The sequence below is a fragment of the Dryobates pubescens genome, chromosome 30, assembly GCF_014839835.1.
Source record: "Dryobates pubescens isolate bDryPub1 chromosome 30, bDryPub1.pri, whole genome shotgun sequence".
NCBI classification, from domain to species: Eukaryota; Metazoa; Chordata; class Aves; order Piciformes; family Picidae; genus Dryobates; species Dryobates pubescens.
In genome coordinates, this window is record NC_071641.1 from 6200847 (window position 1) to 6343214 (window position 142368).

The window sequence follows — 142368 nt, forward strand, 5'->3', positions numbered from 1 at the left end:
CATCTTGGAAATCTGTGGGAGGGTTTAAAAAAAGACAAGTGAATGACCAACTCGTGGGGATCTAATGCCACATGCTGTAGAAGCTGTGGCTCCTGGGCCAGGACATCCTTCTGACTTCTCTGTTGCTGAAGAATTAAAGGGAGGGAAAAAGTTTCCTGGTATCAGGAAAATTCCTAAAAATGAAATCTGGACCTCCTTTTCTCATTGACAATGACTGGAGCTTGTAAACCATTAATAATGCATTTGTAAAGAGGTCTGCCTCATTTCTCTCAAGACTCCTGCACAGGCCTGAACCAGTTAGTTTTGGGGCTACACAGCTGCCTCATTCCCACAGTTTGCAGCACTTTCCCAGAAGTAGAGCACCCAATAATTAATCCTTCCTATAAATAGAAATGTTCTGCTTGAAAGAGATCTTCAAGAGCATTGAGTCCAACTATTAACCCAGCGCTGCTGGGTCACCACCTAACCATGTTCCTCAGCATCACATCTCCACAGCTCTGAAAGCCCTCCAGGGATGGAGACTCCACCACTGCCCTGGACAGCCTGTTCCAGGCCTTGACAACACTTTGGGGGAAGAAATTGCTCCTCATGTCCAACCTAAAACTCCTCTGGGCCAACCTGAGTCTGTTTCCTCTCATCCTGCTCCTTGCTACAAGGGAGAACAGATCAACTCCCACTTCATTCTAACCTCCTTTCAGGAAATTGTAGGGAGCCAGAATGTCTTCCCTCACCTTCCTTTTCTCCAGGCTGGATAACCCCAGGTCCCTCAGCTGCTGTTCACCAGACCTGTTCACCAGACCTGTTCACCAGACCTGTTCACCAGACCTGTTCACCAGACCTGTTCACCAGACCTGTTCACCAGACCTGTTCACCAGACCTGTTCACCACCTTTGCCCTTCTCTGGACCTGCTCCAGTCTTGCAATGTCCTTCTTGGAATGTGGGGCCCAAAACTGAGCCCAGGATTCAGCCCATGTCTTTAACCATCTCATTTGCTGGTGGGAAGGTACTGGACGTGGTGGATCAGATGTTTTCCTTCATTTCTTTCTTCTGGACTCTGACTATTCTAAGCTTTTTCCTTCCTAACTGAAATTTGACCTAGAAACTAGGCTCTGGTGATCCCTCAGCTTTCTTGTAGCTATAGGATGAGGGGCAATAGCTTTGAGCTGGAAGAAGGGAGATTTAGACTGGAGATAGGGAAGAAATTCTTTACAGTGAGGTTAAAGAGACACTGGAGCAGATTGCCCAGGGAGGCTGTGAATGTCCCTTCCCTAGAGGTGTTCAAGGCCAGGCTGGATGAGGCCTTGAGCAAGCTGGTGTAGTGGGAGACATCCCTGCTTATGGCAGGGGGGTTAGAACTAGATCTTTAAGGTTACTTCCAATCCAAACCATTCTGATCCTAGGAATATTTTTATATTCCCTCCTTCACACCAGAGGTGAGACATTCCCACCTAAGGGGAAAACACATCTGGGTTTCCTCTTAGCCCCAAGTCCCACCTGAAGGGAAAAAACACATCTGGGTTTCCTCCTAGCCCCAGGTCCCACCTAAGGGGATAACACATCTAGGTTTTCTTTTGTCCCTTTGGTCTGCTCTCCCTGCTTCTCTCCCAGCTCTGACTTATCCCTTGGAGGGAGATGACATTTGGATTGTATGCAGATCATCTGAGGAAAACAATAGCCTGCAGATGGGGGTTTGTGGGGTGGTTGTGTTTTGGTTTTTGGCAGGCTTTTTTTTTTTTGGGTGCTATAGGAGTCACATTAAATAAATATATAGGAAGCTGCAGTGTCACAACAAGTAGATGTACAATTACGAAGACAAAATGCCCCAAGGAAATCAACACAAGGCTTATTAATATCCAGGCCTGCAGAAGACAACTGTCAGACAATTGGTCAACAAGGTACATGGTATCTGTTAGATACTGACTAACCCATTATGATCTTTATGAAGTGTCCTTTTGGGGGTCTAGATCTTCAAATATGAGTTGGAAGACCCTTTTCTTTTATTAGTTGCTAAGCTCTTTATACTTTTACCATATTGCAGCAGGTTAGAAGTCTGAGCTTTATTGTCTTATGTTATTGAAAATCCAGATTCCCCCAGCCTTCTCCCTCAGGTCAAGATTTGTCTGAGAATACATTCTCATTTCTCCATGTACAAAGGCTGTCTGGAGAGAGGCAGAAAAAGATTATGACTGTAATATACTTAAATCCAATTTATTTGCCTGACTAGAAACTTCCACACTTCACAATTGCTTCCTACAGAAGATTTTTGTCTTTAATTCCTTCATCTCAGGAATGATCTGAGGCCTCCAACAGGTATATCCTCGGCACACACCTGAGCCAGATGAAGGGGATGATGGAAGTGGCAGATGGAGGAGCTGATTTTATGTGTTTGCAGTTTATTTTCACTTAAAATAAGCGTGGCGGTGAGCTGCTGGAACAGGTTGCCCTGGGAGGTTTTGGATGCCCCCTCCCTGGAGAGGTGTTCAAAGACAGGTTGGATGAGGTCTTGAGAAACTTGTTCAGGTGGAAGGTGTCCCTGCCCATGGCAGGGGGTTTGGAACTAGATGATCTTTAAGGTCTCTTCCAACCCAAATCATTGTCTGATTCTATGATAAAGAATGAATTTGAAAGATCCTTGAACCTTGGTAGTCTCCATCTCGTGAGAATTTCAGGGCTTGCCTGGATTTGTTCCTGTGTGATCTCCTTTGGGTGATCCTGCTCTGGCAGGTGGGTTGGAATTGATCTTCAGAGTTTTTTTCCAACCCCTGCCATTCTGTGATCCTTTGCAGAGATGTTGATGTAGGTCACCATGTGGCTAAACAGGTGGCTGTGAGCATCACCTCTAAATTCTGCTTGAAGTAGACATCACTTTTGTGGATTCATAGAATGGTTTGGGTTGGAATAGAGAGAATCAATAAGGTTGGAAAAGACCTCAGAGATCATCAAGTTCAACCTAATACCTAACACCTCATGACAACTAAACCATGGCTTCAAGTGCCACATCCAATCCTTTTGTTCAACACCTCCAGGGATGGTGACTCCACCACCTCCCTGGGCAGCACATTCCAATGGCCAATTACTCTTCCTGGGAAAAACTTTCTCCACATCTCCAGCCTAAACTTCCCCTGGTGCAGCTTGAGACTGTGTCCTCTTGTTCTGGTGCTGGTTGCCTGGGAGAAGAGACCAACCCCCCTCCTGGCTACAATCTCCCTTCAGGTAGTTGTAGAGAGCAGTAAGGTGTCCCCTGAGCCTCCTCTTCTCCAGGCTAAGCAACCCCAGCTCCCTCAGCCTCTCCTCATAGGGCTGTGCTCAAGGCCTCTCCCCAGCCTCGTTGGCCTTCTCTGGACACTGTCCAGCATCTCAATGTCCTCAAACTGAGGGGCCCAGAACTGGACACAGGACTCAAGGTGTGGCCTAACCAGTGCTGAGTACAGGGCAGAATGACTTCCCTGCTTCTGCTGGCCACATTGTTCCTGATGCAGGCCAGGATGCCCTTGGCCTTCTTGGCCACCTGGGCACACTGCTGGCACTCCAAGCCCTGGTAAAAAGTCACTGCCCACCTCTCCTGCAGCCCCCTTCAGGTACTGGAAGGTTGTTCTAAGGTCTCCCCAGAGCCTTCTCTTCTCCAGGATGAATAATCCTGACTCCCTTAGCCTGTTGTAATGGCTCAGGCTCCAGCCCTCTGAGCACCTTCATTGCTGCCTCTGGACCCGCTCCCACAGTTCAATCTCCTCCTTGTCTTGGGGGGGCCCCAGAACAGGATGCAGTGCTCAAGGTGTGGTCTGAGAAGAGCAGAGGGCCAGAATCACCTCCCTTGACCTGCTGGCCAAAGACATTTTGGTGCAGCCCAGGATGTGGTTGGCTTTTTGGGCTGCCAGCTCATGTCAAGCTACTCAGAATCACAGCATTGTTTTGGCTGGAAAAGACCTCTAAGAACATCAAGTTGAACTGTCAAGCAGCACCCCCCAGTCCTCCTCTGCAGAGTCACTGTTTGGTTCAGGAGGTGGTTGTGAGCATCATCTCTAAACGTTGCTTGAGGTAGACATCGCTTTGCACAGTAACTTCATGCTCCTGTCAGGTCTTGGTTTGGGACAACTAGTGAAGCTGCTGTGGTTGCTGACCACACACTCATCCTGCCACTGCTGCTATTTTAAACTTCATTTGAGAAGGCTTGAAAGAGATGTGAGGATCTCGTGTCAGGTTTCCTGCACCCTTTCCCTAAGCAGTGGTGGCACCAAGAGCTTTGAGTCATGCTCATAGTGCTGGCCAAGTGAAACATGGACAGTCAGTAATGCTCTGGCCAACCCAGGGCCTCAATAACCTGTTTGTTTAGGGGAAACAATTGATATGAAAAGGCTTTTTTCTTGCCTTTGTACTGTGGTTGGAGGGCTGTAGCTGAGAGCCTCTGTGTTCCCCAAAGCTGCCTGGGGCCTGGGATGCTTGCAGGAGACTGATAAACACCATGAGATCAGGGAAACCATGGTGGGAACAGCTGAAGTTGTAACTGTAGCTCCTGTAGCATCAGACTGGGGCTGTTCAGCCTGCAGAACATAAGGCTCAGGGAAGACCTTCTAGTGGCCTTGCAGTGCTTAAAGGGGCTGGATCAGAAAGTTGGGGACAGACTTTTGAGCAGGGCCTGCTGGGACAGGACAAGAGGTGATGGTTTGAAGTCGAAGAGGGAGATTCAGACGGGAGAGAGGGAAGAAATATGTGATAGTGAGAGTGGGGAGAACCTGATCCAGGTTGCCCAGAGAGGTGGGAGATGGCCCCATGCCTGGAACCATTACAGATGAGGTGGTTTAGGGGTTTCAGCAACCTGCTTGAGTTGCAAATGGCCCTGCTGACTGCAGGGGCTTGGACTAGATGAGCTCAAACGTCTGTTCCAGTCCAAGCCATACTGGAAGTCTGTTACCACAGTGCACCAGTGAGTACTGGCCAACCCACCTTTGGTGAAGCCTGGGCAGAGTACTGACAAGACATCTCAGCTAAATTTTTGGTTTGAAATGGAGATGAATGTAGAGGAAAGGCTGTGAGACCTGGGGCTGTTCAGCCTAGAGAAGAGCAGCCTGAGAGGGGATCTGATCAATGCTCAGCAAGAGCTAAAGGGTGTGTAGGGGGCAAGAGGATGGGGCCAGAATCTTGTCAGTGGTGCCTAGTGACAGGACAAAGGAGTAATGTGTACAAACAGGAATGTAAGGAGCTCTGTCTAAAGATGAGGAGGTGCCAGAGCCCTGAAGCAGGTTGCCCAGAGAGGTGGTGGAGTCTCCATCTGTGAAGACATTAAAAACTCATCTGGGGGCATTCCTGTGAGACATTCTCTAGGTGAACCTGCCTTGGCAGGGGGGTTGGACTTGATCTCCAGCGGTCCCTTTCAATCCCTACCATTCTCTCATTCTGTAATTAGTCTTTAACTCCTACTTCACCACTTCTGGTTCTTATTCTTCCTATTTCATGATTTTGTAGCAACAAGGGGTAATCTTAAAGAGTTCCAGTGTTGATCACCAATTCCAGAGGCATGAAGGGGCCATAAATGCCCATGAAATGTCTTTAGTGGGTTCCTTGCCTGTAAAGCAATGTCTTCTGCCTACGTTTCTAATTGCTAGCAGGAACAAGAGGAGGGATTTGTTTAGCAGCTTCCTGCATAATATTCAGACATCTGGAGCTGCTAGGTCTGGCTGGCATTCCTGGGGGACAGAAGAGACATCAAGGACAATTAGACAACTTGGGAGCTGCAGCCTAAAGGGAATATGCCCAAACATGGCAAACAGCCTAGTGACAGCACCAACTGAGCCCTGCAGCTCAGCTCAGGACCACAGCTGGTGGAGCAGGATAGGGGAGTTGAAGTTGAGGGGCTTGGGTGGGGGTGTGTGTCTGAGCTGCTAGGTTTTGCTCTCTGTCCTGCTGTGACCTGGAGCAGGGCTGGCTCTGGTCAGTGCTGGGGTTTTCCAGCTCAGCCTCTTGCCAGTGAGGCACTTTCTGAAGTTCAGGGCAGGGTTGCAGTCAATGGCTGATCTAGCATGGAGAAACTGATGGGGAGAGTTCCTGCCAGGGGCTGGGCTGCAGAAAGGCTCTCTCTATACACAACTGTTAGACTATGTCCCTAAGATCACCCCCATGTCCTTGAAACCCTTCCAGGGATGGGGACTTCACCACTGCCCTTGGCAGCCTGGGCCAGCTCTTGACAATCCTTTTGGGGAAGCAATTTTCTCGTGTCCAACCTAAACGTCCCTTGGTGCAACATGAGGCCATTTCCTCTCATCCTATCATTTGCTTCTTGGGAGAAGAGATCAGGGAGCTGTAGAGAGCCAGGTGGTCTCCCCTCAGCTTCCTTCTCTCCAGAGTAAGCAACCCTAGGTTTCTCAGATGCTGCTAACCAGACCTGCACTCCAGGCCCTTCACCAGCTTTGTTGCCCTTCTCTGGCCATGCTTTAGCCCCTCAGTGTTCCTCTTGGAATGAGGGGCCCAAAACTGAACCCAGTATGTGAGCTGTGGCCTCGCCAGTGCTGACTACAGGGGGACAATCCCTGCCCTGGTCCCACTGGCTACAAAATTGCTGATCCAAGCCAGGATGGTGGTGGCCCTCTTGGCCACCTGGTCACACACTGGTTCTTCAGGTGACTAAATCCTCACTGGTAAATTGACAGCTGAGTTATTGGAGTGGCCTAATGGTTATGGCTATCTCAGGGGACTTAGGATGTATTCAGATAAAACTGATGCTGTGCCATCTCCAGCTGCTGCTTTGCTCCCTCTCCCATGGCAGAGGTATCATCCCCAGCCAACAGCACTGCTGAGGACCCAGCCAAGATGTTGAAGGAGGCTGGTGTGGGGGGAGCAGTGGCTGGTTTTAGGAAGGGCTGATCAATACCTTGAGAAGGCATCTGCTGCAGCTGACAGCACCAAGCAAAGGTTACACCTTGCACTTTCCCTCCAGATAAAACCCAACATGTTGTCGTCTTTGAGCTCTTCAGAATTGCAAATCACCTGCTCCTGGAAGGGAGATGCAGCCAGAGACTTGCAGACAGGCAGGGTTGGTTTCCAGCAGAAACAAGATATACAAACCCAAGCTCCTCCTCAGCAGTCCTGGGATGTGGCCTCATAGCTCGAAAGAAGCAAGGACAGAGCTCAGTGGGGATCCACAACCTTCCTTCAGGACTCCCAGCTACGGGTTGTGGTGTTTGAGCTATAGCGAGGAGATTCTGGGGAGAAGAATTAAAGCAGAGTGGAGAAAATAGAGCTGTACCTGCAGGGGAGAGCCCAGGTAGCAGAAAGCACAGGCAGTGAGGCTCCACCAGTGGTGCTGGAGCTCCTTCCTGTGGTAGCAATGATGAGTTACTCCTCGTGCTCCACCAGCCTGGCCTTGGGAGATCAGCCTGAGTGTATAGAGTCAGGGAGTTATTGGGGTTGGTAAAGATCTCTAAGATCATTGAGTCCAGCCTTCGATCCTAAGCCCACCATGGCCCCTGAGCCACATCCCCAAATACTGTGCTCACACGTTTCTTGGACACCTCCAGGGATAGCTGCCTGATCTCTGTCTCATTTTCTCCATGCAGACTGTGGTGAGAACACCACCTCAGGCCAGTCCAGTCAGTGGGGACTGGGCCAGGGACCCTGCCAGAAGTTGAGTTGCATGGCAGTGGTGGTGTGGTGTGTAGTGGAGAAGCCCCTGGACAGCTGTATGGTCACCCATGGTATGTCCCTTATGCAGTGCTGGTTTGTTACTGCAGTTATAATGAGTGTAGGGAAGGGGGCAAGGGGTTGGAAGGGACCCCTGGAGATCATCCAGTCCAACTGCCCTGCTAAAGCAGGGCACCCACAGTAGCTTGCCCAGGATCACAGTGGTGAGGTGGGGTTGGAATCTGTCCACAGAGGGAGACCCTGCAACCTCCCTGGGCAGCCTGCTCCAGGGTTTCAGCACTGTCACACCAAAGAAGCTTCTCCTCATCTTCAGATGGAACCTCCTCTGTGCCAGTTTGTGCCCATTGCCCCTGTCCCTGGGCACCACTGACAAGTGTCTGGCCCCATCCTCTTGCCCCCTAGAGGTCCTTCATCTCTTGCTGAGCATTGATCAGATCTCCTCTCAGGCTGCTTGCTGTCTTTCATCCTCAGAGACACTGCAGTCCCCTCAGCATCTTTGTAGTCTCTGATAGATTCTGTCCAGTAGTTCCCTGTCTCTCTTGAACTGGGGAGCCCAGAACTACACCCAGTGCTCCAGCTGTGGCCTCTCTTGAGCAGAGTAGAGGGGGAGGAGAAACTTTTGTGTCAAAGAAACTAAGTATGAGTTATTAATTCATTTTAACATAAACATTTACCTGCAGATGGCTGGGGAAATTCAGAACCAGGTAGGAAAGAGCCAGGGCTCTTGGTAAGATGAGGACTACAGATGAGAACCTTAAGAGGCTTGGAGTGGATTCTGGGGCACTAATGGGTGAAAAGCTGGACATGAGTTGGCACCATGTACTCCCAGCCCAGAGCCAACCCTGTCCTGGGCTGATTCTCAGCAGTGTGGGCAGGCTGGGGAGGGAGGGGATTCTAACCCTCTGCTCTGCTGAGACTCCACCTGCAGTACTGGGGACAGCTCTGGAGTCCCCAGCACAGCAAAGACCTATTGGAGTGGGGCTAGAGGAGGTCACAGCAATGATGGGAAGGCTGGAAGCCCTGTGCTGTGAGGCCAGGCTGAGAGGCTTGGGGTGGTTCAGCCTGGAGATAGCTCCAGGGAGACCTTCCGGTGGCCTTGCAGTGCTTAAAGGGATCTATCAGAAAACTGGGGACAGACTTTTGAGCAGGGTCTGTTGACTTCAGACCATCAGCCCTTGTCCTGTCACAAAGAGGGAGATTCAGGCTGGAGAGAAGAAACTGTGTCTTGACCCTCTCACCTCTGAGGGTGGTAAGAGCCATGCCCAGGTTGCTCAGAGAAGTGGAACCATTGCTGGTCAGGTTGTCTAGGACTTTGATCAGCCTGTTCTAGTTGCAGTTGTCCTTGCTGACTGCAGGGGGGTTGGACTGGTTGACCTTTAGAAAGCCTTTCTGACCCAAACCTGTTTGGGATTCCCCAGAAGCCATGGAGCTGTGCTGCCTCTGACACATTCATACCTAGATGCTTACCAAGATCCAACCTCCATAAACTGATACAGACAGACACTAGACTGGAATTTAGCTCTCCAAACCCTACAGGAGCTGAATTTGGGGCAGCTGCAGAACTCCATGGAGATTGGAAGCAAGCCTCTCCTGGGAGGAAGCAATGGGAATAAATTGCCACCTATTTTCTTGCTCTGATGAATACCTGGCAGAGCAGGAATAGCTCCTGTTTGAGAGAAGACTGGAATTTGCCCAGTGAGGTCATGGATGCTCCCTCCCTGGAGGTGTTCAAGGCCTTGAGCAACCTGGTGTAGTGGAAGGTGTCCCTGTCCACTGCAGGGGAGTTGGAACTAGATGATCTTGAAGGTCCCTTCCAACCCAACCCATTCTTGTCCTCTATGAATTTCAGCTTCTGTTTAAGCTTTACTGCTTCTGAAAAGGGATGGTGAGGCTCAATCCTGTCATCCACTTCCTTTTCACATCTTCAAAGGAAATCCTGCTGGCAAAATAGCTGCAGAATTGTGTCAGTAGTTTGTTTGCTCCCAAGATTAGATAATTAATGAAGATAGAATATTAAAACTGCATTTCCACCAAGCTGAGGGTAGCTGTAAAGCATTCTATTCTTCTGGAAGTAACCCCAAGTTTAGAAGGTATTAATAATGATGGAGCAGGAGACAAAGTCCTTTCAACTCAGGAAGCACATTGTTTAGAACCTCAGTTTCTTTCATAATTTATTCATCTGCTCTTCAAAACCTGAAGAGCCATGGGGCTCCCTTCACCTGCTGCAGATGACTGATTCATAGAATGGTTTGGTTTGGAAGGGACCTTCAAGATCATCTACTCCCAATCCCCTGCCATGGGTAGGGACACCTTCCACTAGAGCAGGTTGCTTAAGGCCTCATCCCACCTAGCCTTGAACACCTTCAGGGAGGGGATATCCACAACCTCCCTGGGCAGCCTGTTCCAGTGGCTTACCATGTTCCATGGTAGTTAGAGTGAGCTTTGTGTATGAGCCAGCCCCAATTACATCAAGAGGTGAACTCCAAGCAGATAACTTTGAGACCATTTTTGCAGGTTGTTTCTTAGAGCAGCATGGCAGATAAGGACTTGGAGAACCAATCCAGCAGTAGGCAGATGAGAAGCTGGACATGAGCTTGCAATGTGTGTTTGTAGCTCAGAAGGCCAATGGCATCCTGGGCTGCATCAAAAGAAGCGTGGCCAGCAGATGAGAGAGGTGATTCCTGCTCTGGTGAGACCTCACATGGAGTGCTGTGTCCAGCTTTGGGGCCCCAATTATAGAGACATGGACCTCCTGGAGTGGGTCCACCAAGGTGGTCAGAGGGCTGGAGCACCTCTCCTGCCAGGACAGGCTGAGAGAGTTGGGGCTGTTCAGCCTGGAGAAAAGAAGGCTCCAGGAGACCTTAGAGCAGCATTTCAGTATATGAAGGAGACCTAGAGGAAGGCTGGAGAGGAACTACCTGAAAGGTGGCTGTAGCCAGGAAGGGGTTGGTCTCTTCTCCCAGGCAACCAGCACCAGAACAAGGGGACACAGTCTCAAGATGCACCAGGGGAAGTTTAGGCTGGAGGTGAGGAGAAAGTTCTTCACTGAGAGTCATTTGTCATTGGAATGTGCTGCCCAGGGGGGTGGTGGAGTCACCATCCCTGGAGGTGTTCAAGAGGAGATTGAATGTGGCACTTGGTGCCATGGTCTAGTCATGAGGTCTGTGGTGACAGGTTGGACTCGATGATCTTTGAGGTCTCTTCCAACCTTGGTAATACTGTGAACTGTTTAGAAGGGCCTGTGGTGATAGGATGAAGGGCAATGCTTTAAAACTGGAGCAGGACAGATTTAGGTTGGACAGTTAGGAGGAAGCTCTGCACAATGAGGGTGGTGACACACTGGAACAAATTACTCAGGGATGTTGTTGAGGCCCCATCCCTGGAGACATTCAGGGTCAAACATTCAAACTTGATGGGGCTGTGAGCAAGCAGATCTAGTTGGAGATGTCCTTGCTGACTGCAAGGGAGTTGGACAAGATGACCTTTGAGGGTCCTTTCCAGTGTAATGAATTCTGTGACTTTCTCTGAACCTAGTTAGCCCTGAAGCTCTACAGGACTTGGTGCTGTTTGTCTTTTCTCTGGGTTTAGAAAAGTTCCACGCCTGAATTACTGGAGGCTGTGATACAGAACCAGACATTCACTGTTTTCAGCATAATGCCATGGAAAATATTGATTGCTCTCCCTTCCATTCCCCCATCTGCAGCAGTACTCTGCACCACTGCTCTAAGATGGACTCATCATAACAAGGCCGAGTGCCAGGTCCAGTACTTGGGTTGCAACAACCCCATGAATACTTCAGGCTTGGGGCAGAGCATCTGGAAACTGCCCAGCAGAAAAGAACTTGAGGCTGCTGGTTGACATCCAGGTGAATAGGAGCCAGTGTGTGCCCAGGTGCAACTTGGCCTGGATCAGCAGTAGTGTGGGCAGCTGCAGGGCAGGGATTGTCACCCTGGACTGGACACTGGTGAGGCCCTAACTAGAATACTGGGTTTGGTTTTGGTTCCTCAGTCCAAGAAGGACATTGAGAGTCTGGAATGTGTTGAGAGAATGGCAGCAAAGCTGGTAAAGGGTCTGGAGAAAGAAGTTGAGGGGAGACCTTCTGGCTCTCTACAACTCCTGGAGAAGTGGTTGGAGCCAAGTGGGGGCTGGTCTCTTCTCTCAAGGAATAAGAGACAGGACAAGAGGAAATGGTCTCAAGTTGGCCCAGAGGAGGTTTAGGTTGGACATGAGGAACAATTTCTCCCCCAGAGGAGATGTCAAGGCCTGGGCCAGGCTGCTCAGGGCAGTGGTGGAGTCTCCATCCCTGGAGGGGTTTCAAAGCTGTGGAGATGTGGTGCTGAGGTACATAGTTTAGTGATGACCTGGTAGTGCTGGGTTTGTAGTTGGACTTGATGATCTTAAAAGTCTTCTCCAGCCTGAACAATTTTATGTTTTTTTCTCCCACACTGGTGTTTTATTCACAGCCAGTTGCCTGTTCCCAGGTGCACTTCCCCCACTCCCTTCCAACCCAAACCTTTCTATGAAGGTATGCATTTTCTTCAGGCTTGTGTCTTGTGCACATGGCCTTTGGAGGGCAGCAAGAGTCCACCCATGACCATCAGGTCTAAGACAGGCTGTTCTGGGAGCAAACCTTACTGCCCAAAGCAGAAAGAACCACCCACAATTCCTCCCCCAAACCAAATAAATCCTCACCTCTAAAACCAAGTGAATTTGCTGGTCAACAACATTTTGGTTAAGAAATAGATCTAGAGATTCACAGAATGGTTTGGGTTGGAAGGAACTGTGAAAATCATCTAGTTCCAAACCCCTTGCCATGGGCAGGGTCATCTTCCAATAGACCAGGTTGTTCAAGACCTCATCAAATCTGGCCTTGAACAGCTCCAGGGAGGTGGCAATAGGAGAGCAAAACTTCTGACCCCTACTCCAAAACACCTGCTCTAGTCTCTGATCTGGGAAAGTTGTTTGCTGCACTTAGGGAGTGACAAAGTGTCGGTTTTTGAAGACAAGGAGTTTGTGACTCAGCTTTGACCACACCTGGAATGGTTTCAGTGTCTGAGAGCAAAACTGTCAAATAGATGTGACCCTGCCTAGTCATAAAAGCTTTACAGACTCTTTGGAAGCTTCTGACCCATTGCCTCAAAACATCTTTCACCTATTGGGTATGTCCCACCTAGAGAAGCTGAGTCCAGGAAAAGTTTCTGTGATTTAAAGGCTATTTATTACATTGATCAAAAATAGCAGTAGGCAGCTGGAGACAGCCCTGGGCACTGCCAGCACTGAGGAACTGGGGATGGATTCCTGGCCTCTTCTTGGGAAAAAGGAAATGGCCTGAAATTGTGCCAGGGGAAGTTTAGTTTGGACATGAGGAACAATTTCTTTCCTGCAAGAGTGGTCAGGCATTGGACCAGGCTGCCTAGGGAGGTGTTGGAGAAATGTGTGAATGTGCCTCTTTGGGACATGGTTTAGTGGCTATAGTGATGCTGGTTTGATGGTTGGAATCGGTGATCTTAAAGGTTTCTTCCAAGCTAAACAACTTTATGATTTCATGATTCTGTTTTTTGAGGGTAGTGGGGATGAAATTCAGTGTTTGGGAAGGTGGACATGAGCAGAGGGAACCCTTTGGTGTGGGCTGGGAGGCACACAAAGCCTTTTCACAGATTCATAGATTGCATCACAGATGACCTTCAGAGGTCATCTTGTCCAACTCCCTTGCAGTCAGCAGGGACACTTCCAACTGCATTAGGTTGGCCTTGATTGACTCCAGGGATGGAGCTTCCACTGCATCTCTGGGCAATCTGTTCCAGTCTCTCACCACCCTCATTGTGAAGAACAACTTCTTAATGGCCAACATAAATCTATGCTGATCCAGTTTTGGTTCTTGGTTGTGGTTTGTGGTGGTGTCCTGGGGTTGTGTGTCTGTCTCAGGGCAGGAAAAGATTCCGCAGCATAGAGCAACTCACAAACTTTGAACACCTGGAAAGAGCAAACAGAACACAAACACATTCTAAGACAGATGATTTTTGGTGTGGGTGCTCTTAATATCTCACTATTGTGCCTGCTTGGCTTCCTGACTGTCCATCACTAGGTGGCAACAGCTGGTAGAGACACATCCCATTCATAACACCTCAGGCACTGCCGGAAAATCTTCTTGCTTCTGTAGCTCTGTGCTCCATCTGCAGCCCTCCTGAAACTTCACAGGCCTCTCACTGTGCAATTACAGGAGGATTTTAGTCTGATTAGATGTTAAAAACTCCCTTCCACCAAGAAAGCCAAAGATCAGAAGCATTTTCTTTCAAGCATTACACTGAAATTCCACTGTTCCTGCTGCTTCTTACAAAACGCTTCTACAAGGCAGGATGGAACTCACTGACTTTGGGGCTTTCATTGTCTGAGTTGTTTTCTCTCCTCTGTTTAAACCTGAGGATTTTGCTTCCATCCCTTTTAATTTTTAAGGAAATGGATGTTTCAATTACAGCCTGAGCTGGTCACAAGTCATTGTTGTGGAGAGCACTAAAGAGAATCAAACCCAAGCCAAAACAAACAAATGATATTGCTGTTCTCCTGACACATGCAAAAGTAAATTCAATTCTGTAGTCTCATTTATCCTGATCCTTGCTACCTTCTAATCTTATCAAATACCCATCCCCATATTCTGAGGCAGAAACAAGCTGCATTCCATTCTGCAGGGCACATTTTCCTCCTAAATACAATTTCACAATCTTTTTTTTTTTTTCCTGGTGACACATTAACCATTCCTTTACAGAGAAAATGTTCATGAATATATAGAATCATACAATGGTGGAGGGTTGGAAGTGACCTCTAGAGATCTTCCAGTCCAACCCCCCTGCTAGATCAGTGGAATCAACAGCAGCTTGCCCAGGATCACAATGGACAGGTGGGGAGGGAAGCTCTCCAGAGAAGGAGGCTGCACAATCTCTCTGGGCAGTCTGCTCCAGGGGTCCAGCATCCCACCACCAAAGAATTTTCTCCTCCTGTTGTGGTGGAATCTCCTGGGCTCTGACTTGTGCCTGTTGCCTCTTGTCCAGTCACTGGGTACCACTGACATGTCTGTGACCGTCCTCTTGCCTTTAGCTGTTGCTGAGCATTGAGAAGATCCCCTCTCAGACTGCGCTTTTTCCGGGGTCAACAGCCTCAAATCTCAGCCTTTCCTTCTCACAGAGATGCTCCAGGCCCCTCAGCATCTTTGTAGCCTCCACTGGACTCTCTCCAGTAATTCCTTGTAGCAGGGAGGTCATTCTGCCCCTGTACACTGCACTGGTTAGGCCACACCTCGAGTACTGTGTCCAGTTCTGGGCCCCTCAGTTTAGGAAGGAGGTTGACTTGCTGGAACGAGTCCAGAGAAGGGCAACGAAGTTGGTGAGGGGTTTGGAGCACAAACCCTGTGAGGAGAGGCTGAGGGAGCTGGGGTTGCTTAGCCTGGAGAGGAGGAGGCTCAGGGGTGACCTTATTACTCTCTACAACTACCTGAAGGGAGGTTGTAGACAGGTGGATGTTGGTCTCTTCTCCCAGGCAGCCAGCACCAGAACAAGAGGACACAGTCTCAGGCTGCACCAGGGGAGGTTTAGGCTGGATGTTAAGAGGAAGTTTTACCCAGAGAGAGTGATTGCCCATTGGAATGTGCTGCCCAGGGAGGTGGTGGAGTCGCCATCATTGGAGGTGTTCAGGAGGAGACTTGATGGGGTGCTTGGTGCCATGGCTTAGTTGTTTAGGTGGGTTGGATTGGTTGATAGGTTGGACGTGATGATCTTGAAGGGCTATTCTATTCTGAAGTGGAGGGCCCAGGACAGGACCCAGTATTCCAGCTATGACCTTGCCAGGGCAAAGTAGAGGTGGAGGAGGTCCCTTCTCCAACTTCCAATTGCCCCTTGTCCTATCACAGGACACAACTGACAAGGAGAGGCACCTTCTCCTTGACACCCACCCTTCAGATATTTATAACCACCAACTGGCTGCATCACACCGTCCCTGCTTTAAAATGACATTTCTCCAACGTAGTACAACAAACATTTGTGTGCTCTTACCTTTTCTTTCCCCCCTAATACAGATGTATTTTATTAGGAAAATTGAGATTCAAGTGATGTAGGGATTTATAGAATCATAGAATTGTTTCAGTTGGAAAAGCCCTCTAAGATCATGGAGCTTAACCATCAACCCAGCACCACCATGGCCATTAAACCTCGTCTCAAAGCATCATGTTCACAGGTTTCTTGAGCACCTCCAGGGATGGTGGCTCCACCCTGGGCAGCCTGTTCCAATGCCTGACCACTCTTGCAGTGAAGAAATTGTTCCTCATGTCCAAACAAAACCACCCCTGACACAATTTCAGATCATTTCCTCTCAATCCATCACCTGATACTAGGGAGAACAGACCAACCCTCACCTCATTCCAACCTCTTTTCAGGGAGTTACAGAGAGCAATGAGGTGTCCCCTCAGCCTCCTCTTCTCCAAACCAAACAACCCCAGGTCCCTCAGCTGCTCCTCACCAGACCTCCAGACCCTTCACCAGCTTTGTTGCCCTTCTCTGCACCTGCTCCAGCCACTCAGTGTCCTTCTTGGAGTGAGGGGCCCAAAATTGAACCCAGGATTCCAGGTGTGGATACCACTTCAGAGTACAGGGGAATAATCCCTGCCCTGCTCCTGTGGGCCACCTGGGCACATGCTGGCTCCTCTTCAGCTGCTGTAAACCAGCACTCCCAGGTCTTTTTCCACTGGGCAATGTCCAGCTGCTTTGTCTCAGGCCAGGAGTGCTCATGGGGCTGTTGTGACCCAAGTGCAGGACCCAGCACTTGGCCTTGTTAAACCTCATACAACTGATCTCGGTCCTCCTCTACCCTCAACACTCCCAAGCCAAGCCCACAGCTCCCAGTACCTGCCTCGGCACAGCGCTGTCTGCACAGGGGAGCTTTAGCTCCCGCTGTCTGTCTGCGACTGGAGGTGCCTCAAGGTTCATAAATCTGTATGCAGGAATCTGGGTTCTCTAACAGCAATTCATTTTAATTATGTGAGACATAAAAAGACCACCTACAGATAAGACAATACAGCTGTAAGAGTCTCAAGGTTCCTACAGGGAATACTTCATAACTGAAGTGTGTTTTTCCCCAAGGAATTATTTCCCCGCCATTTGATTTAATTTTTAATTTTTACATTTTAATCAAAAATAGATCAAATGGTGGTGGCTGCCTCCTGGGAACCATACTTCAGATATGAAGCAGTCCATGTTCCTTTTAAATATGTAAAGCTGCCATTTATGTATAACTCATGAATGACACCCTGTGTTGCAAGCAAATATCACGCTGGGCTTTCTGGAGTGTTGCAGTAACCACACCAACGTCACCACAGCCCCTTCGAAAGCAAATGGCATGGAGCTGTGTGGACTTCAGAAGCCAACACAGCATCTGTCCAAGGCTAAACAACAGCAGCCACCTACTGAACGCTTGCACGTGAACGTTGGAAGAGAGAATGTCCCAGGGGGCAGTCAACACGGCCAAGCAAGTTGGTGGTTAGGGCTTGGAAAGCTCTTGGGAGTCTTGAGCAGTCACAGTATCACTAAGGTTGGAAGAGACCTCAAAGATCATCAAGTCCAACCTGTCACCACAGACCTCATGACTAGACCATGGCACTAAGTGCCATGTCCAATCCCCTCTTGAACACCTCTAGGGATGGTGACTCCACCACCTCCCCGGGCAGCACATTCTAATGATGAATGACTAGCTCAGTGAAGAACTTTCTCCTCACCTCCAGCCTAAACCTCCCCTGGTGCAGCTTGAGACTGTGTCCCCTTGTTCTGGTGCTGGTTGCCTGGGAGAAGAGACCAACCCCTTCCTGGCTACAACCACCTTTCAGGTAGTTGTAGAGGGCAATGAGGTCTCCCCTGAGCCTCCTCTTCTCCAGGCTAAGCAACCCCAGCTCCCTCAGCCTCTCCTCACAGGGCTGTGCTCCAGACCCCTCCCCAGCTTTGTTGCCCTTCTCTGGACACCTTCCAGCATCTCAACATCTTTCCTAAACTGAGGGGCCCAGAACTGGACACAGGACTCAAGGTGTGGCCTAACCAATGCAGAGTCCAGGGGCACAATGACTTCCCTGCTCCTGCTGGCCACACTATTCCTAATGCAGGCCAGGATGCCCTTGGCCTTCTTGGCCACCTGGGCACACTGCTGGCTCATGTTCAGGCAGCTGTCAATCAGCACCCCCAGGTCCCTCTCTGTTTAGGAGCTCTCCAGCCACTCTGACCCCAGCCTGTAGCTCTGCATGGGGTTGCCGTGGCCAAAGTGCAGCCCCTGGCACTTGGACTTGTTGAATGCCATCCCGTTGGACTCCGCCCACCTGTCCAGTTGGTCGAGGTCCCTCTGCAGAGCCCTTCTGCCCTCTAACTGACCAACATCTGCTCCCAGCTTGGTGTCATCTGGTCTGAGGCCTTGAGCAACTTGGTCTAGTGGGAGATATCCCTGCCCATGGCAGGGGTGTTGGAACTATATGATCTTTAAGGTCCCTTCTAACCTAAACCAGTATATGGACCTATGAACTTTGAGAAACACAGCTTGGTGCCTCAGAACAGGGAATCTCCTCACCATCCCTTCCAGAAGCAGAGAATCTTAAACAGGAGCTGAAAGTCATAGAATCATAGAATGGCTTGGGTTGGAAGGGACCATGAAGATCAGCTAGTTCCAACCCCTCTGCTACGGGCAGGGACACCTTCCACTAGACCACGCTGCTCAAGGCTCCATCCAACCTGGCTTGGAACATTTCCAGGTTTGGAGCCTCCAAACTTCTCTGGGCAACCTCTTCCTATGCCTCACCACCCTCAAGTGGAAGAATTTCTTCCTAATGTCTAATCTAAATCCAGCTTCTTCTGGTATGAAGCCATTTCCCCTCATCCTGTCACTCCATGCTTTTGTCAGAAGTCCCTCTCCAGCTCTCCTGTAGCCTCTTTCAAGCACTGGAAGCCTGCTCTAAGGTCTCTCTGGAGCCTTCCCTTCTGTGTGGGCTACACCCCAACAAATTGTACTTCAGATAAACTCCAAATTGGTTTTATTTACCTTGATACCTCAATGTCTGCAGAAGGTAACTCAATTATTAATGGAATAACAAAGGCAGACAGTTCCAAGCTGTAGCCAAAGTGTTGTTTTAATGCTTCTGCTTTTGCTAAGGAGCAATTTACAAAAATACAGAGTTAAAAAATATTAAATTCCATCTTTTTTCACCTGAATTCAAAGCAGACCACGTGCCTGTTTCATTAGGTCCAGGTGAATAAACTATCACCTGAGTTATTTTGTGTACAAACCACCATGTTAGCAAATATAAAGAGCATAGAATCTCTCTCAATAAAACAAACAAAACAAATCATCCTTTATACAAGGTGAGGAGAAAAAGAAGTCATACAAAAATAAGGTTTTTTTATGGCTCTCCTGCAGATTTGACACAAACCTGCTTTAAAGAAAAACATCCACAGCTCCCAACCTGGGCAGCATTCACCTGCACTCATCACGACAGCTTTATCACCCTGAAACACATCAGAAACAGGAAATCTACCTAAAAAAATACCACTATTACAAGCCTTCAATCTATTAAACTATTAAAGCATGATCTGTTTTCATACTGCTTGATTTCTTGATGCATTCCTTGCCCTGGCATGGAGTAAGGAATCACATCCTAGCTGAAAGAATCACTTTGAAGTTTAGCCACAAGTGTTCGTCTTCTTGTTTGGGAACAAAGCAGGGAATAACAGTGACGTTTCTACACAGCTCAACATCTTTCTTGTTCCACTGGAGAAGTCAGTTGATGGGTTCAGGAGGAGTCAGACCAGGAAAGCGGACACAAAGATGCAGCAGTGAGTGTTTGGATGTAAGCCTTGGCTCACAGTGTGACCATTATCAGGTATTTCGCTTTGGGATGCTCCACAGAACGGAACTGAAATGTGCATTTCTCCAAAATACTTCAGTGGTGTGCCCAGAAATGTAAGGAAAAAGAAAAAAAATCTGTTCAAGTTTTGTCAGGATTTCTCAAGTTTTTGTTAGGACTTGGGGCCTCCTGCAACAAGGAGGAATGTAGGATACAATACAAAGGCACAGACCTGTCACCCTTCTGCCTCCTGCCTTGAAATGCAGCCCCCCCAGGCTCCTTTCTTTAATTTTCATGGAAGGTTCCTTTTTTCTTTTCCTTTTTTCAATTTTAATGTATTTTAAGCCAACTCAAGAAAAAACAGTATTAGACCAATATTAGAAGTATCCTTACCCTGCACAAACTGAGAGTGAGTATACACACTCCTGAATTCTACTCACACTAACAACTACTTCTTAATAAATTAATACTGCTTTATACTCCCAAGAAACAAGTGATAGGATGGGAAGAAAGGGCCTCAAGCTGATCCAGGGGAGGTTTAGGTTGGACATGAGGAACAGTTTCTTCTTCAAATGGGATGTAAAGGCCTAAAACAGGCTGCCCAGGGCAGTGGTGGAGCTGCCATCCCTGGAGGGGTTTCAAAGCCCTGGAGAAGTGGTGCCGAGGGACATGGTTTAGTGGTGACCTGGCAATGCTGGGTTAATGGTTGGACTCAATGATCTTCAAGGTCTTTTCCAACCAAAACAATTCAGTGATTGTATGACTTTATGATTCCATGGTTCTTGATTGTATGATGCTATCAGCAGCACACATTTACAGTGAGGGTGGTGAGACACTGCACCAGTTTGCCCAGGGAGGTCATGGATGCCCCCTCCCTGGAGGTACTCAAGACCAGGTTGCACAGGGCCTTGAGCAACCTGGTCTAGTGAGAGGTGTCCCTGCCCATGGCAGGAGGGTTGGAACTGGGTGATCTTTAAGGTTCTTCCAACCCAAACCATTCTGTGGCTGAATCTAGGAATCAGGATCCCTTCCTGGTCTTCCAGTGGTTTTAACTTTGGAGCTCCTAATTTAATTTAAACTGGCTTAAAAAGGAAGTTAACACATTGACATTCAGTTCTGAGCTTCCAGGAGCCTTATGCCCAAACCAGAACTCTCACTGAAGTGTCATATCCAAACTGGACAACTTGGCCTCTTAGACTCATAGAATTGCTTAAACTGAAAATGAACTTTAAGATCCAAGTCCAATCATTAATTCAGCACAGCCATATCCTCTGCTAAACCATGTCCCTCAGCACTACGTCTCCAGAGCTTTGAAACCCCTCCACAGGAATGGGGACTCCAGCCCTGCCCTGGGCAACCTGGGCGAGGTCTCGACAACCCTTTGTGGAAGAAATTGTTCCTCATGTCCAATCTGAATCACCCTTGGTACAATCAGAGGTAATTTCCTCTTGTTCTGTCACTTGTTCCTTGGGAGAGGAGAAGAGACCAACTCCCACCTCACTCTGACCTCCTTTCAGGGAATTGTAGAGAGCTGGAAGGTCTCCCCTCAGCCTCCTTTTTTCCAGGCTGAACAACCCCAGGTCTCTGACTGTACCTCACAAGATGTGATTCTTCACTGGCCTTCCTTCAGCCATCTAAAAATGAAGACACTTGTGTCCTCCCACTTCTGCCTGCACACGTAGGGCTGAGTGAAAACTGCAGGCCCCAGACCCATGTCAATGCAAGGATCTTCGCCAAGAGTATCAGAGAAGGTGCCCCAAGAGTGAGAAGAAAACCTCTGGCATCAACATGGCCTTTGACCCCAGTCCAAGGTGAAGACTGGGCCAAAGGCCAGACCAACTTAACCAGTCTAAAAAAATTCATTCAGCTTTTTTAACAAACCATATTGTGAGCTATCTTAGAAGCAGAAGCATTGTTTCATGTGTAGAACCAGTCACACCCAGAATTGTGCACTGGAAGAGTGACAGCAGAGCGATCTGTGGTGGATACCACACTCAGATGCAGGCTGTGAGTGATGTGCAGATATCCAGCCGTGTGAGGTTCAGAGGTGAGTCTTCAGAGTCTAACCAGAAGAGCAGTTCTGCTGATCCATCACTTTTCCACTCCTAGAAGCCCAGGATATGATTGAAGTGTCCCTGAAATGACAAAGTTTCCTGTCACTAAACATTATCTCATGAAAAACTGCAAGCCTTTCCCCTCAGTGTATAGTTTCAAAGTTCATTTTAAAAGAATCTGACAGCTGCAATAACTGCATGAGGAGTGTGGCTCACAGGTCGAGGGAGCTACTCCTCTCCCTCTCCTCTGTCCTAGTCAGGCTGCAGCTGGAATCCCCAGTCCTCTTCTAGGATCCAGATATAAGGAACTACTGGATAGAGTCCAGTGGACACTACAGAGCTGCTGAGAGGCCTGGAACATCTCTGTGAGGAGGAAAGGCTGAGAGACCTGGGCTGACCCTGGACATGAGCAGCCTAAGACAGCAGGAGTTAAAAGATAGGAGGCAAGAGGATGGGGCCAGATTCTTCTCAGTGGTGCCCACAGACAGGACAAGGGACAACAGGCAAAAACTGGAACCCAGGAGGTTCCATCTGAAGATAAGGAGAAACTTCTTTGGTGGTAGGGCACTGGAGCCCTGGAGCAGGCTGCCATGAGAGGTTGTGGAATCTCCTTCTGTGGAAAGATTCCAAACCTACCTGACCATTGTGACTCCAGGCAAGCTGCTGTGGGTGCCCCTGCTTTAGCAGGGGGATTGGACTACGTGATCACCTAGATGAGGTTCCTTACAGCCCCACCATGCTAAGAAGAAAACACAACCCAGGAGGTTCCACCTTTTTCCCTGCTACAGAGTATATCCCTGAAATCAGGGTCATTTAAAATGGATTGATGTGACACAAGTGCAGACCCAGCACCTGGCCTTGTTGAACCTTATCCCACTGGCCTTGGCTTATCAATCCAGCCTGGACAGATCCCTCTGTAGAGCCTCCAGCAGATCAACACTTCCTAAACACTGCTTTTTAGAGTGAATTTGAAAAATGTCTTTGCAGCCTCTGTATTTTGCAGATGCTGCTGCTGCTTTATCATTAGTTTGTGCTCTGCTGGTGTACCTCAGAAATGCTGAATCAATCCTCTTTTGTTTACATGCTTTATTCCTGTTTTATGGATCTAATAGTTAAGAGCAAGTCTATCTTTTAGGTCAGAGCAGGAAGGTTAATATACTCACAGATTCTCCAGCAATACATCTTGGGCAAGGTTGGGCAGTACCTCTGCTTCCATGGTTTTCAAGGCTCTGATGAACAAAACCATACACAACACCATCAAACAGAAGAGAAAATAGTGCCACTGTGGGTGATTTTATGACCAAAAGTATTTGAAAATTGGTTCTAAAAACCAGATGTTGTTAACAGTGTAAACATACCACTGAGTTTTGCTTTGTTTTTGCAGCCCAAGGACCAGAGCCAGCAGACATTTTCTGTTTTGAGTCCAGCTCCATGGCACAATCGATGAGGAGAGCACCAGCCTGGTTTGGCAGGGGTTCCAAGGGCTTGCATGGTCGTTTCTGGAAGAGTTAAAGGCAACATTGATATGTCATTTACAGTGAGGGTGGTGAGACACTGGAACAGGTTGCCCAGGGAGGTAGTGGATGCCCCCTCCCACCAGATCTTCAAGGTCAGACTGGACGAGGCCTTGAGCAGCCTGGGCTAGTGGGAGGTGTCACTGTTCATGGCAGGGAGGTTTTAAGGCCCCTTCTAACCCAAGCCATTCTGTAAATCTATCTCATCTCAAGGTACAGGCTGCTGAACACAAGTTTTTAGGGTTTTATTGCTTATAAGAAATAATGACCTTGTGTTCATTTGGAAGAAGTGACCTGGTCACTCCACATCTTGTGTCCCACCTTGGGCTACAGCTGGGTGAGCTGTACAAAGGCTCTACCTAAGACTTGCTCCTGGCCACACCAAGGGCACTGCCACAGCTTGTGTCCCACCTTGGCCTGCAGCTGCAGGGAGAAGTGCCCAGGACAAGGGACACTCAACCGCCCAACAAGGGATTGCAGCCTATGGATGGCATCTGCAGAAGGAAGCTGAAGGACCACCAGGGCCAAGCTTCTTCCCCAATAGATGCCATCCCAGTAGGATTCTGTCCCTTCCAACTTCCATCCCTGTGTTTCTGAATCCAGTTCCAGAATACAGCTCCTGAATCTGGTTCCCATCTGCTGCAGAGTCCAGTCTGGGACTTGCCCAGTGCCTGCCCCCAGCATCAGTGGTGCCAATGGTGCCATCACTGCCCTCAGGGTTTGGGTTCCATGTTGGTTTGTGTCTCTGTGTCTCTATTCCATGGCATTGTTCTTCTTTCTGTCCCAGCTGGTAGAGTTTCTTTCCTACACCACCAGTCTCCTTTCTTTCTTTGGGGAAGGCAGAGGGGTTCATGGAAAAGCTCTGGTGGCCAGCCCAGCTCTGGCCTGTGACAGTAAGTTAGTAAAACATGGACTATCAGACAATAGGCCAGGACACCAAAATATTGCATTTAATATAGCATTTCATGCTGGATGAGCAGGGAAATCTGCAGATGGAATGAAACACCTCTGTGTCTCACTTCCATAAAGTGGGGAGAAAATGCCACTGGGAGAAGAACATCCTTCACCCTCCATTAGTGATAGTTCAGGATGGAGTTTATCAAAGGAGCGGAGATCAGGGGATGTTGTGTGAAATGACTAATTACAGCCAGGAAACAGAAGGAAAACCCTGAAGCCAACTCAGACAGCTATGAAGACACATTTTGTAATCATTTCTGTCGCTTCCTCTGAATGCTGTCACCTTTTTGCAGCTTTCCATTGCTACAGAACCAACTCACTTCACACTCTTCAAGCTCCAACTTGCACTGGAGCAGGCTGCCCAGAGAGGTTGTGGAGTTTCTTTCTATGAAGAGATTGCAAAGCCACCTGCACCTGGGTGTCCCTGCTTTACACATTCACAGATTGCATTGAGTTGGAAGAGACCCTCAAAGGTCTTCTTGTACAACTCCCCTGCACTCAGCAGGGACACCTCAAATTAGATCAAGCTGCCCAGGGCCACATCAAGTCTGATCCTGAATGTCTCCAGGGAGAGGGCCTCAACCACGTTCCTGGGCAACCTGTTCCAGCATTTCAACACCCTCATTGTGAAGAACTTGCTCCTAATGTCCAACCTAAATTTACCCTGCTCCAGTTTCAAACAATTGACCCATGTCCTATCACCAGAAGCCCTTCTAAACAGTGCCTCTCCAGCTGCCTTCTAGGTCCCCTTCAGATACTGAAATGCAGCTCTAAGGTCTCCTTGGAGCCTTCTCCTCTCCAGGCTGAACAGCCCCAACTTTCTCAGCCTGTCCTCATTTGAGAGGTGCTTCAGCCCTCTGATCATCTTTGTGGACCTGCACCAGCAGGTCCACATCTCTTGTGTTGGAGGTCCCAGAGCTTGATACAGCACTCCAGGGAAGGTGCCACCAAAGCACAGTGACCAGAATCACCTCTCTTGATTTGCTGGCCACACTTTTGTTGCAGCAGAGAGGTTGGACAACATGATCTCCAGAGATCCCTTCCAACCCCCACCATGCTGGAACTGGGAAGGTTAAGTTAGAAGTCTGTGGAAGACACCAACTGGAAACTTGGAGAAGAGTCTCCTTGGCCCGTGACTGTTACACCACGTAATGGGAAGAGCACCTAAATCCCAGGGGCTCCTTGAAGTTGTTAACAGCAAATTAAGAGAATAATGGGAAATTTCAGACCTGGCACAGACATTTCAGGGCCTGAGTGAATTCTGAAGAGATACACAGACTTTTGAAGTGCTCTTTTCTTTTTATTCTGTCCAAACTTTGTTTAAGGAATAACAACAGCCAATCTCTTCCAGCAGAGTGTGATTTCACAGGCAGAAAACGTGCTGCCACAGAACTAACAGACTCTTGAAGCAGAGAAAGGAACTTTTAAATGTGAATATGTTATGCAAGAATAAAAATGGATCAACACAACAGGAACCTCAGTGGAAAAAAAAAAAGGGGGGGGGGGGGAAAGGAGTTGAAATGAGAAGACTATCAAGGAAGAGAGGGTATTTGGATGGGAAGCAAATCAAAAAGTGAAATATGTATTGTGCTAAGAAAGTGAATAATGTAATAATAAAAAGTCTGAGAAGGTCCTCTAAAGGTAGGGCTCCTTCCACTGGGAAAACATTTCCTTCTTTGTTGCTGAAGAACTCGTCCTTTATTAAAAGGCAGAGCAGAGCAGTAACTAGCAAGACGTGGGAGATGAAGGGGAAAAGGGAAAGAAAATGACATCAGAAGAAATTTGGCTTATTAAAAATAAATTCGAGGTATTGTGTTTTTGTGGGGGGGTTAAGACACTTAACTTCAGTGAGAGGAATTCAGCAGATAGCTGACAAACTTCTCGTAGCCATGCCAAGACAATTTGTGGAAGTTTCTAGCAGAGGCTGGCTCCAGGGAAGCCTTCACTCTCTGGAATTCTTCCTCAGGAAAGAATCAATCACTGCATCACTAGACTAGAAATTAGATTGCATATTAGAAAGAAATTCTATATATTGAGGGTGGTGAGACACTGGAACAGTTTGTCCAGGGAGGCTGTGGATGCCCCCTCCCTGGAGATGTTCAAGGCCTAGCTGGATGAGGACTTGAGCAACCTGGTCTAGTGGAAGGTGTCCCTACCCATAGCAGGGGGTTGGAACTAGATAATCTTGAAGGTCCACTCCAACCCAAACCATTCTATGGCTCTATGAATAGCTGTGCATGGAGCTAGTGCAGGATTCAAAGGGACTGTGATTAGTAAGGACCAATGAGGTGCTGTCCTGGTTTGAGGCCAGGCAGATCCTCTCTTGCTTCCCACCAGGGCAGAAAAATGCGACTCTCACAAATGGTTGCAGAAGTGATGGAAAATTTAAATGGAAAAGCAGTGAGTGTTTTACAGAGAGCTACAAGCACAGTGACAAGAAAGATCCCCAAGCATATAGCATCCCTTACAGCATACCCAGAAGCCTCCAGGCACTCCCCTTCTCCCTACCTGAGGGTACACCCCAAACTCCCAGGGCTCTTTCTTCCCCTCCTCTACTGTTAGGCTAATGGCAGCTATCCAGATGTGAGATTGCCCTTCCCCCTTCTCCTCCTGGCATTAGGCCTAGCCAGGCCTAAGGCGGCTTGAGATATTTCCCCTTCCATTACCAGACAGGGAGCATCTCCCATGGGAGCAGCAAGGGAAGAAAGAGAAAGTGTGAGACCTTGCTGATAGATTCATAGGGAGCAGGACATTATGGGTATGAAATAGGCAGCTTCCAGTGTCCACCCACTGGGCTGGATCCCCAGGGCACCGGAGGTGTATCTTGTGTGGCAGCAACAGGCGGCACCCAGCCTGAACTGCCACAGGTGCTGTTCAAAGGGAAAACAAGGATTTCATCCAAATGATTCCATTGCTTAGGCATCATCATGCTACATCCAGCTTGGAAATGTAGTTTAAGATAAGTCATGGCAAATCACATTGGCCTGCTGTGACCTGGAGCAGAACTGGTTCTGCAAGTGACAACCTGCTCTCACTGAGGCAAGGATGGGATTCAGCACACGTGTGCAACCTCCTGTTCACACCATTCTTGTTACTTTGTATAAATAGACTTTATTGTCCCTTTTTCACTGAATCCCAGTACAGTGGGCCTGGAAGGGACCTCTGGAGATCATTCAGTCCAAATACTCTGCTAAAGCAAGGGCACCCACAGCAGCTTGCCCGGGATCACAGTGGCCAGGAGGTGTTGGAATCTCTCCACAGGAGACACCACAACCTTTCTGGGAAGCCTGTTCTAGGGCTCCAGCACCCTCACACCAAAGGAGTTTCTCCTCATCTTCATATGGAACATCCTGGATTCCAGTTTGTGCCCATTGCCCCTTGGCTTGTCACTGGGAACCACTGACAAGAGTCTGGTCCCAGCCTCCTGCCCCCCACAAGCCCTTTAGCTCTTGCTGAGTATTGAGAACCCTCTCAGGCTGTTCTTCTCCAGGCTTAACAACCCCAGGTCTCTCAGCCTTTCCTCCTCACAGAGATACTCCAGGCCCCTCAGCATCTTTGTAGCCTCCAATGTACTCTCTCCAGTAGTTCCCTGTCTCTCTCGACCTGGGGAGTCCAGAACTGGACACAATACTCCAGATGTGGCTGCAATAGGGCAAACTAGATGGAAGGAGAACTTAAATGTATTAAACATGACTTAAATGCATCTGGCCATGGTGATTCAATTGTTACCTAGACCACAGCAACTGTTTATAGAAAGAAGAACAAAACCAACAACCTCCGATGTCTTGTCTAGGCTGCTCCACATAGAGAATGTTCTGAGCTGTAATAAGTTCACTCACAACTATCTTGCAGAGCTTGACTCATGTATTCTGCTGTTTATAGAGGTAGCAGCAGCAATTCTGTGTTACCCTGTCCTGGGAGTTTCAGAATAATTTTATTTGGAATGCAGATAACTAGCTCAAACAAAACCACAGAATCATTTTGGTTGGAGAAGAACTTTAAGGTCACCGAGTCCAACCATTCCCTAACTCTATCAAGGCAAGTGCTAACCCATGTCTCCCAGCACGAAATCTGCATCTTTGAAACACCTCCAGCTGTGGGGATTCACACACCTCCCTGGGCAGCCTAGTCCAGTTTCTGAAAACCCTTTCAGGGAAGAAGTTTCTTCTAACGTCCAACCTAAACCTCCCCTGGTGCAACTTGAGGCCGTTCCCTCTTGTCTGAGCTCTTGTTACTAGGGAGAAGAGACCAATGCTTCCTTTAGTGCACAAACAGCAACTCAAGAAGTAGAATAAAGCTAATTTATTTTTGCCCATCTAGCCTCAAAAACAGGAGAAAGCAAAAAAAGAGAAATTCCTTCTTTGCTAGGTAACTTCATCAAGAATAGGCAGAAAGTTCACAGAACAGCTGTTCCTGTTCTCTGCAAATGGCGTGCCTCTGATAAACAAGGCTGGCTTCTAACCACAGGTTTTGCTCCTGTCACACGTGGACAAGGATGGCTGACTACCAGCAGGGGACAGCCTGAAAACCAGGAGAAGTTGTTCTTGGAACTCCTCTTCATTTTCCAAAGTTAACACTCTGACCCCTGGGAAGAACCATGCTTACAAGGTGGCCAATGAGAAACACCTTGCTGGGATGAATCTTGGGGGAGAAAACCACTCCGAATAGAATAGAATAGAATAGGACCAGACCAGGTTGGAAAAGACCTTTGAGATCATTCAGTCCAACCTATCACCCAACGCCATCTAATCAACTAACCCAAGGCACCAAGCACCCCATCCAGTCTCTTTCTAAACACTTCCAGCGATGGTGACTCCACCACCTCCCTGGGCAGTACATTCCAATGGCCAATCATTCTTTCTGTGAAGAACTTCCTGCTAACATCCAGTCTAAACTTCCCCTGGCACAGCTTGAGACTGTGCGTATATGCCGCACATACACGCTGAACACATCGCTCCCCCGCAAACGGCTGCGTGTACCCCGTTAACACCGGGGGAGGGGAGGCCACAGGGCACCGCTGCTCCCCTCCGTACTGGGACCGGCACCGGGACGGCTGCTGCTCGGCCCCGCTCTGGATCCGCTCTCGGCCCGGTACTGTCGCCTCGCCGCCACCAGGGGGAACCGGCAGCCGAGCCACCGGAGCCAGCGGCAGCCGCACGGCCCCGCTCTGTCCCACAGCCCGGGGCCCAGCGGACGCTTCACAGTGCCTTTCTCTTGCACAGCACCAGGGCCAGCGGCCGCCTCACGGCTCCGGGGCTAACAGCTGCCTCATCGCTCCCTCACAGTCCTGAGGCCAGCGGCTAACAGCCGCCTCACTGCCCCGGGGCCGCCGGCTCCCTCACCACCGCCTCACCGCCCCGGGGCTAACGGCTGACAGCAGCCTCATGGACCCGCAGCAGACCCGCGGCCACCGACGCCTCACCGCCCCGGGGCCAGCGGCTGCCGCGGCGGCGCCTCATGCCCCATCCTCTCAGAGCCAGAGGCCTCCCGGCCAGGCGGAAGACCGACGGCAGGACCTGGCAAGGCCGCGTAAGTTGCGCGCCAGGAACCGCAACACCCGAGCCCAACAGACCGCTTCCCCCTCCCGCCATTTCCCGCCGCCGCGCACCGGCGGAACTTACGAGCTCCGGCTCCTCCGGCTCGTACGCACGCAGCGCACACCGCCGCCCCCGCGCAGGCAGCGCGGACATGGCGGACGCGCACCGTTCTCCCTCCCCGCCTCCCTCCCCTCCCTCTACCCGCGGCACCGGGCCGGCCTCCGCCGACAGCCAGCCCCGAGGCCGCGCCAGGGCCCTGTGGGGAGGAGCTGGGACCGGGGCCGGGCCGGGGCGGAGAGGCCGCTCCCACGTTCGTAGTATCCGTAACTGGAAGCCTTACAGCAGGGGAGGAGAACCGCCGGGCGTAGGCGGTTTCTCCGCGTTTATTGCGCGGCGATGAGGAGGCAGAGAGGTCCCGCGGAGGGGAGTCGGCACCTTCGGTTTGCGTCTCCGCCTCTAACGGGACCTTCGCTCCCGGGGAGGGACCATCTGACATCATCTGGGCCATAGAATCACGAAGTTTAAAGAATACTTCTAAGATCCTTGAGTCGTCAGCTCTACACCACCGCGGCCACTATACCATGTCCTCAGGTGCCATGTCCCCGGGATTCTTGAACAGCTCCAGGGATGGTGACTCCACCACCTCCCTGGGCAGCCTGTTTTCATGCTGACCACTGTGCAGCAAAGAATTGTTTATCACGTCCAACCTAAACCTCTCCTGGTGCAGTTTCAGGCCATTTAATCTCATTCTATCACCTGATACTAGGGAGAAGAGACCAACCATAGAACAGGCTGCCCAGGGAGGTGACAGAGTCACCATCCCTGGAGACATTCAAGAAATGTGTGGACATGGCACCTGGGGATGTGGCTAAGTGGCTGTGGTGGTCTTAGGTTGATGGTTGGATTTGATGACCTTAGAGAGCTTTTCAAATTGAAACTGATATGATTCTACAACCCCCCACCTGGCTCCTGCCTCCTTTCAGGGAGTTGCAGAGAGCCAGAAGGTCTCCCCTCAGCCTCCTTTTCTCCAGCCTGAACACCCCCAGTTCCATCAGCTGCTCCTCACCAGCCATGTTCCCCAGACTCCACCAGCTTTGCTGCCCATTTAATGATGGTGGTGGTGGGTCATCACCACCAATAACTGGATTTGTGTTTGGGCAACATTCTGAGTTTCCTATATGGGTAGCAAAAGAATTAAAAGCTGGGTGACAATTTCAAGTGGTCTTCAAACATCTGTTGACCTCAGGTAGCCTAAATCCTGTCACTCACTGGCACTGTGTGTCACAGATAAAAATCTAGGTCCTTCATTTTGCTGGATCTCCAGGCCAGCACAGTATAATATCCTTGGTCAGAAGGGTCTACCACACTGCTTGGCATTTCCACCCTCCTAAATTGAGCTGTTTTGGAGGAGAGAGCATGTATTGCCACACTTATCCTTGCCTTTCATTCCTTCTAGAGCTTAGTCTTCACTGGGGATCCAGTTGTGCTCACAGTTTATGCTCTGTCACACTCTTCGAGCCTGAGCGCCTAGCACACAAAAATAATCCACACATTCTAGGGTTTGTTTTGTTTTTAATTTAGCATTTGACATGCCTGATAGAAAAGCAACCTTAAAGCTGGGTAATCCACTTTGCAGAGCATCTGGAGCATAAATCATTGTAGAGTTTGAACCAAACCCAAATGCATCCACAACAAATCAGATTTATTTAATTATTTCTAAGCCACTTTTCCCTGGAACCTGTTTATCACAGAATCACAAAAGCCCAGCGTGGTGGGGGTTGGAAGGGACCTGGACAGCATCTAGTCCAACCCACAACAGCTTGCCCAGGATGAAAACTATGCCAGGTGAGGTTGAAAGTTCTCCAAAGAAGGGGACAACACAACCTCTCTGGGCAGCCTGTTCCAGGGCTCCAGCACCCTCACACGGGTTTCTCCTCACCTTCATGTGGAACTTCCTGGGTTCCAGTTTGTGCCCATTGACCTTTATCCTGTCACTGGGCACCACTGACAAGAGTCTGGCCCCATCCTCTTAACCCCCACAGGTCCTTTAGCTCTTGCTGCATATGGAGGAGATCCCCTCTTAGACTGTTCTCCCCAGTCTCAACAGCCCCAGGTGTCTCAGCCTTTCCCTTCTGTTAACTGCAACATTTCATGGAATACCAATTTTAAGGGAGAATAAATTCACAGAATCATTTGGGTTGGAAGGGACCTCTTGAGTTGTTCTGGTCAAAGACCTTGCTCAAGCAGGGTGCCTGGAGGAGGTTGCCCAGGACTGTGTCCCATAGTGCTTTGTGTCTCTCCAACTATGGATCCTCTGCAGCCCCACTGGGCAGCCTACTCCAGCATACAGTAAAAAACCTTTTTCTTGTGTTCTGGGGGGGTATTACAAAAAATTTCTTCTCTGAACAAGTGGTCAGGCACTGAAACAGGCTGTCCAGGGAGGTGGTGGAGTCACCATGCCTGGAGGTGTTCAAGAAGGATGTGGACATGGCACTTGGGGACATGGTTTAGCGGCCATGGTGGTGTTAGGTTGAAGGCTGGGCTTGATCTTTGCCTTCAGTAAACAGATCCAGCAGTCACAAACATCTCCCACCTTTCAAATGGTTTCTTTGTGCACCTTGTTGAGCGTGGGAGCTCTGCCCTTCCAGAAATGTTGGGTGGTTGTGACATTCGTTGTCCAAAGCCCACTGATATCTTTAGGTCTTCAACTGAGACCTGAATTTTGCCATTATCTGAGAGGAAAATGTCAGTATTTCCATGTTTGCTGTATTTGATTCCCAGTTAACCCCCCTCCTCATTTTGTTTTATTCTGTGTCTACAACTCCTCCTGACATTTAATCAGCAAAACTAGTGACCTGTCATAGCCTTGCCCGCTGCTCTGCACCGAGACCTGACAGGGTTTGCAGTCACTTCTTGTTTCAGAATATTTGCTCTTTGCTTTGCAGTGTTCATGTAACACAAGCCCTTCACCTTCCAAACCTTTACATTCATCCAGACTGAAGTGGTTTTCATTTTGTCACGTGCCATGCATCCAAAATCAACAAACAGTGTTGGACCGTGTTTGCTTATCACAGAAAGGCCTTTTTCAGAACTGGTTTGCATTTCTACCACTGTCAGTGGCCTCCTCCTGGCTCCTGCCCTCTAATTACTATGTTTTTCCTATGCTCATTCCTAGAGGTGTTCAAGAAACATGTGGACAACTTTCAGTTGTGGTTTAACAGCCATGGTGGTGTTGGGTATATGGTTGGACTCAATGATCTTAGAGGTCTTTTCCAACCCAAACAATTCTATGATTCTATGATATTCTGAATCTGTCCCTTTTACCCTTATGAATCTTATCACACCTTCTTGTTATATCCAGGTTTTTTTTAATTCCCCCCCCCCCCCCTTCATAGTCAAGGCTCTCTGAACATCCTAAAATAAATGAGGAGGTTCTCTTCCTCTGCTCTGTCCCAGTGAGGCCACATCTGGAGTACTGGATCTAGTTCTGCCCTTCCCAGTTCAAGAAAGGCAGGGAACTAAAGGAAAGAGTTCAGCAGAGGCTACAAAGATACTGAGGGGCCTGGAGCATCTCTGTGAGGAGGAAAGGCTGTGAGAGCTGGGGCTGTTGAGCCTGGGGATGAGCAGCCTTATAGGCAGTCTCCTCAATGCTCAGCAAGAGCCTTCTAAAAGGCTGAACTGTGTTCAGTTTTGGGCCCCTCACTCTCACACTGAGGTGCTGGAGAAGATCCAGAGAAGGACAACAAAGCTGGTGAAGGGCCTGGAGAAGAGGTCTGGTGAGGAGCAGCTGAGGGCCCTTGGGTTGTTTAGTTTGGAGAAAAGATGGCTGAGGTGAGACCTTGTGGGTCTCTGTAACGCCCTGAAAGAAGGTTGGAGCCAGGTGGGGGTCAGACTCTTCTCTCAAGGAACAAGGTGTGCCTTGGGTGTGACCCAAAACTCACTCCACAGCAGCATGCTGTGTGTGTCCTCAGGTTTTCTTTCATCCCAATTCAGGTATCACCTCTGCAGTCACATTCTTTGCAACTTGAGGTGAGCAGTAGATCACCTAGGCGCGGTGGGATGCTTGCCAGATGAATTTGGCCTGTTGCCTGTTGTTCAATCTGGAGGCACTGAAGCCCTGGGTTTCCCTGGGACCATGCTGCCAAATCTTCCATATGGGATGCCCAGAAATATAGCCTAATGTTAGGGAGATTTAGTTCTTCTGTGTCTCAATGGGCCTATACATTTTTAACAGCAATCCTTGTTTTTTACCTTCCAAATGAACCTTGAAAAGGTCTTGTGAACCTTCCTGAAGAGTGAGGGCTTAAATTATGTGACATAGCTGTAGTTGACATAAGATACAGAGGCAGACATTTATGTCTAGAATCATAGACTCATGGAATGGGTTTGGGTTGGAAGGGACCTTCAAAAGCCATCCAGTCCAACCCCCATGCAGTCAACAGTGACATCTGCAACTGAAGTTGGTTGCTCAGAGCACCATATAGCCTGACCTGCAACGATGGGGCGTCCATCACTTCTTTGGGCTAACTGGGTGAGGGTCTCACCCTACTCAGTGGCAAACATTTCTTCCTTCTCTCCAGTCTAAATCTCCCTCTTTGAGTTTAGCCTATTACCCCTTGTCCTATCCCAACAGGCCCTGTTCAAAAGTCTGTCCCTAGCTTTCCAAATGGCTCCTTTAAGTACTGGAAGTCCACAAGAAGGTCACCTTGGAGCCTGCATCTTACTTTCTCTTTGTTTTCAGCAGTATTTATATGTTTTTGTTTTCTCAGAAATATTAATTGTGAAAAGACAGTATCTCAATGGATTTATGAATAATTTAGGTTGGATTACTTTCTGTTTTGCTTTTTGACATTTCAGACAGAATATTGTTGATGTATGTCATAGGTCAGGGCTGGTCTGGCCACTGGAGGAGTGACAGAGCCTCTCCATGAACCCCTCTGCCTTCCCAAAAGGAAGAAGGGAGAGAGACTGATTGCATGGGAAAGAAACTCCATCAGATGGGATAGAAAAAAGAACAATTCCATGGCGTAGAGACACAGAGACACAAACCAGTGTGGAATTCAAACCCTGATGGCAATGACAGCACCTTTGGCACCACTGATGCTGGGGACAGGCACTGGGCAAGTCCCAGACTGGACTCAGCAGCAGATGGGAACCAGATTCAGGAGCTGGATTCTGGAATTGGATTCAGGAACTCAGGGATGGGGATGGAAGGCAGAAGGGACAGGGTTCTCCTGGGACAGTGGCCCATGGAGAAGAGGCTTGGCCCTGGTGATCTCTTGGCTTTCTCCTGCAGATGCCATCCATGGGCTGCAATCCCTTGTTGGGCAGTTGAGGGTTCCCTGTCCTGGCTGCTGCTCCCCACAGCTGCAGCCCAAGGTGTGGCACAAACTGTGGCATTGCCCTTGGTGTGGCCAGGAGCAAGTCTCAGGCAGAGCCTTTGTGCAGCTCAGCCCTTGGCAGGAACTCTCCTGATCAGCTTCTCCCTGCTAGAAGCAGCCCCTGGCTGTGCAGCCCTGCCCTGAACGTCAGTGTCTCCCTGAGCAGATGCTCAGCTGAGAACTCCCAGCCCTGACCAGAGCCAGCTCTGCTCCAGCTCACACCAGGACAGTAGTTAATGCATCACAATTTCATGTTAAATTTATAAAGAGAGTAAATATTCTTCAGGGTGTTTTATGACCAGCTTTGTAACAGCACAGAGATCCAAAGTATTTTGGAACTGTTTGGGGTTTTTGCTCTTTCCACATCAAAAAGACATGAATATTATTAGATAAAACAAGCTAAAACATTCACTCTTCTCATCCTGTTGTATTCCTTTACAGTGTGATTCCCCAGCACCACTTGTAATCCTTGTTCCAGTGGCATGAGGTGTAGCAGCTGCATATTTATGGGCAGTGAGCTTGAGGAGTGAAAATCTAATTTCAGGTTGATGTTATATCTGAAGCTTTTCAATAGTCTGTCTTGGCAAATATGAAGGAGTCCCGTTTCACCACTCAGTGTAAAACATCTTTCCCTTCTCTCCAGTCTGACTCTCCCTCTTTGAGTTTAAACCATCAGCCCTTGTACTGTCCTGACAGGCCCTGCTCAAAAGTCTGTCCCCAGCTTTCTGATTGGCTCCTTTTAGTATTGAAAGGCTGCTGCTTTAGTTTGGTAATCATCTGAACAGTGACTTTTCATGAATATCAAAGTTATCTCTATGCTTAGGTAATGCACTGGCTAAACACTTTGATTTTACTTTAAAATGAGATATGGAAAATACAGGGCTGTTTTCCTCATTCACAAATGAGTCAGCAGTTAGAGGTTTTAGCTCTTAGCCTGGAGAAGAGAAGGCTCAGGGGAGACCTCATTGCTCTCTACAACTACCTGAAGGAAGGTTACAACCAGGTGGGGGTTGGTCTCTTCTCCCAGGCAATAGAAGAATAGGACACAGTCTCAAGCTATGCAGGGAGAAGTTTAGGCTTGGTCTTAGCAAGAAGTTCTTCCTAGACAGAGAGATTGGCCATTGGGATGTGCTGTCCAGGGAGGTGGTGGAGTCACCATCACTGGAGGTGTTCAAAAAAGGATTGGATGTGGCACTTGGAGCCATGTTTTAGTTGTTTGTAGGTGTTAGGTAATAGGTTGGACTTGATCTCTGAGGTTTTTTCCAACCTGGCTGATTCTGTGATTCTGTTTGGCTTTTAGCTGATAATAGAGCCCTGGAGCAGGCAGTCTCCTTCTCTGGAGAGATTCTAAAACCACCTGGACACTGTAATCCTGCATGACCTGCTGTAGGTGCCCCTGCTTTAGCAGGGAGGTTGGACTGGATGATCTCCAGACGTCCCTTCCAACTCCCACCATCCTGGGATTCTTAGATGTGCCACAGAGTGCCACGAACAACTGCAGGACAAGAAGATGAGCCAGCAGAATTATGCAGAGATGGTTAAGGGCACCAGCATTCTGGTTTCAATCAGTAATAGTGTGGCCAGCAGAATCAGAATAAAGATTGTGCCCCTCTACTGGGCACTGGAGGCCACACCTTGAGTACTGGGTTCCGTTTTGTGCCCTTACTCCAAGGACATTGAGGAGCTAGAGTGGGTCCAGAGAAAGGCAATGGAGCTGGTGAAGCATCTGGAGAACAGGTCTGGAGAGGAGCAGCTGAGGGAACTGGGGTTGTTCAGACTGGAGAAAAAAATGCTGAAGGAAGGCCTGGTTCTCTACAACTTCCAGAAAGAAGCTTGGAGCTAGGTGGGGAGTGGTTTCTTCTGCCAAGGAACAAGTGACAGGACAAGAGGAAATGGCCTCAAATTGCACCAGGGGAGGTTCAAGTGGGTCATTAGAAACAAAAGTCTTCCCTGAAGAGGTTCTCAAAGCCTGGAGAGGCTCTCCAGGAAGATGGTTGAATCCCCATCTCTGGGGTTGTTTAAAAGTGGTGCCGAGGGGCATAGTTTAGCTCCAGACTTGGTAGAGTTAGAGAAGGGTTGGACTTGATGATCTTGGCTGTCATTCCCAACTGAAATGATTCTGTGATTTTATGATAAACATAAGGACAAGGCTACTGATGAGGATAAAGGTACTGATGGGGATAAGGGTAGGGACAGAGCTAAGCATAGGGTAAGGATAGGAATAGGGATAAGGCTTAGAGTATAAATAGGGAGAACGATAGAAGTAAAGATTGGGATAAGGGTAGGGATAGGGCTAAGGATTGGGCTAAGAGAGGGGTATGGACAAGGATAGGGATAGCGTTAAATATAGGGGTTATAGTAGGGATAGGGCAAAGGGCAATTTAAGGATAGAGGCAGGGATAAGGCAAACCAGCCTCATTAGCAAAGCTCATCCGGTACTGTACGTAAGTGTTGAACTTCGGGTTTATATTCGTGAACTGCGATTTGTCAGGGGGACTGCAGACTGCAAAGTGGCTGGGAAGCAGCTCCCAGAAACCACACTCTGCAGACCACCCTCCTTTCAGAGGCCGAATATCATCCAGGTGGAGTAAGGCTGAAGAACGACTCCCGCGCAGCTGAGCACCGCAGCCTCCCCCGGCCGCAGGGCACTCCCCTGGCCTGCCTGCAGGCCCCGCCCCGCGCAGCGGCGTCCCCGCTCGGCGCCTGCGCGCTCCCGGCGGCGCCTGCGCGCCTGCTCCGCGCGTCCTCGCAGCCTCTCCTCTTTCGGCGGTCTGGCCATGGCGGCCGGCGAGGTGGCGGCGGCGGAGTCCGCCGAGCAATTCCAGCAGCTGCTGCAGCAGAAGGACAGGTGGAGCCGGGCACCGGTGGGGACGGGGACCGAGACCGCGGGTGGTGGGATGCGGCTGTGGAGCGCTGAGGGAGCGGGGCCTGCCGCCGGGGAGACCCCGCGCTGCGGGTGGCCTGATCCGGCCTTCCCCGGGAGGGGACGGCGGGGCTCGGTGGGATAAAGGTGCCGTTGGATTTGCCCCAGTCTTCCCTCAGATGTGTCTGCGGGCTCCCTTGGCATCTTCGGGCGAGCTCCGTGCAAAGCCTGTGTCTGCCGAGGCCCCGTGCTGCCTCAGGCCTGAGTGGAACCTTCGTGGGGAAGTGAAAAATCCACATAAGACTGGAGAAAGGCTTCGGGGTTTGCTTCTCGGCATGTTATTTTTTTAAGCACCGGTTTCCTCGGGCTCCAGGGCTGCTCAGGCGTCCAGGCGCAGCGGTGTTGAAGCTGGAAGCCTGCAGCGGGCCCTTCCCAGCCCCGAAGCTGTATGGGTTGGGAAGCCTACATGGGCAGATTGGCAGGAAAACTCTCTGAACCAGAGCTTTCAGGCAGCTTTAGAGTTTTGTGTTTCTCCTGACCTCTAAAGTCTCAACAAATCAAATGGTTACCCTACACCTGTTTGAATGAGAACTGTAGCGTTAGATGATATGTTGAGTTGTAATGCAAAAGCGAGTTGCCCATCTGTAGTGTAAAGGGGCTGGTTTGTCATTAGCTTGACTTTCTGCCTTGCTAGTGAGTAACAGGGCTCTTTTGGGATCTCATTATGGACCATTTATTCTCTGTGGCCACTGAGTAGTGGCAATAGGCCAGCAGGACCAGAGCAGCGATTACCCCTGTGTACTGGGCACTGGTGAGGCCACACTTTGAATACTAGATTCAATTTTGGACCCTCACTCCAAGAGGGACATTTGAGGTGCTGGAGCAGGTCCAGAGAAGGGCAGTAAAGCTGGTGAAGGGTCTGGAGAGGGTGAGGAGCACCTGAGGGAACTGGGGTTGTTCAGCTTGGGAAAAAAGAGACTGAGGGGAGACTTCGTGGCTCTCAACGACTCCCTGAAAGAAGGCTGGAGCCAGGTGAGGCTTGGTCTTTTCTCCCAAGGAGCAAGTGAGAGGACAGGATGAAATGGCCTCAAGTTGCCCCAGGGGAGGTTCAGGTTGGACATGAGGAGCAGTTTCTTCATGGAAAGGGTTGTCAAGGCCTATACTAGGTTGCCCAGGGCATGGTGGAATCCCCATCCCTGGAGGGGTTTCAAAGCCATGGAGATTCGGTGTTGAGGGACATGGCTTAATAATGATCTGGCAGTGCTGGATTAATGATTGGACTCAATGATCTTAAAGGCCTCTCCAACCCAAAAGATTCTATGATTCTAGTAAAATGATTTATCTTGGCACAAAAGGAGGGTAATGTGGAGCAGTTATTTTTCTGGCTATCCCTATCAGAGTATTTTGCTCTTTTGGTTCTACAGTAAACAGACTCTTTGTTTTAAAGGTAGATTTTGTGAGTTTCAACCAATTGTTTTCATGTTACACACTATAGAAACAAGATGTTGGGCTTTTTGTTTCTCCACAGAAAATGTGTGATATGTCCTTCAGATTTTTTGCTACTAAAGTTTGTATACTAAAGCAAGTTAATTTTATACCCAGCCCTGCAGCTTTTCCTCCCAAATTTGAAGTATAAAATGATATAGGCTGAGAAACTTTGGGGCTTGCCTTAGCTTTTTGTTACAAATCCTCTTCTGGAGATAATAGGAGAGGGCTTAGAAATATCTTGGTTGAGTCTCAGAAAAAGTTTGGTTAGAATCAGTTTTATGCTTCATCATGCTAATGATTTGCTTCCTGCCTAAATGTTTTATAATCACTCTTGCTATTTTTCAGGTTCTTAGATTCATAGAGTTGGAAGGGACCTTAGAGATCATCTAGTTCTACCTCCCTTGCCATGAGCAGGGAAACATTCAACTACATCAGGTTGCTTAAGGCCTCATCCAATCTAGCCTTGAACACCTCCAGGTGTCAAGATACCACAAGTGTAGTTGAATTGTAACCTTAAGAGTTGTTGTTCTCTGAATGAATTTGACGGTAAACTCCCCCTCAAGCACATGGTCCAAATTACAGTATGTTCCTCATGAAGAACATTTTTAACTGTACACTGCAGTTGCAGTTCAACAAATACACTCACTGTCCTTGTAAAAAGGGTGGTAGATCTAAGTAGAAGACTGGATATTAGGAGGAAGTTCTTTGTAGTGAGGGTAGTGAGACATGGGAGCAAGTTGCTCAGGGAGGTTGTGGATGCTTTTTCCTTGGAAGTGTTCAAGGCCAGGTTGGATAAGGTCTTGAGCAACCTGGTCTGGTCAAGGTGTCCCTGTCAGGGGGGTTGGAACTAGATGACTTTTAAAATCCATTCCAACTCAAAGGATTCTATGGATCTGTGAAGCTGTTTCATCATAAAACTTGATTAAAACAAGTTTTTTTTTTGTTCATCCTTGATCCATTTTTAACTGTTTGAGGTCTTACTGGTGTCAATGAAGTGTGTAGGTTAAGAGTTATGCTGGAAGAGGTCTCCCAGTGGTGGTTCAAGTGAAGGGTGTAATGGAAAACCAATCCTGGAGCAAAAGTCTTGCTTACTCTTTGTCAGGACTTGGTCTGTCTTCTGAAATACTGAGCTGCTGCTGCTTTTGTCGTGCTAAAATGTACTGTCTGTTATGGCTGGGTGTTTTCATACATGTAAATGACTTTTCCCCCCTCTCCCAACTCACCCACTCTTTTCACCTCATCACTTTGTGGCAAAATCACCTTGGTTACAGTGTGATGTGAAGGGCTTGTCCTCATCAGCTCCAAAGGCTTAATTAAAACGTATCACTGTGAGTGTCTCAAGTTTTTGAAGAAGTTCATATCAAATCCTGCTAGTAAGAGTAAGGCAGCCTTAAGCAGGGTTTAACTGCTGCTGTCAACTCTGAGCATTGAAATCAGTCCAGAGCACCCTCACAGCTCTTGGAATTGAAGGTTGGGCTTGATGATCTAAGAGGTCTTGCCCAATCTTAATGATTCTGTGAATCATAGAGTCACAGACTGGTTTGGAATGGGTCTTTCAGGGTCAGCTAATCCACCTCTGCAGTCAGCAGGGACATCTGCAACTAGAGAAAGTTGCTCATGGCACCAAACAATCTGACCTGCAATGGTTCCAGGGTTGGGGTGTCTCCCACCTCTCTGGGCAACCTGAGCCAGGCTCTCCAGACCCTCAAGGTCAAATGTTTCTTCCTTCTCTCCAGTCTGAATCTCCCTTTTTGAGTTTCAGCCATCGCCCTTTGTCATGTCCCAACAGGCCCTGCTCAAAAGTTTGTCCCCAGCTTTCTTCTTGTCCCCTTTAAGTCCTGAAAGGAACCCCGAAGGTGTCCCTGGAGCCTTCTCCTTGTTGTTTATAATTAGAGATGATTTTCATTTGGGATCATTGCTGATGGTGACTCATGTACAAGAGTGTTTGAAGAATGGCGGATGACAGAAATCACCTTGAGCTGTTCCTGAGCTCAGGTCTAAATTTATAAGGCTGGCACTTGCAGAATAGCTTTGCTTTGTCATTCCTTTGCAGAATAGCTTTGCTTTGTCATTCCTTTATTTATTTATTATTTTACCACCGCATGAACTTTGCAACTGTTCACATCAAAGTTGTTTGCTTAAGCTCAGGAGAAACACCGTATGGTACCCAGTCTGATGGGATTTTTGTTCGCATGTGCGACTTCCCATCGCTAAATGTTGAGTGTGATCCATGCCAAACATTCAAGGACATTCACATGGAATGATCCTTTACTATCAAACCACAGGGTGATGTTTTCTTTTGTGTTTCCTTGTCTTAGAAGTGCTGGTTGGGTTTGGAGTGTTCTCTGAAAAAGCTTTTGAAGTCCTTCTCTTTGCAGGGTCTTGGGTTTACTTTTTCCTCAGGAAGGTGTTGTGGGTGGTGAGGGAGTTTTTGTGTGTTTGTGTTTGGTTGGTTTGTGTTTTGTTGTGCCTTTTTTTTTTGCACAGCAACTCAAACTTCTTCATTTAGTAATAAATGCTGTTACTCTTCTCTTTTTGAATAGGTCCCTTGTAGTTGTGCACTTCTGGGCACCGTGGGCTCCTCAGTGCGCTCAAATGAATGAGGTTATGGCAGCGCTAGCAAAGGAACACGCCCAGGTTTCATTTGTGAAGGTAAGTCATAGAATCCCAGCGTGGGTTGGGTTGGAAAGGACCTTTAAAAGTCATCTAGTCCAACCTCTCTGCACTCAGCAGGAACATCTGCAAGTAAAGCAGCTTGCTCAGAGCCCCAAACAACCTGATCTGCAATAGTTCCAGGGATGGGGCATCTCACACCTCTATGGGCAGTCTGGGCTGGGCTTTCACCACCCTCAGTGTCAAGCATTTCTTCCTTCTCTCCAGTCTGAATCTCCCTCTTTTGGTTCAAACCATTACTCCTTGTCCTGTCACAACAGGCCCTGCTTAAAACTTTGTCTCCAGCTTTCTGATGAGTCCCTTTAAGCACTGCAAGGGCACCAGAAAGTCTTTCTGGAGCTTTCTCTTCTCCAGGCTGAACAACCCCCATTCTCTCAGCCTTTCCTGAGCATAGGGTCTCTAGTCCTCCTGTCACTGCTGTGACCTCCTCTTGCCCCTTCAATGGGTCTGTGTCTGTGCTGAAGATGCCAGAGTTGGCCCCAGCACTACAGATGGGGTCTCAGCAGAGCAGAGGGGCAGAATCTCCTCTTGATCTGCTGGCCACACATTTTTTGTGTACTGAGAACTTGAAAAACTTCCTCTTCTGTGCTCTGGATTGCAGGTTTCTGTTTGAAACACTTAGATCTGTTGCCACATTTTTAAACCAGTAACTTTGCAGTTACAGAGCTGGTCTTCAACCACCTTGTACTAGATCTGTTTGTTCAGAGAAGTTGTGGATGCCCCCTCACTGGAGGTGGTCAAGGGACTGGGCCTTGATCAGCCTGGTCTAGAGGAAGATGCTCCCTCCCATGGCAGGGGAGTTGGAACTAGATGATTTTTCAGGTCCCTTCCAATGCAACCCATTTTGTGATTCCTGATTCAGTAAGTTTTTAAGCCTATGGACAGAAAAGCACACACTTGAATTTATAAAAGGTTGTATTTCCTTAGCAAATTATTCCATTGTATAATTTCAAAGTGTGCATTTGAATGCAGAATAAAATGAGAAGCAATAATCTGGCCAAGCTTGCCCCACAGTACTTGCAGGAGTTAAAATGTAGTAGCCCATCAATAGTTTATTGAAGAAACACTCCTTCCTTCCCCTCATAATTTGCAGAAGGCTGCAAATGTCACTCATGATGTACTGCCCCTCGAAATTAGTCAATAGAGCAAACAGCAAGAATTGCTGTGGGCAGAAAATAAGCACTGTAATCATGACATAACTGGGGTCAGTGATTTATGGATTTCAATATAGTGGGAGCTGCATATGATTGAAAATTTACTAGGTCACTAGTGCACCAAAAAAAAAAACCACAACCCACAAACCAAAACCCCCACAAAAAGATTTTTATTTGCAGCCTCAGGGCGTTGTCTGAAATGTGCAACAAAATAAAAACCTCTGAACCTGTTTTGACACCGTGTAGGCTGGGGTGGATGGGATGCCAACCCAGGGAGGCTCATTTAAATGCAAATGCATCCCAAACTTCTCCTTCAAATCCTTTTTAAATGCGTTGGGGAGGGTGTATGGGGGGGCAAAGCCCAGAAGGACATTGTAGAGAGAGGATTGACATCTGCAGTCAAACTTGAAAGAAGATTATGAAAATAATCTCTGGGTTGTTTTTTTAGGGGGGGAGGCTTGTTTTATTTATTATTATTTTAATCTGGGTGATTTTTTTTTTTCCTTCTGTTGTGTTGTTTAGCTGGAAGCTGAAGCTTTGCCTGAAATATCTGAAAAATATGAAATTACTTCTGTCCCAACGTTTTTATTCTTTAAGGTAAGAGCAAATGGATTTGATGTGTGTATTTCCTTAATACTAATACCTTAAGAACTTCCTCAGTAGAGCAACACTTATGAATCTGCTTTAAATCTATCCAGTGGAACCCAGAAAATGCAGATAGAAGTGCTTCAAATCTGATATTTCAGAGCTTCCTTGACTACTTTGTGGTTCTTACATAGTTCGTATTTTGGTCGCCCTACCTCATATTCATAGATTCATAGAATGGTTTGGGCTGGAAGGGACCTTAAAGATCATCTAGTTCTGACCCCCCTGCTAAGGACAGGGACACCTTCCACTGGACCAAGTTGTTCAAGGTCCCATCCAACCTGGCCTTGAACACCTTCAGGGAGAAGGCATCCACAGCCTGCTTGGGCAACCTGTTCCAAAGTCTCTAAAACATGTCAGTGATACTTTCTTGTTCTACAACATGGCTAAAATCCAAGGGAATAATCTTTTAGCAGAAGTGAGAAGTCTGGGTCATGTTTGCCTATGATAAGGAAAATAATGTGGATTTTTAATATTCCTTCTGTTTTATGAAATTAATATGTTTTATAGTGTTAGCAGTAGCCAGCCAACAGGGTTAGGGCCTGAAATTGTGCCAGGGGAGTACTCCAGGTGTGGCTTTACTAGGGTAGAGTGTGAGAAGAACCTTCCTCAATCTGCTGGTCATATTCTGTTGGCCTTAGGAAGAGTGGCTGAGGGACCTGGAGTTACATAGTCAGTAGAAGAGAAGGCTGAGGGGAGTTGTCACTGCTCTCTACAGCTCTCTGAAAGGGGGTTGGAGCCATCTGGGTTTTGGCCTCTTATCCCTAGTGTCAGGTCACAGAATGAGAGGAAGTGGTCTGAAATTGGGCCAGGGGAGCTTTAGGTTGGACGTGATGAGCAATTTCTTTCCTGCAGGAGCGGTCAGGCGCTGGAACAGGCTGCTCAGGGAGGTGGTGGAGTCACCATCCCTGGAGGTGTTGAAGAAACGTGTGGACATGGCACTTGGGGACATGGTTTAATGGCCATGGCAGTGTTGGGTTGACAGTTGGACTCAATCTTAGAGGGCTTTTCCAGCTGAAAAGATTCTGTGATTCTGTGAGTGGTGTGAGCCTTGGAACTAAAGGCTGTCTAAAAGATCAATACCCTAATCCAGCCTGCATCTGAAAATCTATACTTTATATGGTGACTCTGCTATATTTTTATTACAGTACAAAGCCTGAGTTTAATCCTTTAACACAAACCTGTCTTTTGGTTCCCCTAGAATTCTCAGAAAGTTGACAGATTAGATGGTGCACATGCCCCAGAGCTGACCAAAAAAGTGCAGCGCCATGCGTCCGGCAGCTCCCTCTCTGTCGGCTCCGCGGAGACCGCTAAAGAAGACCTCAACGTGCGCCTGAAGAAACTCATCAACGCTGCCCCGTGCATGCTGTTCATGAAAGGGTCTCCAAAAGAACCTCGCTGTGGTAAGGGTTTCCTCAAGTTCTCATTTGGTTTTGGTCCCCCCGCTCCAGGAAAGATCCTAAGGGGCTGGAGTGTGTTCAGAGAAGAGCAACAGAACTGATGAAGGCTCTGGGGAACAGGCCTGGTGAGGAGCAGCTGAGGGAACTGGGGTTGTTTAGCTTGGAGATGAGGAAGCTGAGGGCAGCCCTCCTTGTTCTTCACAACTTCCTTAAAGGAAGTTGGAGCCAGGTAGGGCTTGGTTCCTTCTCTCAAGGAACAAGTGACAGGACAGGAGGAAATGGCCTTGAGTTGCACCAGGGAAGGTTTAGTTTGGATATGAGGAGCAATTGCTTCCTCCAAAGGCTTGTGTGAACCATGGTACAGAGTAAGTTTTGTCCCCTCATCTGTGGGATTACTACCAGTTATATCTGTGTGCTATGTATGGATTCATTTGGACTGTGGTAAAACTTGTTTGTAAGAGTTACAGAATCATTCTCGTTGGGAAAAGCCTCTGAGATCAAGTCCAACTGTTCTCTAACTCTACCATGTCTGGTGCTAAACCACATCCCTCAGCACTACATCTCTGTAACTTTGAAACACCTCAGGGATGGGGAGTCAACCACCTGCCTGAGGAACCTCTTCCAGTCTTTGAGAGCCCTTTCAGTCAAGAAGTTTCTTCTGATACCCAACTTAAACCCCTCCTGATGCAACTGGAGGTCCTGTCCTCTTGTCCTGTCACTTGTTCCTTGGGAGAAGAGCCCAACCCTCACCTGGCTCCAGCCTCCTTTCAGGGTGTTGTAGAGAGCCAGAAGGTCTCCCCTCAGCCTCCATTCCTCTAGGCTGAACAACCCCAATTTCCTCAGCTGTTCCTCAACAGACCTGTTATCCAGAGCTCTCACCAGCTTTGTTGTCCTTCTCTGGATCTGCTTCAGCACCTCAGCTGTTCCTCAACAGACCTGTTCTCCAGAGCTCTCACCAGCTTTGTTGTCCTTCTCTGGATCTGCTTCAGCACCTCAATGTCATTCTGGGAGTGAGGGGCCCAAAACTGAACCCAGGATTCAAGCTGTGGCCTGAGCAGTGCCCAGTAACAGGGGGACAGTCCTTGTCCTGGTCCTGCTGGCCACACCATTGCTGATCCAAGCAAGGTTGCTGGTGGGCACCTGGCCACTTCTTGGGCCCCTGGGCTGACTGCAGTTCATTAAGAGTATTTTTATTGGTGTAGAATCTGCAGTGGCATTTATGACCATCTACATAACCACTGGAACCCTCCTGTTGGCAGTTTAATTATTCCTTGTCATGCCTCTATGGCATTTCCTCAGAAACTCAGCCTAAATCTTTTGTTATAAAATCAAAGCTTTTCTGCCACTTCATCCCTAAACAGAACACTTCCAGCCTGCTGCCATAACCCTTCAGAACCAAAGCCCACCAATCAATCTTTCTCCTTTGCATGTCATTGCCTACAGCTAAAATAAAGCTGGGGTTTTTCTTCCCACCCCCCCCAACTCCTTCTAGTAGAAGTGAGTTAATATGGAATCACCATCAGCAATCAGCCTGTAGCTGTTTACTAATGAACTCCCAGATGTCTGAAGGATTTCAGAATGTGTTTGACTGCAGGCTGTACATGAACTTAACACTTCAGTTCTGGAAAGAAAAGCAACTTAGATGCCATACATACAAATGCTGCTATTTCCTACCTCCATAAATTGTAGATCAGGAGAATTGCAGCAAAAAAAACCCCCCACAAACAAATCCATATTTCAGGAACTAATAGGTGGGCTTGCAAGCTGAAATCAAAAGGTTATTTTTCCTTAGAACTTGGGTTCTTCTACCCATTTAAAGCTTATTTATTTTCTTGGGCTCCTTTATTAAAGCCTTTAAGCCTTGTCTCTCCTTTTTAATATATTGCTGTTCCCCACTCCTGGAGGGGTTTCAAAGCTGTGTAGATGCGGTGCTGAGGGCTGTGGGTTAGTGATGTTCTGGCAGTGCTGGGTTAATGGTTGGACTTGATGGTCTGAGTGGGTCTGAACACACAAGATTCTGTGATTTGGATAGAGGTTGTCACTTCTCTGCACACCATTTAGAATAGAATAGAATAAACCAGGTTGGAAGAGACCTTCAAGATCGAGTCCAACCTGTCATCCAACACCACCTAATCAACTAAACCATGGAACCAAGCATCCTGTCAAGCCTTGCCCTGAACACCCCCAGCGACGGCGACCCCACCACCTCCTCTGGCAGCCCATTCCAATGGGCAATCACTCTCTCTGTGTAGAACTTCCTCCTAACCTCCAGCCTAAACCTCCCCTGGTGCAGCCTGAGACTGTGCCCTCTTGTTCTGGTACTGGTTGCCTGGGAGAAGAGACCAACCTCTGCCTGACTACAACCCCACTTCAGGTAGTTGTAGAGAGCAAGAAGGTCACCCATGAGCCTCCTCTTCTCCAGGCTAAGCAACCCCAGCTCCCTCAGCCTCTCCTCGTAGGGCTTGTGCTCCAAGCCCCTCACCAACCTTGTTGCCCTTCTCTGGACATGCTCCAGCAAGTCAACCTCCTTCCTAAACTGAGGGGCCCAGAACTGGACACAGGACTCAAGGTGTGGCCTAACCAGTGCAGTGTACAGGGGCAGAATGACCTCCCTGCTCCTGCTGGCCACACTGTTCCTGATGCAGGCCAGGATGCCGTTGGCCCCCCTGGCTGCCTGGGCACACTGCAGGCTCATGTTCAGCCTACCATCAACCAGCACCCCCAGGTCCCTCTCTGCCTGGCTGCTCTCAGCCACTCTGACCCCAGCCTGTAGTACTGCATGGGGTTGCTGTGGCCAGTGTGCAGAACCTGGCACTTGGATGTGTTCAGTCTCCTGCCCTTGGACTCTGCCCATCTGTCCAGCATGTCGAGGTCCCTCTGCAGAGCCTCTCTACCCTCCAGCAGATCAACTCCTGCCCCCAGCTTGGTGTCGTCAGCAAATTTACTGATGATTTACATTTGATGGAGTGGTTTTGGAGGCAACTGATGGGATTCATAGGGAATTTGAATCCAAACCAGAAAAAGTCGGGCAAGATGATAACCACACAATGTCATCATCCTACTGGAATAGGTTGCCCAGGAAGGTGGTGGAGTCACCATCGCTGGAGGCACTCAGGAAACATGGACATGGTGCTTTGAGATGGGTTAATAGCCATGGTGGTGTTGGCTTGATGGTTGGACTCAATGATCTTAGAGGTCTCTTCCAGATGAAACAATTGTGTGATTCTGTATCAGTGATCTTGAGGAGGGGATTGAGTGCTCCCTCAGAAAGTTTGCAGGTGATACACGCTGGGCAGGAGTATTGATTGGCTCGAAAGCAGGAAGGAGCACCAGAGCTTTTTGGAGCTCATGATCTAGAAGAATTAAGATGTTTTAAAGTGAATGAGGTTTAGTAGAGCCATGGGAAGGCATTGTTCAAAATTACATGGAATTCCTCTCTTTGTGTTCACAGGTTTCAGCAAGCAGATGGTGGAGATTCTGAACAAACATGGTGTTTCTTTTAGCAGTTTTGATATTTTTTCTGATGAAGAAGTTCGTCAGGGGCTGAAAACGTACTCCAACTGGCCAACCTACCCACAGCTGTACGTAGCTGGAGAGCTCATAGGTGGACTTGATATTGTCAAGGTTAGAAATGGTGAAATTCTTCATCTTGTTGCTTGGCAGATGGGTGGTTTTCTTGCCTTTAACATCTGTCTTCTCAATTTCCCTAGGAACTTGAGGCATCTGGAGAACTGGACACAATCTGTCCCAAGGCACAGAAGTTGGAGGACAGGTGTGATGTAGTCTGTCACTGTATTATGGGTGTTTAGTTTTGAGTTTTGCTGTATGTATGTTTGTACAGGTGGGACCCCCTGGATAAATTCCTCTCCTTTGACTTGGTCCACTTACCCCCACCAGCTGGATAGCTTATAGACAGACTTGATATTGTAAAGGCATTGACATTTATCCTGGGGTGTGGCCACCAAGTGAAGGGAAGTTCTCCTTCCCCTTTACTCTGTCCTAGGGAGGCTACATCTGGAGTACTGGGTCCAGTTCTGGGCTCCCTAGTTCAGAAAAAAGGGACTCTGGACACTGAATCCAACCTTCAGTGCCCCCTACCCACCAGTTCTTGCTGAGTATTGAAAAGATTCCCTCTCAGGCTGCTCTTCTCCAGGTTCAGGAGCCCCAGGTCTCTCAGCCTTTCCTCCTCACAGAGATGTTCCAGGCCCTTCAGTATCTTTGGAGCCTCCCCTGGACTCTCACCAGTAGTTCCCTGTGTCTGTTGAACTGGGGAGCCCAGAGGTGGAGGAGAACCTCCCTTGGCCTGCTGGCTGCACTCTTCATGCACCTCAGGATGCCCTTTGCCTTCTTGGCCATGAAGGCACGCTGCTGGCTCATAGGCAACTTGTTGTCTACCAGCACTCCTAAGTCCTTCTCTGCAGAGCTGCTTTCCAGCAGGTTAGGCCCTGTTCTGTACTGGTCTGCTTTCCACTTTTGCATTTGGCTTTCCTGTTGAAAGAAAGTTTGGGGTAATAACCAAGCTGTTCTGTCTTGTCTTTTTCATGTAGGCTTAAAAACTTGATCAACAAAGCTCCTGTGATGCTTTTTATGAAGGGAAGCAAACAGGTGGGCTAAAGTTGCAGAATATGTTAGATTTAAACTGTTTTTTAAACAGTGAGAATGACTTTTTGTTTGTTTGCTTTCTTGCTTAAGTGGAAATTGGCAGGCTTTTGGCTGTTTCTTTGGTGTTTCTACAAGCTGTGGAAGAACAGATCCTGTTTGGATTAGATAAACATTGTCAAAATGCTGGTTTACTGTAGAACCAGGGAATTTGCTGCCCTACAAGGGATGTCTGTCAGTTGATCCATGATTCAGGAATGACTGGAAGATCTGTGCACATCCTGTTGGTCTTGGTTGTTAATTACCTTTGCAGATAGTGGGTTTTCATCTGATATTCTGTGTGTCTGCCTCTGATCTTAGCCTACTTGGGGTCTATGCTTTGGGCATTGCCCAAAATTTATTTCAGCATAATTTCTCTTCAAACTTCCCTCTGCTGACCTTTTAAATTCCTCTGACTTCATTATGCTTTCACAACCCTACTTAAAAAAAAGTTACTAGATGGTTTTAAAACTAAAGTCAATTTCCACATGCCATTGGGCAGGGTAATTGATGCCCTGGAGGATAGAGAAGCTTCTCAGAGGGGTATGGCCAGGCTGAATTGATGAACTGAGGCCAGTGGGATGAGGCTCAACAAAGCAAGGCACTGGGTTCTGCATTTGGGTCACAGCCCCAGGCTTGGGGTAGAGTGGCTGGAAACTGCCTGTTGGAAAAGGATGAAGGGGAGTTGATCAACAGCAACTGAAGATAATCCAGTGTGTGCCCAGGTGGTCAAGAGCACCACCAACATCCTGACTTGGATCTGCAGTAGTGTGGTCAGTAGGACCAGGGCAGAGTGAGGCCACACCTTGAGTATTGGGTTCTGTTTTGGACCCCTCACTCCAAGGACATTCAGGGGCTGGAGCAGGTCCAGAGAAGGGCAGTGAAGCTGGTGGAGGGTTCTGGAGAACAAGTCTGGTGAAGAGCAGCTGAGGGACCTGGGATTGTTCAGCTGGGACAAAAGGAGGCTGAGTGGAGACCTTATGGCTCTCTACAACTCCCTGAAAGGAGGCTAGAGCCAGGTGGGTGTTGGTCCCTTCTGCAAAGGAGCAAGTGACAAGACAGGAAGAAGTGGCCTCAGGTTGCCCTCAGGGGAGGTTTAGGATGGACATGAGGAACATTTTCTTCATGGGGAGGTTTGTTGAGGCCTGACCTAGGCTGCTCAGGGCAGTAATGGAGTCCCCATCCCTGGAGGGGTTTCAAAGCTGTGTAGATGTGGTTCTGAGGGACATGGGTTAGCAAGAAACTTTGCAGTGTTAGTTTAGTGGTTGGACTTAATGATCTGAAAGGTGTCTCCCAACCAAACCAATTCAGTGAATCTCTAAATGATTCACTCTTTCTCCCCTACATGGAATGGTCTTTGCCTGCTGTCTTTGAGCTACACTTAAATGATAGTGCTCACTAAAACTGTGACTGAAGACAGACACGTGCTAGTCCTCAAGATTACAAGAAGAAGAAATGACTGTAAAGCAAAGACCACTCTGTGGTGTGTACTCAGAATCAGCAGGGGGTCAATGATTCCCTTTTACACAGCAAGGAGCTCCAGTTTTTCCTGTCCAAATGACCTGAATGGCACCCAACTGGGACTTCTTACTGGGATGGTGTGGCCTAAATGTGAACTCAGCTCTTCAACTGACTCATCTTTCCATCTCATTGTCTCATCTGTTCCCTAAGCCTCTCTGTATTAAAACCAGATAGTTTTAAGGTGTTACAGGCTGTCTAGGAAGCTCTTTCATCTCACTGTGGGTTATGCTGCCTCACTGAAATAGTGTCAACCAGCTGAGGTATTCTAACCATGCACTATTAGCTGCTTTCAAACCTGTCTTGCCTATAGAAAGCAAGAGTTTGGGCACGTTGCTTAACATGTTTTGAGTGTGAGTGAAATCAGCAAGAAGAAGGAATAGTCTGGGTTAAATCAGTGCCTTGGAGTGGTTGGTCTTGGTGATCCCAAATTCAGTGTCTTGGAGTGGTTGGTCTTGGTGATCCCAAATTCAGTGTCTTGGAGTGGGTTGGTCTTGGTGATCCCAAATTCAGTGTCTTGGAGTAGTTGGTGATCCCAAATTCATATCTTGGAGTGGTTGGTCTTGGTGATCCCAAATTCAGTGTCTTGGCATTGGCAGGGACACCTTGACCATGCTGCTCAAGGCCTGCTGAGATTGCTCAATCACCTCACACCACAGCCAAGGAAAGTGTTTAATACTCTCAGTGGTCTCATTTATTTCAGCAGAGCAGATAAAGACTGAGACAATCAGTGCTGTTCAAAGCTCCAAAAGTATAAAGAAGACTGAAAAAAGGGATTCTTAGCAGACTTGCTCATCCAGTAAGGTCATCACTAGGGGTAACTTGGTAATAACTTCAGTGTAGCTCAAGGACTTGGGGATTGTGTGGAGTAAATATAGCAGATAGAGATTAACAAACATCTGTTTTGCATTCTAGATGGCAAAGTGTGGATTCAGCAAGCAAATTCTAGAGATCCTGAATAACACTGGGTATGTAAGTGGGGTTTGGTTGCATTTGGGAAGCCAGTTCTGCTTGAAACCCCACATTTTTATAGATTCATTCAATAGTTTGTGTTGGAAGGAACCTTAAAAGTCATCTAGTTCTGACTCCTTCATTCTTTAGTACAAGGACTGGGACTCTGGAACTGGTTGCCCAGGGAGGCAGTGGATGCTTCCTTCCTGGAGGTGTTCAAGGCCAGGCTGGATGAGGCCTTGAACAACCAAATCTAGTTGAGAGGCATCCCTGCCCGTGGCAGGTGGGTTGTAGCAGATGATCTCTGAAGTCCTTTCCAACCTAAGCCGTTCTTAGGATGATTCTGTAATCCACAACCTCCCTGGGCAGTCTGTTCCAGTTTCCTGTCTCTATTTTGGTACATGGAGAGTTTGGAAAATACTAAAGGCTTCCCCAAACATACTTTAAAATACTCTTTAGAAAATTATCTTTCAGTGTAAGTGACTCCTACACTCATTTGACACTGAGCCAAAGGTGATGTGTCAGTTGTTACACTGCTTTAGCACTGCTGCAGAGCGATTGTCTTGCTCTGACTGAGAAGTTGATTCCAACCCTGGAGCTTTTCTTTCTTTGCTGTGATTGTTGGCATGAAAGAAATCCTGATAAGCAGCTTGTCTTGGAGAGGTCCCTCTTGATCTCATTCCTTAATCTTGGAGCCTCTCATGTTATCTAGCCTCAGTTTTCCTCTTCAAAGGAGTTCTTGTACTGAGGGAGATTCCTATCATCTTCCTTTGAATTAAACTCCTGTTCTGGTTGTACTGCTGGTTAGAGGTTAAGCAGCTGTCTTGATAACCTGATGTTAGAATGGGCTTTTGAGGTAATACATCAATATCCAACTCGGAGACAAGTGGTAAGGACTCAAATCATCATTCTTTGTGGCTGGCTCTAGTCTACCTGCAGGAATTTACTTAACTTGCTGGCTGTTGAAGACTGGCAGCTCTTAAGACACAAGGATGTGTGATCCTAGGGCTGGAAGCCCTCTACTGTGGGGATGTGCTGAGTTGGGGCTGTTCAGTATGGAGAGAAGGAGGCTCCAGGGAGACCACCTGGTGGCCTTTCAGTACCTAAAGGGGCTGATCAGAAGGCTGAGCACAGACTTTTGAGCAGGGCCTGTTGTGACAGGACAAGGGGGAGTGGTTTGAACTCAGAGGGAAATTCAGATTGGAAAGAAGGAAAAAACGTTTGAGGGTAGTGAGAGCTTGTCCCACATTGCCCACGGAGGAGGGAGATGTCCCATCCCTGGAACCACTGCAGGTCAGGTCGGCTGGGGCTCTGAGCAACCAGATTGCAGATGTCCCTGCTCACTGCAGGGGTTTGGAGTAGCTGACCTTTAAAGATCTCTTCCAACCCAAACCATTCTATGATTCTATGAAGCACACACCAAAACTCATGTGAGAATTAAGCAACAGTTGACACAGGCGTTTAGTTGCGGTGTCTTTACATGAGTAGTATGTGAAGATGGTGAAACAGCTGCAGCTGGGTGATGAAAACCTTCCAGAGTATCTGTGTGTGTGTGTGTCTCCATCCTTTTCTTCTTTTTTTACAGCTAATACTGAACTATTCAAAAACATTTTGGCCAGTTAAAACCTGAGCTACACAGCTTAATTTGTTTAGTGTGTTAATGCTGTCACCTGTGTGTTCATAAAGGATTTCCCTTGCAACTAGACTCTTTGTTTGGTTTGGTTTTACTTTACAGTTATTAATTCACTTTCTGACACCAGGTGTTGACTTGGCTGACATGAGGTGTTGACTTTTTAACTCTCATTACCTGTTAACTCTGAGTGATTTGGCAGCCAGCTTGCAGAAGTACTCATTTTCCACCCAAAACTATTTGCTGATTCAGGGTATTCTTTTAGGGCTTTACTTTGCCCAACTCCACAGCCTCTGATGACATTTTGTTTTCTTTTCTAGTGTGGATTATGAGACATTTGACATACTGGAAGATGAAGAGGTAATGAAGCTCCTCAATCACTGATTTCATCATTGCTTTTGCTCAAGTTGGAAGCTGACACTGAAGTTTATTTTTCCTAGGTGAGGCAAGGATTAAAGACCTTCTCAAACTGGCCAACGTATCCTCAGCTGTATGTGAAAGGTGAACTTGTTGGAGGGCTGGATATTGTGAAGGTAAGACTGGGAGAGTCTTTTTTTGAGGTGTATAGTGACCATTTGGTTAAACTGAGCTATTTTTTTACCCATGACACAGAAATTCTTGAGTGGTGACCCTATACTCATAGAATCATTACAATTGGAAAAGGTCTTTTGAAGATCATCAAATCCAACTGTCAACCCAGCACCACCATGGATAAACTGTGTTCCTCAGCACCATATCTTCATGGCTTTGAAACCCCTCCAGGGATGGTGAATCCAGCAGCTCCCTGGGCAGCCTGTTCCAAAGCATAACCACTCTGTCAGTGAAGAAATTTCTCCTAATGACTTGGTTGGTTTTACTGTGACTTCTTGTGATGTTACTAGTGCTGTTCCCCAGGGCTTAGTACTGGGTCCAGAACTCTAATGACTTTATCAGTGATACGGATAAGGGTATGAAGGCACCCTCGAGTTTGCATGTGACACTAAGCTGGGAGCATGTGTTGATCTGCTGGAGAGCAGGAGGCTCTGCAGAGGCACTGGGAGAGGCTGGGCCAATGGACTGAGGCCAGTGGGATGAGGTTCAACAAGGCCAAGTGCAGGGTCACAACAATGCTCCAGGCTTGGGGCAGAGTGGCTGGAAACTGCCTGGTGGAAAAGGACCTGGAGGTGCTTGTTGACAGTGTCTGAAGGTGAGCCAATGTGTGCCCAGGTGTCTGAGAAGGCCACCAGCATCCTAGCCTGTGTCAGAAATAGTGTGGCCAGCAGGACAAGGGCAGGGATTGTTCCCCTGTGCATGGCCACTGTTGGTGAGGCCATGCATTGAATTCTGTGTTCAGTTTGGGCCCCTCACTCCAGGAAGGACAGTGAGGTGCTGGAGCATGTCCAGAGGATGGCAGCAAAGCTGGTGAAGGGTCTGGAGAACAGGTCTGGTGAGGAGCAGCTGAGTGAGCTGGGGTTGTTCAGCCTGGAGAAGAGGAGGCTGAGGGGAGACTTTCTGGCTCTCTACAAGTGAGAGGTGGAGTGAGGTGGTCTCTTATCCTTAGTAACAAGTGACAGGACAAGAGGAAACGACCTCAAGTTGCACCAAGGGAGGTGTAGGTTGGGTATTGCAACAAACTTCGTGACCGGAAAAGGTTATCAAAGACTTGAACAGGCTGCCTAGGGAGATGATTGAAAAGAGGGACAGATGCACTGCTAAGGGACATGGTTTAGCACCAGGCTTGTTAGAGTATGGTTGGACTCCATGATCTTGGAGGTCTTCTCCAACCAGCAGAAATTGATTGTTTCTATTCTATGTTGCTGTTCTCTTTGTGGCCCTTCCGTGTTTCTGTCATCTCAGCACGCAGTTGAAAGGAGCTCTCAACCCCTAACATTCTCACGTGCCCAGGTTTTGCAGTGAAATATCTCTCCTGGCCACCACTCAGTTAGTGTTTTGGTACAGACCCATTTTTACCCTCTAGCTGCATTTTTACAGGCTTCTCTTCCCAGTTTTACTTCTGACATTGCTTTTTCTCCAAATAAGGTGGACGAGACACTTCTCTTCCCAGCAAACAGCCTCATTCCTGGAAGGAAGTAAAGGTTTATTATAGTTGTTTGAGCAGACCCTGGAGCCACAACAACAGCTCTTGCATCTCTTACCATGGCTTTTGATTTCAGTAACAGAGCAGGCACAATGCTCTAAACCTCAAATTCTCCTGAGCCCATTCTTGTCTCAATGGTTTATAGCCAATTCCTCTGACACTGCGACTACAGGGAAGCTACAATCAATAAACCTCATTTAGTTCTAAAAATACTTAAATTCTACACAGGAATTTGGTTCAACAAGCCTGGGGGTTGTGTCAGTGATCAGGAAGTGTGGTCTTGGGCATTGTGGAGATGCTGGTTTGTAAGTGCTTGCATTGTTGGAGTGTCTTTAGTTCACACTGATTCGGTGTGTAGATGGTTGGACTTGATGATCTTGAAGGTCTTCCCCAGCCTAAACAATTCTGTGATCCTACAAATGTTGTCACTGCTTTGAAATACTTTTCTGACTACAGCATAGTATGTAATAAACTTGAGACAGTTGTTTCTCCTGACATGTGAGAAGATAGGCACCACCAGAACATCTTTTAAAGCTATTTCCTGGTGTTATCTAGGTCTTTAAGGTAACAGCAAAACAAAGGATGGTGAAACTGGTTGGTGGGTGAGGATCAAGGACCTAACAGAATAGGTGGCTCTGTGTTGGAAAGCAAAACAAAAACTCTGTCCTAGAGGACAGAAACCATCACTCCCTCAGTTACTTCTGTGTCCCAGTTAAAACAGGCAAATCTCAAGAGTCACAGCAGCTTGCCCAGCATCACAGTGGCCAGCTGGGGTTGGAATCTCTCCAGAGAAGGAGACTCCACAACCTCTCTGGGCAGCCTGCACCAGCACCCTCGCATCAAGGAACTTTCTCCTCCTGGTCAGGTAGAACCTCCTGGGTTCTAGTTTGTGCTGGTTACCCCTCGTGCTGTCCTGGGCAGCACTGACAAGAGTCTTGCCCCTCGTGGGTCCTTTAGCTCTTGCTGAGCATTGAGGAGACCCCTTCTCACACTGCTATTCTCCAGGCTCAACAGCCCCAGGGCTCTCAGCCTTTCCTCCTCACAGCGATGCTCCAGTCAGCTCAGCATCTTTGGAGCCTCCACTGGGATACTGTTTCTTGAACTGGGGAGCCCAGAGCTTGATCAAATACTCCAGCCATGGTCTCAGTAGGGCAGAGTAGAGGGGGAGGAGAACTTCCCTTGACCTGCTGACCAAACACAAAAGTCTCCTGCACAACAGGAGACCTTTGGTCTTCTCTGCCTCAAAGGCACTTTGCTGGCTTGTGGTGAACTTGTCCTTCTTCAGCAGGTCACCCCTCAACTGTACTGGTTCAGGGGGTTGTTCCTCCCCAGACACAGGACTCTGTACTTGCCCTGGTTGAACTTCATGAGGTTCCTTTCAGCCCAACTTCCCCACCTGGAAATGATCTCTTATTTACAACTCTTACAAATCTTTGACTGTCTTGTTTAGTTCAGTGTGTGGTAGCAACAAGATCTATTGATGGATGTTCACTGTTTCATATCGTGGGAGATGCTGTTTTGTGTACACCTGAAGTATATTTGGAATTAGATCTGGGAGGGATTGGATACCTAAGGTGAGATCCAGGGGTTTTGGAGGTGAAAAGATGTGCCCTGAAGAAACTTTCCAATTTTACTCATCAGACACAAAATAGAATGGAATTACTTAGTGAACTTCAATGTCATGGTCAAGGAGGACCTCTAGTGGGTCTTCTCGTAGTGCAGCCCTTAATAGCCAAGGAATCATTTCCTCATCCTTAATCTGTCCTCCTTGAAATCTTGTCAGCATCACCCCTAAGTCTGCTTGGGGAATAATCACTGTCTGTGTTTCTTCACAGGAACTAAAGGAAAGTGGTGAACTGCTGCCTGTTCTGAAGGGAGAGAATTAACAGAGGAGGACAGCAAGGGGAACCAAACTACTTGGAACAATTTATTCATTTCTAGGTTACATTGGAGCAGTATTTAACTGTGAAGGGTTGGGGTTAGCGCTGTGGAACCCAGCAAGAGTCAGCTAAGCCAGCTTGTGTCCAGTATGTGTCTCACAAGATCATGCCTACCTATGAAAATGTGTTTCCACTGAAGAGACAAACGTGTCAAGGTCATCAAATTAAAATACAATGTTTAAGAACTCTGTGAGTTAAAATGGTGTTTCTGTGGAGGAAAGCAGACTCTGGAAACCAGCACTTTCAGAAGTGGTTTGGGGAACACTTTAAGCCATTCTGCCCCTGGCTGGGTTCAGGGTGTCTTTCTTCACAGGGCTGGTGCTGCTGTGGGGTGTTGGCACACATCCAGCTCCACGATCTGGGAGTCTCTACTGGGGCTGCCTGTGGGCTTTGCTGTTCTGTAGCTGTCTGGTTTTGATTGGGGTTTTGTCTGAGGAGCTGCAGAGCTGCTGGCTTCAAGCTAGTGGTGAAGAAAAAACATGGGTGAGTGGAGGCTGCTGCGCTGTGGTGGCAGAGGGGACATTACACCAGCAGAGGTCAACCAGGAAGAGCTGGGAGAACACCAGCTACACAAAGCATGCTTGGAAACAATTCCAGCCTGTGGTCAAAACCTTAATTCAAGGAGCTGCTCCCTCACAGGGGTAAGTCTTGTCCTTCTGAAGGAACATCTGATCCCTCTGCCTCCAGAACAGGCTGCTTCTGGAGAGAGGAGGAGAATAAAAGAGGCAGTGTGGAGTTGATTAGCACTTGGGATGAGGTGAAGGTGAGGTAAGACCCATGGCAGGGGGGTTGGAACTAGATGATCTTTGAGGTCCCTTCCAACCCAAACCATTCTAGGATTCCAGATGAACTTGGGGAGGTACAGGATGTGCTGGTGGAAGTGGTGTGGTCAGTAACTGTAACCCGCCTGGGTGCTGCTGATTCTTCCATCGGCTTTCCACCTGCACACTCACATGCATGGTCATGGAATCACAGAATGGTTTGGGTCGGAAGGGACTTCAAAGCTCATCCAGTTCCAACCTCTGTGCCATAGGCACACCTCCCACTAGCCCAGGTTGCTCAAGGCCTCATCCAACCTTGCCTTGAACACCTACAGAGAGGGAGCATCTACAACCTTCCTGGGCAACCTGTTCCAGCATTTCACCACTCTCACTCCAAAGAACTTCTTACTGCTATCCAGTCTAAATCCAGTCTGAATGGTTATAGAAGGCCAGAGATATGAAGGACATCAACAAAAAGGGTGAAACCTCAGATCTTGGCACTGTTGCCACCTGGTGTAAATTTCAGCTCCTTTCCCATTTTTGGGATTGTTTATAGAATACCACAGTGCCTGGGGGTGGAAGGGAGCTAGTGCAGCTCCCTTGCAGTCAGCAGGGACATCTGCAACTAGAGCAAGTTGCTCAGGACCCCCAAACAACCTGACCTGCAATGGTTCCAGGGATGGAACATTTCCTACCTCTCTGAGCAACGTGGATCAGGCTCTTGACACCTTCAGTGTCAAACATTTCTTCTCTCCGGTCTGAATCGCCCTCTGAGTTCAAACCATCACCCCTTGTCCTGTCACAGTGTTGCCTGCCACAAGTGCATTTTGTGGAGCTCCTCCCATGGTCACTCCTGGCACATCCAAGGAAAACTTGAGTGTTCTGCATGGAAGAGAGGAAAGGGAGCAAAGTGTTGGAGCACCCTCCAGATGGAGAGAGAAGCGACATCTTGAGCTTCTCTGGCTGCTGAAGGTGGCACATTCCATGTTCCTGGGGTAGAAGCATTTGGCATCAATGTTTGGGTGCATTTAACATAACTCATTCTGCTTGTTTGTGGTTTAATCTCTTTTTCCCCCCCCTTTTACCCCCTTTTTGTCCCAAGATTTCAGTGTAGATTCTTTTCTGCCTGTATTAGAGCGTAAAAGAAAATCAGTCATGCCCTCTCCATGCAGGTGTTCAAGGCCAGGTTGGATGAGGCCTTGAGCAGCCTGGTCTAGTGGAAGGTGTCCCTGCCCATGGCAGGGGGCTTGGAACTGGATGATCTTTAAGGTCCCTTGCAGCTCAAGATGTTCTGTGAATCTATAGTCAAAAGGGGTTGTCCATGCTTGGAGCTCTTCAGGACTCAACTAAATTAAGAGGAATCAATTTTGCTTTAACTTGCTTTTAGAACAGGTTGAACCAGGGGACACACAATAGTCTGTCTCAGCCTGGATTAGTTTGTAATTTGCCATTGGAGTGAAATAGTGGGTGGTGAATATGGTGCAGAACAGCAGGTACATCTCCCTTCCAGTGACCAAAATGGGGGGCATGGTGCAGGGTGTACGAGATCTCTGGAGATCAAGCCCAACCCCACTGCAGAAGCAGAAACACCCACAGCAGCTTGCTCAGGATCATAATGGCCAGGTAGGTTTTGAATCTCTCCAGAGAAAAGCAGACTCTACAATCTCTCTGTGCACCCTGCTTCAAGGCTCCAGCACCCTCACACCAAACAAATTTCACCTTCTGGTGAGGTGCAACAGTTGGAGGTGGCTTGATAAAATGAAGGGGAGAGCAGACAGATGTCAGTACAGTCCTTACCTCCTCCTTTGTAGGACACCTTCCATCCCACTCATCATTTGGGGCTTGTAACTTTATCCCTGTGGTAAGTGTTCATTGTCCTCTTGTCACCATGGTGGTGTGTGAAGTATGTCTCCTATACAAGAGCCCAACCAGACCCACAGTCCTACTGGTATTGCTGCTGGACTGACTTCACTGCCTGGACACAGAAATGGTTAACCTGAAGAAATGAGTTCCTGGTGTGGACTGGAGGTGTTCTGCACATGCTGAAGACCTCAGGTATAACAGGACCAATGCTGGGACTCTGACCTTCGGCAGAGCGTCTATTTTGGGGTGCATGAAGATGGGTGTTGCCAGCAGGTCAAGGTAAGTTCTCCTCCTCCTCTACCCTGCTCCAATGGGACCACATCTGAGCTACTGTGTCCAGTTCTGGGCTCCCCAGTTCAAGAGAGACCGGAAACCAGCGGAGAGAGTCCAGGGAGGACTATGAAGGTGTTATTCTACAGCTTGTCCACAGGGCGGCAGTGTCCACCGCGGAGTGGAGGAGGAGCTGGCGGCCTTGGTGATGTGCTGCTGAAGTGCCGCTTGAGGGCGCTTGTGATCCAAGAGCTGGAGGCTGCCGGCGCTCAGCACATGGGCAGCTCCAGCTGCTGGCTCCTCAGCAAGCGCTCCCGGGTGCTGCTCTGTTGGGGTTTTTAAAGGCTGAAACTACACCTGTAGGTAGCTGCTTGTAAAGGCAAACTTGGACTCTTTTTTGGTTGGTTGTTTTTTCTAACGCTTACACATTGGGTGGTAATGATAAAAAAAGGCTGCCCATGGTCACTGGTGACCCCTCAAATGGCTGTTCTGAGGCAGTGCTCCACCACGAGCTGTCAGTTTGGAAACAGAGGGATAAATTCTTAATCACATACTCGGAGATTCTTTTTGGTGGGAAGAGATCTTTGAGATCATGAAGTCCATCCCAGCACTGCCAGGTCACCATTAAACAATGTCCCCCAGCATTGCATCTCTGTGGCTTTGAAACCCCTCTAGGAATGGAGACTCCACCACTGCTCTGGGCAGCCAGGCTCTGACAACCTTTTTGGAGAAGAAATTGTTCCTCGTGTCCAAGCTGAACCTCCCCTGGTGCAACTTGAGGCTGTTTCCTCTTCTTCTACCACTAAGGAGAAGAGATCAGCACCCACCTCACTCCAACCTACTTTCAAGGAGTTGTAGAGAGCCAGCCTCAATTCTCCAGACTGAACAACCCCAGTTCCCTCAGCTGCTCCTCACCAATAGGTCTGGGGTTGTTCAGCCTGGAACAAAGAGGGAGAGAGGCCATGTCCATGGTTGGAGCTGAGGAGGACCGGGAGCAGATGTGATGGAAACAGAGGTGGTGAGTGAAATGGAAGGCTGCAATGCATTCTGAGAGGGTTTCCTAGACCTTTGAGTGAGTGGTGAGAGCAGCCCCTGTGAATGTGGTGTCAGAGCTGATGGAGTGGCTGTGAGAGCCTGGCAGTGTTACAGGAAGGACTAACAGGGCTTTCACGCAGCTTGGGAGGTTGTGTTGGAAATGAGAACCCTAACATTCTGCTGACTGGAGCTGTCAGGAAGACTGAGGCTCCTAAACAAGCTCAACCATGCTCAGGCTTCCTGCAGAATCAGGCTGGAGGTTCTGCCTGCTCAGCAGCTGGGACAATCCATCAGCTAGGTTGGTTGACCCTAACCCCAGAATTTTAGGAAGGCAGCCTGATGCCCAGCACTGTGCTTCCAGGTCTTGGCTTTGGGCAGAAGCCTTCTGCATCACATAAATCTGCTGATTGCAGCCCAAATTCAGGTGTCCTTAAGAGATGGTGACAGAATTGATGGCATTAGGTGCAGGTCAAGGTGGAAGATCTGGTTCTCAGCTGATTTGGGCTAGAGATGCTGTGTTGCATTTTATCTATGATGTAACTTCCAAGTTCAAGGTACAATATCCACTCTTGGATGTCTCTGGATGGAGAACTTTGCTCCTGAGTGCCTGTGCAGCCCCTAGGTGAAGTGGAAAACTCCTGGTGCTTGATGAAAGAGCAGCCACAGCTTGGCCATGCTGCCAAAAAAGGGTGAAACCCCAGCTCCTGGCACCATTTCCTTGCTGTAAGTTTTCCCTGCTTTCCCATTCTTGGAGTATTATACAGACTCATGGAATGGTTGGGGTGGGGAAGAACCTTTAAAGCTCATTCAGTACAACCCCCCCCCTTCATTCAGCAGGAACATCTGCAACTGGAGCAGGTTTCTCAGAGCCCCAGACAACCTGGCCTGGAGTGGTTCCAGGGATGGGTCATCTCCCACCTCTCTGAGTAACCTGTGCCAGGTTGTCACCACCCTCAGGGGCAAACATTTCTTCCTTCTCTCCAGTTTGAATAATCTCCCCCCTTGAGTTCAAACCATCACCCCCTGTCCTGTCCCAGCAGGCCCTGCTCTAAAGTCTGTCCCCAGCTTTCTGTTTTGCCCCTTGAAACACTGAAATGCCACCAGAAGGTCACCCTGGAGCATTCTCTTGTCCAGGCTCAACAACCCCAACTCTCTCAGCTTAGCCTTACAACAGAGGGCTTCCAGCCCTCCCATCATTGCTCTGTCCTCCTCCCACCCTGCACTTACAGGCCCACATCCTTCTGGAAGAGGACCAGAAGAATACCACAGAATTCTTTGTACACATGTGAAAGAGACCTTTGTAGTAAAGTTTGCTCTGTGTCCTTGTTTGTTTCATTGCTTTTGAACTTGGGTTTTAAGCCTCCAGGAGGACAGCAAAGGAAACCTGGGAAGGCATCACCAGGAAAGTCCTGGTATTTTGCTAGGACAGCTTACATATCCATAGCAATTATCTTTCCTTACAGTGAGGGTGGTGAGACACTGGAACAGGTTGCCCAGGGAGGTCGTGGTTGCACCCTCCCTGGAGCTGGTCAAAGCCAGGTAGGATGTGGACTTGAACAACCTGTTCTAGTGGAAGGTGCCCCTGCCCATGGCAGGGGGTTGGAACCATCAAGTGACTTATCCCTTTGGGTTTTTTCCTTCTCTTTTCCTTTCCCTGGTTTCTCTGTCTGTATAACACTAGATGGAGCCTTCTGAGCACAGGAAGAGCAGAGGAGTTGGAGGAGTTCCAAGCAGCGTTCTTCACTTCCAGCAGAGTCTTGTACCATGGGTTAATGAAGTAATGAGAGAAACACGGTGGGAATTTTTTCCTTACACCTACAGAACACAAAAATCATCTAAATGGCATCAAGACTAAGAGTTGGAGTAGTTATAGTACTGATGAGTATGTACCCAGTGTTGTTAAGGGAGGTTTGGAGATATGTGTAGAGGAAGGGTTGTGTTTGTGGCTTTCAGAAAGTGTTTGCATCCAGGTAATCCCAAATTCTATTAAGGAAGGGTTTGGAAGGGACCTCTGGAGATCATCCAACCCCTCTGCTACAGCAGGGGCACCCACAGCAGCTTGCCCAGGATCACAATGTCCACCTGGGTTTGAAATCTCTCCAGAGAAGGAGACTCCACAACCTTTCTGGGCAGTCTCCTCCAGGGCTCCAGCACCCTCCCAACAAAGAATTTTCTCCTTACCTTCTGGGTTCCAGCTGGTGCCCCTTCTCCCTTGTCCTCTCCCTGGGCACCGGTGTGCAGGTAGAATTGTTGATGTACTTCAAATCTCTGGCATTCCACAACCATTTAACTTGGATATCAGGAAGAAATTCTTTACAGTGAGGGTGGTGAGACACTGGCACAGGTTGCCCAGGGCAGGTTGTGGATTCTCTTTTCCCTGAAGATATTCAAGGCCAGGTTGGATGAGGCCTTGAGCAGCCTGGTCTAGTGGAAGGTGTCCCTGCCCATGGCAGGGTGGGTTGGAACTTGATGTTCTTTAAGGTCCCTTCCAACCCAAACCAGTCTATGGGTCTGTGACTCCATGATCCTATGATTTTCAGGTCTCTTTTGTAGGACTGGCCTTCAGGACATGAATGTTTTGAGCCTTTCTAAGCACCTGGTTCTTGTTTTCTCTTATGGCTTTGGTGGCAGGGCTCTGGCTGGCTCCTGCTGTTTGAGTGGCGTGGCGGTCATGTTGAGGAGCTCTTTCCACCGTTGCAGAAGCAGAGCAGTGTCAGCATTCCATGCACACACAGGCAGGCTCTGAGAGCTACCAGGGAAAGAGATTTTGCAGAACCTTGCTTTCCAAGAAGACACAATTGCAGCACTGCTGTGAAACGAACCGTGGCGGCTTAATTATTCTGTGCAGATTTGGGGCTGCGTATGAACGATGAGTACACAGTGCTGATAGCCAGAGGGATTGCAGGAGACTGAGAAAATGCAAATATTAAACAAATTTGGGGCAAATGAGGGACATTTGTACTCAGAATGGTAACTGAGAGAGAAGTTCTTGCAGGAAACTTGTGCAGAGGGATGAGTGGCAGCACACAAAAGAGCCTCTGAACCAAAAGATTGGCAGTTAAGAGCTAAGAGGATTCACAGAATGGTTTGGGTTGGAAGAGACCTTCAAGACCATCTAGTTCCAACCCCCCTGCCATAGGCAGGGACACCTTCCACTGGGCCAGGTTGCTCAAGGATCAAGGGTGGTGAAGGGACTGGAACCACTGTCTGATGAGGAAAGGCTGGGAGAGTTGGGGCTGTTTAGCCTGGAGAGGAGCAGCCTGAGAGGAGACCTTATTAATGCTTATAAATATCTGAAGGGTGAGTGTCAAGAAGGGGAAAGCCTCTTCTCAGTGGTGTCCTGTGATAGGACAAGGGGCAGTGGACACAAACTGGAACACAGAAAGTTCCACATCAACATGTGGAGAGTTCCTGCCAAGGGCTGCACAAAGGCTCTGCCTGAGACTTGCTCCTGGGCACACCAAGAGCACTGCTACAGCTTGTGCCCCACCTTGGGCTGCAGCTGCAGAGAGGAGCAGTCAGGACAGGGAACTCTAAGCTGCCCAGCAAGGTCCCTCTGGGGCCAGACTCTTCACTGGTGGCCAGTGGTAGGACAATGGGCAATGGGCACGAACTGGAACTCGGGAGGAGAAACTTCTTTGGTGTGAGGGTGCTGGAGCCCTGGAGCAGGCTGCCCAGAGAGGTTGTGGAGTCTCCTTTTCTGCAGGCATTCCAACCTCACCTGGCCACTGTGATCCTGGGCAAGCTGCTGTGTGTGCCCCTGCTTTAGCAGGGGGGTTGAATGCTTTCCAGAGGTCCCTTCAAACCCCCACCATTCTATGACTATGAATTTTCAAGCCTTGCAGAACCCTTGATGGGTTAATGGCCTAGTTCTGCAAATATTTATGCCTGCTGCTGTAATTTTGTGATCAGATGGATGGATCCCAGTGAATTTGCTTGAATTGCTTCGTTACAGCCTCTTTAGTAGAGAAACAGGAAGATAATTTAATCTTTCATACTCCTACATGGGAGAACATGCTCTTAAAATTCTGATCTTTAAGCAACTAGGATTATGCTTCATAAATGCATCAAAAACCAAGCAAAAAAAAAAGTAAAGGTGGAAATAAAGGACACTTTTTACCTTTGTGTGTTCCATCTCAAAGGTGTTCTCCAACCAAAACAAATCTGTGAGTCTATGAGCTTTGCTCATGTACCATGTAGGACACGAGCTGAATCCCATTACTGCAGAGGAGGGATGGGATGCAGAGAGGCTGCTGCTGGGGTGTTCAAACCAGTCCATGAAATCTCAGCATGGTGTAGGTGGGAAGGGACCTGTAAAGCTCATCCAGTCCCAGCCCCCTGCAGTCAGCAGGGACATCTGCAGCTAGAGCAAGCTGCTCACAGCCCCAAACAACCCGACCTGCAGTGGTTCCATCTCTCATGTCTCTGGGGAACCTGGGCCAGGCTCTCACCATTCTCAGGGTTAAACACTTCTTTCTTCTCTTCAGTCTGAATCTCCCTTTTTTGGCTGAAATCATTACCCCTTGTTCTGTCACAACAGGCCCTGCCCTGAAGTCTGTCCCCAGCTTTCTTCTGGTCCCTTTAAGCAATGAAAGGCCTCCAGAAGGTCTCCCTGGAGTCTTCTCTTCTCCAGGCTGAACAACTCTCTCTCAGCCTGGCTTCACAGCAGAGGGCTTCCAGCCCTCCCATCATTGCTGTCTCCTCCCCTGGCCCCACTCCAGCAGGTCCATATCTCTGTTGTGCTGAGGATTCCAGAGCTGGCCCCAGTGCTGCAGCGGGGTCTCAGAGGAACCCAAACAGATCACCTCCTTCCTAACAAAATCCATATCTCTTCCTTTCTTATCTGCTATGATAAAGTTTCCTCCCTCCCATGTGTCCTGAGATGCTCTGATGAGATTTTGGAGGCCAGCATTTTGAAGAGATCACTCACCCTAGAGATATTAATGACCACAGTTCCTTGGTTGTGCCGTGCACACACCTACTTTTTTGTAATGTTCCTCTCTTAGGGATGAAGATTTATTGAGGTTGAATTGACCTCCTCTGCCCCCAACACCTAAGATGTTCTTGCTGCAAATTGCCTCCCTGGATACAGACCAATTCTTGCACCATTTCCTGCTAGTATATTGGAGTATGTTTTATTCCTACCTGGGAGGTGGCTGCTTCTTTTTACCTAAGGCTTGGTGAGAAGTCTTCAGTCTCTGATCAAACTGTATTTATTGTGGCATCAGATGTTCCTGGCACTTTCTGTGCCTATGAGCAGGGTTCTGCCTTTATGTCATGCAGATGGCACATAGAGCTCATGGTTCTACAAGTGGAAGCGATTTCCAAGGACAGCTTTCAAAGATGCTTTAAGATGCTTGTGGGCACCAGAAGGCATCAAGTGGGCCAGAAGGTCAGAGAGGTGTGGCAGGGGTGATGGGTTTTTCTAAGGATTTTGGGGGATTTCAAGATAGTTTTGTTTCTGTAAGCTTTATTTTCTCATCTTCTTAAGTAATGCTAGCAGCGGTTGGGGAGATAGTTTGTGTCATGGTTTGTGTGACTCTGGAGCTTTCTCCTGACCTCATGCATTTTATTACTCTTGGACTGCAGTAAATGGAATCATAGAATTGTTATGGGTTGGAAAATACCTTTCAGATCATGAAGTCCAACCACTCTCTAACCCTAGTAAGGCTGGGGCTAAACCATGTCCCTCAGCACCACGTCTCTGCCTCTTTGAAATACCTTCAGGAATGGGGATATAACCACCTCCCTGGGGAGGCTTTTCCAGTTTCAGAACCCTTTCATGGAATAGGTTTCTTCCAATGTTCCACCTAAAGCTGCCCTGGTGCAACTTGAAGCCATAACACATGGCATTGTATCAGCTGGACCATTAGAAATGTTCTTACCAGACTGCTGGCTGCTTTTTCTTGTGTGGTTACCACCACGGCCTGAAATTGTGAGAGTGGAGGTTTAGGCTGGATGTGAGGAAAAATCTCATTCCTGAAGGAGTGGTCAGGCAGGGGAACAGGCTGCCCTTGGAGGTGGTAGCCAGGAAGTTGTAGCCAGGAGGGGGTTGGTCTCTTCTCCCAGGCAACCAGCACCAGAACAAGAGGACATAGTCTCAAGCTGCACCAGGGGAAGTTTAGGCTGGAGGTGAGGAGACAGTTCTTCACTGAGAGTTGTTAGCCATTGGAATGTGCTGTCCAGGGAGGTGGTGGAGTCATCATCCCTGGTGGTGTTCAAGAAATGTGTGGAGAAGGCACTTCTGGACATGGTTTAGTGGCCATGGTGGTGTTAGGTTGATGGTTGGACTTGATGATCTCAGAGGGCTTTTCCACCTGAAACAATTCTATGATTTTTAGTGTCCTCTGGTGCATCCTGAAGCTGTGATACATGATGGTATATCAGATGGAGCCTTCAAAGACTTCTTAATGAACTGTTGGCCGTTTTTTGTGTGTGGTTACCACCTTCTAGCAACACCAGACCCTCTGATGCCTCCATGCCTTCCACACCACTGATCTTGGGTTGCTCAGTGGGTGTTGGTATGCTGGTGCTTGCTGCTTCCCAGCTTCCCCTCCTTGAGAATGACCTAAACCAGTCTGTCAGGCTTTCCTGCTTGCCTGGCTGTTCACCACCTCTTGTGGGCTGTTAATGAATATATTGGAAAACACCAGCCTGAAGACTGATCCTTAGGTCACCACGTTATTAACCTTTCTCCAGGCTGAGAATTGGCCATTTACTTCTCTTCTCTTTCCTATCTCTTAACTTGTTTTAATCCATGACAAGGCTTTATTGCTCACCTAGTGACAACTGTGTCGCCTCCACAGCCTCTGCCTGGGCAGGGACTCTATCAAATGTCTTTGGAGCACATGAGCAGGCCATAGCTCCCAGTCCACCTTTAGATCACCTCTCTTTTTATAGAATCCTAGAATGGTTTGGGTTGGAAGGGAACTCAAAGATCAGCTAGTTCCAATCCTCCTGCCAAGGGCAGGGACACCTTCCACTACACCAGCTTGCTCGAGGTCTCATCCAACCTGGCCTTGAATACCTCCAGGGAGAGGGCTTCCACAATCTCCCTGGGCAACCTGTTCCAGTGTCTCACCACCCACACTGTACCTCTTTAAATAGAATAGAATGGAATAAACCAGGTTGGAAGACACCTTCAAGATCATTGCATCCAACACCACCTAAACAACTAAACCATGCAACCAAGTACCCTATCAAGTCTCCTCCTAAACACCTCCAATGAGGGTGACTCCACCACCTCCCTGGGCAGCCCATTCCAATGGGCAATCACACTGTCTATGAAGAATTTCTTCCTAACATCCAGTCTAAACTTCCCCTTGTGCAGCTTGAGACTGTGTGCTCTTGTTCTGGTGCTGGTTGCCTGGGAGAAGAGACCAACCCCCTCCTGGCTACAGCCTCCCTTCAGGTAGTTGTAGACAGCAATAAGGTCACCCCTGAGCCTCCTCTTCTCCAGGCTAAGCAACCCCAGCTCCCTCAGGATCTCCTCATAGGGCTTGTGTTCCAAACCCCTCACCAACTTTGTTCATAATATCAGTCAGGATTGGAAGGTACCACAAGGATCATCTAGTTCCAACCCCCCTGCCATGGGCAGGGACACCCCACACTAGATCAGGCTGCCCAGAGCCTCATTCAGCCTGGTCTTAAACACCTCCCTGAACAACCCATTCCAGGGCTTTACCACTCTCATGGTGAAGAACTTCCTCCTCATGTCCAGCCTGAATCTCCCCACCTCCAGCTTCATTCCATTCCCCCTAGTCCTATCACTACCTGAGATCCTGAGAAGTCCCTCCCCAGCCTTCTTGTAGCCCCCTTCAGGTTGTTGCCCTTCTCTGGACACATTGAGCAAGTCAACATCTTTCCTAAACTGAGGGGCCCAGAACAGGACACAGAACTCAAGGTGTGGCTTAACCAGTGCAGTGTACAGGGGCAGAATGACCTCCCTGCTTTGGTTTAATGGACTGGGTGGTCTCCAGAGGTCCCTTCCACCCCCCACCATGCTGGGATGCTGTGAAATCCAATAGTGTGGGAGGGGAAAATGTGGTTTCAGAGCAGTGAAAGCTTACCTTAATTTTTAAGAGACAAATAAAATATGATAGGCATGTGGGACAAGCAAAATGTGAGAGAGGAACATCAGGATTAAACACAGAGAATGACTGTCATGCATTATCAGGATCCAAATTTCATCTGTTCTGCTGAAGTCTCAGATTAAATCATGGCTTTATACCTTTGCAAATCGTGCATCTCTTTAATGAGACACTTGGGTTCTAGAGGCCTTCATGGGCAGTGCTGGTTTCTGGTTTATTTTGATTGTTTTGTCAGTGCCTTTAAGTGGAAAGCTGATAGTTTAGGACCTTGATCTCTCAAGTCAATGAGATGTTGATCTGTATTATAGTGAGGGTGATGAGACACTGGAACAGATTGTCCAGGGAGGTTGTGAAGCTGAGTTGGATGAGGCCTTGAGCAACCTGGTCCTAGTAGAAGGTGTCCCTGCCCATGGCAGAGGGGTTGGAACTAGGTGATCTTCAAGGTCCCTTGCAACCCAAACCATTCTATGAACCTATGAATTGTTTGGGTTTTTTTTTCACTGAATAACAGAGGTCTGGATTTCACTAAGCCACTGCTTGGCCATGTCTTCTTCAGTGTCTTCTCCACTTGGAGATCCATACAGCAGCCTCACTTAGAACTTTCAGATGAAGCATAAAAATTAACTCAGGTTTTAGATGATTTGGAATGATTTGTGAAAACAGTTAAATATTGTGCATAGGCAACAAAATAATTGTGGTCTAATTCTAGTGCCTATTTCCCTGCCTGGACAAGGTAGGCCACCTTGCTTGGCTCAGCAATGGTGTGAGCATCAGGACCAGGACAAGGATTGTTGCCCTGTATTTGGCACTGGTGAGGCCACAGCTTGAGTCCTGGGTTCAGTTTTGGGCCCCTCACTCCAAGAAGTGGAGCAGGTCTAGAGAAGGGCAGTGAAGTTGCTGGAGGGCCTGGGGAATGGGTCTGGTGAGGGGCAGCTGAGGGACCTGGGGTCATTCATCATGGAGAAAAGGAGGCTGAGGGGAGAACTTCTGGCTCTTTACAACTTTCTGTGCTGGGTGGTTGATGTCAATCACAAGAAGAAAATGGACAGCAGCATTAAAAAAAAATAATAAAATCCCCTGGTGTGTTGTGTTCAGGAGGTTCAGGAAATTACTGGCTGAAGGAAAGATGATTTCAGGCTTTCAAAGCTCTCTGCAAGCAACGTGGTTTTCCTGTAAATAGAAAGTTATTTGTGCTAGAGGCAGAATTTGTCTCTTTTTGATGCTGAAAGCTCATTAAAATCTCATGTTAAACAATTAATGTTCCTGGGGACAAATTGTTTCATGTACTAGGGACTTTTTCTAGCCAGAGGAAAATACAATATGCCAGAAAATTACAGGGGCTGCAATAGATGTCATGCTTGGAAAATGCTCACTGACATTCATCTCCAGCCCCAGTATTTTCTGTCAGGATTTGTACGTAGAGCTACCATCTGCCTGCTGATGGAACAGTCTGGAAAGGAACACATCTTCTCGTGGTTTAGTTCTGATCTTGGATGAGGGAAGAGTGAAGATTAAGGGTGTTTAGGGTGAGGAATGAGGATTAAGAGTGTTCAGAGGCAGAACTAAGAGTAAAGTCATAGCATAGCTCTGGTTGGGAAAGACCTTTTAATGTCACCAAGTCCAATCATTATCTGACTCCACCTAGTCTGGTCTTAAAACATAGACTTGTTTCATTTGGAAAAGACCTCTAAGATCATAGAGTCCAACTGTCAACCTGACACCACCATGGCATTAGACCATGCCCCCCAAGTGCCATGTCCACAGGTTTCTTGGACAACTCCAGTGTTGGTGACTCCACCACCTCCCTGAGCAGGACTGGTTATTATGAAGAAACTCTTTCCAGTGAGGGTGGTGAGACACTGGAACAAGTTGCCCAGGGAGGTTGTGGATGCTCCCTTCCTGGAGGTGTTCAAAGGCAGGTTGGATGAAGACTTGAGCAACCTGGTCCTAGTGGAAGCTATCCCTGACCACTGCAGTGGGTTGGAACTTGATCCTTTAAGATCTCTTCTGACCCAAACAATGTTATGATACATAGAGACTTATATTTTCAATAAATCAATATTTTTTGTTTCTTTTCCCCCCAAGTGTCACCTTACCAAGAAGAAACAGAAGAACCAAAACGGGAAGATGAAGATCTCTGTCCCAGCCTTCTGGACCAACCTCTTGGGCCCTTTATCCTTCCCACAGCCACTGCCAGACGTTTAAGAGGACAGTGTGAGTAGCTTCTGGACTTGTCCTCACTCTCTCTTCTAAACTGGATTACATGTTCTGAGAACAACAGTTGTTTATTGCATCTACTTTATTAAACTTCTTTCTCTCAAAAGGGTAAACACTGTCATTAGGATGTGTCCTCATGTCACAAAAGGCTTTTTTTCCCCACCCTTTCTTATGAAGAAGATTTAAAGTCCCAACCTCCACCGGGCTTTTTTCCACCCCCCTTCCTGAGAGCTTTGCAAAGTCCTGGTCATTATCTCTGTAATAAGATTTCTGGCCCTTTAGACATTCAGAATGGGATGTGACAAAATCAAGTTGTCAGTCTGGAGTGATCTCAGTGGTGAGAGCAAAATATCATTTTTAGACCTGAGGGTTTCTTTGTGCCTCTCGTGCTCTACAGAGATAAAGACACTTGTCTTTACGACAGGATCTTTGCAGGGTGAGAGGAATAAATTGGTCTTTCTGTGCTTTGTTCTATCTCATTATTCCTTCTCTTTGGAAAGTGCTCAATGGGAATGAGTTCAATAAGAATCTTTTAATCCTCATCAGGACAATGTCACCTCATCCTCCGGATGTTTTGAGGAACATTACACACACAGAATCATAGAATGCTTTGGTTGGAAGGGACCTTAAAGATTAGCTAGTTCCAACACCCTTCCATGGGCAGGGACACCTTCCACCACACCAGGTTGTCCAAGGCCTCATCTGACCTGATCTTCAACTTCTCCAAGTAGGGAGCATCCACAGCCTCTCTGGGCATGTTGTTTCAGTGCCTCATCACCCTTACTCTAAACGCATCAGGTTGCAATGGACCCTCAAAGGTCATCTTGTCGAACTCCCCTGCAGTCAGCAGGAGTATCTCCAACCATATCAGGGTGCTCAGGGCCCCATCAGGTTTGACCATGAATGTCTCCAGGATGGGGCCTCTACCACCTCTCTGGGCAACCTGTTCCAGTCCAAGAAGTCTCATATGCTGCTTAACTTGAATAGCAATGCTTTGACTCCTTGTCTTCTAAATTTCTACAGGTTTTTAACTGATCATTTTATTATAGCTTTAAAAATGTTACTGGGCTGGTCACAGCAGAGTCATCTACTGGGGATGGTCTATGTGCAACTGCTTCAGGGAATCAGTTAGAAATAGCCTGAGAGCCTAATGCTTATCTACTGAGGTGTTTATCTTTTCTGCTTGAACTCCTGGTGCTGCCTCACTCCAGTTTTCATACAATCATAGAGTGACAGAACAATTTTGTTTGGAGGAGTCCTTTAAGATCATCAAGCCCAACCATTCCCTAACTCTAGCAAGGCTGGGGCTGAGCCGTGTCCCTCAGCACCACATCTCTGCCTCTTTGAAACACCTCCAGGGATGGGGCTTCAACCACCTCCATGGGTAGCCTGTTCCAGTCTTTGAGAACCCTTTCAGGGAAAAAGTTTCTTCTAATCTCTAATCTAAACTTCCCCTGGGGCAACTTGAGCCCTTGTAGTGGCCTTCAAATACCTGAAGGGGCCTGCAAGAAAGCTGGGGAGAGACTTTTTACAAAGGTTTGTAGTGATAGGATGAGAGGCAATGGATTTGAGCTGGAAATGGGGAGATTTAAACTGGGGATTAGGAAGAAATTCTTTGGAGTGAGGGTGGTGAGACACTGGAACAGGTTGCCCAGGGAGGTCATGGATGTCCCCTTCCCAGAGGGGTTCATGGCCAGGTTGGATGAGGCATTGAGCAACCTGGGCTAGAGGGAGGTGTCCCTGTCTGTGTCAGGAGGGCTGGAACTATATATCATCTTTAAGGTCCCTTCCAACCCAAACCATTCTGTGATTCCTCTTGTCCTACTGCTTGTTACTAGGGAGAAGAGACCAATCCCAGCCTGGCTCCAACCTCCCTTCAGGTAGTTGTAGAGAGTGAGGAGGTCTCCCCTCAGCCTTCTTCAGACGAAACAACTCCAGGCTGTTATGTAGCTGTGTTGGGCAGTGTCCTCATCAGGTGCTGCCACTGACTGGATCTGACTTGTTTCTGCTCCATGCTCTTGAGAAATAACATGTGATAGTTTTCCTGCTTCTCTGGATTTCATGTTATGCTTTGTTAGTTCTCACAGCATCCATGAAGTCGACATTTTTGGAAGCCTTTGACCTTCTCAGCTGAGATCCATGTTGCACTGTAGCTGCAAGGAGGTGCAGTGAAGTCTTCCAGCATCATTGCCCCACCATTCATCCATGCTCATCAGACACAGCCAGCTTTCTGTGCTGCTGTGCTCTCCTTCCTGAGGATTTAATGTAGTTGTGGTGCTGAGGGACATGGTTTAGTGCTGACCTGGTTGTGCTGGATTAATGACTGGACTTGATCTTAAAGGTCTCTTCAAACCAAACGGATTCCGTGATTATAGATGAACTTTCCTTCCTAAAGGAATGGTACTGGTCAGATTTTTTTAACCTCTGTGCCTGGATGAGCTGATTTGGGCAGGCTGTGCTGGTGCTCTGGGCTTGATTTTCTTCATGGTGGGGAAAGGTCCACTGCTTTGTTTGACTTGCCTTAAAAGAGCTCCTGACCAGCAGTCACAGGACCTAAAAGACAAGGGATGAACCTGTGTTAAAATTACATTAATCCCATAAAGAATGGTCCATAAAGCTGTCCCCTCTCAGGCTGCTCTTTTCCAGGCTCAACAGCCTCAGGTATTTCAGCCTTTCCTCCTCACTGATGCTGGGGGCAGCCATGGGGCAAGTCCCAGACTGGACTCAGCAGCAGGTGGGAACCAGACTCAGGAGCTGGGTTCTGGGAATGGATTCAGGAAGAGAGGGTTGGGGATGGAAGGCAGAAGGGACAGTCACAGAATCATGGAATTGCTTTGCTTGGGAAAGCCCTCTAAGATCCATGTCCACACGTGTCTTGAACGTCTCCAGGGACAATGTGTCCACCACCTCCTTGGGCAGCCTGTCCTAATGTGTGGCCACTCTGTCAGGAAAGAAATTGTTCCTAATCTCCAACCTAAATCTCCCCTGGCACAATTTCAGTCCATTTCTTCTCATTCTATCACCTCCTAGTAGGGAGAAGAGACCGACCCTCACCTGGATCCAACCTCCTTTCAGGGAGTTGTAGAGATCCATGAAGTTTTCCCTCAGCCTCCTCTTCTCCAGGCTGAACTATCCCAGTTCTCTCAGCTGCTCCTCACCAGACCTGGCCATCATTGAAGGTTTTCAGGAGAAGACTTGATGGGGTGCTTGGTGCCACAGGTTAGTTGTTTGGGTGGTGTTGGATTGGTTGATGGGTTGGATGCGATGATCATGAAGGTCTCTTCCAACCTGGTTTATTCTATGTATTCTGTTCTCCAGCCCCTTCACCAGCTTTGTTGCCCTTCTCTGGGCACTGTTCAGCACCTCAATGTCCTTCAAGGAGTGAGGGACCCAAAACTGAACCCAGTATACGAGGTGCAGCCTCATCATAGCCCTGTGCAGGGGCATGATCGCTCCCCTACTCCCGCATAGTGCTCCAGGCACACTGGCAAGTGGAGAATAGGCTTGACCTGGGTGAATCACTTGGGGATTTCCTTCCCTACACCCCAGGGTAAAGCCAGACCAGATTGAAAATGACATCTCCATATTTCCACCTTTATTTTTTTTGAGGTAGACACCCCACAAAGCTCATTTCCAGAAGCAGAGTGCTGTGTTAGCATGCTGCTTTAAATATTTTACTTCTCCGTTCATTACCCGCAGGCCTAAGCAGGCTTTTCACAGCGCAGAGCCCGCTGGCAAGATCATCTTCAGCCCTACAGCGTGATGAAGAAAGCACACAGGAAGTGACACATTAAACATGGAGTTGAGAGAAAAATTATCTTCTTCTATGTTCTTTTGTGGAGCGAGCAGTTGCTGTGAATAGCTGCAAGAAGGCTTCTGCAGGATCTGCACCAGCTTAGGATCATTAATGGACTTTAATAACCACAGCTACATTAACCATATACAACGGACATCCTGCTTAATTATTAACATGTTTACAACAAGTTTGCAAATAAAGAGCTAATTGCTGCAGTTTTTCAGCGCTCTGAAACTCCTCAGCTCTGCTTTTAGGCATGAAGAGAAGTTTTGCTCTCCCCCTTGGAGTGGTGCCTCGGCGATGGGACCCTAGGTGTTTCGGTGGCACCAGGCTGGGAGGAGTGGCTGACCCCCCCATCAAGCTGGCAATCAACAAGAACTGGACATGCTGGAGAGCTGAGGGAGAGGAACCTCATGAAGTTCAGTAAGGGCAGATGTAAGGTCCTACAGCTGGGGAGGAACCTGCACCATTACAGGTGAGAGGTGACCTGCTGAAAAGCAGCTCTGTGGAAAGGAACCCAAGGAGTGATGGTGGACAAGAAGTTCACCATGAGTCAACAAGGTTTCCTCATGGCCAACAAGAACAATGGTCTCCTGGGGTTCATTTGCAAGGGTGTGATCAGCAGCTTGAGGGAGATACTCCTGCTCCTCTGCTCTGAGCTAGAGAGGCCAGGGAGGGAGTATTGTGACAAGTTCAGAAGAGACAGGCAAATACTGGAGGGAGTCCAACAGAGGCTACAAAGATGCTGATAGGTCTGGAGCATCTCTGTGAAGAGGAAAGGCTGAGAGACCTGGGGCTGTTGAGTCTGGAGAAGAGAAGCCTGAGAGGGGATCTGATCAATGCTCAACAAGGGCTAAAGGGTGTGTAGGGGGCAAGAGGATTGGGTCAGACTCTTGACAGTGGTGCCCAGTGACAGGACAAGGGGAAACAGGCACGAAGGGGAACTCAGGAGGTTCCATCTGAAAATGATGAGAAACTTCTTTGGTGTGAGGGTGGTGAGGCCATGAAACAGGCTGCCTGAAGAGCTTGTGAATTTTCCCTCTCTGAAGAGCTTCCAAGCCCACCTGGCCATTGTGATCCTGGGCAAGCAGCTGTGGGTGACCCTGCTTTAGCAAGGGGTTCGGACTGGGTGATTTTGAGAGGTGCCTTCCACCCCTCACCATGCTGGGATTCAGACATTTTCCTGTTTTAACATGAAATGCCTGAGAGAGTGGTGGTTTTCTGTCCTCTAGGAATATTCTACATGAAGAGTTTTTGGTTGCTTTCCAATACAGAGCCACCTGTTCTGTTAGGTCCCTCATCCTGACCCACTGCCCAGGCTCCCCTTGTTTTGCTGAAATTCAATGATTTTTAAACCACAACCTCCCCCCCCCAATCACTTAAGAGGATTATTATGGAGTACACAAGTAGCATAATTAAATGTACGTCTTAATACCTGATTAGACTCTGGATTTAGAGCTGGAGCAGCATTATGCAGAGCTACAATGTATCTGGGTTAATAACAATCAAGTGATTAATGTAGAACATCTCATTCAAGCCTAAAGGAGAACAGGCTGAGATGATTAGCACCATGGCAAATATGCAGAAGTGCACAAAGCAGAATGGATGCGACACGACTGAGTAAACCAAGGGGAGTTTTATCAGCAGCCAAAACGTGAAGATCTTCAAAGGAGAAAAATGGTTGCTAGACAGCTTGCTGGAATTAGCCTGCAAGGCTGTGCTGCTGTTCAACAAGACCTGGACAAGCTGGAGAGTTGGGGGACAGGAGCCTCATGAAGTTTGGATGCGTCACCCAGGGAGGTGGTGGAGTCACTGTCCCTGATGGTGTTCAAGAAACATACATAGAATACATACATAGAATAAACCAGGTGGGAAGAGACCTTCAAGATCATCACATCCAACCAATCCAACCCACCCAAACAACTAACCCATGGCACCCAGCACCCCATCAAGTCTCCTCCTGAACACCTCCAATGATGGTGACTCCACCACCTCCCCAGGCAGCCCATTCCAATGGGCAATCACTCTCTCTGTATAGAACTTCTTCCTAACATCCAACCTAAACCTCCCCTGGTGCAGCCTGAGACTGTGTCCTCTTGTTCATCATGTCCAACCTAAACTTTCCCTGCCACAATTCCAGGCCATTTCCTCTCATCCTATCACCTGAGAACAGGGAGAAGAGACCAACCCCCACCTGGCTTCAACCTCCTTTCGGGGAGTTACAGAGAGAGGTGAGATCTCTCTTCAGCCTCCTCTCCTCCAGACTAAACAACTCTCTTTCCCCTCAGCCATCCTCTCAGGAGAAGACAAACAGTCTCCTGGGCTGTGACAAGCCAGTCAAGGGACTTTCTCCTACTCCTGTGCACTGCCCTGCTGAGGCCACACCTGGAGTACTGGTTCTAGTTCTGGAGTCCCCAGTCTTACTGAATGGCAGCACAGCCTGCTGGAATGTCAGCAGTTCCTCCCAGCTTGGTGCCATCATTTCATCTCTCCTTGTGGGTTGCTTTCTTTGCATTTCTTTCCTTTTTTTTCCCTTCACAGAGCGACGTGTTCTCCATACCAAAGACCCCTCAGATATTCCCAGTCATCAGAAGACAGGGAAATTAGATTAAATTTATCTTAACTAGATCTGGCTTCACTTCATGCCTTAACTTTCTTCTTTTGCCTTGCAGTCAGATCGTTGTATAAATCATGAAGCCTCTCTCTTAATTCTTTTCAACTTGGCGAACCTACTTGGTGCCATTGTTGGTTCCACAAAGCTCTGCTCGTTTCACATCTCCTGAGGCTTTTGCAAGAGTATCCAAGGCACTGTGAGGAGTCATCTGTCTTTTTTCTCCAACACAATGGGAAGCTGATCTGATTTTCAAGGTAGACTGATGAACAGTTTCTTATTTAGAAGAAAGATGTATTGTGGGAACAAAGGAGATTATCTCGGGTAGCTCTGATTCATGAAGCTGACAAATGTCTGATTTCTCATTTGGGTTGAAAACATGCAATTAGAGTGCAGAAATCCTAGGAATATCATGGACTAGACCTAACCAGCCAAACTCCAGCGTGCTGGAGCATGTCCCCTATACTGAGCACTGCTGAGGATGCACCTATTGGGCTCCTTACTCCAACAACGACATTGGGGTGCTGGTCCAATGTCCAAGAAGGACATTGAGGCGCTGGTCCAATGTCCAAGAAGGACACTGAGCTGCTGAAGCATGTCCAGAGAAGGGCAACAAAGCTGAGGAAGGGTCTAGAGAATGAGTCTGGTGAGGAGCAGCTGAGGGAACTGGGGTTGTTTAACCTAGGGAATAGGAGGCTGTGGGGAGACCTCACCGCGCTCTACAACTCCTTGAGAGGAGGTTGGAGTGATGTGGGTGTTGGTCTCTTCTCCCCAGCATCAGGTGGCAGGACAGGAAGAAATAGTCTCAAGTTGGCCCAGGGGAGATTTAGGTTGGACATGAGGAACAATTGTTTTTTCCTGTGAGAGTGGTCAGGCACTGGAACAGGCTGCCCAGGGAGGTGGTGGAGTCACCATCCCTGGAGGTGTTCAAGAAATGTGTGGACACTTTGGGACATGGTTTAATGGCTATGCTGGTATTGAGTTGATGGTTGGACTTGGTCATCTTGCAGGTCTTTTGTAACCCAAACAATTCTATGAATCTAACAACCCAGTTTCCCCTTCCCAGCGCTTCCCAATTCTTTCTGAGCAGCGGGGACTTGGCATCAGCCATGCAAAGCATGCTGCTGTGGTTGACAGTAAGTGATGAAAGGCTAGAGAAAATGACAGAAGAGAAGGGAATTTCATTTGTCTCATTGTCCAAGAGATGTATTTCCAGTTATATTTATTCTTCATTTCTTCTCAGAGTGACTAAGCTCTCCAAGTTCAAGAAAACACACCTCAAGCTCTGCTGTCCCTTAATTGATTTTAGTTTCTGGTGAAGAATTATGTAGAAGAGGGTAAGTCACCTAGGGAGGTCCTGAAATCCAGGCACACTGGCACTGAATTCCTGATGTCAGGATGAGAACAGATAAGTGAGAGACCAGTGTCAGGTATGAATGATGACAGATCATGTAGCAGTGACTTCAGGGTGTCTTGGTGTTTGACCTCTGCTCTGTGTGTCCTTTGGAGACTTCTGAGGATCTCAAGGGGCTTTGGGGATAAGTCATCTTACCTACCTGGATGGAGAAGGGCAGACTATCAAGAAGCATAGCTGTCCTCACTTGGATGTACATCCATGTCCTTACCACAGCAGGAGGGGCTGAAGACTTCATAGAAGTGACAAACAGAAACAGCCTAATAGGACAAGAGGAAGTGACCTCAAGTTGAAGGAGAAGTTTACATTGGACATGAAGAACAATTTCTTCCCTGAAAAATTTGTCCAAAGTAGTGGTGGAGTCCCCATCCCTGGAGAGGTTTCAAAGCCTGGTGCTGAAGGCCATGGTTTTGTGCTGACCTGGCAGTGCTGGGTTAATAGTTGGATACAGTGATCTTGAAGACCTCTTCCAACCCTAACAATTCTATTTTGAGCTGACACTGAACTAAAGAGTCAAAGCACTGACCAGAGATGGTTCTGCTCCAGCTCATAGCAGGGCAGATATAAACAAGAAGGGACTTTAGTGTGTGGTTGCTAATTATCATTCAAGAAGCCGGTATTTTGGTGATGCCAGTACCCTCTTTTCATCTCCCAGTTAGATTTTATGAACCTTATAGGAGTGAAATTCCTGAAGCAAGAAAAGTAGCAAGATGCAAGATTGTGTCCAGTTCTGGGCCCCTCAACTTAAGAAGGCCATTGAGACTCTTGAATGTGTCCAGAGAAAGGCAACGAGGCTGGGGAGAGGCCTCAAGCACAGCCCTGTGAGGAGAGGCTGAGGGAGCTGGGGTTGCTTAGCCTGAGAAGAGGAGGCTCAGGGGAGACCTTATTGCTCTCTACATCTACCTGAAGGGAGGTTGTAGCCTGGTGGGGGTTGGTCTCTTCTCCCAGGCAAGCAGCACCAGAACAAGAAGACACAGTCTCAAGCTGCACCAGGGGAAGTTTAGTCTGGAGGTGAAGAGAAAGTTCTTCACTGGAAGAGTTGTTAGGCATTGGAATGTGCTGCCCAGGGAGGTGGTGGAGTCCCCATCCCTGGAGATGTTCAAGAGGGGATTGGATGTGGCACTTGGTGCCATGGTTTAGTCATGAGGTCTGTGGTGAGAGGTTGGACTTGATCTTTGAGGTCTCTTCCAACCTTGGTGATTCTGTGATTCTGTTATTCTATGCTGATTGGGTTTTTTGGTGCAGTTCAGAGGAAAGAGTCCCTGTGGGAGCAGTGGAAACCATGCCAGGTCTATCAGTTCCTACAAAACCAAAAGTGTTCCATGCAGGGAGGAGATACTGGTTGGTTCTGATGGGTGCAGGAGAGCTTCCTTTGGAGCAGTGTGGGTACTTAGGTTTCCTACAGAGCACAGTGGGAATCACTAATGGAGTGATTTTCCTCTGTATTCTCTCTGAGGGGCAGGTTGATCAGAAGTGGAGATAGCCTGGCGGGTCCTTTATACAACATGATTTTTTTTTACCTTCCTTAAGTTACCACAAAGGAAAACTGAGCAGCTCCTTCCTCCCCTTCCTCTCAGATGTGGCCTTCACTCTTTTGTCAGCTCTTCTTTTTTACTTTTATGAGTTATTTTTTCTACACTTTTTCAGTTTGTGGGGATTTTTTGTTTGTGGTTTCGGGGGTTGGTTTGTTCTGTGTGTGTGTGGGGGGTGTTTAGTTGGGTTAGTTTCTTTAGTGTTTGTTGTTGTTATTTTGTGCTCCTTATGGTTTCATTATTATTTCTCACGAGGAGCAGAAATAGTGTGGCTGCAGTGGGGTTTGGAAGATCATTCCATGCAGAAACTTTTTGTCATAGATTTGTTTGAGTTTGAAAAGCCCTCTAATATCATCAAGTCCAACCTTCAACCTGACACCACCATGGCCATCAAACCATGTCCCCAACTGCCATGTACGCATGTTTCTTCAATGCCTTCAAGGATGGTGACTCTACCACCTCCCAGGGCAGCCTGTTCCAATGCCTGACCACTCTTGCAGGAGAAAAATTTTCCCCAGCCTTCAACCTAAGCCTCCCCTGGCACAATTTCAGGCCATTTCCTCTCCTTCTATCACCTGACACTAGGGAGAAGAGACCAAATCCTCCCTCACTCCAATCTCCTCGCAGGGAGCTGTAGGGGGCACGGTTTCCCCTCAGCCTCCTCTTCTCCAGACTAAACAATCCCAGATGAACTCCAGAGGTGTCCCTTCTAACCCCATCCATGCAGGAATTCTGGGCTCTAAAAACCCTTACTGAAGCACCTGAGCAGCAAGTGGAGCTTTCTAAGGAGGATTGACTCCTCTATGTCTTCTCCCCTTGGCTGTAAACTCAAATTGCTGCTATTGATTTGCTTGTTTCTGGTTAACATATGAAAGTGCAATTCATTTGTAGCCATATCTATATTTTATCACAGCCTGCCCTTTCAAACACTGTTCTACTTAATATTGAAATGTTTTCCTTCTGGTCAAGCAGAGGGTTTGATATTCATCTGATTTTTCCCCTGACTGAGATGTTGGGCTTGCTGGAGAATGAAAACATCAATTTGAGGAGTAGCAGGAGTTTTTTTCCTTGTTGACACTGGAGCAGTCTTGGAGTGTTAAGAATCTAATCTCACTCTTTCTGGTTTGGATGTAGATTGAGAGAATAAATTGGTGTTTTCTACTCTGATGGCAGCCATAGGGACTTTTTACAAGGGCTTGTTGTGATAGGATGAGAGAGGGAATGGAGTGAAGCTTGAGGAAGGGAGATTTAGACTGAAGGTTAGGAAGAAATTCTTTACAGTGGGGTTGGTGAGACACTGGAATAGGTTGCCCAGGGAGGTTGTGGTTGTGGATGCCCCTTCCCTGGAGGTGTTCAAGCCCAGGTTGGATGGGACTTGAGCAACCTGATCTAATGGGAGGTGAAGCTGCCCATGGCAGGTTGGAACAGGATTATCTTTAAGGCCCCATGCAACCCAAACTCTATGAGCTTCTGAACAGCTCAGAGTCAAGCTTTGAAGGAGCTGCTGGATAAGATAATGCAACCTTTGCCTTGCCCTATGGTGGAGTGTTTTACATGTCAGGGAATGGAGCTACAAAAACACTGAGCAGCAGCAAAAAGTATAGGATGAAGCTCTCCAGGGATTATGCCTGGAATCCTGGTTATCAGCACAGCCTTGAAGGAAGAGAGATGCAGAAGGTCTTGGTGGTTCTGGTGGGTGAAAAGCTGGACATGAGGTGGCACTGTGTGCTCACACCCCAGAGCCAGCGGTGTCCTAGGCTGGTCCCAGCAAAGTGGGCAGCAGGTGGAGGGAGGGGATTCTGCCCCTCTGCTCTGCTGAAACCTTACCTGCAGTGCTGGAGCCAGATCTGGAATCCTCAGCACAGGAGAGACAGGAACCTTTTGGAGCAGGGCCAGAGGAAGCCACAGTGATGATCCTCAAAGGCTTGCAGAAGGACAGGTAGGTCCCATGAGACATGAGCTCCAGAACTAGGTGGTCCTTATAGCTCACCCAGGATAATTCTGAGGTTGCTCAGTCTGGTTGACAGTTGATTAGATGGTGTTGGATGATAGGTGGGATGCGATGATCTTGAAGGTCTCTTCCAACCTGGTCTGGTCTGGTCTGGTCTATTCTACTCTACTCTATTCTACTCTACTCTACTCTACTCTGCTCTACTCTACTCTATATCAGGACATGACACCCACAGTGCAACTCCTCCAGTGTCTGAGGTGTTCCTGTTTTGCTTTTTGCAGAGGGAGCTGAGATCTTAGTTTGTTCCTTAGAGTTTGGATGGTGGACAGGAGAGAGAAATATGAGCTGAACTTGCTGTCAACTCTCCTAAAAGCTTTTTATTGTAGCTAAAATGTGTGATAATGGGACCCAGAACTATCATTAGAGTTAATTAAAGGTCTGTTTCCTTTTATAATGTGAGGAGTTGATTTTTCTGGAGTTGCTAACATGGCCATAAAACCTTGCTTTAGGCAAAGTCTTGCTATTCAAGGTCACCATTTAGAAGCAATTTTTAAATGGAAGGGAAAAAAAACCCAAACCAGCCTCAGCTTCCCGTTATTCCTGAGTTTCTCTATTAGACCAGAACATTCCTACTTTCAGGAAAATCCATGGAAATAATTTCTTTCCAACAGCAGGAGTCCACTTCAAGCCTGCTTTTGCTGTATGATCTCATGTGGTCCCTGCCACTCAAGCCCATGGTGATGTCCTCCTGTGGTACCCACACCTATGGTGTGCCCATGGTGGCCCTGCCATCCCATGAGTGATGGGGATTTTAGTTTGACCCCAGAGATTCCTGCAGCCTTGTACAGGGTCTCTGTCTTCAAGCTTATGTTTAAATGGAAGGGCCAAGAGAGCTGAAAGGTGCCAGCAGGGAGAACAGCCATCCCAATGGAGACGATTTGTCCTTGGATGTTTTGAAGAGCTGTTGGATGGCACTGTGGACTGTGAGTATTCAAATTCTTTGAGAAACATAGGGGATTATTTAATTTTTCTTCAATTTTTTTTTTTGTTAACCCCCTCCTGTAACTGTTAATTACTTAACCCACTGTGCAAATTCATTTTTGTGGTCATACCTTCTGCTCATACTGGGTGCGTGTCCTCTCAAGAGCAGTGGTGGAGCCAGAGCAGTGAAGGCTCCAAGGGGTGTATGAGCACTCCCTTATATATTTCAGCTCCTTCCTGAAGGGGTGTATGAGCACTCCCTTATATATTTCAGCTCCTTCCTGTGTCCAGGCTCAAAATCCCATCCCCTGGACTGCTGGTAGTGACGACGCTCTCCATGGTGCTGAGCAGTAGATTCTAACCCAGCTCCTCTGCCTGGTGCAGAGGAAGGTTGTCTCTTGGCTGTGTATCACTGATGCTGATAGAGATCAGCCTTGGATCTACAGGAGTGACACAAGATGTGGTTCTCCCATTGCCCCACAGGGATTTGATTTCCCCTCCCCTGTTTTTAATGAGAACAAGGCCAACATTTTACTCTTTGCTGTCCCTCAGCTTCTGAGATGTCATTAGAATTGATGCTGTTGACAGAAAATTGTGAAAGCTGTTTGCATGATGAGATAATAACATTTATATTCCTCCTCCAGGTGTGAGATTTACTATTAATAAACCATCAGGCAGCATGTTCACAGCAGTGGATCTTCCTGCTGTGCAGCCAGCAGAAAAGGGCAACTGGTTTCTCAGGGCTGATTTGCCCAGCATGGTGTGCTCTGTCCCAAAAACCATCACAGGCCTTTGTAACTCTTAGTGTTTGCTGCTGCTCAAGCTGTTAAATAGAGAATATCCAGAAAAATCTGGCAGTGACTTCCCATCAGAGTGCTGCAGCCACTGGAGTGTCAGTGCTGATGGACTTCTTGAGTGTGGTTGCCCTACAGGAGTGATTAGTCTCGGCTTGTGACGGGGTCATAACAACCTCATGGATGCTCCAGGCTTGGGGTAGAGTGGCTGGAAAGGGACCTGGGGTTCTCAGTCAACAGTGGCTGAAGTTGAGTCACTCTATACCAAGGTGGCCAAGAAGGCCACCGGCATCCCAGCCTGGATCAGCAATAATGTGGCCAGCAGTACCAGGGCAGGGTTTGTGCCACTGTAGTGGGCACTGGTGGTGCCACACCTTCAATACTAGGTTCAGTTCTGTGCCCCTCATGACAGGAAGAACATTGAGGGGCTGGAACATGTCCAGAGAAGGGCAGTGAAGCTGGTGAAGGGTCTAAAGAAGAGGTCTGGTGAGTAGCAGCTGAGGGAACCAGGGTTCAGCATGGAGAAAAGGAGGCTGAGGGGACATCTCCTTGCTTTTGACAGCTTCCTGAAAGGAGGTTGGAGCCAGCTGGGTATCAGTTTCTTCTGCCAAGGAGCAAGTGACAGGACAAGAAGAAATGGCCTCAAGTTGCACCAGGGAAGGTTTAGGTTGGACATGAGGAACAATTTCTTCCCCCAAAGGGTGGTCAAGTCCTAGCCCAGGCTGACCAGGGAGCAGTGGTGGAATCCCCATCCCTGGCGGGGTTTGAGAGCTGTGGAGCTGTGATGCTGAGGGCCATGGTTTGGTGGTGACCTGGCAGTGCTGGGCTAACCATTGGACTTGATGATCTTGAAGGTATTTTCCAGCCAAAATGATTTGATGATTCTATGTTTTTCCAACAAGTAGCAGAACTGTGTGAGCAGCTACATTTGTCCCTCTGGTAAAAACATCACAGGAGAAACCAGCACTAGGGTCACAACAGCATTTTTCTCTCTGTAGAACTGGGAGGAAAGAGAAGATCTAGAAACTTCACTGGTGACACCCAAAAAGTTACAGCAACAATTTTCTTTCTGTCTTCAGTCACTCTGCTTTGGAGGGAGCTGTGGAAACAACAGGCTTTTAAAATGAGTTCTCTCTCTGGTTTGTGGTGGGTGAGATCAGTGAGCATTTGAATTCAGAGATAATTCCATGAAGCACAACTGGTTGGGGAGTGGAGGGAGAGAGAGAGCAAATTGGGAGATGTGAGTGAAAAGTAAATGACTCTCTGGAAAAGGAGGGTGAGCTTGGAGACAAGATGTCCTCTGTCAGGGTGGGTTGTTTGGGCAGGAAGTGCCATGCAGAAGCAAGAAAAAAGCAATAAAGAAATGCTTGGAAGTCAGTATGGAAAAGAATGAAGAGGACAAGGGCTTGCTGTCACCCAAGTTTAAATGAAATGCTGTTTTCATAGGCCTTGAGCTCCAGAGCTGTCCCAAGGCCCAAAATATCTTGGCTGCCAAGTGAAGAGTCTGGAGAACGGGTCTTGTGAGGAACATCTGCAGGAACTGGGGTTCAGCTGGGGGAAGAGGAGACCTCATTGCTCTCTAAAAGTCCCTGAGAGAAGGTTGGAGCAAAGTGGAGGCTGGTCTCTTCTCTCTGGGGACAAGAGATAGGACAAGAGGAAATGGCCTCAGGGTGCCCCAGGGAAAATTTAGGTTGAACGTTGGGACAAATTTCTTCCCTGCAAGAGTGGTCAGGCATTGGAACAGGCTGTCCAGAGAGGTGGTAGAGTCACCATCCCTGGAAGTGCTCGAAAAAACATGTAGATGGGGTGCTGAGGGACATGATTTAATGCTCATGGTAGTGTTGGGTTGACTCAATGATCTTAGAGGTCTCTTCAAATCCAAACTGTTCTATGAATCGACAATTCTACCTGAGCACATCAGAGGGCATTGTGATGAACTCCTCAGCAAATACTTCATCCTTTTTCCCCCCCCCCTTTTTTTTTTCCCCTACCAGAGACCTGAGAGGGAGCTGAGAATCCATGAAAGATTGCCAGAGGTGCTGCTTAGTCCCATTTCCACTGAAACCAATAAGAAGAAAATCCCTCACAGGAGAAAAGTAGGTGAGAGATGGGAATCCCTCTGCATTGGGCAGGCTGTCAGGTTTAGTGGTAGCCCTCAAAGATTTTTAGTGCCATGAAAAGAAATGAAACCCAGGCTCGGTGCTGCATGTGGTGCCTAAATAAGTAATGAAATGGAGGAACCCAAACAGTATTTAATAAAGATGCTTTCAGAGGTGCACAGCTTGGTGGGCTCGGGAATGGGAAGTTGAAAGCTTCTTAGCTCTGTGTTACAAAAGCATATCAGTGACCTCCAAAATAGTTCTGCCACAAAACAAAATCCATTCTTCCCTCCTATGGAATACCTTTAAGTAAATCATCTTCTGATGAGGTTGTTTGTCTTCATAACACCCAAGCTGTCATAGATAATACAGCTGCTACTGATGCCTTTTGTACATACCGATCATATCATGGAATCCCAGACTGGTTTGGGTGGGAAGGGACCTTTAAAGGTCATCCAGTCCAACCCCCCCTGCAGTCAGCAGGAGCATCTGCAGCTAGGGCAGGTTGCTTACAGCCCCAGACAACATTACCTGCAATGGTTCCAAGGATGGGGCACCTCCCACCTCTCTGGGCAACCTAGGCCAGGCTCTCACCACCTTTCTTGCTTCCCTCCAGCCTGAATCTCCCTCTTTGAATTCAAACTGTCACCCCTGGTCCTGTCACAACAGACTCTGCTCAACAGTCTCTCCCCAGCTTTCTCACTGGCTCCTTGAAACACTGAAAGGCCACCAGAAGGTCTCCCCTTAGCCTCCTATCCTCCAGGCTGAACAAGCCCAGTTCCCTCTGCCGATACTCTCCAGACCCTTCCCCAGCTTCATTGCCTTTCTCTGGACCTTCTCCAATAAAATATCTCTCATAGTGAGGGCCCCAAATCTGAGCATGGCTCCTGCCCTTAGCTTTGCTGCAGGGTAAATGGAAGCTAGGGTTTTGGGGAGAAGGCAGAATTGTTTTCTCCCCACTGCTGGCCTTTCTCCTGTGGCTTGGCCTCTCCTCATTGACATGAGTTTTCATTTCACATCAAATCCAAGAGAAGATTTGGGGAAGAGGCATAATTAATCAGATGTAGCAGAAAGGGAAAATACAGGAGAAGACATATGTTAATGTCCTGGCTTCCCACTGAGAATCAGAGTGATATTTAATCCAAAGTTAAATACCATGTGGCTTTGACCTATTGCTAATGAGCTGATGTTTGGTTGAAGGCTGAAAGGCTCCTTGGAAGAAGTTTTAAACTAAAGTGAATTGTGAGAAAGTTCTTCACAGTGAAGGTGGTGAAATACAGGAACAGGTTGCTGCAGGATGTGGTTGAGGACCCAGTCCTGGAGACATTCAAGACCAGACTTGATGAGACCCTAAGCAGCCTGATCTGGTTGGTGATTATCCTTGCTGACTGCAGGGGAGCTGGACAAGATGACCTTTGAGCAGCCCTTTCCACCAAAGCATCCTGTGATTCCTCTTTTTGCTGCTTCCCCATGGACATGTGCAATGGCTGTGGGCTGAGGACATGTCCCCTCTTCCACCAGTCACCCTGTCCTGGTGTCACAGGATGGCTCTACTTGGGCTTTCACCTTGTTTTGCTTTCTTTAAAGCACCCACAGTCTCAGATCACATTTTCAGAACATTGCACTGAAGTTTGTGTTCAAACACACAGGATCTGAGCAAGTTCTCTTTCCACTCTCTCTCTGTTATGGAAATAGCCCAAATCTACGTTTGGTTTGTTTTCAGCTTTGCAGCAGCTGTGCTTTGGCTGTTAGATCTGTCAAATTATGGACCTGGGCTTTTGAAGGCAAAGCTCTGTGTTCTCCCTGGGGATGGGCACAGGGAAATGCTGGCAGCATGTCAATTGGAAGGGATTCTTCTTGTCTTCTACATGGAGGGTCATTGGAAGCCCCGTAGGTGCTGTTCTGTGAACAAGAGTTTTGATGGATGGAAGACATAGAATCCTAGAATCCCAGACTGGTTTTAGTGGGAAGGGAGCTTTCAAGGTCATTCAGCCCAACCCTGCTGCAGTCAGCAGGCACAGCTGCAACTAGAGCAGTTTGCTCAGAGCCCCAAATAACCTGCCCTGGTTCCAGGGATGGGGCATCTCCTCCTCTCTGGGCAACCTGGCCAGGCTTTCACCATGCTTAGTGTTGATTTTCTTCCTTCTGTCCAGTCTGAATCTCTTAGAGTTCAAATCATTACCCCTTGCCCTGTCACAACAGGCCCTGATCTGTCCCCACCTTTCTGATCATCTGCTTTAAGCACTGCAAGGCCACCAGAAGGTCTCTCTTGAGCCTTCTCTTCTCCAGGCTGGCCCCAGCACTGCAGGTGGGGTCTCAGCAGAACAGAGCAGAGGGGCAGATTCCCATCCCCTCCCTCCACCTGCTACCCACACTGCTGGGAATTAGCTCAGAATCAGGCACTTGATCACAGGTCATGGTTGTCCAGAGAGGTTATGGAGTGTCCTTTTCTGGAGGGATTCCAAACCCACCTCATCATTGTGCTCCTGGGCCAGCTCCTGTGGGTAACCTTGCTTTAGCAGGGCTGTATCTCCTCATTGTTCTCAAATATGACTTTTCATTAAAAACCCAAAGCAAACCTTCCACAGCAGTGTGGGTTTCACTCACTATTGCCTGTGCTTTGCTGAACATCCTCTAGGTGCTTCTCTAATTTCTCGTTTTCCTCTCCCCTCTATTTCACTGCAGATGCCTGGGGATGCAGTGATGATTCAGCCTCCAATTTACCTGATTCATCATCCTAAATCCACCGACAAAATCTGCTTGTTTTAAACCCTGTAATACTGTGGAGGCAATTTGTTTTCTAGCCAGAATGCATTATGGCTTTTAGGGCTTCTCACCACTTTGAAACTGCATTGTCTATAGCATTACAGGGTTTTTTGTTATTGGGTTGTGGGGTTTTTATGTGCTGGAGAAACATAACCCTAGGAAGTAGTTTAATCTCTCTAATTTTTTGTTCTTTATTCTAATTTTTGGTCTTTTTTTTTTTACCCCCTTTTCTTCTTCCATCCCCCCTTTTCTTTCCTTCTTCCTCCCCTTCCTTCCCCCCTTTTCTTTCTTTGCTCCCCTTCCTTCCTCCCTTTTCTTTCTTTCTTTTCTCCCTTCCTTTCCCCCTTTTCTTTCTTCCCCCCTTCCTTCCCCCCTTTTCTTTCTTCCGCCCCTTCCTTCCCCCCTTTTCTTTCTTTCCCCCCTTCCTTCCCTCCTTTTCTTTCTTCCCCCCCTTCCTTCCCCCCTTTTCTTTCTTTCTTTTCCCCCCTTCCTTCCCCCCTTTTCTTTCTTTCCCCCCTTCCTTCCCTCCTTTTCTTTCTTCCCCCCCTTCCTTCCCCCCTTTTCTTTCTTTCTTTTCCCCCCTTCCTTCCCCCTTTTTCTTTCTTTCTTTTCTCCCCTTCCTTCCCCCCTTTTCTTTCTTTCTTTTCCCCCCTTCCTTCCTCCCTTTTCTTTCTTTCTTTTCCCCCCTTCCTTCCCCCCATTTCTTTCTTTCTTTTCCCCCCTTCCTTCCCCCCTTTTCTTTCTTTTCCCCTCATAGCGAGGGGCCCAAAACTCAACCCAGGATTCAAGGTGTGGCCTCACCAGTGCCCAGTACAGGGGGACCATCACTTCCCTCCTTTGGCTGGCCCCACAGTTGCTGATCCAGACCAGGATGTTGGTGGCCTTCTTGCTGAAATGAGTTATCAAAATTCTTTAAGAGCTGGAAGCACAAGGAAAGTGACAAAAGTAAGGCAGTGAGCCCTTCTTTTTGCTTTTGGTGAACCCAGGATGTGTTTGCAGATGGTTGGACTAAGTTCGCCTTTAGCCTCCTAGAAAATTCTAAACCCAAGCCCCAACCCTTCACAAAAGGAGAGAGTTCATTTGCCAGCTGAGAATTTCTGGCTGATTTGAATATGATGCTCCATCACCTTATGGCAATTCTTATTTCACAGCAGCCATGGCTTGCTCTTTAGCTGTGATTCTTTGACCTCATCACCTCTGGAAATTACTTCAGTAATAATTGTTAGGTAGCACAAAGTCAGGAAGTGACTCTGTATCTTGACAGGGCAAAAGGCAGAACGGACATCACTGAAAGGTGTGGGTGATGTCTCCTTGATGCCCATCATCCTGCTGGAGAGCCACAACTGACTAGGTGGGAGCTGGGAGGGGATCATCCAGGCCAACCCCCTTGCTAAGGCAGGGACACCCACAGCAACTTGCCCAGCCTCACAATGTCCAGGTGGGGTTGGAATCTCTCCAGAGAAAGAGACTCCACAAGCTCTCTGAGCAGCCTGCTCCAGGCTTTGAGTACCCTCACACCACAGAAGTTTCTTCTCATTTTCCTTTTGGTACTTTGTTATTTTCTTCCTTTGAACAATATGAACAGGGATGGAATGCTATTTTTTATGGCCTGATGTTTTCATTTGTAACAACTGCATGGCTTTTAAATTCATAGAATCCTTTTGGCTGGAAAAGACCTTTAAGATCATCAAGTCCAACCATTGTCTAACTACAACGTGGTGCTAACCCATGGCCCTCAGCACCACATCCAGAGGGACTTACATCTCTGAGTATTTATTTCTCATAGGAAACAATGTGAAGGGATGAAGCTTCCAGGATCTGTTCTAAACTGTGTGTCAGGCATCAAGGATCTGGAGAAGAGGTTGTATGAGAAGCAGCTGAGGGAACTGGGGTTGTCCAGCCTGGAGAAGGCTGAGGGGAGTCCCCGTTGCTGTCTACAGCTCCCTGAAAGGAGGTTGCAGTGAGGTGGGAGTCGGTCTCTGATCATCTTCTTGGCTGATGGTAGCAAGCACTAGAACAAGAGGAAAAAGCCTGGAACCATGCTGGAGAGGTTTCAGTTGGAGATTAGGAAAAACTTCTTTGCTGCAAGAGTGGTCAGGCATTGGAACAGGCTGCCCAGGGAGGTGGCAGAGTCACCATCCCTGGAGGTGTTCAAGGAATGTGTGGACATGGCACCTGGGGACATGGTTTAGTGGCCACGGTGTGGTGGGGCTGGGTTGACAGCAGGACTCAATCTTAGAGGTATTTTTCAACCCAAACAATTCTATGATTCTATAAAGTTCCAACAGTTCAGATCTGTTGCTTCACAGATAGCCCTGAAAGCAAGCAAAAGGCAAGGGAATGTTGCTGCAGCTGCAAGCAGCTGAGTGAGAAGCCAGGCTGCTTTCAGTGCTGCTGCTCCCAGCCTGCCACACATTTAGCACTGGTGCTAATGGGATTATCTGTTGGCCTTGCCCTGCTTCTTGCTCTAATTAATATCCCTCAAACGATTAGCTCATTAGAAGTGAGAGGATGATAATATGGGAGTAGAAAAGAACAATTTGCCAGTTCTGTTTAGCAAATATCATGTGTGCCAACAGGGCAAACCTTTTGTTTCCCATTGTCCTGCTGTGAGCTGGAGCAGGGCTGGCTCTGGGCAGGGCTGGGACTTCCCAGCTCAGGCTCTGCTCAGGGAGCCACTTGCTGAAGTTCAGGGCAGGACTGCACAGCCAGGAGTTGCTTCTAGCAGGGAGAAGCTGATGGGCAGAGTTCTGCCAAGGGCTGGGCAGCACAAAGGTTCTGCCTGGGACTTGCTCCTGGGCACACCAAGGACACTGCCACACTTTGGGCTTCAGCTGCAGGGAGGAGCAGCCAGGACAGGGGACCCTCAACTGCCCAACAAGGGATTGCAGCCCATGGATGGCATCTGCAGGAGAAAGCTGAGGGATCAGCAGGGCCAAGCCTCTTCTCCACTGGATGTTGTCCCAGGAGGATTCTGTCCCTTTTGCCTTCTATCCCCATCCCTGTGTTCCTCAATCCAGTTCCAGAATCCGGCTCCTGAATCTGACTCCCATTTGCTGCTGAGTCCAGTCTGGGACTTGCCCAGTGCCTGCCCACAGCATCAGTGGAGCCAAAGGGGCAGTCATTGCCATCAAGGCTTGGGTTCTATCTTGGTTTGTGTCTCTTTGTTTCTATTCCATAGCATTGTTCTTCTTTCCACCCCAGCTAGTTGAGTTTCTTTCCCACCCCATCAGTCTCTCTCCCTTCTTCCTTTTCTCTTCCTCCTGGGAAGGCAGAGGGGCTCATGGAGAGCCTCTGGCACTCTTCTGGTGGCCAGCACAGCCCTTGCCTTGTCTTCTGGTCCCTCTTTGGGCTGCTCCTGACTCCATTTCCTTCTCACCCAACATCTTCGTGCTGCTCCCATGAAGATGAATTGGACAATCCATCTTCCAGGCAGGAGCTCTGATGATTTGTAGAAAAATCTGTCATCACTGCTAGGACAGCCAATCTATCACACCCAGCCATCTCCTTTCTCCTTCATTTCATCCTTCTTTATTGCAATACTTTCACACTCTCCCTGCCTGGACTCTTCTCTCCCTCACTTGAACTCTGCCACCCTGCAGATTACCTCAAGAACTGGGAAAATGGGAACATCACATCATTTAAAGCACAGAAGTGTAACTCTGCTTGCATGAGCAGGCAGGCAGATGATGGACCATATTTTCCTTGCTTGGTGTCAATGGACAGCATGCCACTCAACTCATCAGAGCCTGCAGGACCTTGGATGTCCTGTTGTTGAGTGTAAACCTTTTCTTCTGGTCTACAGGTAGAAGCCTCACAAGACAGGAAGGCATAAGGCTGCTGGATGGTACCCATCTTACTCCATGACACATCCAGGAGAGCATCAGCAAGCCAGAGGACCATGTGCATAGTCTGTGTGAGGTGATACAAGTGGAAGTGGTTCTGTCATCTAGAAGGCCAAAGATCATTGGAAATCTGTATTCTGGTGCTTCCTGAGGAGCCAAAGAAGGTCACCTTTGGCACTGAAGGTAATTTGTTTCGGTCAGTGGGGCAGAGTCTAGTTGAAGTCCCGTGGCAAGAGGTGTCCCCCAGAGGTCAGTCCTGAGTCCAGCCCTATTCAATATAGAATCATAGAACCACAGAATTGTTTGGGTTGGAACAGACCTCTAAGATCATTGAGTCCAACCCAACACCACCATGGACATTAAACTATGTCCCCAAGTGCCATGTCCACACATTTCTTGAATACCTTCAGGGATGGTGACTCCACCATCATCAATGATCTGGATGAAGGGACAGGGTTACACACCTCAGCAAGTTAGCTGATGATACCAAGCCTGGAGGAGTGGCTGACAGCCCATCAGGCTGTGATGCCATCTGATGAGACCTGGACAGGCTGTAGAGTTGGGTGGGGAGAAATCTAATGAAATCCTCAAAGGGCAAGTACAGGGTCCTGCATATGGGGAAGAATGACCCCATGGATCAGTACAGGTTGGGGCTGATCTGTTGGAGAGCAGCTCTGGCAAAAAAGACCTGGGAGTACTGATGGGCAATGCCCTCATGCCCAAGAAGGCCAATGGTATCCTGGGGTGTATCAAGAAGAGTGTGGCCAGCAGGTCAATGGAGATTCTCCTCCCCCTGTACTCTGCCCTGGTGAGGCCATGTCTGGAGTCCTGGGGCCTGTTCTGGGTTCTGCAGTTCAAGAAGGACAAGGACTTGCTGGATAGGGTACAGCAAAGGACTACAAAGATGCTAAGGGGACTGGAACATCTCTCTGATGAGGAAAGGCTGAGAAAGCTGGGGCTTTCTAGCCTGGAAAACAACAGCCTGAGATGGGGGGATCTCATCAATGCTGATCAATACTGCAAGGGTGGGTGTCAAGGAGGATGGGACCAGGCTTCTGCAGTGGTGCCCAGTGTCAGGACAAGGGGTAATGGGCACAAACTTGAACGTAAGCAGTTCCATCTAAATGTGAAGAGGAACTTCTTTAAGGATGATGAAGCCCTGAAGCAGGCTACCCAGAGAGGTGGTGGGGCTTCTCTCACTGGAGATATTCCAAACCCACCTGGACATGTTCCTGTGTGAGTTTCTTTAGGTAAACCTGCTTTGGAAACAGGTTTTGGACTCAATGATCTCTGGACATCCCTTCCAACCCCCAGCATTTTGTGATTGTGTGATTGGAGGAAGGTGTTAAATGAGCTGTATGAAACAAGAGCAGCAAATTGGAGTCTTCTGGTGGGCTTTTAGGAGCATCCCCTACCCTGAATCCTATGTTAAGACAACATGAACATGGAAAGAGATAAAGAATGCAAGGATTTAGTTCTGTGAAGAATTAATGTCTGCTCTTCAGAGGGAAGAGTCATCCCACAATTCCTTTTCATTTGCTAATCTCCAGAATCAAGGGACTCGCTGTCAGGAAAAGACAATTATGGAGGTATCTGGCTGGATATCTTGCAGGGGGATTTAACTGAGAAGGCTGACAGGCAATTGGAGACCTGGGCAATGGTAGATCAGCTGCCAGGAACACAGGGCTGGCATAATAGGAATGATTCACAACTATTCTGATTTCAGTTGGTACAGCCCAGCTGTTCAGATGGAACCTCCTGAGTTCCTGTTCGTGCCCAGTGCCCCCTGTCGTGTTACTGGGCACTACTGACAAGAGTCTGGCCCCGTCTTCTTGCTCCCCACAGGTCCTTTATCTCTTGCTGAGCATTGAGAATACTTCCTCTCAGGCTGGTCCTCTCCAGCCCCAGGTCTCTCAGCTTTAACGCTTTGCACCTACCTTAGAAGATGTGGTGGACGAAGTGCTCCGGACAAAGGGTCCTTTTGGTTTTAGATCAAGTCCATATCGAAGCATTTTCCCCTCTGTTAACAATTTTGCTATGGCTTCTGTGATTTTTCTTGTGTATAGCATGGAAATGTTGGCTTCTCCACGGTGATTTTTGCCTTCTCCTGTCAATAACAGCCTTTGGCAGAGTGTTTGAAACCTGACATCTCGTTGGATATCAAACAGCTTTGCCCATGGATGAAATATATCTTTGGTCAAAACCTCCCTCACATAAATCAGGAGCAGCCCAGGTTGTTTAACTGCCCAATTTTTGAACTCAACAGGGGGGAAGAAGATGGAGCAGCCAACTGGTGGCAAGTCGCTTATTCGGTTGCTGTTTGTTATCTAAGTGGCATAAAGATAATGAGGGACTGAAAGCACCAACCAACTTTTGATGAATGTTTTTGATATGGTCTCTCAGATGGGAAAACATGGTGTGCATCATTTGCTGGTGTCTGTAATGAGCAGGAGATATGACAGCAGTGATTACCTTAATGAATCAATTAAGTGCAAAGCAATTGGAGTGGGATGGAGCTGGTAATGGCCAATTGTGCAGCCACCGTGGGGAGAGTTACTCAGCAAAGCCTATCAGAGCTCAGCCAGTCTGCTGCTTGTGTAGATGAGGTGGTTTTGAGGAGGTGGAGAAGACAAGCAGGTGGTGGAGCCCAGTTTGGCAACCTGTGTGTTTCTGAACATGGTAATTACCTTTGTTACTTAGGTTGGAGCAGATGTGGTCCCTGACTTCTGAAAAGAGCAGAGATGGATTTTGGGGCACAGAAATGTGTTGCTAGGTGTTTCTCTGTTCAGAAAGGAGAAATATCATAGAATCAAAGAATTGCTTCACTTAGAAGAGCCCTTTAAGATCACAGAACTATAGAATCATTTTGGTTGGAAAAGACCTTTAAGATCATGGAGTCCAACCATTCTCTAACTCTGCCAAGGCTGGGGCTAAACTGTGTCCCTCAGCACCACATCTCTGCCTCTCTGCAATACCTCCAGGGATGGGGATGGAGATCCTGTTCTAGTGTTTGAGAACCCTTTCAGTCAAGGAGTTTCTTCTTGTATCTAACCTAAGCTTTGCCTGGTGCAACATGAGGCTATTTCCTCTTGTCCTATTGTTTGTTGCTAGTTACAAGACACTGACTCCCATCTGGCTCCAACCTCCTTTCAGGGAGTGGAAGACAACCAGCCATTCAAACTTGGTCTCTTCTCCCTAGTACCAGGTGACAGGGTGAGAGGAAACAGCCTGATGTTGGGCCAGGGGAGGTTTTGAGTCGGAGATTAGGAAAGCTTTATTTGCTCCAAGAGTGGTCAGGTACTGGAACAGGCTGCCCAGATGGGTGGTGGAGTCACCATCCCTGGAAGTGTTCAAGGAAAGTGTGGAGGTGGCACATGGGAACATGGTTTAATGACCATGGTGGTGCTGGGTTGACAGTTGGACTCACTGATCTCAGAGGGCTTTTCCAATCAAAACAATTCTATGATTTTGTTAAAATAGCAATGTGAGTGTTGGCCAGAGCCTGAATAGTTCTCTCCAAGGTTCCCAGATTCAAAGCCTGGATGAAATGGGAGCTTTTCAGGGCCTTTTCTCCTGTAGAGGTAATTTCTCGTGTGCATTGAAATGGAAGTGTGCATATGTTGCTTTTCCCTCTTAATGCTCTGATTGCTGTAATTCATCACACAGTGATGTACAGGAGAGGCTTATAGGGAAAATGTCAGAACTGCTCTGCAGGAATAATCAACATTCCAAGCAGATCTCATTTCAATTGCCATGCTGCTCCCTTTTTTGGGGCATCCCCAGCAGTGTAGGCAGCAGGTGGAGCCTTGCTGCCCCTCTGCTCCACTCTGCTGAGACCCCACCTGCAGTGCTGGGGCAGCTCTGGAGTCCTCAGCACAACAGAGATATGGACCTCTTGGAGTGCAGCCAGAGAAGGCCACAGCAATGATGGGAAGGCTGGAAGCTCTCTGCTGTGAGGCCAGGCTGAGGGAGTTGGGGTTGCTCAACCTGGAGAAGAGAAGGCTCCATGGTAACCTTCTGGAGGCATTTCGCTGCTTAAAGGAGTTGATCAGAAAGCTGTGGACAGACATTTGAGCAGGGACTGTTGTGCCAGGACAAGGGGTGATGGTTTGAAGTCAAAGAGGGAGGTTCAGAATGGAGAGAAGGAAGTAAGCTTGACCCTGAGGGTGGTGAGAGCCTGTCCCAAGTTACCCAGAGAGGTGGGAGATACTCCATCCCTGGAACCATTGCAGTCAGATTGGTTGTGGCTGTAAGCAACCTGCTGTAGTTGCAGATGTCCCTGCTGACTGCAGGGAGTTGGACCAGATGAGCTCTAGAAGTCCCTTCCCACTGAAACCAGTCTGGGACACTCTGAATGGGAAGAGTTAGATTCTGTAGATATATCCACTGGTCACTTGGGAAGGCAAGCAGAGCAACCTGGTATAGTGTGAGGTGTCTCTGCCCATGGCAAGGGAGTTGGAACTAGATGATCTTTAAGGTCGATTCCAACCCAAGCCATTCTATGAGTCTATGAACACTTCCTAGTGTCTTTACCCAGCCCACTAGTCTTAAGGAGAAGTCAGAAGTGGGCTGGTGTTCTCTTACAGCAAATATGGATTTTATGGGTAATGTGACCTGTGAAATTTAGCTCAGTTCATGTCTCCACTGTCATTAGGCAGAGCAGTGGCAGCTCAGTGCTTTCCTGGTGTTAATCTTAATTGGGCAACACTGACAGGGAGCAGAGCACAGGGATGGCAGAATTCCCTCCCTCCACCTGCTGCCAACACTGCTGGGGATGAGCCTAGGACACTGCTGGGTCTGAACTGTGAAACTGCATTGCCAGCTCATGTCCAGCTTTTCATCCATCACTAACACAAAAGATGAGTCTGGTGCCATTAAAAGCAAACACTAAAGGAAACCCAAATTAGGTCAGACCTAATTGAGGCAGAAATTCTTTTGTATAAGCTTATATTTTAATAAAGCAGATGATGGGAATAGCAGTTGCTGGAGATCTCATTGCTCCTCTGTAATTCCTGAAAGGAGGCTGGAGTGAGGTGGGGGTTGGTCTCTTCTCCCTAGTGTCAGGATGAGAGGAAATGGCCTGAAATCATGCCAGAAGAGGTTTAGGTTGGAGATTAGGAAAACTTTCTTTCCTGTCAGGCATTGGAACAGGCTGCCCAGGGAGGTGGTGGAGTCACCATCCTTGGAGGTCTTCAAGAAACCTGTGGTCATGGCACTTGGGGACATGGTTTGATGGCCACAGTGGTGCTGGGCTGATGGTTGGGTTTGATGATCTTTGAGGTCTTTCCCAACCCAAACCACTCTATGATTCTATGACTTGTCACACTTGTTACAGTTATTACAGTTCTCCTGCTTACCTACCCATGGTGTGGTGACAGAAGTTGTAAATCACCTCCAAACACCTCAAAGTCAAGCAAATTGCTTTTCAAGTCAGAGGGAAACAAACTCATTTTATTCCCAGTCAGCCATACATGCAATAAAGAAATGCTTTGCATTTCAGATGAAACACACCTTGGGATGTATAGATAATGGTGGCTCACAGCTGCAGGTGGCTATGCAGCAAAGCAAGGTCACAGTTTTATGGGTGAGGCTCTCATTGGAATGCAGGAGCTGGCATTTGTTGTGCAGGATTATTGTGTTTGCAAACAGCTCTGGGAGACATTGTCACAATGAGACTGTATTAAACATATGGGGGTTATGATACAGAATGTACATAAAATAGCAATTTGTGGAGGGCTGGAGAAGTACATTGGATGTTGAGGCTCTGGAAAGGATGACACAGCTCTTGGTGTTACCTGAAATGGAACCTGGTGGTTGTCCCTTGAGGGAAAGGCTGGTTGAGCTTTTGGCAGATGTGCAACTCACCATCAGGAGTCTGGGGTTCAATTTTGCACCCCTCACTCCAAGAGGGACATTGAGGTCCTGTATAGGGACTAGAGAAGGGCAGTGAAGCTGGTAAAAGGTCTGGAGAACACATCTGGTAAGGAACAGCTGAGGAACCTGGGGTTTTTTGGGGTATTTGAGCCCTGGATCAAGCTTCCCAGAGATGTGGAGTCCCCTCCTCCAAAGAGCTTCCAAATCCACCTGGACATTGTAATTCTGGGCAACCTGTTGTGGATGCTCCTGTGGGGTAAGCTGGACTAGATGATCTCCAAAGGTTACTTCCAACTCCCACCATGCTGGGAGTCTTATTAATTAGTAAGGCCAGGACCCCTCAAAAATACAGGACCATTTCTTTTCCTCCCAGCATGGTTTGTCTGGCAAGAAGAGTCTTCAAATTAATGGAGATAAATAACAGACCAGAGCTGGTTATTTGTTTCTGTGTACTTGGACTGAGATCATTTGTATCTGGAGTACGTGTGGGAGGTTTATTAAGCACTGGCTCTGCTCACACAATCATTCTGAGGGCTGGAGTGTGCTCGGTAGGATGAGGTCCACTCCTCAGGTCCCTGAAAAGATGCTGAAGATTGAGCATAGATGCTTCAGGAACAAAACTGGAGAAGCTTTTAGAGACTTGGGAGGCTTGCCAGAAGAAGAACAGCTTGCTCTGGTGAGGAGCAATGAGTTAGGGGGAGCAGAAAGGCAGGAGAACATTGAATTGTGCCACAAAATAACACTTCCCCCAGCCTCACTCCCTAGCAGAACAGCAACTTGTTATGGCTGCTTCATGTTTCCATTGCTTTAAGGAGAGGCAAAAGGTGGTCAAGCAAAATAATGGAGAATCCCCATGGGTAAGTTCTCAACCCTCCATTTAGAGAAGCTATTAGGCACCTGTCAGAGCAATTAGCATGGAATGTAATTGCCATATAATTGCAGAATAATTGCAAGTGTGTCAATGTTTTGGTTTGGTGGTTTGTTGGGGTTCTTTTTTGGGCTAAACTTAATCTCAGTTAATATGCCACTGATGTTTCCTAGGTACCTGCAGAACACCCTTTAATGTACCATTAAAATGTATAAACAAGCATTCATCTGAGCTAGGTTTCTCACCTCATTTAGCAGGAAGGTGAGCACCAAACCTGAGGTTCAGTTCAGACACTCCAAGCTACCAGTCCATACCCAGCTGAGTAACATGACTGGGAGCTGCCAGAGTGCAGGGGTTGCCAGCCTGTTACAGCATCTCAGCATGGTGGGGATTGGAAGGAGCTCTGGAGATCACCCAGTCTAACCCTCCCTGCTAAAGCAGGACCACCCACAGCAGCTTGCACAGTATCACAAAGAGCAGGTGTGTTTGGAGTCTCTCCAGAGAAGGAGACTCCACAACCTGGGCAGCCTGTTCCAGGGCTCCAGCCCCCTCACAATGAACAAGCTTTTCCTCCTGTTCAGATGGAACCTCCTGGGTTCCAGTTTGTGCCCACTGCCCCCTGACCTGTCACTGGGCACCACTGATGAGTCTGGCCCCATGCTCTTGCCCCTCACAGATCCTTCAGCTGTTGCTGAGCATTGGTCAGATCCCCTCTGGGGCTGCTCTTCTCCAGGCTCAACAGCCCCAGGTCTCTTAGCCTTTCCTCCTCCCAGAGATGCTCCAGGCCCTTAGCAGACAGCAATCTTGTGTTGCTTTGTAGGCTAGAAAATGTCCTTCTTGGCTGGACCTAGGGTCAAGGGAAAAGTAAGATGAACCAAATGGAGAAATATAGAGAAAGACTTATATCATATGGACACAATTATACCTTTGGAAGTTCTACTTTTTGGTGTTCATTTTACCTGGATGTTAGCAGGGAAGCTGCAGGAAAAAAACCACACTTCTGTATCTATTTCTCAAATCAATATTTTCTGCAGCTAATTTCTCAGCTGAATAGTAAACCAGAAAATCTTTGCAGAAGGCAAAGTTGGTTCATCTGTGGCAAAGTTAAGCACAAAGCTCAAATATCTGTTGGATTTTTCCAGGCTTGCTGATTCTTTACTGGTTGAATAATCATAGATGGGGAAGCCAGGTAGGGATTGGTCTCTTCTCCTAAGAAACAAGGGATAAGACGGGAGGAAATCATTCTGTGAAATGGCCTCAAGTTTTTCCTGGGAAGGTTTAGGTTGGACATCAGGAACAATTTGTTCCCTGAAAGGCCTGTCAAGACCCAGGCTGTGAAACTGTGGTGCTGAGGGACATGGTTCAGTGGTGCATTTGGCAGTGATGGGTTAATGGTTGGACTCAATGCTCTTGAAGGTCTTCTTCAACCATAATGATTCTATGACTACTGCCAGCCATCATCAGGTCTCGGTTTCTTATTTGGAGGAAGGCATTGAGCCCTCTCCATCTCTGGAGACATTCAAAACCCCCTCCTGTGTCACCTTCTCTAGGTGAACCTGCCTTGGCAGAGGGTTGGCACTTGGTGCTCTCCAGAGGTCCCTACTATTCTGTGATCTTTTGCTTTCCTGCACCTTCCTCCTCCTCTTTTCAGAACAAGTCTGTACTAGACCCAGCACTCTGGATGGCTGCTGCATGGACAGTGCAGAAACTACAGTTCTGCCCCAAAATTCTGAAGCTGTTTCAAAGCCACCTGGGCTGCTGTGAAGTGATGGAAATTGAAGAAACCATTCCTGGAGTGAGTATTTTCATGTTCTATACTTCAACAGAAGTGATTCATTGTCACTTCAAGTGATGGAATCACCGGCCCTGGAGGGGCTTTAAAACTGTGGAGCTGTGGTGCTGAGGGCCATGGTTTAGTGGTGACCTGGCACTGCTGGGTTAATGGTTGGACTCCATGATCTTAAAGGTCTCCTCCACTCTCAATGATTCTGTGATTCTGTAATTATTAATCCCTGATGGTGTCCTCTGGTCAGCACTCCAAATGTCAATTACTCTGCTGCCTCTTTCTCTGAGGAAGACCTCAAATTCTTCATTTAGACTCCAAATAGAGCCATCAAATTCATCAGCAAAGCAGAAATCTCAAATGTTGGCAATCCCTCGTTCTGCAGGCAGGAAATTATGTGGAATGAATCCTTCCATCACTTGAAGCATTTGAATGCTTTAATATTTACACTATCTTAATATTTGCAGCATTATTTTTTTTTTTTGGAGCTTGCTTTCTAGAAGAATTTAAAATATTTGACCATAAAATATGTTCTTTCCCAATGCTCATAAAATCCAATGACCTATTAGTCAAATTCATTATAAGAGCAGTAAGTCATCTGTGGGGAGTTTACTTTTGCTTCCATTGTAAACAGAGATTTATGAGCTATTTCTCTGATGTGATGCATTTGCCTTTTAATGTTGGTTCTCATGAAGACTGTCTCCCTCTTCCTGAGCAGCCAGCTTGCATAAAAAGAGATTAAAGCAGTGAGGAATTTATTAAGATAAAAGAAAATGTAAAAAAAAAAAAAAAAAGATATATTAAATACCCATAATTTAAAATGAAGCAAAATGACTTAGCATGAAATAAAATAAACCCAATCCAAAATAGGAGAAAGCAAAATAAACCAGAGCAAAATGACATAAATGTTAGAAATCAAAGGTGAACCAGGTCGTTGTTTCTTCGCTTGGCAGCTCAGGTAAAAAGTTGAAACTGATAGGATTTTGGTGTAGAGGAAAATGGGGGTTGATGGAAAAAGAAGAGTCCCTTGCCAGAGTCAAACAAAGTGTTGAGAGTCAAGGGCAGGGCTGGCCACCAGACAAGGGCCAGAGGTTTTTCGTGGACTCCTCTGCCGTCCCAAAGGGAAGAAGGGAGAGAGACTGATAGGGTGGGAAAGAAAACTAAACCAATATTAGCTGTTTGACTTCTCAGCTCAGTCTCTGCTCATTGCTGATATTCTCTGGACATCATCCTCAGGAGAAAGCTGAGGGATCACCAGGGCCAAACCTTTTCCCCGCTGGCTGGTGTCCCAGCAGGACTCTGTCCCTTCTCCCATCTGTGTGTTCCTGAATCCAGTCCAGAATCCAGCTCCTGAATCTGCTTCCCATCTGCTGCTGAGGCTGGTCTGGGACTTACCCAGACCCTGCCCCCAGCATCAGTGATGCCATCATTGTTGTCAGGGCTTGGGTTCCATGCTGGTTTGTGACTCTGTTCCATGGCATTGTTGTTCTTTCTGTCTCAGCTGCTGGAATTTCTTTCCTACCTCATCAATCTTCCCCCCTCACCTTCCTTTTCACTTCCCCTTGGGAAGGCAGAAGCCTTCATGGAGAGACACTGGTGCTCCTCTGGTGGTCAGTCCAGCTCTGACTTGTGACATTAATTTACACCCAAAGACACAAACTCTGACATTTAAATGACATTTTCTTTGTGTGAGCACTTCTGATGTCATGACCTGGTTAAGACCACACTGGACAAGGCTTTTAGTGACCTGGTCTAGTGGAGGTGTCCCAAGCCATGGCAGGGTTGGTGGTGCTGGAACTAGTTGAGTTCCCTTCCAACTCACAGAATCACACAGAATCATCAAGGTTGGAAGAGACCTCAAAGATCATCAAGTCCAACCTGTCACCACAGACCTCTTGACTAGACCATGGCACCAAGTGCCACGTCCAATCCCCTCTTGAACACCACCAGGGATGGGGACTCCACCACCTCCCTGGGCAGCACATTCCAATGGCTAACAACTCTCTCTGGGAAGAACTTTCTCCTCTCCCCTCCAGCCTAAACGTCCCCTGGCAGTTTGAGACTGTGTCCTCTTGTTCTGGTGCTGGTTACCTGGGAGAAGAGACCAAACCCCTCCTGGCTACAACCTCCCTTCAGGTAGTTGTAGAGAGCAATAAGGTCTCCCCTGAGCCTCCTCTTCTCCAGGCTAAACAACCCCAGCTCCCTCAGCCTCTCCTCACAGGGCTGTGCTCAAGGCCTCTCCCCAGCCTTGTTGCCCTTCTCTGGACATGTTCAAGAGTCTCAATGTCCTTCTTAAACTGAGGGGCCCAGAACTGGACACAGGACTCAAGGTGTGGCCAAACCAGTGCAGAGTCCAGGGGCACAATGACTTCCCTGCTCCTGCTGGCCACACTATTCTTGATGCAGGCCAGGATGCCATTGGCCTTCTTGGCCACCTGGGCACACTGCTGGCTCATGTTCAGACAGCTGTCAATCAGCACCCCCAGGTCCTTTTCTGTTTGGCAGCTCTCCAGCCACTCTGACCCCAGCCTGTAGCTCTGCATGGGGTTGTTGTGGCCAAAGCTCATGCCATTCTATGACTCTATAATTTCGTTATATCAATTTTTCACTCAGCTATGTGTTGTCCCTTTTTTCTTTTTGGGGCGGGGGGGGGAGAGGTTAAAAATGGCTGTATGAATCCAAAGGCCCTTCTGTATTTTAACTTCAAAGGCTATTTGGGCTCCTTCAAAGGGTTTCTTTGCCAGAGAGAAGTCATGCTTTTGGAACATAGTTGGGGGGGAAAAAAGAGACTTTGCACGTGCGCGCGCGCTGAAAGAATTCATCCTCGGCCGACTTGAGCAGCTGTGGGCAGCGCTGATTGGAGTGTGCTTGTAAAGACTTCTTCATTATGTAAGCTTAGGCTGGCAGTGGTGGATGCCTCCAGGCTCTTCATCTCTATAACTACATTTAAATTAAAAAATAAGGCCAAACATTTTGCTACAACACATCCCTCACGCTCCCTGCTTAGCATTCTCCCTCTGTCGCCCAGATTGCCGAGGGAAAATTTAATTTATCTGCTTGCCCTTGCGGAATGTCTGCTTCAAACATCCTTCAGTGGGATTCTTTTAAAGAGTCTCGAGTTCACCACTAATCCCATCCCTGGCACTTCTGCTTAATATTATTTAATTATTACAGCACAGCCAGGGGTGAGATACGGTGTCGTCTGCCGGCGTGCGCTACCTGAGCCGCCGCCGGTGGATAAACAGCGTCTCCCGTCCAGGCAGCACCTGCTGAGTTCTGCGGTGAACATTTCCTCCTGATTTAATGAGCTTTGGGTGGGGAGAGAAGGGAATTAGGAGGTGGGGGGGGGGGGGGAGGGAAAGAGAGAGAAAGAAGAAGAGTTTTCATCTTGATGCTATCTCTGGTAGGTCACTGCGCTGACGTGAAGAACTATTCCTTGGAGTGCTGCGTTGGGCTGTGTCTGTGGGTGGCAGAGGCAGATGCTCTGTGGTTCCTGAAGAGAAAAACAAGGAATAACTGAACATAATTTGCAGAAAATGGATGGAGATTTTACATTGGTTTGGAGTTTTATTTATTTATTTATTTAATTTTAAAATTTGTTTTCTATGCAGCTTGCTACAGTACTTGATCCTTAAGTATCATCATGTGGTTTGAGTGGGAAGGGACCTTTCAAGGTCCAGAGAAGGGCAACAAAGCTGGTTGAAGGGGCTAGAGAACAGGTCTGGTGAGTAGCAGCTGAGGGAACTGGAGTTGTTTGGTTTGGTGAAAAGGAGGCTGAGGGGAGATCTCATTGCTCGCTACACCTCCTTGAGAGAAGGCTGCAGCGGGGTGGGGGTTGAGCGCTTCCTCCTCGTATCAGGTGATAGGATGAGAGGACATGGTTTGAAATTGAGCCAGGGGAGGTTAAGGTTGGAGATGAGGAAAAACTTCTTTCATGTTAGAGTGGTCAGACATTGGAACAGGCTGCCCAGAAAGGTGACAGAGTCACCATCTCTGGAGCTGTTCAAGAAATGTGTGGACATGGCACTTGGGGATATGGTTTAAATGCCCAGGGTGGTGTTGGGTTGATGATTGAATTCAATGATCTTAGAGGTCTTTTCTAACCTAAACAATTCTGATTTTAACAACCCAGTCATAGAATCCCATCATGGTGGGTGTTGGAAGGGATCTCTGGAGGTCATCTAGTTCCTGAAATATGTGGTTTTGTAGAACCATGGAATGATTTGGGTCGGAAGGGGCCTTTAAAAGTCATCTAGTCCAACCCCTCTGGAGACAGCAGGAACCTTTGCAACTAGAGCAGGTTGCTCAGAGCCCCAGCCAACCTGACCTGGAATGGTTCCAGGGATGGGGCATCTCTCACCTCTCTGGGTAACCCAGGCCAGGCTCTCACCACCCTCTCTGTAAAACATTTTTTCTCACTTCTTTCCAGTCTGAATCTCCCTCTTTGAGCTCAAACCATCACCTCTTGTCCTGGCACAACTTGCCCTGCTTACTGATCGGCCACCTGAGGCACTGAAAAGCCTCTAGAATGTCTCCACGGAGCCTTCTCTTCTGCAGGCTGAACAACCCCAGCTCTCTCAGCCTGTTCTCACAGCAGAGGGCTTCCAGCCCTCCCATCACTGCTGTGTCCTCTGGCCCCACTCAAAGAGGTCCATGCCTCTCTGCTGTGCTGAGGACTCCAGAGCTGGCCCCATCACTGCAGGTGGGGTCTCAGCAGAGGGGCAGAATCCCCTCTAAACTTGCAATCCTCTTTGAACTTTTTGTGGGAGAAAAAGGAAACATGAACTTCATTGGAGATTCTAAATATTCCCCCAATATGGTAGATCTCAAATGAATATTCCTGAAGTGCTGGCATAAAAGGAGCAGGGTTATCATATAATCAGAGAAGGTTTAGGTTGGAAGGGATCTTAAAGATCCTCTTGTTCCAACCCCCTGCCATGGGCAGGGACACCTTTCACTAGACCAGGTTGCTCATAGACCTCATCCAACTCAGCCTTGTCTGAGCCAAAGTGTTCACTTTCAGTAGGAAAAACATTTTCATTTGCCTGCCTTGCTCCTAGTTTCAGGTGCTGACGAGCTCTTTAACGGTGAGGAGATTTGTTTCTCCCATTTCCCTTGGCTGATCTCTCCTCTTACATCAAAATGACTTGATGACACATGAGAAAATGAAGTGCACTTGCTGAGCCTTTATGGAAGGAAAAACCTGCACACTGTTAAATGCTGTCTGTGGTGATAAATGGTCCCTTGGCAAGTGGCTGCTCTCCTTTTCCAGTCTTTTTCTCAGAGAACCTGCAGCAGATTGGCTGTAATTGCTCATTGCTCTCCATTAGTAGGATCTCCCTCCCGGCAACTCTTGAATAGTTTACATCTCTTGGGGCTGAAAATTACTATTTTAATTAAAAACAATTTGTTTCAAATGGGGGCTCCCCAAATCCCTACATGATGTTGGAGTAGCCTTGGGCAACGAATGGAAAACGAAGAGTAGTGAATGGGTTTGGGGGGGTTTAGAGTGAGGCTGAAAATAGGAATTGGGGTTTTCACACAATTGCCAAAGCTATGAGAATCAGCCCTCAAAGAGCTGAAATGCAGTAGGACTGAGGTCTTCTATTCCAAGTTCTGTTCCATTGAGGGAGTAGGGTGCTCAGAGATGTGGAATCACCTTCTCTGGAGAGATTCCAGACCCAGGTGATCATTGTGATCCTGGGCCAAGCTTCTTTGAGTGCCCTAGCTTTAGCAGGGGGGTTGGACTGGGTAATCTCCATAGGTCTCTTCCAACCCCCATCATGCTGGGATTCTGTGGAATATTACATTAATTCACTTCTCCAAGGTTCAGTTTAGCCTTCTTGTTGTCTTTGTTCTTGTGCAGACTGAGATAATTATTTCTGGGGAAAGGAAAAGTGAGAGCAAATAAAAAGAACCTTGGACAGCCAAATGCTATAAAAATGCCCTTTATGGAAGTGGAATTGATTAGTCAACAGCTGCTAGTGGTGTCTACATGGTGAGAGCTAAAGCCAGCTGGACAAGGATTTTAGGAACAATTTCTTTCCCAAAAGGGTTGTCAAGGGCTGGCCCAGGCTCCCAAAGGCAGTATATGGAGCATCTACCCCTGGAGGGGTTTCAAAGCCATGGAGATATGGTACTGATGGACATGATTTAGTGGTGACCTGGCAGTGCTGGGTTAATGGTTGGACTCATTGATCCTCGAGGAAAGTGTCCCTGTCTGTGGCTGGAGGAGTTGAAACTGAATGATCTTGAAGGTCCCTTCCAACCCAAACCATTCTATGGTACTCTGATTAATTTGTTTAGATTTATACATAATTTAGGTACCTGAAGAACATCAATCAATAAATCTATCTATCTATCTATCTATCTATATCTGCTGTCTCTTCAGTCTCACTAATATTGTATTTCTCCTCCAGCATCATCTCCACTTTATTTTATAGTCCTTCTTCCCTGGCAACCACTCTTACTAGTAGCCTGTTATACTCCAGAGCAGAGGAGGCAGATCCTCCCAGTGCAGCATGCAGGGCTGTGATTTAAGGACCTCTTTGCAGAGAGAGTGGTTTCAGACTCTCCAACTGTATCAAACAGGCATTTAATTCATCTCTGCCAAGAAAGTCTCTTTCCCAGATCTCTCCTACTTACTCTTTCAGCAGTGGGATGAATCCTGTGTTTCCTAAGGTGCAGTGGAAAGTGTGACTCCTCTGCTCCTGGCTGAGATGTTAGGGTCTATCACCTTGCACCATATGATGTGTTACAAGATCTGAACATCTGCATCAATATTAATATGAATGTATAGAGGATGAAATATTCATGATAATGTTCAGCAGCAATGCTCCTTGGTAGGGGGATGAAGCAGATGAAGTTGTGGAGGTTGGCTTGCCAGAGGTACTGAGGTGTGGGAAGCTCCTTGGCATCCACACGTGCCAGCACACATCTATCCTGCTCGTGTCCTTGTGATGCTGAAGTTAAAAAGGCAGGAAAATGCCAAGGGGTTCCTAAATAATCCTGCAGCATCTGAACAGCCCAGAGAGATTGCTGAGGTTTAAACTGTACAAAGTCATCTAATTGCTGAAAGCTGCTTGCCTGGAGTGGGTTCAGGACTGTCCCTGCCTGTGAGTTCATTGCCAGTGCTAAGGCTTTGGGCTGTGCTGGTCACCAGAGAAGCACCAGAGGCTCTCCATGAACCCTTCTGTCTTAACAAAGGGAAGAGAAAGGGAAGAAAAGAGAGAGATGGACAGCTTGGGAAAGAAAATCAACCAGCTGGGATGTAAAGAAGAACAATGCCATGGAATAGAGACACAAACCAAGATGGAACCCAAACCCTGATGGCAGGCTTTGGCACCACTGATGCTTGGGGGCAGGCACTGGACAAGTCCCAGACTGGACTCAGCAGCAGATGGGAGTCAGATTCAGGAGCTGTATTCTGGAACTGGATTCAGGAACACAGGGATTGGGATGGGAGGCAGAAGGGACAGAGTCCTCTTGGGACACCAGCCAGTGGAGAAGCAACTCAGCCCTGGTGATCCCTCAGCTTCCTCCTGCAGATGCTCCCCATGGGCTGCAATCCCTTGTTGGGCAGTTGAGGGTCCCCTGACCTGGGGACAATTCTGCTTTTAGTGAGGCCCCACCTGGAGTATTGCATCCAGCACAAGAAAGACAGAACTGCTGAAGCAGGTCCAGAGGAGGTCACAAAGATGATCAGAGGGGTGGAGCACCTCCCCTATGTGGACAGGCTGAGAGAGCTGGGTCTATTCAGCCTGTAGTAGAGAAGGCTCCAGGGAGACCTTATAGTAGCCTTCCAGTACCTGAAGGGGGCTACAGGAGGGTTGGAGGAGGGACTTTTGACAAGGTCTTGTAGTGATAGAATGAGGGACAATGGCTTTGAGCTGGAAGAAGGGAGATTAAGACTGGAGATTAGGGAGAAATTCTTTACAGAGAGGATGGTGAGGCACTGGAACAGGTCTCTCAGAGAGCTAGTGGATGCCCTCCCCCTGAAGGTGTTTAAGGCCAAGTTGGATGGCTCCTCGAGCAAGCTGGTGTAGTGTGAGATCTCCCTGCCCATGGCAGGAGGTTTGGAGCAGATGATCTTGAAGGTCCCTTCCAACTTCTCTGAGCTTCCTCTCCAGCAGCAGAGAAGTCCTCACTCCACCTGTTTCCTTGAGCATAATATTGTTGCCTGGTAGGGCAGAGACTTCACAAGTCACGAGACTTAACCATTCCCTCGAATTATTTTGGGGGGGGGGGTTGTTCAAGAGGACATCAATCCGTACCCTTTGCTTCAGAGAGGAACCCGTGCCATGATTCATGGGCCCTAATTAGAGCTGACAGGCCATGTTGTAGCTGTTGGTACCTGTGCTATGAGATGTTGTTCCTGATACATGATGCTGCCACTTTCCTGCAGCCTTGAATGTGTTTCTCTTTCATTACACCTGGAGATGTTAGTTTATTATCGGTATTTGTCACACGCCTCCAGCACAGTGAGCAGGGAAAAACAAACTGAAGGAATTTGCATCTTTTTTTCTTCTTGTTAGGTTTTCATTTTTCTTTCTTCTTTCTTTTTTTTTTTTTCTTTTTTTCTCCCCCAAGCAGATCTAGGAAGTTCCATGGAAACATGAGGCAATATCTTTTTCACTGTGAGGATGACAGAACGCTGGAACAGGCTGCCCAGGGGGGTGTGGAGTCTCCCTCTCTGGAGAGATTCAAAACCCACCTGGACGTTGTGCCAGTGTGATCTGGTATAGGTGACCCTGCTCTGGCAGTGGGGTTGGATTGGATGAGCTTTTGAGGTCCCTTCCAGCCCCTAGCATTCTGTGATCCTGTGACCTATGCAGTCATTGTACGAAACCCAGCACGATGGGGTTTGGAAGGGGTCTCATCTAGGAGATCACAGCATCAAGAAATTGCCAAGGTTGGAAGACACCTTGAGGATCATCGAGTCCAACCTGTCACCACTGACCTCATGACTAAACCATGGCACCAAGTGCCACATCCAATCTCTTCTTGAAGACCTCGAGGGACGGTGACTCCACCACCTCCCTGGGCAGCACATTCCAATGACGAACGACTCTCTCGGTGAAGAACTTTCTCCTCACCTCCAGCCTAAACTTCCCCTGGTGCAGCTTGAGACTGTGTCTTCTTGTTCTGGTGCTGGTTGCCTAGGAGAAGAGACCAACCCCTTCCTGGCTACAACCACCTTTCAGGTAGTTGTAGAGGGCAATGAGGTCATCCAGTCTTAGAGGGCTTTTCTAACTGAAACAATTCTATGATTCTGTGATATCAAGACTCTGAATTCAGCTTGTTATTCATAGAAGCATCAAATGGTAGGAGCTGGAAGGGACCTCCCCAGATCCTCTAGTCCAACCCTCCTGCTAAAGCAGGGTCACTCACAGCAGTTTGCACAGCATCACAGTTCCAGGTGGGTTTGAAATCTCTCCAGAGCAGAATTGTTTCAGTTAAAAAGAACTTCAAGATCAGCAAGTCCAACCATCAATGAAACACCACCATGGCCACTAAACCATGTCCCCAGGTATCATGTCCACAGGTTTCTTGAACACCTCCAGGGACAGTGACTCCATCACCTCCCTGGGCAGCCTGTTCAAGTGCCTGACCACTCTTACAGCAAAGAAATTGTTCCTAATATCCCAAGTAAACCTCCCATGGTGGAACTTGAGGCCATTTCCACACATTCAATCACCTTTCAGGGAGTTGTAGAGGGCAATGAGGTCTCCCCTCCACCTCCTTTTCTCCAGATTAAACAACCCCAGTTCCCTCAGCTGCTCTTCACCAGCTCTGTTCTCCAGGGCTTTCACCAGCTCTGTTGCCCTTCCCTGGACATGTTCCAGCACCTCAAATGTAGCTTCTTCAGACCTATAACCAAGAGTACTGCGTCCAGTTCTGGAGCCCCTAGTATAAGACGGATATGGAGGTGCTGGAAGGTGTCCAGAGAAGGGCACGAAGATGAGCAGAGGGCTGGAGCACCTCTCCTATGAGGACAGACTGAAGGAGTTGGGGCTGTTCAGTCTGGAGAAGAGAAGGCTCTGAGGTGACCTCATTGTGGCCTTCCAGCATCTGAAGGGGGCTCCAAGAAGGCTGGGGAGGGACTGCTCAGGATCTCAGGTAGTGATAGGACTGGGGGGAATGGAATGAAGCTGGAGGTGGGGAGATTCAGGCTGGAGGTGAGGAGGAAGTTCTTCCCCATGAGAGTGGTGAAGCCCTGGAATGGGTTGTCCAGGGAGGTGGTTGAAACCAGGCTGGATGAGGCTCTGGGCAGCCTGATCTAGTGTGGGGTGTCCCTGCCCATGGCAGGGGGGTTGGAACTAGCTGATCCTCGTGGTCCCTTCCCACCCTGACTGATACTATGATAACACAACCAATAATTATTTCATGTCCTGCACGTTGTTCTACAGAGCAGCCAAGAGCTGTGCTTTCAGTTCCTGTCACTCTGAAAATATCCATGAGAAAAACAAAGGGAGCTTCTCATGCAGCAAGAAACATTTTATGGGTTTCAGTGTTGGTTGTTAAAAAACCACACCAAAAACACCCCCCAAAAAACAAACACCAAAAACCAACCAACCACCCCCCCCCCCAAAAAAAATAAAACCCAAACAAAAACACCCAACCTTCCTTTGAAGCTTGGAATTTAATTTCCATTCAAGAAAGCTGCTTGCTTTAGAGGTTAAACAAGCAAGGAAGCCTGTAAAATTAATGGGATTAATTAAAATGTGCATGTATTTGGGAGGTATCCGCTCGCATAACAGAGATCTCCTCTTTCAGAGCACACAGAATGAATTTTCCTGGATTTCCTGGGAGATTTTTAAGGAGTCTTGCAGCCTTGTTTGTAAAAGGAAACCAGGGATTTCTGACTCTCTTTCAAGCAGAGGCTCGAGTCGCTGTGCTCCGGCGCTTTCGTAACGCTCTTCTGTTCATTAGATAATTATCACACCAAATAAATATCTTATGAGGAGGAATTTCCATCTGTTGCCTTTCCAGTGAATGGCCTGAAAGTGTGCCAGGGGAGATTTAGGTTGGAGGTGAGGAACAATTTCCTGCCTGCAAGAGTGATCAGGCGCTGGAACAGACTGCCCAGGGAGGTGGTGGAGTCACCATCCCTGGTGGTGCTCAAGAAATGTGTGGACGCTTTGGGACACGGTTTAATGGGCAAGGTGGTGTTGGGTTACAGTGTCACAGTATCACCAAGGTTGGAAGAGACCTCGAGGATCATCGAGTCCAACCTGTCACCATTGACCTCATGACTAGACCATGGCACCAAGTGCCACATCCAAACCCCTCTTGAACACTTCCAGGGGTGGGGACTCCACCACCTCCCTGGGCAGCACATTCCAATGATGAACAACTCTCTCAGTGAAGAACTTTCTCCTCACCTTGAGCCTAAACTTCCCCTGGTGCAGCTTGAGACTGTGTCCTTTTGTTCTGGTGCTGGTTGCTAGAGGGAAGAGACCAACCCCTTCCTGGCTACAACCACCCTTCAAGTAGTTGTAGACAGCAATGAGTTCTCCCCTGAGCCTCCTCTTCTCCAGGCTAAGCAACCCCAGCTCCCTCAGCCTCTCCTCACAGGGCTGTGCTCAAGGCCTCTCCCCAGCCTCGTTGCCCTTCTCTGGACACCTTCAAGTGTCTCGATGTCCTTGATGGTTGATGGTTGCACTTGAGGATCTTGGAGGTCTTTTCCACCCAAAACAATTCTATGATTCTATGAACATTTTTATTCTCTTGTTTTCAGGAATGTTTTACTGCATACAGATAAAAACCTCATGATTAGAGCAGACCTGGTCCGCTGGAGATCATCAGGAACAAGTCTAATGGCACTTTCCTGCTGTTTTCCCCAGGCTGCTGCCTGCAAAATTCTTCATGGTGCTGCCAGCCTTGAGATTGTTCCTGGGAAACTGCTCCTCTCACACTTGCCAAAGATCATCTGGCGGCTGTGTCAAAGATCATCTGGTGGCTGTGTCAAAGATCATCTGGCAGCTGTGTCAACAGAATTCCCTTCTGGACCAAAGACTCAAGTTTGTGGCAGCTCCAGCTGTAGAGGTACAATTTTAGCTCTAGTAAATCAAGTGCAGCAGAGCTGGGTGAAGACACCCACATGATTCTGTGATTCTAAGTTCAACAAAGACAAATGTAGAGTCCTGCACCTGAAGGAACAAGCCTCTGCACCAAAAGGGTTGTCAAGGCCTGGCAGAGGCTGCCTAGGGCAGTGATGCAGTCCTCATCCCTGGAGGGGTTTCAAAACCTTGGAAATGAGGTGCTGAGGGGCATGGCTTAGTGGTGACCTGGCAGTGCTGGGATAATGATTGGACTCAAGGATCTTGAAGATCTTTTCCAGCCAAAAGGATTCCATAATTCCAAGTGTGTTCTTTCCCTGTTCTTACAGTTTCCTGTAGGCATCCATCTCTGAAGCTCACTTTTTTTCCCCCTTTTCTTCATTTTTCCTCTCATTTGGGAAATGGAGGTAAGGATTGGAAACTATTCCTTCACTCTCAGGGGGACATTTCAACTATTGGATCTGTGGCCATCTGCAGTAGGCAGCTCTCCTGTCTCTTATACTTCTCTTGTTGCAAAGCATTTGAGTGCCAAGAGTAATTCAATCATCTGCTATTTGGGACACATCTCCTGCAGTGGTGGGAGGACATTTGTTTTTCTCTTCTAATGGGTGGTGAAATAACCCATGGAAACGAGAGCAGTGAGAGAACAAGAATAGAATAGAATAGAATTAACCAGGTTGGAAGAGGCCTTTGAGATCATCGAGTCCAACCTATCAACCAACACCATCTAATCAACTAAACCATGGCACCAAGCACCCCATCCAGTCTCCTCCTAAACACCTCCAGTGATGGTGACTAGAGCAGCCTCCTTCCATATATCTTGTAAGGTGATGATAAAAGTCCTTCTGGGGGGACAGAGGAATCAAGGGGTTCAATGCAGATCACAGAAAGGTGGTGGTGGGGTGGGTGCTGGAAGTGACTTCTGGAGATCATCAAGTTCAACCTCCCTGCCAAAGCAGGACCCATGTAGGGAAGTCCCACAGGAACACATCCAGATGGGTCTTGAAAGCCTCCAGAAAAGGTGGTCACCTATGTGCTGGTTGTTGGGTGGAGGGGAAGCAGCTTATTCTCACTCTGCGTTTCATTCTAACGACAAAAACAACCCAGAAAACCATTTTGCATTAATTTCATCCTCTTTACTTCTCCAATTTGGCTACTGGAGTGAAAAATCAATTATTCCTGCAGCTCTGATGGAGGACTTGGGTTGAGTTCTTGATTTGTTTGCCAAGGTTGCAGAGAAAAGCTGCATGTCTGAGGCTGGATTAGTAAATCAGGTGCCATATTGTTTTATGTTCTGCACTCCCAGGCTCTGGACTAGGTTGAATTGTTTTGCTGTGACAAAATATCCACAGCAAATGAGACTTGGATTCTGGCAACTGGATTTTTGGATGAAGGAACTGGTGCCCCCTCCCTGGAGGTGTTCAAGGCCAGGTTGGATGAGGCCTTGAGCAAGCTGGTCTAATGGAAGGTGTCCCTGCCTATGGCAGGGGGGTTTGAAACCAGATGGTCCTTAAGGACCCTTCCAACCCAAATCATTCTATGATTCTGTGGAAGAGAGCCTGAATTTGGCAGGTTCCAGTTGGCATTGAAGTTGTTCAGATGACAACAGGTCAGGTGAGTCAGGCTAACCCCCCCTTTCCCCTCCCCAGGAGATGATTCATCACAATCATCATAAATAGGTACAGACTCTTCTGATTGATGCTTCTGAGCCCACATTTTCTGAAGGCTGTTTTGTGAGGGCTTTGTTGCACCTTCCTGCCAAGGTACAGACACAAAGCTGTTCAAGATGAAATGGCATCATGGAATCATAGAACTGTTGATGTTGGAAGAATCCTTTGAGGTTATGAAACCCAGCTGTTCATGACCCCCTCTGCTACTGCTATGCTACTACCACTAAACCATGACCCTCAGCATCACATCCACACATCTTTTAAACACCTTCAAGGATGGTGACTCCACCACCTCCCTGGGTAGCCTGTTCCAGTGCCTGAAAACCCTTTCTGGGAAAAAAATATTTCCTAATACCTAATCTGAACCTGCCCTGGCACAACTTGAGGCCATTTCCTTTTGTCCTATCACTTGTTGCACTTGAGAAGAGACCAACCTCCACCTGGTTTCTACCCCTACATGGCTCCAACCTCCTTTGGGGGAATTGTAGAGGTAGATGAGGTCCCCTCTCAGCCTATTCAGAAGTAATCTGAGAAGAAGATAAATAGCAAAAAATGTTCTGAATGCTCCTAGGACTCCACAGGCTCTTGGAAACCCTCTGAGAGCTGCAGAAGCTCTTGGGGAGAGCATTTGTCACCATGGTTTTCTCTTTTTCTAGTGTTCCTCTGTATTTGAGTTGTGAAGCAGACTTTGTGGAGTCTTAAGCAACCTGATCAAGTTGGAGATCAAATTGTTGGTGTCCCAGGAACCTCCTTCTCCATGACCCTGATCAGGTTGATTAATTCCTCTTTCCTTGGCCAAGGAGTGGCTTTGCTATCCCTGTTTGTCTACAGCCAGCCTGGAGAGATGAAAGCACTGAGGTCTAAGAGTGACTGTGGGTACCCATCTTCTGGCTAGAATGGGTTCTTCCTCAAGCATTTTGTCCCTTGCTCTGGCTCTCACACACTTGAACTACTGCATTCCTTTGGCTGCCTATAGCCCAGCCCTCCAGCACCCACCAGACTCTGCCCATTGCAGCCCTTCTGCCATCCTTCACCCTGTAAAGCCCCTCACTCTGGGGCTCATCATCCCACCCCCCTTCCAGAGCAGGACCACAGAATCCAGCACAGGTCACACAGGAACACATCCAGATGGATCTTGAAAGTCTCCAGAGAAGGAGACTCCACAACCTCTCTGGGGAGCCTGCTCCAGTGCTCTGGGACTCTCACATTGAAGAACTCCCTTCTCATGTTGAGCTGGAACCTCCTATGCTGTAGTTTCTATCCATTACCCCTTGTCCTATCACAGGGTGCAATGAAGCAGAGCCTGTCCCCTCCCTCTTGACAACCAGCCCTCAGATATTTATAAACATTTATTAAATCCCCTCTCAGACTTCACTTCTCTTCTCCAGACTTGTCTTCTCCAGACTTCTCTTCTCCACATTTCTAAGTCACCTTTGCCAACCTGGTGCCAACTGGCAGGTGCAGGAATGTAAAGGTTGGACCAGATGATCCTTGACATCCTTTCTAATGTGGAATTTGAAGATTCTATGTCCCTGCTGACTGCAGGGGGATTGGGTAAGATGACATTTGAGGGGTCCCTTCCAACCCAAAGCATTCTGTGAGTCTGTGGTTTGTTCCTTGTCAAGTGAAAAGTGAATTCCAGTGTGGTTTTTATTTACTTGAGTCCTGTGTCCAGTTCTGGGCCACTCAGTTTAGGAAAGATGTTGACTTGCTGGAAGATGTCCAGAGAAGGGCAGCAAAGCTGGGGAGGGGTCTGGAGCACAGCCCTGTGAGGAGAGGCTGAGGGAGCTGGGGTTGCTTAGCCTGGAGAAGAGGAGGCTCAGGGGAGACCTTATTGATCTCTACAACTACCTAAAGGGAGGTTGTAACCACGTGGGGGTTGGTCTCTTCTCTCTAGCAACCAGCACCAGAACAAGAGGACACAGTCTCAAGCTGCACCAGGGGAGGTTTAGGCTGGATGTTAGGAAGAAATTCTTCACAGAGAGAGTGATTGCCCATTGGGATGGGCTGCCTGGGGAGGTGGTGGAGTCACCATCATTGGAGGTGTTTAGGAGGAGACTTGATAGGGTGCTTGGTTGCATGGTTTAGCTGATTAGGTGGTGCTGGATGATAGGTTGGATGAGATGATCTCAAAGGTCTCTTCCAACCTGGTCTGGTCTATTCTATTCTATTCTTTCATTTACTGAAAGGTGACTTTGCAATGTCTGGGTAATTTTGTATAAGAGGAAAAAAACCCAACAAAACCAAACAGCAACAACAAACCCCCCCCCCAGTTCTGGTGGAGCAACTCTCTTAACTGCACTTGATCTGTACTCACTAGTGTGGGTTTAGGGAAGTCTGCCTGTTAAGGTCTTCCTTGGTACTCCTACACACGGATCCCAGTTGCCTCTAACCAGCTTATTCCATCCCTTGTTCCACTGCAGTCTTAAATAAATTAAATTGTTTGCTCTCTACTTAAACTCTCGAGGATGAACCACAAATTCTTGTTAAAAATTGAGCTTTTTGGATTTAGGAGGATTCAGCTAGGAGTTAGAGACATCACTCAAATTTCTCCAAGGTTAAAGGTGTCACCTACCTGCACTGCTCACTGAAATGGAAATTATCTGCATGTAGAAGTAATTTATTCAGCCTGACTCTTCCTATAATGTCTGCTAGAGCCCCTAAAACCACAAAAGGTTTGCAAGACATAGAAAATAGGATAATAAGAGGGGATAACACAGCCTGGTGAAGCTCCTGTGCAGTTGTAATGAGGGGAATCTTGAAACACTCATCTCTAGCCTTGCTTCTGGGTTTAGATAAGTTGTTGTGATCGTGCCCCTGTACTTGGCACTGTTGAGGCTGCACCTCGAACCCTGTATTCAGTTTTGGGCCCCCCACTCCATGAAGGACATTGAGGATCTGGAGAAGGTCCAGAGAAGGGCAACTAAGCTGCTGAATGGTCTGGAGAACAGGTCTGGTGAGAGGCAGCTGAGGGAACTGGGGACATTCAGCCTGGGGAAAAGGAGGCTGAGGGGAGACCTTCTGGCTCTTTACAACTCCCTGAAAGGAGGTTGAAGCCAGGTGGGGGGTTGGTCTCTTCTCCCTAGTATCAGGTGATAGAATGAGAGGAAATTACCTGAAAATGTGCCAGGGGAGATTTAGGTTGGAGATTAGGAACAATTTCTTTTCTGCAAGAGTGGTCAGGCACTGGAACAGGCTGCCCAGGGAGGTGGTGGAGTCACCATCCCTGGAAAGAAACCTGTAGACATGGCACTGCAGGACATGGCTTAATAGCCATTATGGTAGTAGGTTAATGGTTGGGCTTGGTGATCTTAGAGACCTTTTCTATCTGAAACAATTCTATGATTCTGTGATATCAAGACTCTGATTGCAGACCTGACCTGCTCATTATTTACAGAATAATAGAATGGTAGGGGTTGGAAGAGACCTCTAGGGATCATCCAGTCTAACCCCTCTGCCAAATCAGGATCACCTATGCAGGCCACACAGGAATGCATCCAGGTGGGTCTTCAAAATCTCCAAAGAAGGAGAATCCACAATCTCCCTGGACAGCCTGCTCCAGGGCTCCAGCACCCTCACACTAAAGAAGCTTCTCCCTAAATTCAAGAGAGACCTACCTGGAGCCAGTTCTCATCTTTGTGAAGGAAAGCTGAATAGCCAGTCATGGCTTTGCATTATCATCGTGTAGTTGCTCTAGGAACTGACTCATTTTGCTTAGGAGAAAGCCATAAATGTCAGGTCCCTGTTGATATATGATGCAGCCACCTAATTGTGTAATGACACTTAGGAGTGTTGAGCACACACCTCTTCACTCTTCTGTTGAACTCTTCCATTTTTTCCCTTTCAACCTGCATCTCATGGACAGTATTTTCTTCCTCAGGTCTTGGTAGGCTGGGACAGCAGGCAGCATCATTTTCTAGTCCTCTGTTATCACACTCTAGCCAAAATCTGATTAGTGATCACTGTGAATTGAGATTTGGGGCTGTTTGCTGAGTTTCTACCCATCTATTTAAAACAGGTTTGAGAAAGGAGAGAATTTAGTAGAATCCCAGCATGGTGGATGTTGGAAAGGACCTCTGGAGATCATCCAGTCCAAACTCCCTGCTAAAGCAGGGTCACCCACAGCAGGTTTCCCAGGATCATGATGTCCAGGTGGGTTTAGAATCTCTCCAAAGAAGGAGACTTCACAACCTCTCTGGGCAGCCTGCTCCAGGGCTCTAGCACCCTCAAGGTTGTGAAGTTCCAGCTCTTGTTTAGATGGAACCAGCCTGAGATTCAGACTGGGGAGAAGGAAGAAATGTTTGACAGTGAGTGTGGTGAGACCAAAGAGGTAGGAGATGCCCCATCCCTGGAGCCATTGCAGATGAGGTTGTCTGGGGCTCTGATCAACCTGTTCTAGTTGCATAAGTCCCTGCTAACTGCAGGGGACTAGACTAGATGAGCTTTGAATATCCATCTGAACATGAGGAAGAACTTCTTTGGTGTGAAGGTGCTGGAGCCCTGGGGCAGGCTGGCCAGAGTGGTTGTGCAGTCTCCTTCTCTGGAAAGATTCCAAACCTACCTGGCCATTGTGATCCTGGGCAAGCTGCTGTGTGTGCCCTGCTTTAGCAGAGGGTTTGGACTAGTTGATCTCCTAGATGAAGTTTCTTCCAACCCCACCATGATGGGATTCTGTGATTCTTCTTTCAGATCACAGCAGGTGCTGAGCTCCCTTTGCTGGTGAACTTCAGCTGCAAGAGTGGGTGATTCATTTCCTGCCTTCATCACATTTAGCCATTCCAACTTCGTTTCTCCAACATCTTCCCTCTGATGAAGGACTTCAAAAACAGTTCTCCTGGTCATCCATGTTGAGGCCATTACCTGGAACAGCCTTTTCCACTTGCCTGTCAGCTGCTGCAGGTTTGTAAAGGAGATGTTTCCCTTTCCAACACTCAATGAGATTCATTCTTATGTAGCTGCTTATGCAAATCACCCCATTTTCCCACTGTGCTTCCCACTAATCCCAGTCAATAGGACACAGAGGGTTATTGATACAGCCTTGAAATTAATTGGAGAGTGGTCACAAATGAATCATTATTTGAACTTTCTTTACTGCCCAGAGAGAGCAACTTAGTGCTTAATATCCATATTCATATGGATAGTGTGAGACCTTGTGAAGTAAATAGGGAAGATGTCAGGGTAATATTTATGTAAGCTCAGCAGTCAGGGGAATGACTTTCTTTGGGCATCCTGAGCTTTGAACAGGACCCTTTGAACCAGAAAAGAGCTGCAGTTTGTTCCTTTCCTTTGGGTAACAAGACTTGGAGCCAAGGAATTTATGGATGTGATGGGCTACGCCCATCCTGGAAGCAGTTGGGGGAAGGCTTGTGAGAGCTTTTTCCCTCCCTGGAGGGTGTTTTCCCCCTGGGAAACTAAATTAGTCTGTTCCACTCCCCCTCCCTGTCCAGCAAGGCTATAAAAAGGAGGATACTGCAGCCATTAGGTCTCTTGGGCCCTGCTTTTGCCTGGATGAGGACTACTGCTGGTTCCCTGCTTCTCTGCCACATGGTCCTCTCTGCTGCCCCCACACCTTTGCAAAGGACTGGTTTTGTATTTCATGTTTCTTTTTCCCCATCCATCCTTGTTCCTTACCCTTGTGAACCCTACCTGTTATTGTTACACACATACACACACACATATACATATGTACTGTTTAAAGAAAATTCTTTACCTCTCTACTTCCAAGCTGAATCCAAATTATTTCATGGTGGATTTGTTCCTTTCCTTTCTTTTCCTCTCTATTGGGAAAGAGGAGGGGGGAGCCAGGGAGGGATTCTCAGCCTGGCCCCCATCTGAGCTCTTAAGTCCCACTTAAGGCTCAAACCACCACAATGGAGTTCACAGCAGTTTTGTGGCTGTATCAGAGAGGTGGTGGAGTCACCATCCCTGGAGGTCTTCAAGGAATGTGTGGACATGGCACTGGGACAGGGTTTAATGGCTGTGGTTTTCTTAGGTTGATGGTTGGACTTGATGATCTTAGAGGAGTTTTCCAGCCCAAACAATTGTATGATTCTACAATTCTAGGACCTGAAACTGGAGCTAAGGAACCTGGGACATGGAAGACTCCTACAAGTGGAGTTTCATGGTGTGCTGGACAGGGTGCTGTGGCTGTCCTGCTCTGAGCATCTCAACCCACTCCCCTTGGAGTGATGTCTTGCTGTGAGCATCCTTCTCTGCTCCACCCTGGAGCTGGCCTAATTGCAAGCAAAACAAAGACAAATGTGAGGGTTGAAGGCTGGCTATAATGCTACTTCCTGCAGCTAAATTGTATTAAAGCATAAAAGAAAGAAAAGAAGAAAAAGAAAAGCAGCCAAACAGACAGAAAAGTGATTTTGCCTAAAGGCTCCTCTGAACAATATATGTGGCAAATGACATCAAACCTTAAAGCTGTCCCATCCTGAGAGCCCATGGGGATTGGCTTCCCTTAAAAAAAACCATTAGAAGCTACACACCAGATGTGCTTCAGCTGTGATTTGTATTCTGCAAAGTCTTCTCCTTCTGTCTGAAAGTTTATTAAAGCCTCCTTTGTTTTGGGCCACAAGAAGGACATTGAGGGGCTAGAGAGGGCCCAGAGGAGGGCAGTGAGGGTGGGGAAAGGTCTGGGCAACTGGCCTGGTGAGGAGTGGCTGAGGAGGGAACTGGGGACATTCAGCTTGGAGAAAAGGAGGCTGAGAGGAGACCTCATTACTCTCTACAACTCCGCAAAAAGAGGTTGTAGCCAGGTGGGGATTGGTCTCTTCTCCCAGCAATAAACAACAGGACAAGAGGAAATGGCTTCAGGTTGCCCCAGGGGAGGTTTAGGTCAGACATGAGGAACAATTTTTTCATTGGAAGTGTGGTCAGGCATTGGAACAGGCCACCCAAGGAGTTGGTGGAGTCACCATCCCTGGAGGTGTTCAAGAATCATGTGGACAAGGTACTTTGGGATATGGTTTAATGGCTGTGGTTCTGGTAGGTCAGTGGTTGGACTTGATGATATTAGACAGCTTTTCAACCCAAAGAATCCTCTGATTCCCAGTTTTTCCCCTCTCTTGTCTCCTGGTTTATGTGGATGCTGGGGATTTTAGGTGGCAGCCACCAAGAGTGATGTATTTCTAACTCATTTGTGATTCCATGCCTTTCAGTCACTCTTCTCTTGAATTTTTGTGCAATTCCCAACTTGAGTTGAAAAATCAATTCCTCAAGTGTTAACTGAGTCTCTGCAGAGGCTTGTAAATGGGACACAGAGAACAACTATTGTCCAAGGAGGACTCTTTAGGTCTGTCCATCTAACTGTGCAAGCCATTGGAGAATCGTCTGGCTGTAGGCAGAGCCTTAATTAATCCCAAGGCACTACTGGAGAGAGTCCAAACAAGGCTGCAAAGATGCTGAGGGGCCTGGAGCAGGTCTGTGAGGAGGAAAGGCAGAGAGACCTGGGGCTGTTGAGCCTGGAGAAGAGCAGCCTGAGACTGGATTTTCTCACTGCTCAGCAAGAGCTAAAGGACCTGTGTGGGGCAAGAGGCTGTGGCCAGACTCTTGTCAGTGGTGCCCAGTGACAGGACAGGGACAATGGGCACAAGCTGGAACCCAGGACCTGAAGATAAGGAGAAACTTGTTTGGTGTAAGTGTACTGGAGTCCTGGAGCAGGCTGCCCAGAGAGGTTATGAAGTCTCCTTCTCTGGAGAGATTCCAACCCCAACTGGCCAATTGCCATCCTGGGCGAGCTGCTGTCGGTGATCCAGTCCCTGGCGGGGAAGTTGGAGCTAGATGATCTTTAAGGTCCCTTCTAACACAACCCATTCTAATATTTTAGGATTCTAGGGTTCTAGAGGCTCCCAAGGCCAAAGAAGATGTCCCAGGCTGAACACCCCTTGAATGCTAGGAGCTTGAAGCTGACACAGCTACTAACATCTCTTTGTGTTTCGCCATCTGCATGGAAAATCCATCTGTTTGCAGAAATTGTCTTTGCACAGCCTGTAATCCTTTTGAGTCTCAGATATTAGAGATGGTGGCTGTAATGACATCGGAACCCATTTTTATTAAGAACCTGAAATTGAATTAGATCATTTGGTTTATTGATGGGAAATTAAATTTAACAGCTGAGCATTGCCTCCAGTCGCCTGAAGTTAGCGTGGCGAGAGTTTCATTGCTCTAAATGCAGAAAGTTGCTGTTCTAGTAAAGGCTTTTAAGCTTGTGAGATACAAGCTGGTGTACTTGCCTGGAAAAAAAGTGAATCTTTGATCACAGCACTGCCTGGGTTATTAGAATCATAGAGCTGTCGATGGTGGAAGAGACCTCGGAGACCAAAGAGTCCAATCCCTCGCCTAGAGCTCACCATTCAACCAGTGCTTCTAAGCTACTACCACGAGGCCACATCTTTCAGCACCACATCCATGTGTCTCTTAAATCCCATCCAGGGATGGTGACTCCACCATCTCCCTGGGCAGCCTGTCCTAATGTCCAATAACACTTTCTGGGAAGAAATTGTTCCTGAACCTCACCAGGTACAACTTGAGGCCATTTCCTCTTGTCCTGTTACTTGTTCTGGGGGGAAGAGATCAGCCTCCACCTCACTCCAACCTGCTTTCAGGGAGTTGTTCTGAAGACTAAAGAAATCCATCCTCCTCAGCTGTTCCTCACCAGACCTGGTCTCCAGACCCTTCACCAGCTGCTTTGCCCTTCTCTGGACATACTTCAATACCCCAATGTCCTTCTTGGGATTAGGGTACTAAAACTGAACCCAGGATTCAAATTGTGGCCTCAAGCCACAGTCTCAAGCTGTGCCAGGGGAGGTTTAGGCTGGAGGTGAGGAGAAAGTTCTTCCCAGAGAGAGTTGTTAGCCATTGGAACGTGCTGCCCAGGGAGGTGGTGGAGTCCCCATGCCAGGGGGTGTTCAAGAGGGGATTGGACGTGGCACTTGGTGCCATGGTCTAGTCCTGAGGTCTGTGGTGCCAGGTTGGACTCAATGATCTTTGAGGTCTCTTCCACCAAGAATCACCTTGGTGATTCTGTGAATCTCCAGAGATTCTTTGTAAACCCCACACTGCTAGGCTTCTGTGATTCTATGATTCAGTAGGTAATGGGGTGGCATCGTCCCTGAAGAAGGAATTCTGTGTCCCTTGGGTGGGGTTGGGGGGGAAGTATCTTCCTTTTCCCCATCCCTGTAAATTTTCCTGCATTTAGTATATTGATAATGATGGTGAACAATTATGCTCCTGTTAATTCTCAGTAATTCCAGATATAATTAATCACTTGATCTGTTATTTCCTTTTTTTGTTTTCTCTTCAGTCTTGAAGGGGAAATACATTTTTCCCCTCTCAACATTCTTTCCAAATCCATCATAATCCCCTGGATATTTCTCTGCCAGCATTTTTCTTTCCTGTACTTGTTGTTCCCTTGGAAGAAAACATTCCTGCAAAAAAAAGAAAAAAATCCAGCTGCTGAAATACCTTGAACTGATTCATAACCTGCTCAGTTCTACCATTGTAATTACCTCTCAATCATCTTCTTTTCCCCATGCTCCTTTCCTCAGGCTTTATCTCAGATTTGACTACTTGAATATCTCAGGACCTGGTTTCTTTATGTAGTATTTGGACTGCTCAGTGGTCCTTCATTGCATGACTGGATGATATTTTCTGGTCTTTGGAACATCTGATTTCACAGAATCACAGAATCACCAAGGTTGGAAGAGACCTCAAGGATCATCAAGTCCAACCTGTCACCACAGACCTCAGGACTAAACCATGGCACCAAGTGCCACGTCCAATCCCCTCTTGAACACCTCCAGGGATGGGGACTCCACCACCTCCCTGGGCAGCACATCCCAATGGCTAACAACTCTCTCTGGGAAGAACTTTCTCCTCACCTCCAGCCTAAACTTCCCCTGGCACAGCTTGAGACTGTGTCCTCTTCAGCTACTCTCAACCATTCTCCTCAGGGGCTTTGCCATCAGGCAGTTTCTAGCTTCTGTGCCCAAATCCTAATGCTGCCACTAGTCCCTCTGCCCATCTCACGTGGACCTTGTGAGAAGGAGAACTCCCCACTGGGCTTGCAAAGATGTTTGCAAGTTCTGAGTTGCATCTGGATGCTGGCAGGGGAATAGAGAGAAAAATATGCCTCATTGCCCCCCCCCCCCTTTTCATATATATATATATATATATATATATATATATATATATATATATATATATATAAATATTCTGTTTCCTCCTGTTCCCAGAAATGTACTCTTCTTGTGGAGGGATAAGTGCTAAAAGCTTTCTTAGCCTTGGTTCAATCTAAATAAGTAATGATGGCTATCTTGTGATGAGCCCCCTTCTATAACAGAGACCTTCTGAAGGACTCTCCTTGTCTCTCAAATGTGTCATTTCACATCTGAGACAAAAATAGGGTCCTCTAGCTCTTTTGGAGTGCCTAATTTAGATAATTTTGAGTCCATCTCCCTGTTTCACTGGAGGCTTTTAGAGAGCTGAGGCTCCCTATAGTATATGTGACATTGAAATTGTACCTGGAGCATCCAGGTGGTACTGATGGATGTTCTTGGTGTCTGCATGTCACCTAGAGAAGATCTACCTTTCACCTTTGTTTCTCAAGGCCCTTTCATGTAGGGTTTTTAATTAGGATATTTTTCTCTTAGGATTTGCCATTAGTATTTGATAATTGTAGCCTCTGTGTCTTTTCAAGTCATCTTTACACTATGACCCAAGCCCTTTCAGCACCTACTGATCAATGGGACCTGAGGCACAGTTTGTGTTCAGAAGGTGTAAATGCTCAGAGATGAAACATGTTCCTTCTCATCAGTAAACTGTTTGGCTGAGTGCTGCTAAAACATCAAACAATGCTGTACATGTAGGAAAGCTCTGCAGAGGGATCTGGACAGTCTGGATTGATAGGACAAGGCAAATGGGATGAGGTTTAACAAGGTCAAGTGCTGTGTCTTGTATGTGGGTCACAACAACCCCATGAACACTCCAGGCTGGGGACAGAGAGGCTGAAAACTGCCTGGTGGAAAAGGACTTGGGGGTGCTGGAGGACAGCAGTTGAAAATGAGCCAGTGTATTTCTAGGTGGCCAAGATAGGCCAAGAAGGCCACCAGCATCCTAGCATGGACCAGCAATGGTGTGGCCAGCAGGACCAGGGCAGAAATTGTGCCACAGATTGAGCACCAGTGAGGCTTCATGTTGAGTACTGGGTTCAGTTTTTGATGCCTCACTCCAAGAACATTTTGGTGCTGGAGCATATCCAGAGAAGGGCAACAAAGGTGCTGAAGGCTCTGGAATACAAGTCTGGTAAGGAGCAGCTGAAGCACCTGGTGTTGTTCAGTCTGGGGAAAAAGAGGCTAAGGGGAGACCTCTTTGCTCTCCACAGCTCCTCAATGGAGTTTGTACCCAGGTGGGGGTTGGTCTCTTCTTCTGCTTAACAGGTGATAGTAGAAGAGGGAATGGCCTAAGGTGGCACCAGGGGAGGTTTAGGCTGGACATGATGAAAAATTTCTTCCCCAAAAGGGTTGTCAAGGCCTGGCTCAGGCTGCCCAAGCAGAGGTGAAGTCCCCCTCCCCAAAGGGGTTTCAAAGCTCTGGAGATGTGGTGTCCAGAGAAAGGCAGCAAGGCTGGTGAGAGGCTTCAAGCACAAGCCCTGCGAGCTGGGATTGTTTAGCCTGGAGAAGAGGAGGCTCAGGGGAGACCTCATTGCTGTCTACAGCTATCTGAAGGGAGGTTGTAGCCAGGAGGGGGTTGGTCTCTTCTCCCAGGCAACCAGCACCAGAACAAGAGCACACAGTCTCAAGCTGCACCAGGGGATGTTTAGGCTGGAGGTGAGGAGAAAGTTCTTCCCAGAGAGAGCTGTTAGCCATTGGGATGTGCTGCCCAGGGAGGTGGTGGAGTCCCCATCCCTGGAGGTGTTCAAGAGGGGATTGGATGTGGCACTTGGTGCCATGGTTTAGTAGTCCTGAGGTCTGTGGTGACAGGTTGGACCTGTTGATCTTTGAGGTCTCTTCCAACCTTGTTGATTCTGTGATTCTAGAGGACATGGCTAAGTGCTGGATTTAGAAGTGCTGGATTTAGCAGTGCTGGGTTTATGGTTGGACTCAATGACCTTGGATGTCTATTCCAAATATAGTGGTAACATGATTAAAAGAAAAGGATCATTTCCTGGCTTTACAGCTTCATATCTTCATTGTTTTGCTGATGTTCAGTAATGATTAGACTTTGGCTTTTCTAGATAATGGACTTTCTAACATGCTTTAGGTACAGAGAAAGAGTTAGGTATGGAAGGGTAGAGTTCCTTCTCTCAGGCTGTATCTGCTGTATACTTTTAATCTTCCAGTGGGCAAAACTGATGGGGAGTGAAAAACACATTCTGAGTATTTTGGTATCAAAAAAAAAAAAGAGTGCTGTGTGTATTTATCCTGTTGGGTCCCATCCATCATTCATCCTCCGTGACCTTTCTAGAGAGAACTTTGATTTCTGTCTTTAAAACGCGTTCTTACAGCCTTATAAATTCTGGTCTTCAGGTGGGAATCGCGTGGTGAAACACAGAGCTGGTGTGATGCATGAGTTCAGCTAGACCATAATGATCTGTTCTGGCTCCAAAAAATCCATTAATCTCTCTCTCAAAAAAAAAAAATCTCATTTAATTTAATAAGTGCTAAAGCACCAGGGGGTTTTCACTTGGGTTCAGTGCTGCCGTGGCGTTGAGATCAGAACCAGATGCATTTGGTTGGAGCGGTGGAAGGAATTCTGTTTCTAGCTGGGGTTGGAGGCTGTGAGTTCAAGGAGACTTGTTACCTTGTTCTTGACTTGTGCTCATAATGCTTAGATGTCTTTCTGATACGATGGCACAATCTGGCCTGGATTGGCAGTAGTGCGGCCAGCGGGAGTAAGGAAGCTGTTGTGCCTCTCTATTGGGCACTGATGAGGTCACACCTTGAGTCCTGGGTTCAGTTTTGGGCCATTCACTCTAAGAAGGACATTGAGATACTGGAGCAGGTCCAGAGAAGGGCAACAAAACTGGTGAAGGGGCTGGAGAAGAGGTCCGGTGAGGAGCATCTGAGGGAGCTATGATTGTTCAGTTTGGAGAATAAGAGGCTGAGGGGAGACCTTATTGCTCTCTGCAGCTCCCTTAAAGGAGGTTGGAGCCAGGTGGTGTTGACCTCTTCTCCTGGACAATAAGCAACAGGACAAGAGGAAATGGCCTCAAGTTGCCCCAGGGGAGGTTTAGGTTAGACATGAGGAACAAGTTTTTTGACTGAAAGAGTGGTCAGGCATTGGAACAGGCTGCCCAGGGAGGTGGTGGAGTCACCATCCCTGGAGGTCTTCAAGAAATGTGTGGACATGGCACTTTGGGACAGGGTTTAATGGCTGTGGTTGTCTTAGGTTGATGGTTGGACTTGATGATCTTAGAGGGGTTTTCCAGCCCAAACAGTTGTATGTCTCTACAGTTTTAGGACCTGAAACTGGAGCTAAGGAACCTGGGACATGGAAGACTCCTACAAGTGGAGTTTCATGGTGTGCTGGCCAAGGTGCTGTGGCTGTCCTGCTCTGAGCATCTCATCCCACTCCCCTTGGAGCGATGTCTTGCTGTGAGCATCCTTCTCTGCTCCACCCTGGAGCTGGCCTAATTGCAAGCAAAACAAAGACAAATGTGAGAGTTGAAGGCAGGCTATAATGCTACTTCCTGCAGCTAAATTGTATTAAAGCAAAAAACCAAACCAAAACCAAACCCCCAACCCCTCCCCCCAAACAAAAAAAGTGATGTTTTTTTCCCTAAAGTGAAGTGATGGAGTCACTATGTCTGGAGGTGTTCAAGAAACAAGTAGCTGTGGCACTTCTAGTGGAGGTATTGGGTAGAAGGTTGGACTTGGTGATCCTAGAGGCCTTTTCCAAACTCCAAATTCTATGAACCTATGATTTCCTTCTGGTTGGGCACAGTATTCAGCTGGGGAGATCCTACCTATTGAGGTGGTTTTGAGATGCACTAAAATCTTTCTTGGGTTTGTTATCATCAGGAATGTGAGAGAGGGCTGTACAGATCAGACTCCATGCATTGAGATTCCACCAAACCTGCTGGCCTGGAGTAAGACATTTCTAACTGTCCTTCCCTCCCTTGAAATCAACCTTCCAGATGAAGAGAGGAACCTCCAAAGAAGCTCTGCTGCTGTGGTGAGTAGAAGGCTTTGCTTATTTTTATTTCTCTGGTGAAAAGGTATTTTTAACTACTGTGAACAAAATTATTTCCATGCTGAAGGAAATTCGATTCACACAGCTGACCTATGAAGCAAAGGTCAAGTGATCTACCAATGATGTTCTTTAATGTGACCTTCATGATGTAGACATTTTTGTCAGTTATCCTGAGCCTCTGCACAGCCCAATTTTGGAACAAACCCAGTTAAAATCACTTAGCTGCAGTGTGACCTTTAAAGCACTACAAGCTTTGGAGTCATCACCAGCTAGGCACATCATCTCCAGCAGAAACAAATCCTTTACGGTGAGCATGGTGAGACACTGAAACAGGTTGCCCAGGGAGGCTGAGGGTGCCCCCTCCCTGGAGGTGTTCAGGGCCAGGCTGGATGAACAACCTGGTCTAGTGGGAGGTGTCCCTGCCCATGGTAGGGGGATTGGAGCTAGATGATCTTCAGTGTCCCTTCCATGAAGTTTGTGAAGTTCAGTAAGGACAATTGTAGAGTCCTGCATCTGGGGTGGAATAACAGCAGGCACCAGTACAGACTAGGGCTGTCCTGCTGGAAAGCAGCTCCATGGAGAAAAACCTTGGTGTCCTAGTGGACAGCAAGTGATCCATGGGCCAGCAATTGCTATCCTGGGGTGCATCAAGAAAAGTGTGTCCAGCAGGTCTAGGGAGGTTCTCCTGCCCCTCTACTCTGCCTTGGTCACACCACATCTGGAGTACTGTGTCCCAATTCAAGAGAGACAGAGACCTGCTGGAGAGAGTCCCTCAGAGGTGAAAACGATGATGAAAGGACTTGAATAACTCTCCTGTGAAGAAAGACTGAGAGACCTGGGGCTGTTTAGCCTTGAGAGGAGAAGGGTGAGAGGGGATCTTACCAGTGTCTATACACACCTGAGGGGCAGGTGTCATAATGAAAGTGATAGTCTCTTTGTGATGGTGCCCAGTTACAGGACAATGGGCAATGAACACGAACTGGAACACAGCAAGTTCCACCTCAACATGAGGAGAAGCTTCTTTGTTCTGAGGGTGCTGGAACCCTGGAGCAGGCTGCCTGGAGAGGTTGTGGAGTCTCCTTCTCTGGAGACTCAAAATCTGCCTGGATGCACTCCTGTGCAGCCTGCCCTAGGTGATCCTGCTTTTTCAGGGGGGCTTGAACTTGATTATGTCCAGAGGTCCCTTCCAACCCCTAACATTCTGTGATTCCAAGCCAAACCATTCTACAATTCTATGAAATGAACTCAGGTCTAGCCAAGTTGAGTTTTATTTATTTCTTTATTTTGAAGCTAAAGCCTTTATAAAGAACCCCAAAATAGAAATGCAATTTTAATTGGTTATTCATTCCCCTGGTTTAATTATGCAATGTTCCTCCAGCACTAAATGTTTTAGTCTGGAGTGATTGTTAATTTATGAATGTCTTCTGTATTGATTTTTGGAGCAAAGCTATTTAAGCAACATCACCTTTCTTCCAGCTTTTTATCTTTAGCAGGCTCAGGGTATTTGAATTCCTTATCTGGCAGCTTCAGTTCGTGGATTTATGAGAGCAAAGGCCAAACATAATTACATTAAAATATGAAATAAGCCTAATAATTGCAGGCAGATTTCTATAAAGCTGCAGCCAAAATGCTGCCAGAAGGGATCTGTAAGGAAGAGTTGTCAGGATATTCACAAGGATTTCACTTTTGGGTTTGTTGTTTTTTTTTAATGTAAATGGGTATTATTGCACTGTGTCAGAAATCTGGGGGTTAAATGATGGAAAAGAAAGAATGCTGTGCAAATTGTTTTGGTGGAGGAAGGGCTGAGAGCTCTGGGGCTGTTGAGCCTGGGGAACAGCAGGCAGAGAGGGGATCTTCGTGGCTTCATTCCAAGAGATGCTGCAAAAACCTGACCTGTGGGAGGAGGGTTGGTCGTTTTTCCTTCCTCACAGAGATGCTCCAGACACCTCCACTGAAGAGAATAGAATAGAATAGAGTAGAATAAAACAGAGTAGAATAGAATAGAATAGAATAGAATAGAATAGAATAGAATAGAATAGAATAGAATAGAACAGAATAGAATAGAATAGAATTAACCAGGTTAGAAAAGACCTTTGAGATCATCCAACCTATCACCCAACACCATCTGATCAACTAAACCATGGCACCAAGCACCCCATCCAGTCTCTTCCTAAACACTTCCAGTGACAGTGACTCCAGCACCTCCCTGGGCAGCACATTGCAATGGCCAATTTCTCTTTCTATGAAGAACTTCTTCCTAACATCCAGCCTAAACCTCTCCTGGTGCAGCATGAGAACTGTGTCCACTGGACTCTCCAGTAGCTCCTGTCTCTCTCAAAGTGGGGAGCCCAGAGCTGGACCCAATACTTCAGATGTGGCCTCACTAGGGCAGATTAGAGGGGAAGAAGAATCTCCCTCGACCCACTGGCCACACTCTTTCTCATGCACCCCAGGAAACCATTGGCCTTCTTGGCCATAAGGGCACATTGCTGGCTCATGGGGAACTTGCCACCAGCACTCCTGGCATTCCCAGTACTCCAGATGTGTCCTCACCAGGGCAGCTGCAGTAACTGCAGAAAATTACATTCCCACTGAGGTGGTTTTCTGTGACAGGGTGACCTTGTCAACCACAGAAAGACAACCCCACCCTCATTTCTCACTGCTTTCCAAATGCACACACAGTATCACAACCAGGTGGGATTTCACTTTATATCTTTTCTTGCAGGGAGGAGAACTTTGAGCCTGATGACTGTAGGCACTTACAGGCATGGGTTTGTGCACCTGTGTCCTTCTTGTCATACTCCAGAGTTTGCATTTCCCTCTTTGGTGCCCCTTTTTTTTGGTGTGTGTGTGTGTGTGTGTGTGCAATTATAATCAGCATAGTTATTTGTTTTGTGATATTTAACAGCTTGTCTCACTCAGTTTGATTGCAGTGCAGCAATAACCAGGAGAAGTAATTAACTCAAGGCACATTTCCTAGACCATTCATTAGCTGCAGCTTTCCCTTGTCTCAGAATAAACCTCAGAGTAGACCCCATGGTATTTTTCTCCCCTCTCCATCTTCCTTTATTTCATACATTCCTAGAATGGTTTGACTTGCAAGGAACCTTGAAGATCATCTAGTTCCAACCTCCCTCCCATTTCCCTCTTCCCTAGGGAGGTGTGAGCAGAGATGGGCAGGGTTCTGCACAAGGACTTCAAGGGATGAGGTTAATGTTTCCCAAATCATAAAATGACAGAATCCTAGAATTGTTTAAGTTGGAAAAGACCTCAGGGACCATGGAGTCCAACCCTCAGAAGCAAGGACCCCACAGTGCTGGGAGTCTGCTGGCTTATCCATATGAGTTTGCCACTTCAGGTATAACTTGAAAGGAGTCTGAAGTGAGGTGGGAGTCAGTCTCTTCTCCCCATATCAGGTGACAGAATGAGAGAAAATGGTCTGAAATTGTGGCAGGGGAGGTTTAGGTTGAATGTTAGGAACAATTTCTTTCCTGCAAGAGTGGCCAGGCATTGGAACAGGCTGCCCAGGGAGGCATCACCATCCCTGAAGGTTTTCAAGAAACCTGTGGGCATAGCACTCAGGAGCCATGGTTTAATGGCCCTGGGGGTGTTTGGTTGAAGATTGTACTTGATGACCCTAGAGGTCTTTTCCAACTGAAACAATTCCATGATTCCAAAAAGAACAAATGAAACCTTCAGGTATGGGAGAGAGAACAAACTTTCATAGCACAGAAGGGGGGAAAAAAAAGAGTATTTGTTGCAATATTTATTTTGCCATTCAGCACATAAATAGAAGATGAGAGAAGGGGAGGGCAAGGTGCCTGTTAACCCTCTAATCCAGAAAACAAGGCTTTTGTTGGGATTTGGGCTCCTGCAATTCCCAGAGCTGTTCCATCATTTAGTGCTTGTGTTGTTCCTTGTCACAGATGGTTACTGCAGGTGTCATCAGCTGCCTTGTGAGAGGCACGATGGAAATTGGCTTTGTCTTGGGACACGTTAAATAAACACAGAGAGAGGCTGTTAATGGTGGGAATGGAGTGTGGAATGGGATAGTCCATTTGCTCCATCCCAAATAAGAAAGAGCTGAGTGGAGGTGATCAGGTGGATCTCCAGATGAACAGAGCCCAGGGAAAGCTTCAAAGATGCTGAGGGGCTGGGAACATCTCTGTGAGGAGGAAAGGCTGAGAGCCCTGGGGCCGCTGAGCCTGGAGAAGAGCAGCCTCAGAGAGGATCTGACCAATGTTCAGCAAGAGCTAAAGGACCTGTTGGGGGGGCAAGAAGATGGGGTCAGACTCTTCTCAGTGGTGCCCAGTGACAGGGCAAGGGGCAATGGGCACAAACTGGAACCCAGGAGGTTCCATCTGAACAGGAGGAGAAACTCCTTTCCTGTGAGTGCACTGGACCCCTGAAACAGGCTCCCCACTGAGGTTGTGGAATCTCTTTCTCTGGAGAGATTCCAGTCTCACCTGGACATTGATCCTGGGAAAGGTGTTGTGGGTGCCCCTGCTTTAGCAGGAGGTTTGGACTGGGTGATCTCCAGAGGTGCCTTCCAACCCCCACCATGATGGGATGCTGGAATTCTTTGTTCCCTTGCGGCTCACTTGGATGCACACAGAGGTGAGCACAGGGGGGACCGTGCTGTCCCTAGCGCTTTTGGGAGGCGCTCAGGGATCTGGATTGAGATTTTTCTGGAACATGATGAATTCATTTCCCCAGGAGGTGATGAAATGACTGTCCATGGAGGTGTTCAAGAAACGTGTAGACATGGCACTTGGGGACATGGTTTAGTGGCATGGTGATAATCTTAGAGGTCCTCTCCAACCCAAACAACTCTATGATTCTATTAAATGTGTGTTCTCTGGAGACTCACAGTGCTGCAGGAGCTCAGGGCTGGAGGATGTGGTGTCCTGCTGTAGCAGCTACATCAGTAAAGCCCCCACAACCTCCAAGCCCACAAAATCCACCCAAATCAACCTTCAAACACATCAATCCAGAAAGTGTGGTTTGAGTAAGTGCACAAGGATCTGAATGTGTGGTGTGGTTTAGGGAAGGTCTGGTTTCTACAGGTGTTTGTATGTGCTGAGTGGTGCTGTATCTCTCTACAGCTCCCTGAAAGGAAAATGGATCCAGGTGGGGGTCACAGAATCACAGAATTGTTTGAGCTGGGTGAGACCAAATTTCATTGAGTCCAAATTTCAACCCAACACCACCATGGCCATTAAATCATGTCCCAAAGTGCCATGTCCACACATTTCTCGACTGCTTCCATGAGCAGTGACTCCACCACCTCCTTGGGTCAGTGTCTTCTCCCAAGGAACAAGTGATAGCACAAGAGGAAAAGTTATCAAGTTGCACCAGGGGAAGTTTAGGTTGGATATGAGGGCCAACTTCTTCCCCAAAAGGGCCCTCAAGTCTTGGCCCAGGCTTCCCAGGGCAGTGATGTTGTCCCCATCCCTGGAGTGATGGATGTTGCAGCAGGTTAATTTTGGCAGTGCCACCTCACAGTCTATGGGGAATGCACTGGGATCTCCCCCTCTACTTGCTGGACACCCATCACACCCATCCTGGCCTCACCACATTGCTCCATGCCATTGCACAGCCCAACGGCTCTCGCTTTTATCATCACTGCAGAAGGTAGATGCTCTGAAGCTGATGATAATTCATCAAAAGCCAACATTAACCTTAGCAATTTACTTTGTTCTGCTTGCCTAGGCAATTAAATTTTAAACAAACCCATTTTTCTCAATGTTGACCCTGCAGTTTGACTGTTAGAAGAAGCAGTGCTACAAATAAAACTATACTGAGGAGATAATGAAGCTGGGCTAAAATCCATTTTCAAATTCAGATGATAAAAGGTCACCTATTAAGCAAGCTAATCTTTTTTTTATGCTTGCCTCAGTGAAAAAGTGTCCTTTTCTGCTCTGAAACTCATATCTAAGCTAACCTGAGATCTGAGAGTGGGTTTGGGTTCTTTCACTGCTATTCCAGAGGACTACAATCATAGAATCATGGAATGGTTTGGAAGGGACCTTTAAGCTCATCTTGTTCCAACCCTGCAGCCATGGGCAGGGACACCTTCTACTAGACCATGGCCTTACCCTACCTGGTCCTGAACACCTCCAGGGAGAGGGCATCTAAAACTTCCCAGGGCAACCTCTTCCAGTGTCTCACTAAGGTGGAGATGTCTTGAGTGTGTTTGAATGGGAAATAGAATCTTCAGTTGTCCAATTTTTCTCCCCTTCACACACCTACAATAATGCTTCAGCACATCAACTCTCCTATCATGTCTTAGGTGTGACTTATCATAGGCTGCCCAGGGAGGTGGTGGAGTCACCATCCCTGGAGGTGTTCAAGAAACCTGTGGGAATGGCACTTGGGGACAGGATTGAATGCCAATAGTTGTGTTAGGTGGATTGTAAGACTTAAAGAGCTTAGAGATCTTTTAGAACCCAAACAATTCTGTGATTCTATGACTCTAAAGAATCAGGCAATGGTTTGAGTTGGAAAGGACCTCTAAAGGTCATCTAGTCCAATCACCTACAGCCAGAAGGGACATCTTCAACTAGAGAAGAGTGCTCAGAGCCCCAGCCAACCAGAGCATGGGGCATGTCCCATCTCTCTGGGCAACCTGGGCCAGGCTCTCAGTACCCACAGTGTCAAACTTTTCTTCCTTCTCTCCAGCCTGAAGCTCCCTCTTTGAATTGAAACTGTATTTTTACTAGTCATCTACATTTAAACCATTACTTGTGCAGCATAACCTGCTGCCAGCCAGCCTTCATGATCTATTGCAGATGTAGAAGTTGCCATAGATAAAATGGGTGGAGGAGCTGGAAATAGGTGAGTTAGAAAGTGAGTTTCAGGTGAGTTAGAAGACCTCTGCCACCCCAAGGAACATGATGGGATGCCAAACTATAGTTATCATTCTATGAATGTGGAACTATGTATGCAAATTTCAGTGGATTTTAGTCACTAGGAACCAGCATTAGAACAAGAGGACACAGTCTCAAGCTGTGCCAGGGGAGGTTTAGGCTGAATGTTAGGAAGAAGTTCTACACAGAGAGAGTGATTGCCCGTTGGAATGGGCTGCCTGGGGAGGTGGTGGAGTCACCATCATTGGAGGTGTTTAGGAGAAGACTTGACAGGGTGCTTGGTGCCATGGTTTAGTTGATTAGGTGGTGTTGGATGATAGGTTGGACTCAATGGTCTTGAAGGTCTCTTCCAACCTGGTCTGGTCTATTCCATTCCATTCCACTCCATTCCACTCCATTCCATTCCACTCCATTCCACTCCATTCCATTCCACTCTTCACCTTTCCATGATGTGCTGTGTGGACACTCAAGCACACGTTCCTCAGGGGTCACCAACAACACAGAAAAACCCTCCAACAGCTTTATTAGCATTAATATGAAGTACTGTGTCTAACATAGTCTTGTTTTGTTTTAATCTGAAAACAAACCTGATACATATCCCTTGGAGCTTCAAATCGATAACCTAAAGTAATTGCTTCTCATAAATGGGTTTCTGGCCTGATGCTGACATTTCAAAGTCTGACTCTTCTCCTGCTAAATAAAAATAATGATAGCAAAACCAATTATAAGCAAGGTCCAAGCTTCTGGACCTTACCATTTTTAAGGTAGAAAACCAGGGATTGGGGCTTGCAGGTTCTGTTCTGTGACAGAAATGGCTCCTCCAGGCTAAACAACCCCAGCTCCCTCAGCCTCTCCTCACAGGGCTTGTTCATCTTGGAGATAAAGAGGCCGAGGGGAGACCTCATTGCTCTCTACAGTTCCCTGAAAGGAGGTTGGAGCCAGGTGGGGGCGGGCCTCTTCTCCCCAGTATAAGGTGATAGAGCAAGAGGGAATGGCCTGAAATTGTGCCAGGGGAGGTGATAGGAAAAATTTCTTCGCTGCAAGAGTGGTCAGGCATTGGAATAGGCTGCCCAGGGAGGTGGTGGAGGTACTATCCCTACCTGTAGACAGACGGATGTTGGTCTCTTCTCCCAGGCAACCAGCACCAGAACAAGAGGACACAGTCTCAGGCTGCACCAGGGGAGGTTTAGGTTGGCTGTGAGGAAGAAGTTCTACACAGAGAGAGTGATTGCCCATTGGAATGGGCTGCCGGGGGAGGTGGTGGAGTCGCCGTCATTGGTGGTTTTCAGGAAGAGACTTGATGGGGTGCTTGGTGCCATGGCTTAGTTGTTTAGGTGGAGCTGGATTGGTTGAGGGGTTGGACACGATGATCTTGGAGGTCTCTTCCAACCTGGTCTATTCCATTCCATTCCATTCCATTCCATTCCATTCCATTCCATTCCATTCCATTCCATTCCATTCTATTCTATTCTATTCTATTCTATTCCATTCTATTCCATTCTATTCCATTCTATTCCATTCTATTCCATTCTATTCCATTCCATTCCATTCCATTCCATTCCAAAATGTGTGGACATGGCATGGACATGGATTATTTGCCATGATTTGGCTTGATTGTTGTAGGGATCCTGTAGGAACCCTTCAGATATTAGAAGGCAGCTATAAGGTATTAGAAGGCACTATAAGGTATTGGAAGGCTGCCCCCAGAGTCTTCTCTTCTCCAGGCTGAACATCTGCTTGAAGATGTTAAAGATCTTTTTCCAACCTCAGCACCTCTATGAAGCATCTCTTTTTGGCTTGCAGCAACCACGAGCAGATTCTGAGTGCCAGCTGCTTGATTCATGGGCTGTGCTATGGTGTTTCATTGACTTCCAATCTCATGATGGCTGCATGGCAGCGTTTTTCAGCTGAAGGGAAGTGTGTAGCTGAAACACAGGAAATATTGGTTTGTATTCCAGGCATACATTTTTCTGATGCTGAAAGGTTCCTCTTTTTTTGTTATTTTTGGGGGTTTGCAATTTTAATGGACCTTGTTTTAGTTAATTATTGATGTTGGGTGCCATGTATTTTTAGGTCAGGAACTTAATTTTCACATTTTGATGTCAAAATCCATTATTTCCAAGTGGCATCAACAAGGCCATAGCCAGCATTTGACCTTGCTGATTAACTGAAGCTTTGAGATTACTAGGTTTTATTGCAGTTTGCTTTTGAGAGTTCTGGTTCCACTTTCCATCTCCCAGGGATTGTATGAAAAATGAAGCTCATTAAGCTACCTAGCATATGGAAATGAACAACAGGGCAAGGGAGGTTCTCCTCCCCTTCTACTCTGCCCCAGTGAAGCCATTCCTAGAGTGCTGGGTAGTGTTCTGATCTCCCCAGTTCATGAGGAACAAGGAACTACGAAGATGCTGAGGGGTCTGGAGCATCTCTGTGATGAGGAAAGACTGAGACTCCTAGGGCTCTTGAACCTGGAGAAGAGGAGCCTGAGAGGGGGGATCTGATCAATGCTCAGCAAGAGCTGTAGGACCTGTGGGGATGCAAGCAAATGGGGCCAGACTCTTTTTGGTTGTGCCCAGTGACAGGGCAAAAGGCAGCAGGCACAAACTGGAACCCAGGAGGTTCCACCTGAGCAGGAGGAGAAAATTAATTGTTGTGAGTGTGCTGGAGCCCTGGGGCATGCTCTGGAGAGCTCTCTAACCCACCTGACCCTTGTGATGCAGGGCAAACTGCTGTGGGTGCCCCTGCTTTAGCACAGAGGTTGGACTGGATGATCTCCAGAAGTCCCTTCCAACCCCTACCATGCTGGGATTCTTGCCTCTTTTTTGACTCTCAATATATTTTCTTATAGAGGCAAAAAGAACTAATTTGTAAATAGATGCATAACCTTTGCTAGCTGAAAAAAACAACACCAAAACCATTCCTCCCCTTTCATCCAGGCTCTGCTGCTGAGCTGAGTATGGGCATGCTCATTAATATTGAGGCACATCTTTCTTCTGAGCTTTGCCTAAATCATCAGGAATCAAGATTCATTTTTCTGGGCAGCCTGTGAAGTGCAGTCTGATCTGTTAATGGTCTCACCCTTTGGCTAATTAAATTACCTATTAGGTCCATTCCTCTCTACAGCTAATTGGCCATCTCAGTGGTCTGCATGCAAGAAGCCTGGGCAGAAATACCTCCATGCCACTGCCTTCATCTCACTTTATGTATTCTGACTGTCTAATCCATCCTGGGATACCAAATTTGCCTTAGAAGCATTCAGGGAAAGGAAGTGGTGGGAGTGCCTGTAAATTCCAGTGCTGCTCTGGAAACATCATGAGCTTTCACCTTGTAGGACCTACAAGAAAGCTGAGGAGGGATGTTTTACAAGGGCTTGCAGTGATAGAACAAGGGAGAATGGATTGAAGATTGAGAAGGGCAGATTCAGACTGGAGATCAGGAAGACATTCTTTACAGTGAGGGTGGTGAGACACTGGAACAGGTTGCCCAGGGAGGTCATGGATGTCCATTCCCTGGAGGTATTCAAGGCCGGGTTGGACGAGGCCTTGAGCAACCTGGGCTAGAGGAAGGTGTCCCTGCCCATGGCAAGGGGGTTGGAACTAGATGATCTTTAAGGTCCCTTCCAACCCAAACCATTCTATGAACCTAGGAAAGTCACATCACTAACTTGGAGGCTGTAAGTCATAAATCAGGAGACTGCCCCAGGGACAAACTGTTCTGAGTCATCTGTACAGCACCAGCCTGCCTTTCCTGATGAGCCATCACTGGGGTCCACAGCAGCAAGAACCAAGAGAGGAGAGTGAGGCTGTTGGTCTTTAATGTGGTTGGCTCTCTGAGCCGTGTAAAATGCTTCATTGTATTGCACATTTGTAGCCTTCATCAGCTGAAATGAAGCCTGCTGCCTTCTAAAAACCTTATTTAGTCAGTATCCATGAAGATTGCAGCCCCTCCAGCCTTCTATCATCACCAGTTTCACAACATCACCATTAATGGTGAGAAACAAGGTTTGACTCCTTTAATCTATGCAAGAAGGCTGCTTCAGCACCAGATGCTGTCACAAGGCATTAACGTGTCTCCTGCCCAAAACATCAGTACCACAGAGATATTTGCCTTGCATAAGCAACTGCATTTATTAGGCCCTTAACAGAGATGATGTATCCCATTTTATACTAAATATCATATATTAGCACAGGGACGTCATGCTCCATCACTGGAACCATTGCAGGTCAGGCTGTTGGGGCTGTGAGCAACCTGCTCTAGCTGGAGATTCACAGATTGCATCAGATTGGAAGGGACCCTCAAAGGTCATCTTGTTCAACCCCCCCTGCAGTCAGCAGGGACAGCTCCGACTAGATCAGGCTGACCAGGGTCACATCAAGTCTATTCTTGCATGTCTCCAGGGATGAGGCCTCATCCACATCCCTGGGCAACCTGTTCCAGTGTCTCACCACTCTCATTGCGAGGAACTTCCACCTAATGTCCAACCTAAATCTACCTTGCTCCAGTTTCAAACCCTCATCCTGCTAAAGCAAATCAAGGGATCTTTTGCCCTTCTGCTCCACTGCAAACTGAAAAGAGTTTGGAACAACGTGGGGGTTGGTCTCCTCTCCCAAGGAACAAGTGACAAGAGGAGAGAAAATGGTCTTAAGTTGTGCCTGGAGCGGTTTCAATTGGATATTAGGAAAACCTTCTTCACTGAAAGAAGTCTTAAGACCAGGAAGAGGCTGCCTGGGGCAGTGTCAGTGTCCCCATCCCTGGAAGTGTTCAAAAAGCAAGCAGATACAGCATTGAATGACATGGTTTAGTGGTGACTTGGTAGTGTTTTGTCCATGGCTGGGCTCAATGATCTTAAAGGTCTCTTCCAAACACAATGATTCCATCAGTTCACTTGACACTTCAGAGCTTCTTTTGAAGTCTCATGTAATCGATTACTTCTCCCATTTAATTGCTTCTTGATATGAAGGTTTTCATCATTGAAAGAGGATGTGGGTTGGCATTGACCATACTAGAAATGGGTTGTGGCCATACTAGCAACAGGTTGTACATCAACAATGCAGGGAAGAGATCCTGGGAAGCTTCTCATCCCATGTCTTACCCAAAGCATGGTCAAC

The 142368-nt window shown here is 47.7% G+C and overlaps 2 protein-coding genes across 2 annotated transcripts; one reads left to right on the plus strand and one right to left on the minus strand.

Annotated features, from left to right (window-relative positions):
* Window positions 1-20877: 20877 nt before the first annotated feature.
* C30H10orf143 (chromosome 30 C10orf143 homolog) lies at window positions 20878-29709 on the minus strand. Its single transcript, XM_054174691.1, has 4 exons — window positions 29640-29709; window positions 22906-23046; window positions 22711-22776; window positions 20878-21628 (listed from the first exon to the last, which is right to left on the minus strand). The coding sequence occupies exons 1-4, from the start codon at window positions 29706-29708 to the stop codon at window positions 21599-21601; spliced, it is 306 nt and encodes a 101-aa protein (XP_054030666.1). The 5' UTR covers window position 29709; the 3' UTR covers window positions 20878-21598.
* Window positions 29710-37660: 7951 nt separating this feature from the next.
* Window positions 37661-58093, plus strand: GLRX3 (glutaredoxin 3). The gene is made up of 11 exons (XM_054174755.1): window positions 37661-37784; window positions 41831-41939; window positions 43637-43711; window positions 44961-45162; window positions 48611-48783; window positions 48870-48931; window positions 49707-49764; window positions 52231-52283; window positions 54217-54256; window positions 54337-54429; window positions 57809-58093. Exons 1-11 carry the CDS (start codon window positions 37714-37716, stop codon window positions 57857-57859), a joined length of 987 nt encoding a protein of 328 aa, XP_054030730.1. The 5' UTR covers window positions 37661-37713; the 3' UTR covers window positions 57860-58093.
* The last annotated feature ends 84275 nt before the right edge of the window (window positions 58094-142368 follow it).

Bases quoted from the DNA above. Each gene is read 5' to 3' on its own strand.
- C30H10orf143 (XM_054174691.1), bottom strand. From the start codon at position 29,708: ATGTCCGCGCTGCCTGCGCGGGGGCGGCGGTGTGCGCTGCGTGCGTAC. The intron at 23,047-29,639 runs GTAAGTTCCGCC...TAACTCTTCCAG, and splicing joins AGCCGGAGGAGCCGGAGCTC to AAACGACCATGCAAGCCCTT. The intron at 22,777-22,905 runs GTATGTTTACAC...TTTGTTCATCAG, and splicing joins AAACAAAGCAAAACTCAGTG to AGCCTTGAAAACCATGGAAG.
- GLRX3 (XM_054174755.1), top strand. From the start codon at position 37,714: ATGGCGGCCGGCGAGGTGGCGGCGGCGGAGTCCGCCGAGCAATTCCAG. The intron at 43,712-44,960 runs GTAAGAGCAAAT...TGGTTCCCCTAG, and splicing joins CAACGTTTTTATTCTTTAAG to AATTCTCAGAAAGTTGACAG. The intron at 54,257-54,336 runs GTAATGAAGCTC...TATTTTTCCTAG, and splicing joins ACATACTGGAAGATGAAGAG to GTGAGGCAAGGATTAAAGAC.